We start from the raw sequence: 144,179 nt of genomic DNA, 5'->3' as shown, positions 1-144,179 counted from the left end.
AATCTCTATAGATTTCGGACCCACGACTGTCTAGCAGGGCGTGGGCGATGGCGACTTGCTCGGCGACTCCGGGGTCTGAAGTGCGAATCGAGGCGCTATTGGAAATGTTTCCGCTCGAGTCGACCACAACGACGGCAAAGGACTTCCCATCACTGTACTCCGCAGCATCGACGAAGCTTGCGCTAATGTCGTGTCGCTTGATCTGTTTGAGGATGGCTGCTGCTCTGGCTGGCCTTGCGTCTGCCCTCGTTGTGGACGGGATGGACGTTTCGGGGCACAGGGGCCACTACGAACTTGTCTCGAATGCACCTAGGGATCGGGGTACTGACCATCGAGAATTCCGCAGGGTAATAACCCAGCTCTTCGAGCTGGGTTACCACCCTGCGGTTACCACATGGAAGAGCTGGTAACCCAGCTCTTCCATGTGGCAACAGCAGTTTCGCCGTAAACGAAACTCAGCCAGACGCAAACAGGAATCATTGGCTTCTGGCACAGGCTTTTCTTTGTCGCATTTGTGCACATTATTAAAGGCACTCTAACCATGACATCGAAGAGTTGCCAGTCATTGATGCACACAAGCCAAATTACTAGGGCATTTAAATCCCACTTTGCAACGCCAGGAAGCCGCAGTTGCTTCTCCTGCAAAATTTTTCTACGCCACATTGAAGATGAAGAGAATATAGATGGCCTGGCCACTTCTGAAACTGTTGCGGCACTGTTGAACAGCCGTTGGCTCTCACCGCTGCTGTTCAGTTCTAGCATACACCTACATCCTATGTAAGATCTATATCCTTAGTGACTGACTACGAAATATCGCGTGAGTTTTCTTATTTCACCGGCAGGCTTCAATCCTCAAGTAAACCCCCAAGTTTAGGTCTCGGGTAAGGCCAGCGTGAACGGCACCAATATAAGAATTGTCACTCGTGAGGGCATACTGAAAGCCACTGAATGAATGGGTTCTTCTCACAACAATACTCCAGCGAAGATTGACCTGGCTGTGTCAGCTCTAATATTTTCCTCGCAGTTGCCACATTTTTTATTTTGAAAGTGGATGTTGGAAAGACAAAATCTCAAAATGTACCTCTACGTTAGGCTAACGAGTACAGCTAACAAATTCTGGTTAGAGATAGACAGACAGTAGACTTTACAGAAAAGAGCACACGAGCGTGGGTGGCTCTTCCGCTGTGCACTGGGTGGGCCCCTCAGTCCAGGAGTCCAGCGGCCTTAGCTACCCTTCTCACTCGGTTGACCAGGTTGAGCTGGTCCGTCGAGTCTGAGCTGGACAGCGCTGCCACCCATTGCCGTGCGGTGGGGTGTGTTATGGGTGTGAGCTGTCGTGTACTTGCGCAAGCCCATACCACGTGGTAAAGGGTTGCGCATTGATCGCAGTGTGGCCACTTATAGGAATACAGCGCAAGGTGTATGGCGTGCTGGAGACTAAAGTGAAGATATGTACTAGTTTGGATTTTTGGCCATATTACGGCTTCCTGTCGCGTCAGAGCATTATGAGGCGGCGGTGTGTTCTTTGTCAAAAACGATAGTGTTGTAGGATGTGCGTGCATGTTAATGGTATGGGCTCGGGGTGGAACTGCTCGGCGTGACCCTCTCGCGGCATCTGGTGTGCATGCGCTCGGGTGTAGGCGTGTGCCTGCTGATTACCGCGTAAGGACTCTTGCCCCGGAGTCCACACGACTTGTATGTATAGCGGGAGCTGGTGCGCCCCAATCAGGATGCGATGTGCGGCCCCGGACATTGTTCTCTGAAAAAGAGATCGCCGCCTTTTCTGCAGTCTCAGGGTTTTGTGCGCGTACTGTGGCAGACGCTAGCTCTCTGCTCTGGGAATCAACGACGCTCAGGGCGTAAGCGTTTTTTTTTTTTGTCCACACGACTTGTATATATGGCGGGAGCTGGTGCGCCCCAGTTTCCTTGTGGTACGTGTGTGTCCATGTTGCGTGGAATTGGGTGCTATGCACAGAGCATAGAGATTCGCAGATCTTTGGAGGAATTCTTTCTTTTTGCTCCCTGGTGGCTTTAAAGGTTTCGCCGGTAACTCAGCCGTTGTAGTACTGATCTTCTGGTGGGCGTGAGTTCCAGTCGTTCTAATTGACTGGCTTTGTGAGCTTCAACTAGTTCTTGGTAGGTGTTGTGTAAGCCTATATTGAGAAGTCTTGTAGTCGAAGCCGTGGATGGTAGCCCCAGGGCGATTTTGATGGCTTTGCGTATTTGAATGTCAAGTTTTCTACCTCCGCATTCCTCAGCGCGAGCTAGAGCGGGCCGTATGTTATAAGACCGGTGAGGGGTGCTTGCACCACGCGCAGTGTGTCTTGTTCTTTAAGTCCGCTTCCATGGCTTGCAACTCTGCTAACGAGATGCGTGAGCTGTGATAGCGTTCACTGTAGTCGCGGGAGGGTGGCTGCCCTGGATCCGTCTTTGTGGATGTGTAGCCCTAGAACTCGTAGGGTTTCCATTTGTGGGATGGGCGTTCCATTGAGGGTGACGTCTGGATCGCGTTCATCGTAGCCGGATGATCTGCCTCTCATTCTTGACTTGAGGATGAGGTGTACCGACTTCTCGGGAGCGCAGTGGAGGCCTAATTTTCGCAAGTAGCTCTCGATGTTATCTATTGCGTCATGTAGGCGTGTTTCTTGCGTTCCGGTGTTTGAGGTCCTTGTCCCCCATAACGTGTTATCATCTGCATAAAAACCGTGTCGAAAGTCTGGTATGGCGTTGAGGAGGCTGGGTAGTTTGACCACGGCGACGTTGAATAGCAACGGCGATATTTCCGAAACATGCGGGGTGCCTTTGCTCAATAGTCGGAAGCTGTCGCTGCGCAGGTTGTATATTCCAACTGCGGCCGTGCGGTCCGTGAACAAATTCCTGACATAGTCTTATGCCCGAGACCCGAAGCCAAGGTTTACGAGGTTGCAGAGGATAGTTCTCGTGATTGCGTTGTCAAAAGTAAAAAAAAAAGTAAGAAGCAAAAAAAACAATAACACATAAAAAGAATAAGAAAAAAATAAAAATAAATAACTAAGACGAAAGAAATAACTAAGTTATGTGTTTGCGCCTTTATTCAATCAATATACCATAACCATCATTAGAACCTAATATAGCTATTGAGCAATACAGCCTCGCTGGTCTTCCATCTTCTCATAGTGGAAGGGCTCTGAATTTTTTGAAAATGATATTTCAAGATATCCGGCTTAGTATCAACAAGTTTCAGCAGACTGCACCGAGAGGGTAGCCCCTTCTTACAACATGTGCACATTGGCACTTAGTCAGAACATTGCTGGGGCGACAAAGCCGTGTATTGTTCATGGATGGGCGGTGAAGTCGCACGACCGGTGCGAATCGTTTTGCAACCTCCCTGCAAATGGCACATTTAATTCAGGAAGAGTCGCCAAATTTTGACCGTACAGAGATATTATAGCTTGCGTTGGACGGGTAACGGCAGAGCGAATGTCATTCACTCAGTTTGAACTCGAAAGTTTTTGAGAGTCAGCAAGGAGCGAGAGAGAGTGTATATACTTGTCCACGTCTTGCGCCAGCGTCCGTCGGCGAGCACACGCCCGTTTGTGTATGCGTGCATTGGCATGTGTGTGCGTACGTACGTTCTTGTGCATTTATACATGTGTGGTCGCGCGCAGATGTGTGTGCGTGTGTGCGTGTGTGCGCGCGCGCGCGCGAAAGAGACAATGAGCGAGCGAGTGAGCAATTCCCTGCATACATCCACACTAGGAGACAAATCAGATATAGAGTTCATGGAAACTCAAAATAAATCCACCAGACAAGAATGAATGACTGCATTCAGAACATTAGAGCATTGTGTCTTTCTAAAAGAGAAACCGACGCAGAAAAGAGTGGACCACCTTACGAGGTCGCGGGATTTCGACAAGGGCGAAATAAAAAACGCCTGTGCCCCGTACATTCGGGGCGCGTTAAACATCATTTGTGGTTAAAATTAATCTGGAGTCCCCCACTACGACGTCACTCATAATCGAATCATGGTTTTCGCACGTAAAACTACAGAATTAACTGCATTCACTTCGACAATCTTGCTCAAGGTCACGATTATAACGCTGTGACCGATGCGACACTGACAGCGTTTTAAATGAGAGGGGAAAAACCAATGGCGTCATCCGCAGCACCGCTCGATTTCATCCATCATCCGCCGTGACAGCTGTGCCGCAGACCTTATTTGTTGGCGCTGTGCCCACATTTACCGCCGAGCTTCATACAACCGCATCGCGAATCTTCAAGTTGTGGCATATACGTAAAAATAAAAGCGCCTCTGACGGTAATATCGCCTCCCTGTATTTCATCACGATGGCAACATCATCATCGGTACGGCCCCGTGAGGAGCTGCTAAGGAGGGCCGGAATCTTCTAACAGTTCGGAAAACAAACGGTTCACTTCGCTTCATGTGATTGGTCAGAATTATGTTTGTGGCACCGGGTGTCCCAGACCGTGGGGCGGCACTGCAAATTATGAACACGTCACGCATACGTCAATTATTTTCAAAGCAAACCCGTCGTCGGCTAAGAGTGTAACCGGCGAAGAGGCAGCTTACTTTTGGTTCGGTTGCTGTGGCTTGACTGGTGGCTTGCGAAACTGGCTGCGCGACGCCGGAGACACGCTGGCGTCACGCTGGCGTGCGTTGGTTGCTACGGGGGCTATCGCTTGCGCTTGTCTGCTTGGCGTTGCTCTTTCGATATCTATGACGGCTGCAAATGCGATGCGCTTTCGAAGCATAGATTTTCTCACTACATTACCTAGAGGGAAATCTGGCGCTGCTGCGCTGTGGTATGCAAGGGAATGCCGGTATATTGTGGATTCGGATTGGCATCGTTCTCGTAGAGACAGGACACCTTGAAGACGCGCTTGGCAAATACCGTTCCGTCTGTCATAATGATTCATTTTCTACTGGAACAGCACGTGAAAAGCTGTTTTAGCTTTATTATTACGCGAAAACGCGTTTTGTTTAACTATGAGAACTTGTTAATGCGTGTACGACTACATGTTACGTAAAAAGTATCAGCGGGCCGCTAAAGTTGGAGGACAGACGACAAGGTTCGCGCTCGCTTTGAAACAGTTGGTCGTCTGTTCTTGCTTTTCTTCGCTTGGTCATGCATCGTGGGTGAGTAAAGATTAATATGCGTGAATGGAAACATTTTATGAAGATTTTACTTTGAGAACGCGTTATTTGCGTAGCCATATCCACGTTTTAGACGAAGCCTCTTACAACACCAGCCAACACGAGCCTCGCAGACACATATACCGTCATTCCCATGACGGCACGGTGCCCCCTTAAGAAATTCCCATAGACGGTGGCGCCAGATTACCCTCTAGGTGTTATAGTGAGAAACTCTATGGTTCGAAGAGATGACGGATAATTATTTGCACCGCCCCTGTAGGCTTTCTAAGCAGACCTTTTGCAGGCTATATGTATACGCTATCAACTGGAGTAGACTCGAGTGAGAGCGTACCAGCTAGCGGTCGTTCCACGCAGAGAAAGGAATTGCACGCTGCGGTTTATCGCCACCGGCCTGTCGGAACCGAAGTATTAATCGGAATGGCCTAGATCTCTGTTGCCAACTCTGTCCACGAAGTTGCTCTCGCAATTGCTGTGTTGGCTGCAGTAGAAGCGCTGGGTGAGCTTTCCTAGGAACCTCGCTGTCAAAGCCAATGTCAAGGAGATATTTGCATGGCGAGATCGAATTCCCTGTGCTGTAGCCAGCGTCCATAGCTCGGAGATCACGATGCGGCAAACAGAAAGGTTAAACAAAGGCAGCTCCAGCGTTTCCTTTCTCGGCTGACAAAACCGCAGAGCCAGGAGGGGAAGATTGTGGAGATCTCTTAATTTGGTGCTCTTTTTGCTCTAGTTCGGGAGTGCCGCACTTTGGTTCTCAATTTCACGCACAGCGCGCACCGTCACCACCACACTCTTCTATTTTACTTCGCGCATGCAATGCAGGGCCCGTATATCGTTATGTTCGAGTACATGTTCCATTGCTTCTATCACACGACGCGCCGTGGGGCAGATCGCAGAGATAGCGGCAGCGCGGCGGCGAGCGAGTCATGTCCGAGCCGATAACGAAGGGCAATAAAAAGAAAAAGTTGATATAATAAAATTGTTTTTTGGCACGTAAAACTCCAGAATTCAATCTTTATTTTATTTTAATTCTGCCGTTGTTTATCGGCAGAATTAGTCCAACGAAATAAATTTATACTGTCAAGTGTCCTTTGTTCTTAGATAAATGCGTTAAGGCTATACGGATGCTGCTAAATTTTGAACATTAGTGAAGGGGATATGAAAAAGAAAGCAGTATGCAGACAATTGTATTCTCGCTGAATTTTTCTTTTGAACACTATTTTCACATGCTAAGTGGCTCAATGCTCGTGTTCGCAGCCCTGTATAGGTTTTTCTAGCACTAGGAGTGCTCCCTGCGAATTTACCTAAGCGAACAAGCATATAAAATATCCCAATCCGTCGAAAAAAAGAACCACTGTGTTGCCTACGCTGTTCCTGCACTGTGCACGAACCATGTGTGCACCCCGCCCCCTTCTTCCTTTCCCCGAGATAAAATGAACCGCTGTTTGGCTTTCCTGGAAAGTGGCTTTCTACCGAAACATCCTAGTTTCCAGAGTATTAAAGCATTCGAGGTAGGGTGTGCTCGCTGGCAAGCATGAAGGGTGAGCAAAGTGAATGTATGCGTTCGCTTTCTTTAAGTAGATTGGTCGTAGCTCTGTGTGGGCGATGCTTTCGTGAGAACAAGGGGAATGGTTTCCCAACCCTTTCCTATGTGGTAATAACCGGCTTTTACTCTTTTTCTCTTCCCTAACTCCTCCAAGACGCGAAGACTGGCTCTATCTAAGGGTGGTCGAAAGTAACTTTTCTGCTCACCCTGAATCACTACCACTATGACTATACTTCGTTTTATTTGTTTTATTTACAGCCGGTGCCGTGTCCTTTGTTTTATTTCTTCAGTGCTTCATCCCGACCAGACGGGCTTCCGTCGAACCCTCGATTTCATATGACTATACTATTGCTGCACAAGCGAGTCCGAATAAGTCGACGTTTTGTTTTTGAAATAAGGGTGGAAGTAAGTGTGTGGACGAGATTCTTCAAACGAAATCAGCCTTACAGAACACTATTTTGGGGACCACAGTAACAATTATGCTAAAAGCATTGGACACATTTGTATAAGTAGAGCTATATCTCCACGGTTAAAATATATTTGACGCCTCACGGTCATGACGCGGATGCGCAGACTTCCTGTCACTCTATTTCTTGTCGTTTTGACTCACGGATGCAATTCGGGACAGACATTTCTCAACATGTTTTTTTAAATTTCATGCAAGAGTGACCCTGTAAAATAGTTTTGCAACTGCTTTACTGCAAAATATATCAGTGCTTGACAGGGGAACGCAACAAAAGCGCTGGTGCTGTGAGCGCCCTTGTCTTAATTTTGCGCTAGAACACTAGTCCGAAATATCGTACGAACAGAAAGTTAAGCCGCACCTCAACCCATGCAACGTTAGGCATATATGTACAAGGTTTTTGCTATTTCTTCCGTATAATAGTCCGCGTAGCACTGAAGACTTACGTTAACAATGCCGGTACTGTTTCTGAATCATAACTTCGTGTTAGCATAAATAATGCACGCACATTAAAAACTTCAAGTAGGTTAGGATTTTGGCTGCAGAGCCTACAACGTGCAAAATTTTGAGGTGTCTCGTATTACATTTCCTTATTGCCGCCCTATGCACAGATAGGAAGGCTACGTGAACTATGTCAACGGTAATGCAAGGAGAAAGTAGCTGCACTTGGAATTTATTTCCGAAGGAAATCTACTCCATGATAGGCGAACGGGTGGCGGCGGCGGTGTACTGCGGAGAAAGTATGTTTTTTTTTTCAGTAGCGGTTCCTCGGCCTTGCCACACCGATGAACGATGTGGCGCAGCAGTAGCGGCCCACGCATGGACTGTCGTCACAGAGCTGGCCTTGCCAACGAAGCCTCTTGCCGTTGGGCAGAGTGTTCACGACTGCGTGGTGCTGCCTGATCCAGGACATAGTTTTCAGCGTGGAGGTGGTAGCCAGGTAGTGCACGTGAACCAATCGCAGTAGTGGCAATGCTTCCACCATGCGGGCGATAAAGTTTGCCACCGCGCTGTCCGTTGCCTGAGCTCCGGTCAGCAGGCACAATCTGCGCAGAGACTTTGCCGCAGTGAGTCTAGCAGCGAAGCAAGGCTTCTGCCCAAGCATCACGTGGCGTGCTGCTATGGTGAGTGTAGAGAGCCGTTCATTTGCGCAAAGGAGATGGCAAGGCCCGAAGTAGAAGACAGAGCCGGCGTCACTCACCATACTATCTAGGCTGAAGCGAAGGTCGGTGACTCGGCACCCAAGTAGGAACTTGAAACATAAGATCCTCGCGGTCTCAGCGATGTGCAGCCGCCACAGCCTAGTCTGCCTGTGCAGGCACTCGAAGTCACGCTCTGTGAACATCAAAGGCACCTTGCAGGCGGCGCATGGAGGAGTCTCGTCGTTGCTGACGTCCAGCTCCTCGAGGAAAAGGCAGCTTCGCGCCAGGCACTGAATTGAGTTATGAGAATTCACGGCGCACGGCGGAAGGGCCAGCGAGCGCAGCTGAGACAAGGCCGGGCCCACGACTGAGCAGAAGTTGCAGACGAGCGAGAAGTGGCTCTTTGTCAGGCTGAGCTCGGAGATGTTGGCAAGGCACGTTCGGAGGAACTTCCGCATTGGTTTCAGAATGTCGGGAGCAGCTCTCGGGAGGCGTTCGAGCTGGACCTGTTCGAGCAGCAGGGCTAGCGAGAGGGACCTGACATCGTTCCAGTGCTCCGGGTGCTTCACTGCTCCGAGGAAGCGGCTGGCAGCTTCCTAGTCGGCTTCAACAGCCGCGACCGCGCGGCGCACTCCCTGAAGCGATGTCCTCATCTCCCAAACGTCCTCGAGTCGGATGAAGCTGCACAAGGTCTCGGGTGAGAGCCGGCCTTTGGGTGGAGGTACCCGCTCGCAAGTGCAAAGGAAGGTGCGCAGACCGGGCCTGGGCGTCTGCAGCCTGATATTGGCGTCGCCCATTGGTATTCCTACAGCATCCTTACGTATGACGTGAATGTGCAGGCTCTGCAGGCCGTGGCAACCATTCAAGACGCCCTCCAAGAAGTCTGCTGTCAGCGGAGTCGCTACAACTTCGACGTACATGGACTGTAGCTTTAGTGTCTGAGGCTCGCATTGCGTGCTTGTGCCCGCGACAGCGTCTTTGTCCAGCCACGAACTGTAGCGGCGGTCCTCGTAAAGCGACCACTCTAGCTTCTTCATCTTCGCGAGCCTCTGTGAGAGCATTCGAAAAAGCGCCGGAGGCTCGACGACGCAGTTCACAACGCATAGCTCCTGTATGTTATCGCAGATGGCGACAAATCCAAGGAGGACGTCGGAGGGTAAAGCTAGGCAGTTGGTGAACCTCAATTGGCGCAAATTCTTCGTGTTCACCTTCTCGCAGTATTCACCAAGCGTACGTTCATCTGTGTCAGAAGTGAACGTTATTGCCTCGACGACCCGCATGCAGTTGGCGACTCCGGTGAGCTCAGCTGCTGCCTCGGTGAGAGCGAGGCGGGAGGCTCCGTCCAAGAGCTGGAATATCGATTCCCATGCTGCACGCGGGAGTCCGCGAATTAGCTCAGCACCGGGCGATGGTTGCGTCATAGTGAATCGGTTTGGTCACTACCTTGACCTTTGCTCAGCTGTGTGCTTTTTCGGTATTCTTGACGGGCCTGGCAAAAGGGATTTTCAAAACGCCGCAACTTTGCGCGAAGGGGCTTACTTCAGATGAAGTCTTGTTGCTGGTTGCCGGCCTTTCTTTGCAACAAGGCACCACTTGCCAATGCGACCAATTCTGGAACGTGAAATAATTTCTGTTACAGTTAGTGCAGACATTCTGTAGACGAAAGAAAGCGTCAGATTACAGGGCGCTTATGGTGCCTCTTCTCAACCCTGTCATAGCTAAGATAATTCATTAGGAGCCCTGCTGGAATATCCCAACCATTTCGCAAACTGGGCGAGATATACGCGCTCACAAATAGTTTCAGGTGGCTTTACAGGAAGACAAAGCTCATTTCACTATTTATTGGCGTCCAACAATAGTGCGATTGCTGCAATAGGGACAATTCGGACTGAAGCGGAAGGCATGAGCGCTGCCATTTAACAAGCCGCTGAAACCCAATGTCATTAAGAGCAACGCCAACAATTCTTGCATACGTAAGATGTTTCCCCTTGCTTGCAAACGCGATTGTAAAGCTCTCTAGCATTATTGACAAAGTACCGCTTTCCTGTAGTGAAAAGGTGCTCATGGGGAAAAGGTGTAAGCATCCGCGCCTCCACATATTGTGTTGCTTAGTGGGTTAACCGGGTTAGTGAGCCCACCCACATCTCTGAGAGTATTCTTCCATCCAATCCAGTTAATTAACCCTCGCTTTCCCGATAAGAACAACAAATATACGCAAGGACAAAATTAGCAGTACCACTTTTCAAATTCCTCCCCTTTTAAACATTCACTTCTGAACCGCTGGTCGGTATACGTGCTGATTCCATCCTATTTTTCTTTCAAATGTTTTTTATTCTTCAGTGGTCCGAGCTGTTCTCCACCGACACTATTCCTGTGACCAGCCGGCGATGAGACGTGGATATTAAAGGGACAAAATTGAACGATAAAAAATTCTGGCAGCACCCATTTTACGATGGCTGTCGAGCTGAATGCGATTAGCATGGAAGCAATGTAGCGAGACACCGCTTTGCCACCGCCGAAACGCGTCATGTACGAGCCGTGTACTGCACTCGGGCTCCTCTCTCACGCATTCCACTGGACACGCTGCGCCATTTAGCGGCACTGCCGCGCAGTCCGCGCGTGTCTGTGTATATATATATATATATATATATATATATATATATATTATTCAGACAAGATTATCCGAATATCTATTACGCGGATCATATTCCACCCAGCACCGGATCAATTTTGAAGTTGTTTTTCTGATCGAAGAGTGGTACATAACGAGTGACTCAAGGTGTCATCGAAGAGGTTCATTGTAAGGCGGCGGATGTTGAGTGGCACACACCCAGCGAGCTCAGCTGCGGTCAAAGAGGTTCCTTGAAGAGCGGCGCACACCAAGCAGCATATACCCAGTGACCCAAGTTGCCGCCAAAGTCAATTGAAGAGCTGCACATACCCAGCGTTACATACTGTTACAACTCAAATTTTGGAACCATGGGTTTAGTGTGGTGTGTGACTCATGCCTTAAATGAGTGGGAGTGACAGGCGCCTGCTGGTCTGCCAGCTACAACTTCAGTAGGAAATTCTACAAGTTGAGATCACTGTATATAACAGGGGGGGTGCGTGGTTAAACACTGGTCGCGGCCGCGATCTTCTGCGAAAGATCTATTGAAGTCGCGTCGTCGAGAAGAAAGGACACCGTCGTGAGGAGCTTATCTTAGGGGTTGACAATTGGCGCATAGAAGACTGAAGAATGCGCCCTCTCTCAAGCACCGCGGAAAGCAGCGGCCACATGGAGCGCTGATGACGTCGTTCGCCCAGAGAGTGAACGACGTCATGTATCACTATGGTGTAAAGGTTTCTACGCAACTGTGGGAAAAGGAGTGACCTCCTCGCCGAAAATGGCGTTAACTTGGCCCAATGACTTGACCGCCAATCCAAAACGTTTCCTGATGCCACGTGACCGGCTGCCAATCAGAGGGAGGACAACACCTCTTTGCGTCTAGACCCTCATTGGCCTCAAGTCACCTGACTGCATCCAATGTTACGTCGGGCTACTTAAGGAGCCTGCCATGCACTTTTTGCTCTGATCATTTCTCAAAACTTCACCATCGTTTAATACATCGTTAAGTTTTTACAACGATTCGTCGTCATCCCTGCCCAGTGGCCTAGTGTCCTGATGCTCACGGCACGTCAAGCTCCGATCACAACCAAGTAGTACCGCCGGAAGGAAAAAAAAACCGCGAGCATTGTGAATCCGGCGTCGGAACAAAACCGAGTGACTCAGGTTGGTCGAACGGTAGGTTCCCTTAGCATAGCAGCAAAGCAGATGTTTGACACACACACACACACACACACACACACGCGCGCGCGCGCACACACACACCTCTATGTCACCCGCGACGCATCCTCAATGGTGCCGAAAGTGATAATGTTCTAAAGTTAAACCACTAATTGGTACATGAAACGGGAAATACTAGACAAAGATAGTAGGCTAGAGCCACAGAAGAGAATCCTGCCTCTCCTAGGAAGCACTTACATTGCTGTGGTGATGCCGGTGTTAATGGAGCAGGAAATGCACAGGCCATCGAATGGCCGTCGTCGTCTTTGTTTTCCATACGCCAAGTGGCGCAGGCACACTAAGGGGTATAGAGCGAGAATCGGTTCGTGAAAAGGCGATATCGTGCACAATGAACGCTAAAAACGTATCCAGGGACAATAAATATTGAACGGAAAAAGAGTGAGCACAACCTGCTTCAAAGCAAAGAAAGAAATGTTATGAGGAATAAACTCGAGGAAAAGAAAGTCTTTAGAGAGGGAACCACTTCGAATTTGAAAGAATAATGCAATGTGCTGAAAAATTACTAAAACATTTCTGTTTTTCAATGCATGATAAATTTTTTTTTAAGCCCGAAAGAAAGCCCGCGAAACACGAAAAAGTGCCACGCGACTAGTCGCGCATGATTGGGAATATTTGAGGATGTTCTAAAATTTTCTAGTTTACACTTTTGCTCTGAATTTATAATTAAGAAGTGCATTGATTAATATTGACTAATTATGTAAGGCGAAATACAAAAAAATTGTCTGACTTGCCCGAAGCGAAAGCTAACATTACCTTGGTTCTGTCCAGCTACGTATGGAACTTGCATATTTCTAAATTTTTGGCATATGTTACGCGAGGCACTTGGTATACGCGTGGGGGGGGGGGGGAGTGTGCCGAGCCCGCTTTCCTGGTGATGCCGTTGAGGGAAAAGATGTATTCAGTTTGTTCTGTCCCATTGATGGACAGGTCTATATTAATTAGACAATTTATTTATTTTAAATACTCTCAAGTCGCGAAGGTGGTTTAGAGAAGTGCGATTAAAAAAGAAACGCATATGCATTCCGTTTAACAAAAAGTGTCCGACGTTTACAAAGCCCTAACACGAAATTTGAGCGCAGCTGCATACGCGTTCTCATTTCGCGATATATTGAGGCACAGAAATCGAAACCAAAATAACTGCACCGACTTGCAGTGGTGGGCCAGTGCCGTCAGCGCCATCGCGGAGTCAGTGGAAGTATGAGAACGCTGGCATGATGAGCGGCATCGGTAGCATCGGAGCCAGCAGTCGAAGACGACGAGGACGAACGCCGAGTAGTGGCACGAACGTGAGGGGCAGTAAGGGAACGCTGGCATGATGAGCGGCATCGGAGCCAGCAGAAGAAGAAGAAGAAAAAGAAGACGACGACGACGACGACGAAAGCGCGAGCGCGCGGGTATGCAAAATTACTTCCACACCGTATTCTAGATCGTTTATTACAAGGTCATCTGAAGAACCTTCGAACATTGTAATTGCGACAGATGCTTCACAATGTGAAGAAAAGTCAGGTGTTGGAATATTTTACCCGATTCTTGATTGGACATTTTCTCTTCGGCTGCCAGATTTCATACCGATCTTTTTAGCCGAATTCATGGCCGTGGTGCTGACATTACGCAAATTAGGACCATCAATTACGTCAGCCGTGATAGTCACTGATTCGTCATCATTGGGCTCATCCCTTACTGCTTCTCATGATTCTCGCGTGATGAGGACGTTTCAATCATTGGCACCTGGGTACTTGAGAAGCGTGAGTTTGATTTGGGCGCCTGGTCAGAGAGGACTAAATATAAATTAAATTGCAGACTCTAGCCAAGGCATCGATAAGTGGCCCGATTCTCCCTTACTGGCCTTTGACTTATCATGTTACTGCTGCTAGATTTCGCAGGAGTGTCATGCAGGCAGTATCAGGCTCCATAATTACCAACTCTGTGGATTACCGACATCTCCTATAGCCTTGGCACAGAGATTTTTGCCGAACACGGAAAATTGAAATGTCCATGACAAGGCTGCGCTGCCGTATACCTGCGTTGAACTTCTATCTTCACAGGTCTGGTCTCGTCCTCTCACCATTATGGTAATTCTGTGGCAAAGCGGAGACAATAGACAATTTCTTGTTGTCTTGCTGGTGTTTTTATATTATAAGAAAACGACTACTCGAAATCCCGCTTCGCACCGTTTGCCTAATTTATCACTGCCTGTGATCCTATCTTTTGGAGCCTCCATCTTTGGAGTCACAGAAAGGTTTGCTTGGCAATCCAAAATTACCGCGCTGAAACCAATCGATTTTCAGGTTAGACTGATCGTTCTCCCTCCTCACCCCAAGCTCACTAGGTCTCAGGCACTGACATTCAGACTGTTGCAGACAGAAACCTATCCCAACCTGTTCACGTTACATGCGATATATCCGGAGATTTACACTGACGACGCGTGCCCCGCTTGCGGGGATAGATCAACACTTTCGCACATGCTCTGGGGATGTATCTCTATAGCAAGCCCTGACCTCAGCTCAGCTAGGTGGGAGGCGGCCCTCCGCAACCCACTCCTGGCTGAGCAACGTTGGGCTGTCCAGCAGGCCCACGATGCGGCTGGCAGGCTAGGCCTGTCGGTCCCGACGTGGGAGCGGCCCACGACGTGCTAATGCGCGTTCTGCAGGACTGTAAAATAAAAGTTACTCAATCAATCAATCAATCTATTATAAATTTTCTTTCCTATTTTTTTTTCTCTTGTTATACCCGGTTTTCTTCCGATTATGTTTTTCTCTCCAAACACAAAACGTTTACTTTTAAACTCCAATGTTCAAATTGTTAACTCCCTTGTTCTTATTACTTTTTATGCACCTAATTGAACCACCCGATTCATGGCCAGTCCCCCACTGTGGGTATGTGCCACGGCCACTCAGGACAACAACAACAACAACGACGTCGACGACGACGCTCAACCCAGGAAGGGGCGCCTCAGGGGTGCGCACAAGAAGCATGGCTAACAGCAGACTTGAAGTTGTTATAATTCAGGATGAGAGCGATGGAAGCAGGAAGGTGATTCCGGTCTATGCTTGCTCTAGCGCTGAACGATTCGCTAAACAAGTTCGCATGACAAGCTGACAACGCTACATTAAACCTGTGGTGTGACCTAGGTGAAATGTAGGCAAGGGACGAAAAAAATAAAGATGGTTTCATTGAAAACATGGTTATAATGATGCATTTTACGAAAAAAGGCAGAGGCGGGAACCCTAATGAGGCATTGAAAGATCGGGTAACGTTAAACTGCTCTTCAACAACGTTACTCAGACATGACGCGAGTAATTGGAAATAATGAAACTTGTGGCTTGATTCTCAATGCCTTCCAGCGTGTGAAAAGGGCGAGTTGGCCGGGGTCATAAAATAGCAGAGGCGTGCCCTGAAAGTTAAGTAATTTGACGACCAAGGTACTTGTAGACCTTTATAGGCGACAGAAGAAAATTATCAAGATTATAGTTGAGCGCAGTTTTGATGCGAGGACGAGATATATGCATGACTTTACATTTCCCCAAATTAAGCTTCATATGGAATTTCGAGCACCATTCCGATACATGGTGAAAATTGTGTTGGAGCTGATTCCAGTAAGATATGTCAGTTATTTTTTTGTTTAATTAAGAAGGCAATCATCTGCAAATAATTACATTAACATTAAGAGGAAGCTTTAGCTCGGGTGCTCCTATCTAAATACCTGTAAAAGGAGAATTCGTTTTTCTCGGCAACCACTGCACTAAATTTGACAAAGTTTGTTGCATTGAAAAGAAAATCTTAGAATCTAGTGACTGTTAGTTTCAAATTATTTTATTTAGGTCATCAATATTTTATTAAAAATTGGCGACAACCGACAATTTTCTAGAAACGAAACTATGAAGCTTACACTAACCCAGCAACAAAAAATGATAATACAATTCCGTGAATTGCATCTAATAGTACATCTAAAGCGAACAAAATTGATATCTTACACATGAATCTCAAAAAAATTTAGTAATATGGAAATACAGGTTTTGCAGAACCCTTGTAAACAACGTAACCAATTCCCGTAAGATATAAAATGACATATCGAATGTCTCCAATTTCAATGATCTAATGGATGCCGTTTACAGAACCGCGATATCTGTTATTGATGGAGAACTATAAATTTGTAAACTTCGTGCATCTATTTTATCAAACTTCCGAATTTTGAAAATTTTTGTAACAAAATTCAGGACCTAAATTGAAATTCCGCTTCCAAAAGTCACTGGAATTTAACTTTCTCTCTCAAATACAACAAGTTGCATTAAAGTCAGTCCAGGGGTTACCTCAGAAAACGTTTTTGCGTTTGAAATGTATTTTAATAGGCCGCGTCGGAGTTGGGCCAGAGCTAAAGCTTCCTCGTAATGTGAGCCAATAGGCAAGGTCATTACACAGATTAAAAAAAATACAGAAGCGGTCCAAGAACCAGCCCTTGTGGTGCGCAAGATATTACAAAGAAGCACTTGAACAAAAGCTATTAGCTGTTACGTATTGCGTTTTGTCAGAAAGATAACATTTAATCCAATTAGGTTCCTGTTATCAAAATTAAGTTCACCACTCAGTAGCAAAGGCTCTGGCAAAGTAAAAATATAAAGTTTGTGCGAGTTACAAAATCAGCATTTGCAAACAGGTCGTTCAGGGAAGGTTAAGAGTTGTGTTTTGCAGGAAGTGGTTTTCGAAATCCATGCTGAACGGTGTTAAAATACAAATCGGATTCTAAAAACTCCGCGAAGGGAGAATATATTGTCACGTAGTAGTCGCATTGAAACAAGCAGAAAAACAGGGAATGACAAGCGCGTCGGCTTTTTACACGTGTCTTCCAGAAAGTCCTACACATTTCGCGTCGCACATGCAATCGGATTACACGAGCTTTGGTGACAACAGGACCATGGATAACATTCGAGAAACTTCTGGTACACGCGGGCGCGTCTCGTGCTGAGCGATAACATTCCTTAGACGGTGAAAAGCGCTCACCCGTAAAGGATAAACAAGCCCCCCCCCCCCCCCCCCATGTCAATGCCCCCCTCTCAAAAAACATCGTCGCGATGCTACAAACAGGAGAGCGAAACAGAAAAGGACACTTATTAAACAAAAGTAACAAGACAACGAAAAGAAGCAAAGTCCAAAAAAAAAAAGAAAGTCCAAAGGTTCAGCGACGCAAAGTCGCAAAGTTCATTAGCGCTGGTAGAACGGCTTAAGTCGCACAACGTGGACTATTCCAGGTCGTGAGCGGCGCCGCTGTGATAGCGAAATGCCGTCTGGTACGACCTCATAGTCGAGTGCACCAATGCGTCGGATGATCTTGTAGGGTCCGAAATAGCGGCGTAAAACCTTCTCGCTAAGTCCTCGTCGGTGCACTGGGGTCCAAACCCAAACACGGTCGCCGGGCTCGACGGAGCGTCGTCGAATGTTGTAGCGTCGGCTGTCGGTACTCTGCTGGTTCTTGATCCGCAGGTGAGGGAGCTGTCGAGCTTCTTCGGCGCATTAGAGATAGGTGGCGACGTCAAGATTCTTTTCGTTGGTGACGTGTGGCAGCATGGCGTCGAGAGTCGACGTCGGCTTCCTGCCGTAAACCAGATTGAACGGCGTGATCTGTGTCGTTTCTTGCACCGTCTTGTTTTAAGCGAAGGTTACGTACGGCAGGACGGTATCCCAGGTCTTGTGTTCGACGTCGACGTACATTGCTAACATGTCGGTGAGGGTCTTATTCAGGTGCTCCGTAAGACCATTCATGTGCGGGTGGTAGGCATTTGTCCTGTGGCTTGTCTGGCTGTATTGCAGAATGGCTTGGGTGAGTTCCGCTGTAAAGGCCGTTCCTCTATCGGTGATGGGGACTTCTGGGCCGTCATACCGTAGCAGGATGTTCTCGACGAAGAATTTCGCCACTTCGGCTGCACTAGCTTTCGGCAGAGCTTTCGTTTCAACGAAGCGGGTGAGGTAGTCTGTCACAAAAACGATCCACTTATACCCGGATGTTGACATCGAAAAGAGTCCCAAAATATACATCCAGAGCTGCTGAAATGGTCGGCAAGGAGGCTCGATCGGCTGTAGTAATCCGGCTGGCCTTGCCGGTGGTGTGTTGCGTCGCTGACAGACCCGGCATGTCGCGACGTAACAGGAGACGTCGGCGGTCAGGCGCGGCCTGTAATACCTTTCCTGTATCCGCGATAGCGTCCGGGAGAATCAGAGGTTCCCAGCGGTCGGATCATCATGTAGGTGCAGTATTTCTGGACGCAGCGGTGATGGAACAAGAACGTACTTGGCGCGGACTGGTTAGAAATTATTTACGAGTAGGTTGTTCTGAAGCGAGAACGAAGACACTCCTCGTTTAAACGCCCTAGGGACAACGTCAGTGTTCCCTCCCAAATTCTCGACGAGGCTTTTTAGGTCTGGGTCTACTCGTTGCTGTTCAGCGAAGTGTTCCGCGCTTATTATTTCAAGGAAGGCGTGGTCACCCTCGTCATATTGCGGCGGCGGATCAATGAGGGCGAGTGATAAGCAAACGGCATCAGAGTGTTTTCTTCCGGACTTGTAGATTACAGCGATCTCGTATTCTTGCAGTTAGAGGCTCCTCCGCGCCAGGCGTCTTAAAGGGTCTTTAATTTCGGTAACCAACACAACGTGTGATGATCGCTCACGACTTTGAACGGCCTGGCATATAGATAAAGGTGGAGTTTTACTGTAGCCCAAATTATGGCGAGGCATTCCTTTTCGGTCATAGAATAATTGATTTCCACTTTTGAGAGCGTCCGCCTAGCGTAAGCTATCCCCCGTTCAAGTCAGTCTTTCCTCTGGACTAGAACGGCACTGAAGACTAGGCTTCTGACGTCAGTGTACATTTTTGTATCGGCGTCCTCGTTGAAGTGAGCAAGTACCGGCGGCGACTGCATGCGCCGTTTGAGTTCTTGAAATGCGTCGGCCTGTGGAGTTTCCTACTTGAACTCGGCATCACAATTAGATGTGTCAGCGGCTCACATCGATGCGTAAAAGGTACTTGACAAAGCGCCTGTAGTAGGCACCGCGGTCTAAGAATATTCTTACACCATGATAGGCACACATGATAAGGAATCTACGCACTGCTTTCTTGTCGATGGGCTGCTGGAACTCTGCGATGGCAGTTGTCTTTTACATGTCGGGCGGACTCCAGATTTGCCGATGACGTGGGCCAGGAGCAGAAGCTCATCGTAAGCAAAACGGCGCTTTTCCGGCTTCAGAGTGAGTCCTGATGACTTGATGGCCTCTAGTACCGTCGCAAGCCGCCTAAGGTGATCGTCGAAATTTTCAGCGAAGACGACGACGTCATCCAAGTAAACAAGACACGTGTGCCACTTGAATCCTGCTAACACCGTGTTCATGACGCGCTGGAACGTTGCAGACGCCGAACAGTCCGAACGGAATGTACTTGCACTCATTGAGGTTGTCTTGCGTGATAAAGGCAGTTTTTTCGCGATCTCTCTCGTCGACTTCTATTTGCCAGTAGCCCGTCTTGAGATCTATCAACGAGAAGTATTTAGTTTTGCAGAGCCGATCCAATGCGTCGTATATTCGTGGGAGGCAGTGGCGTAGCCAGAAAGTTCGACCGGGGGGGGGGGGGGGGCTCATGTTGAAAGTCGGCCTCCTGCTTAAGAGGAGGCTTTCGCTCGGGTGCTCCAATCTAAATACATGTAGAAGGATAACCCGTTTTTCTAGGCAACCACTGCACCAAATTTGACTAGGTTTGTTGCATTTAAAAGAAAAACTCAAATTCTAGCGACTGTTGGTTTCGAATTTTTCATTTAGGCTGTCAATTCTTCATTAAAATTAACCAAAATCGCAAATTTTCAGAAAATGATACTATCAAGCTTAAAACTCTGTAACTCAGCAATGAAAAACTGATATCAATTCTGTAAATTGTAGCTAATAGTACATCTACAGCGGACAAAATTGCTATGTTACACATGAATCTCAAAAAATTTAGTATTATGGAAATACGGCTTTGGAGAACCTTTGTACACAACGTAATCAATTCACGCAAGATACAAATTGACAAACCAAATTTCTCCGCTTTGACTGTTATGATAGATGCCGTTTGCAGAACCACGATATATGTTCTTGATGCAGAGCTATTAGTTTGTAAATGTCGTGCTTCTATTTTATTTCGAACTTTCGAATTTTCCAAAATATTCCAAACAACGTTCAGGCCCTAAATCAATATTCCGCTTCCAACAGACACTACAAGTCAACTTTATCTCTCAAATGCAACAAATTTAATTAAAACTGATCAAGGGGTTATCCCAAAAACGCGTTTCTGAGTTTTGCTTGTATTTGAATAGGCCACGTCGGAGTGGGGCCCAAGCTAAAGATTCCTCTTAAACAATTCGTCTAGAGATCAAATACATGAATAATAACTGCATTGCCACTACCAAAGATGCTGCAAACGAATTCTTGAACGCTGCGCACTGTCATAAAAGGATATACTTGCATGTGCCAAAAATTGTGCCCAAAATTATTGATATCAATGCTTCTATGTATTTTGTCAATTTATAAGTAAATAAAATATAACACGAACTCTATAACTATATGAGTTCGAAACCAGCAAAGAAGTGCATGACGCTGATATGAAAAATATCAAGGCCATGAAAGGAACAAGTTGAGGACAAATATGTTAATGAAGCTTTGTCTTTCAAGAACCTTGTTGACATTCTTTTACATATGCGACGGCCAATGAAAACTCTCAATGACGCTGTCATTTGTTCCAATGTATTACGCAGAAGCAGCTGTCAGCGGTCGTGTATCGTGAGTAATTGCACCGAAATTATAGTCGCAACAGAGAGCACGTATAAAAAGCACGAGTTCTAGAAAAATTTACGAGGGCGAATCAAATGAAAGTGAGCCAATGCGAATATATGACAAACGGGGTACTTTATTTAAAAGTAGTCTCCATGAGCATTTGGACCTTTGTCCCATTGACTAACGAGTCGAGTGATTCCCGTCTCCTTAAACTCCTTGGGTTCCTGCTTCAAAAAGTCTGCAACTGACTCTTTCACGTCATCGTCCGACACTAATCTGCTTCCCTTGAGCTGTCTTTTTTCCGTCGCCCCAAAATGTGGATGTCGCAAGGCGACAGGTCTGAACTGTGTGGCGGATGTTGCAGCGTTTCCCACTTGAACATTGCCAATTTTGTGTTAACGACATCAACGACGTGGCAACATTGTTGGCGACGTGGCATTGTTGTAGAACAAGATGACCCCATTCGTCAATTTTCCACGTCGTTTGTTCTTGATTGCGACTCGCAGCCGATCCGGCATGTCAGAATATCGGAAACAATTGATAGTCTCTCAAGATTTAGCAAATTCTATCAGTAGTGGCCCCTGATGATTGAAAAAAAAAGTCAACATCTTTCCGGCGGAAATGACGGCCTTTCCTTTCTTTCGGGGTGGTGAATTGGAATGTTTCCACTGTAAGCTTTGTCGTCGTGTTTCAGGCTCGTAGTAGTGGCACCTTGGTTCGTCCCCGATAACAATTGCAGACGAGAAGTCGTCACCCTCATTGTGATACCGGATCAGATGAGTCAAGGCAGCACAGAACTTTTCAGTCTTCTGGCGGTGGTTCAAAATCTTTGGCATCCATTGCGCACACAAGAGCCGATAACCGAGATGCTTATAAATTATGGCGAGGACCGAAACATGACTGATGTTCACGCGCTCTTCCTGTTCGTCGATGCTTATCCTCCGTTCTTGTCTCATCAGCTCATCAACCTTTTCAATTTTGTTAGAGGTGATTGCACGATGACTTTGGCCCGGGCTTGGATCATCTTTGCAACTTTCACATCCTTCTTTGAACCGTTTGCTCATTGGCCAATGAAATGCAACGTTCAACGTACAAGGTAGCCATATGGCGTCAAATTTCTTTTTGGGAACAACCTTCAGCTGTTAAAAACCTCACGGCACCATGCTGCTGAACGACTGGAACGTCCATAACGTCACGCAACCCCGTTCAACCCAGTGTGTCACTTTCGTAAATGAGAGATGCCTCGGGGCTACGCGCATGCCTCGCTGATAATGAACCGAACCATTATTGCGCGGGGTGGGTTGGCTCACATTCAATTCAAACGCCCTCGTACATTAGAAATGCGAAAATACAATGAAATGCACAAACGCGAAGATACAGCTTCAAAAAGGGCAAAAAAGTGTCACGGGAAACAAAGTTCACGGTACGTATACACAAGATCTCGCAACAAGATGTTTAAATATACGTATAATTCTCCTATAAATCTACGTATCTAACAACGTCCCTGTATATAATGCATCAAACAAGGCAAACAAACATGCTGCGCAATCACAGATTCACAGAATCTAGATCCCATCCCATCCACTGCCCCCGATGTATAGCGCGCGACAGAAGGCGGCGCGCTTGCTCCCTGCTTTCCTCCTTTGTGCACAAAAGACTGAGCCACCATCGTCGGCTCACCCATTCCAGCGTCCCCCCTCCCCTCCCTACGCTTTCATTCGCACATACAGCATGCGGCGCGTGGTCACGATGTTATCGCCCGTGGACTTTATGCGAAACATAAGGGCGACAGCGACGGTAGGAGTGCGCCTGGAGTGTCCATATAATTGCTATCGCAATAATATAATAAGGATATCCGGCAACTGAAGCGTCCCGTGGCCCATTGCTTTCCGCAAAAGAAGTAACAAAATCGAACTTTCACCGTACGACAATTCGCTGCGCCGCAACAATGTCTGTTTGTCTTTTGTGTGGCCGGGGCACCGAAATAAAAAAACGTAAAGGAAAGTATGTTGGCCACAATCGAATGCCTACTTTGGGAATCTGATGGGGCTACCGACGGAATATCAGAGAAAAGGCGTGACACTTGGTCCACCGAGAACCATACGCATACTACTCGGTATGCTATACTGGCGAGACAAGGGTTTCCGGAGAGGTTGCGCTCAAGCGAACGCGGTGCAATCCGTCGAGTCCCCGCAGTGACGGCGGCGAGTGGCCATTGTTTCTTTTTCTCGTCTCCTAGCCAGAAAGCGTCCAAAACTCTTCCTGGCGAAAATCCACTCGGCTAGAGAAAACCGAACGCGCACCGAAGTTCGCCGCGCGGTGGTCTGGGCAACACGAGAAAAACGCATGCGCTCTGGCTGGCTCTGGCAGCCCGCGGGCAGGGTCGTGCGAACAAAAAGAAATTGAAGAGGCTCAATTTGTCCTCGCAAATAATAGTCAAAGCCGAAAAGATAAATAAGAACGTAGTCACCTTGGCTGGCTTTAGTGTCTTGACATGGATGCTTTGGTGTAGGTAAAAAAAAAATGTTGATATTTTTTCATGTGACATGACGGCACAACTGAACCACCACAACGCTTCGTCTCATCGGACCTCGCTGCGTGCTTTGTCAACTTGTCTGATAGTGTGTTAATTTGGCTTGTCTCGTATGTTCCGGTGTAAAAGTTTAGAGAAGTCAGTGCACCTTTGGCGTCAAACATTTATAGCAACATAAACCCACAAAGTTCCGCAGTTGAAAATCTAAAGCACAACTTCAATTTCAATGCACCTTTCACATGAAAAGTTTATGAGAACTTTACACCCATGAAGTTTTGGAATGAAAATTCATGCGCTCCGTAGATACCGCGGCCTCCGCGAGACGCCGCGGCGAGCCTGTTCGCCATCAAAACACCCTTGAAACTTATTGCTCGGATGGGGCTGCTTGGCGTTATGTGACTCCCGGTGCACGCGCGTTGCCGCGAAATCCAGCCCGAGTTTGCAATGTTCGCGGTGAAATGTGTTTTCGAGCGTGAGAAAGAGATTATATAGACAAAATTCAGAATGATTTCCGGCGCCGGGGGTTGCTTTGGTCGGCGGTGCATGGACAGCACGAAAAAATTTCGGGGGGGGGGCTGAAGCCCCATAAGCCCCCCCCCCCCCCGGCTACGCCCCTGGTGGGAGGGGGTATACGTCCTTCTTCGTGATCTTGTTCAGTTGACGATAATCGACGCAGAAACGTAGGGTTCCGTCCTGTTTCTTCACCAAGACTACAGGAGTTGCCCACGTGCTTTTCGACGGCTGGATGATGTCACGCAGCATTTCATCGACTTGTTGCCCATAGCTTAACGTTCTCGCGTCGAAACTCGTTAAGGGCTCTGGCAGAGTGGTCGAGCAGGTGGAGCAGGAGCAGGAGTGGAGAGTGGTCGAGCAGGCAGGTGGTCGAACACTAGTTGCAAAGCATTGCAACTAGTGTTCGTCGAATCCTCGATGATGTCGAAAAGCAGTCTTTGTATTGTCGGAGAAGATTTCGGAGCTGCATGTTGCTTGCTTACTCACGGGGAGACTGACTTATGTCAGTCTGGTTCGGAAACTATGGTCGTTGGGGTAAATACGACAGAATCCAAGGGGACAAGCGCATTGCTGCTTTCGAATTTCCTCGATGTATGCGATCGTCGTGCCCTTGTTGATGTGCTTTAACTTCTCGTTAGCATCACTGTCGCTTACCCTCCGTGGAGTCGAGCAATCCCTCTTCCAACGCAACATTCACGATCCAGCAGTAGACGTTGATAACTCTCGATGACGCCTGCTACGTCTGTGGGTGTTTCGGTGCCGACAGAAATAACGATGCTGGAATGAGGCGGGATGCTCACTTGATCTTCAAGCACACTCAAGGCGTGGTGACTACGGCAGCTCTCCGGCGGTATCATTTGATCTTCTGAAAGCGTTATCGACATCCGGTTGATGATTCCGCTGTGTTGGATCAGGAAGTCCATGCCGAGAATGACGTCTTGTGAACACTGTTGGAGGATAACTAAGCTGGCAGGGTATACAGGTCCAGTCATGAACCATAATTCTTGCTTTGCAGATTCTCGTCGGCGCTATTAGGTGTCCTCGAGCTGTCCGGATTTGAGGGCCTTTTCATGCAGTCTTAACTTTCTTCAACTGGGTGGTGTTACGTATTCGGCAGCTAGACGCCGAATACGTAGGCACCGACGGAAGGGCACCGACTGGGATGCGGCTGGTCCTGCAATTCTCTTTGCTCTGCGCTCCGTCACTCACGCACCGACAGGATTCACCCCGGCGGATCTTGTTTACGGTCGAGCGCTTCTCTCCCCGCTCACCATACTAAAAGAAAAGTAGAGAAGACAAATCTGTAGACAAATCCGCTGTCGAGTACGTACCGTTGCGGTTGGCGTGCAACACCCCGGGCAAAAAGGATGCTCAAAGACCATGCCCAATCGAAACGGAGGATGGATCCCTAATTTGCTATGGTTGTCTCGAGTGGTTGCCCGTGTGGCAGGCGTCCCGCCGTGATTACAGGTCCCTTTTTATGTGTGCGACTCTAGGGGAGACCCTTTCCGTGAACCAAACGGGAACCACGGGCTGCCGCTAGAGGAGGCAAGCACGTGCAACGTCGCCTAAGAGAAAGGATAAGCCGCCCATCCCCGACCAGACTCAGTGCATGTCACGTGACATTGACGTGAGGAAGATCGCGCCTACGATTTTAGCGGGCCTATTTAAGCGGCCCCACATAGTATTTTGAATGCATTCGCTTCTATATGCTTCACCAACCATTGAATAAACAGTGCAAGTTTCGCACTGGAAATCGTCTCGTCCCTGCCTGGTCGCCATGGTCTACCGACGCCTGCAGCCTGACGACAGCGCCACGCTACCCAATAGTAATGCCGGTCGAGGTTCGAGTACATCGCAAGAATTGGCGCAGATCAGCATGGCGGAAGCGCAGCAACGCGCAAAAGTGTATTACGACAGATCTGCGCGCACTCGAACTTTCAAGGAAGGCGACGAAGTGCTGATCTTGAAGTCGTCGAAGGCATATGAACTAAGTAGCATGGGATGGGCCGGTAATGGTTAAGCAAAAGCTTTCCGAGACCAATTGGTAATGACGCCCGGTAAATACAGCGACGTCACAATCTATCACTGCAATCCAATGAAGCCCTTTATCGAACGCACAGAGATGTTGAGTATCGACCTGAACGTACCAAAGGAAATAAACGTTCCAGTCCCTCAAGTACTGACCTCTTGCTCTTTTCCGTCAACAGAAGAAGTACACTAATCTGACGCTAAACAAGCTTCTTTAACAATCAAGCAAAGAAAGGAGTTAAAAGAGCTTGTACGCAAATTCAGCGATTTGTTTGCCATTGCGTATTTGGCGACGCCGAAGGCGGCGGGACGACCGGCCCAAAGAACAGACGACCTACGCAGCGCCAGGCAGACAATCGCCTTTATTCCTTCAGCGACGCGGTTTTTTGCGCTGAATAGCCAATCAGGGAGTGGAAAAATAAAAAGAAAAGATATCGCGGCAAGCGGGGCAATCTTATCGGCAGGCACTAACGTAGAATGTGACCAGCACCGCGAATGCCACTACAGCTTAGCCATAGCTACCCATTTCGGAAGGCGTTCAAGAGGATGACGCTTCTTGAACAACTGGAGGGGGAACAGGTAGCCAACGATGGAAACAAGGGCGCTATTCTGGACACGCATGGCGGCTGCACGGCCGCAATTATCCTCCATGTTTACTCTCTGATTGGCTGTCAAGAGGTCGCGTGTTTTGAAAAGTGTGCCGGGAAGCGGAAGTATTGCAAAATGCAATTTTGCGTTTCATCAAGATGACGAAACGTGACGTGGAGCTGCAACTTTTATGGACTAATACACTTTTTTTTGTCCTTGGCAGCTATATTGCGATGTTAGCGCTTCAAAAAGAATGTGAGCGGTAGCATGCACAACCAGTGCAATGCACGTGCGATTGTGCGAATATGTGGTGGCGATCCAAGATATGCGCCAGGCCAGCTTGCTGATTGGCTGAAGGAATATCTCGTGAGGAGCGTCACAGGAAGGGCTGTTTTGTAAACGTCATTTTGACGATGCGTGACGTTGCGCTGGGCCGCCATTGCCGAGATTTTCAGCCATAATTTTTGCTGCGACGAGCCGCGCGAATTATGCTAACGAGCAGCCATATGCAAGGGCAGCCGAGAGGAACGCGTATCGCCACATTTTCCCTGTCTTTTGGCGCCACGAAAATCTTTTGTTCATAACGCGTGCTCATAGTATTTGCATCGCTCTCGGGTGGTGTTGGCATTTGTGTTTGGGGCCATCATTTTTTAAAAGAACGCGTTTATACGAAATAATATTGAACATCGCAAGCTTTCGGCAATGTTGTCCACTTTTCACTGTTGCATTTGTATTGTAATCAAGATTAATGCCTTTTCGCACAATCAAAAGTTATGACAACGGCCTCTTTCTAATTTATCAAAAGAAATGTACGCAAGGCGGCGCCTTGAAGTTTCCTCCCGCGGTGCGAGTAACCAGCGAAATGAAGAAGAGATGGCAGCGCCGACGCTTGCGTCGCGCTGGTGGATATCTCTGGCGCGCGCAACGCTATCGGTGATATTCGGCCGTTTCTCAGCCAGCCGAGTCAGGCTGAGTCACTTGCGTTTCACGAGATAGCGATAACGTGGCCTATAGAACGTGCGCGCATCACCACTGGTATGTCGCGTATGTTGTCTCAAGCAAAAAAAACAAGCGCGTTGGCACCAACATGCGATGACTCATTCCATTTTCCTGGGACACGCGTCCTAGCTGTTGAAGCAGACGACGGCTTGTACGCAGCAGACGACGGAAGCGAGAAGCGTTTTCGACGGAATAATCATACGCTTTGAGATAGCTGCTGCATTTTTACTGCGGAGGAAAACTGTTTTGCTTTACCGATAACGCTACATTCAGTGCCTTCATTTCAGTTTCTAAAGCGAAACGTCAAGTTGGCGTCACGTTACGTAAGCAAAACGGGGCCACCAGCGCCATTTTGTTTGCGTCGCGCCTACGTCACGCATCGAAGAAAATGGCGGAATGTCCTGAATAGCGCCCCAAGAGTGTCCAAGCACAGCACTGACGCATTTTGCACGATCACATTGTCCTTGCGCTTGGGATGGATGAAGACGCCGAGGTGCATGGTGCCACAGGCGGGAAAGTTGAGCTAGACATCGCAGAAAGGGTGAAGGCACTGTGCGGCTTCATGCTCGAACAACAAGCCCGTGGAAGGGGCTGGGACGCCCAGGAGGAGGCGACGCCCATAATTAGCACTGCTCGCCGGGGGCCGAAATGCTGCCGAGCACGTATCGACAGGGAGACGGCCGCAGACCTCTGGCGCAGAGTTCATCATGTCAGCCGGCACTACAGGATATGAGGTGGCTTAGTGAAGGAGCAGAAGAAATGCACTAACTACGTCAGAAGCAACCTCGCGCCCAAGCTTAAGAAAGCCCGGTAGTTGAATTCACTGGGAGCAGAAGACATGAAAACCGAAGATGAGAATGAAAAAGGTTTGCGTCGACTGCATGCACACGAGCAAAAAACTAGGGAATGCGGCTAAGGCAGTCAGCAGTTGCATATAGTTTGCGTTTCTTGTGCCGCACTAGGAAATCAAACTTGAAGTGCTAGACTCCACCTCATCAAGTGACCATTTCTGTTTGACCTTTAAAAAAAATTATGGGGTTTTACGTGCCAAAACCACTTTCTGATTATGAGGCACGCCGTAGTGGAGGACTCCGGAAATTTACGACCACCTGGGGTTCTTTAACGTGCACCTAAACCTAACCACACGGGTGTTTTCGCATTTCGCCCCCCATCGAAATGCGGCTGTCGTGGCCGGGATTCGATCCCGCGACCTCGTTCTCAGCAGCCCAACACCATAGCCACTGAGCAACCACGGCGCGTTGCTTGACCTTTGGTTCAACCACACTAAGGGGGAGTGATCGGTTTCGAAAACTAAGGAAGGGCCTTTAAGATAACACGGGAGCTTTTCGAGAACCCACACCAAGCAAGCGCATTCTTTTTCTGTTGTGCTGTAGGCTTTCTCGCGTGACATTAGCTTTCCACTCGTCTAGACAGCAGGGTGCTCCTCGCCTTTTTTCGTTCGCCTGACTTAAAACACCCATTTCGCGGTCACTGGCGTAACACTGAACCAGGAAAGGGAGAGAAAGGGAGGAAAGAGGAGGTTCTGCTGCCGCGAGAACCGGTTCGCTAACAAGAATCTCTAATCGCAGCAAATGCGTCCTTACGCGCCGTATTCCAACGCACAATAGTAGGCTCAGTCTTGCGGAGAGCGTCTGTAAGGAGGACTAGTGATATGTGCGAAATTTGGAATGTAGGTTCTTTAGAAGTCCGCTCTCCCCCCCCCCCCCCCTACTCAAAAAAAAAGAAGAACGCAAGTTAGTCTCTTTTTGGCAAAGGAAAGCCTAGTGATTGCCTAAACTTGAAGTTCCGAAGGACGTCGCTTCCTTTGGCCAACAAGGTTTTCCCAAGTAGCCGACTTCACTGCTTGCAGGACATTTGCTTAGGTTGACAGTCAAGCCTACTTCACGGATTCGAAGCAATACCTGTTGCAGATGTGCCAAATGCTGTCGCCAAGTGCTCGAGAAAACAGCTACGTCATGGAGGTAGGGCACAGTGAAAGGCTCGGTGCCTGTGAGCACGTGATTCATTAGTTTTGAATACACCAACGGTGCATTTTTGAGGTCAAAAGTGAGCACCAGAGGGTGATATGCGTCTGTCGCAGTCATGAAAGTGGCGAGCTTACTGGCGTTCTCAGTGAGTGGCACTTGCTAGAAGCCGCGTACCATATCTAACGTAGAAATGCACTGTGCCGCAGGAACTGCCTTGATCAAGGCCGCAACGTTGGGAAGAGGAAACGTCTTCGCTTTTATTATCGCATTCAGCTTACAACAGTCAATGCAGGGTCGGGGTTCCTTGCCAGGATTTTCTAGGATAAACGTCGGGGACACGTACGTATTCGCTTTCCCCTGGAACAATTAGACCCAGTGTCTAACATGTTCTGAACGGAATCGTGCAACAACTTCTCATGATAGGGCGAAAATCTGTGCTTCCTTGTACGAAAGGGCTGGTGAGATATCAAATCAATGTCGTGTTCCACAAGGTTTGACCTACCGGAATAGGGACTGAAAAAATAGCTGAAGTTGCGTACAAGCACTTTTATCTCCTTTCTTTACTTGATTGTTAAAGGGACCCTCGCCAGGCCTGGCCATTTTGAGCAGACAAGCGCAGAGCATACATGGCGCGATAACGATCGTGTCTGCAAAGTATTACATCGCTACGCGCTGCGGAAAGATCTGAAATTTAACACCGAACGCCATTTTTCGTTCTCCTCGCGGCCGCGTGCTCCAAGCTGGACGGTGACGTAGTCACGACCCTGCGCCTACGTAGTCGTGTCCGCAGTGTGACGTCGCTCGAGGTGACACGTGACTTCAAGAATTATTCAAAACAACATCTGTTATCTGTGCGATCTGTTGCTTGAATTGACGAATTTAAGTTTAGAGAAATAATGAAACACACAAATGGAAAGTATGTTTGTCCTTTGTTTTACTTCGCACCGAAGCAAGAGAGATGTACTTCCGTTTCGTCTGCTTGTTCCCACGGTCGTGCGGTCACGTGCGCAGGTACCGAAACTATGCCATTTTTTTACCGTGGTCCAGCGCGTGATCATACTCTGCGACCCGCTTGTTCTGCCTCAGTATTCGTGTAGCACTGAATTATAACGCTAGTCATGTTTCCTTGTGCGCAGCGCGCAAAATCGTGGGCTGCGCGAACGAGACAACAGCTCGCGCGCGACGCCGTCGGCGGAAGTGCGTAGCGCCGAAAAAAAAAGCGAGGAGCAAAAAAAAAATGAAGGTGGGGCCTGTGACGTATGCCTCACATAATGCTGGAGGTCCGGTATGGGAGAACACAAGAAATTAATTTCGCGTGCGTAGGCTAGACGGGACAAGTGGAGAGAGCGTCTTGCTTGGCAGTAGAGCCCGCCTGCTGGAATGATGGGTTCGCGGCACTGAAATATTTCTATCTCGGTTATTAATGAGCCGATTTTAAAAGTTCTTGAGGCGGAACGCTCCCTATATGACACCTAACAACGTCTAGCGTATAACCGAAATTTGCTGCGGGGCCTGGTGAGGGGCCCTTTAAAGAGGCTTGTCTAGCGACAGATTCGAGTATTTATTCTGTCCACGGGGAAGAGCAAGGGGTCGGTACTTCAGGGACTGCAACATTTATTTCCTCTGGTTCGTTTAGGTCGATGCTCAACGTCTCCGTGCGTTCGATAAACGGCTTCATTAGGTTGCAATTGTAGATTGTCACGCCGTTGCGTTTACCGGGCGTCGTTACCAAGTAATTGGCGTCGGAAAGCTCTTTCTTAACCGTGACCGGTCCATCCCATGCTACTCCCAGTTTATTTCCCTTCGACGGCTTCAAAGTCAGCACGTTCTCGCCTTCCTTGAAGCTTCTAGTGCGGGCATATCTGCCACAGTACACCTCAGCGCGTTGCTGAGCCTCCGGCATGCTGATCTGCGCCAATCCTTGTGATTCACGTATATGCGTTTCAACAAGGTCAACCCGTACACGACAACGGAGTCGTCAACAGATTTGTCTTCGCACTTTTCTTTTAGTAAGGTGAGCGGGGAGCGAAGCGCTCGACCGTGAACAAGTTCCGCCGGGGTGAATCCAGTTACTTCGCGAATGACGGAGCGCAGAGCATTACGGGAACAGCCGCATCCCAGTCGGTGCCCTTCTTGAAGCAGAGCGCGCGCAGAATCTGCTTCATTGCCGAGTGAAGTTTTTCCGACTGAATTGCTTTGCAGGTAGTGAACAGCTGTGGTGAATGGATATACCACATTTCTGCAAGCATGTCGTGGTAAGCGTGCTTGTAAACACAGAACCTTGGTCGCATTGGAGTTCACTGGGAAATCCGATTCTGGCAAAGACGCCGAGTAGCGCGTTTGCAACTGCCGTGGAGTTTAATTCTGGTAACACCACTGCTTCCGGGAACTTCGTGGCAGGGCAAATAAGTGTTAGTATTTGTGGACCACCGCTGTTACTGGTAATGGACCAACAACGTCGACTACCGATATGCGAAAAGGTTCGCCAATCAAAGGCACTTAGACCAAAGGTGCCTGGAGTTTTTCGTTTGGCCGTCCGGTCCTTTGGCAAACGTTGCAGTAATGTACCTATTGCTCAGATTCCTTGAAGAACATCGGCCAGTAGTAGTCATTCAATAGTCTGCTCGTATTTGTTTTTGTGCCTAAATGGCTAGCGCAGCTATTAATTTTTGTGAACCAAATCGAGAAGTACAGCACGATACTTTTGGGGAACTGGAAGGTTTTCGAAAGAGCGGCTTTTGTTGTTTTTGAATGTTCGATACAAGAGGCAGTCTTTGACAGTGAACGATACTGGTCCCCTTTGGTTCTGTCCTGATCTTTCCCGGCACGTTTGCAGTAGCGACTCGTCGTTCGATTCATCCGTTTTGAGAACGCCTTTTTGTCTACCTTTGTAAGAAATTGAACATTTTCACCGATTGGACTTATCGTTTTGTCTCCGGGCGCGGAAGCGATCGGGTAGTTATCAATGGCTGGTGTGGCTGGAACGGTTTCGCTCGTTGCGGCAGCTTGTGACGGATCACTTTGCTCTGGAATTTCGGTGGCACGAGTAGAGTTAGTGGCTTGTGCGGGACCTCGTGACGACCATTACAAGGATCGCATGAAGTTCCATTCCTCAGTTTTGCAAGTCCCCCCATTGATCTGTTAGCAAAAGATATAGGATTTTTTTAGGGAGCTTGTGTGAAACAGCAGCTTCAGTTTGAAAATTGCCGAAGGCGCCCGCGATTGCAACTTCGGCAACCGGCAAGCACTTCATGACGGGCTCAAGTGCGTGAAGCACCCATACGCACGATCGGGTAAATTCCTCGGGTTTAACAAACGACGGGTGCAGGATGTCGGATGTTGCTCCTGTGTCACGTAGAACCTTGCAACTGATGCCGTTCACCATTATGTCACAAGTGAAAGGAGAGAGTAAATCGCTCTCTTGAGTTAGCAAATTAACGGACACATTTGCATGTCGGCACCCTACTGCGATATGGCCTGGTTGTTATAATAATAATAATATTTGGGGTTTTTACGTGCCAAAACCACTTTCTGATTATGAGGCACGCCGTAGTGGAGGACTCCGGAAATTTTGACCAACTGGGGTTCTTTAACGTGCACCTAAATCTAAGCACGCGGGTGTTTTCGCATTTCACCCCCATCGAAATGCGGCCGCCGTGGCCGGGATTCGATCCCGCGACCTCGTGCTCAGCAGCCCAACACCATAGCCACTGAGCAACCACGGCGGGTGCCTGGTTGTTGGCATCTGTAACAGACTAACGGTCTTTCTTCGAACTTTTTTGGCTCACCCGAGTTGACCGCATGCACTTGGGCGGGAACATCGTCGGGTTTCACTTGGTTCGTTTTTTCTCGCTCTTTTTTTCTTTTTTGAAACTTACCGAGTGCTACCGACGGTTTCTGTCGCAGTTCTTCCGAACTTTCCATTCTGTCGGAACAGTACTTGTCAAACAAATTAGCTGCCATTTGCAACATCTCCTCGTTTGACTTGTCCTGAATCCACAGGCGCATTTGCTCCGGAATAGACGCATAGAATTGCTCTAGCGCAAACACTTCAATCAGACGTTGCTTGTTCTCGTATGCGCTGGCACCTTTAAGCCATTCTTCCATCAAGCTCATGGATTTCTAGGCGAATTGCGAGAGTGACTCCCCTTGACTACGTACCGTGTTACGAAACTTCATTCTGTAGACAAGCTGTACCTTCGCCTCAGCTGAATCTTTACTTTATTGTAGTCACGCGCATCTTCATCTGGCATTCTCGCGTTTGCATCCGCTGCTTCGTTTGTAAACAATGTCAATAGGAGTTGCGACCAGGTCTCTTCTGCAAGTGCTCCTCTAGTTCGCGTCCACTCAAAGTTGACGAGGTACAAAGTGATGTCACTACCAGCCTTGAAAGGTTGCATATATCCGCGCAATTCGAAACTGTCAGTTCGTTCAAGGCTATGCAGCTGCATCTTTTAACTTCAGTTCTACCACTCGTTCTTTTAGCTGTTGGGAAATTGCCTTCCAACATTCCTCGACTTCTTCGTCGTTCGCTCAGCATTTGGATATTGCTTCAATAATTGCAGGCTTGGGTATCGACTTCTGTACTGGTATACCTAACTCTTCAGCTAGCAACAATAGGTTGGGTTTCGTTAACGATACGAGGTTCATGACTGCTGATAACAAGTGCCAATCTTACACGCACTACTTATATTTAGCATAGTCAAAATGCCTTCACTACCAATTAAATATCGCTAATGCTCCCAATGAAGTCAAGTAAGCCGTGCTCTCACCAAACTGGACGCCAAGGCCACCGCCAGCGAGCGCTCCATCCGCTGCCACCAGCTGTTACGTATTCGGCGGCGAGACGCCGAGAGCGGCAGGACGACCGGCCGAAGGAACCCACGACCCATGCAGCACCAGGAAGACAATCACCTTTATTCCTTCAGCGACGCGCTTTTTGTGCGCTAAGTAGCCAATCAGGGGTGGCAAAATAAAAATAAAAGATATCGGGGCAAGCGGGGCAATCTTATCTGCAGGCCCCGACGTAGAATGTGACCAGCACCGCGAATGTTACAGTGGCAAGGGGTCCACTCATCACGGAGTAGTCGGCTCCTGTGTCCACTAAGGCGGTGACTGCGTGGCCATCGAGAAGGACGCGGAGGTCGATGCTTCTTTGTCTTACGTAGCAGTTAGATTTTGACGTCGGATCACGACTGCGTCGTGTCGATTTGTGACTGGAACATCGCGTCGTCAGGTCTTCTTTCGGCGTATTCCTTGCTTCTAGGCTTCGTCGGGATGGCGGCGTCTCGTTGATATATCGTCGAGATCGTCTTTTCGGCGTCCTCGTCACCGGTCTTCGAGAGCTCCACTGAGTAGCGGCGAGATAGTCGGCGATATCACGAGGGCGCTTCCCAAGCTGTGGACGCGGTGCGTTGACGACGAACCCTCGCAATCCCAAGTCGCGGCATGGGCATCGGCGGTAGACATGGCCGGCTTCCCCGCAATGGTAGCAGAGCAAGCGGTGGACGGGGCCGCGCCAAATCTCTGTCTTTCACGGGGCATTTTGCTGGCCGACAGGTGGGCAAGGTGGTGGTGGCGGCGTTTGGCGACGGAATCGCGACGTCATGGAGACCTGGCGCGGAGGGGGAATCTGGCGGCGGGCGACGGCGTATGTCATTGCTTCCGGCTGAGGTTGTGGTGATGGCGGTTGCACTTCAGTAACCCCAAGTTATCGCTGAACCTGTTCTTTGACGATGTCGGCGATTGAAGCCACATGAGGCTGAGACCTAAGGTCTGCAGTTCCTCGCGAACGAGCGCTCTGATGGTCTCTCGTATGTCGTCACTGCCGATTGCTTGACTATCGGTGTAGTTTCGGCGGTTATATTGCCTTGTCCTCATATCGACGTCTTCTCAATGGTTGTGGCTTCGGAGACAAATTCAGCAACAGTCCTGTGCAGGTTGCGTATCAATCGGGTGAAGAGCTCTTGCTTTACTACACGCATAAGGAACCGAATTTTCTTCTTCTCAGGCATATCCGGGTCGGCGTGGCGGAACAGGCACGTCATCTGCTCGGTGAAGATCGCTGTGGTCTCGTTGGGTAGTTGTACTCAGCCTCCTAGCATAGCTTCGGCCCTTTCCTTGCGCACGACGCTCGTAAGTGTCCGCAGGAAGCAGCTAGGGAAGAGGTCCCATGTTGCCAGGGTCGACTCCGGTTTTCAAACCACGTTCTGGCGGCGTCTTCTAAGGCGAAGTATACATGCCGCAGCTTGTCGTCGGAGTCCCAGTTGTGGAAAGTCGCGATTCGTTCATAGGTCTCCAGCCAGGTTTCTGGGTCTTCAGACGATGATCCCTGGAAGGTCGGTGGCTCCCGAGCTTGCTGCAGCAGAATGACGGACGCTGGGGCCGCCATTGAGGTTGCTGACGGGCTTGATCACTATTGTCTTCTTGGGGAAGATGTCCGTATTCCGATAGCAGTCCCTGCTGCCTAGGGCTAGCTCGTTGTCCTTGGCGACGTTGGTGTTGTCCTCGAGTTTCGGGCTTGGATCGCGACAATTTGCGGGAGCGTTCGGTACATGAACGCGCTATCACCTTCATCAGACATCATGTAGTAGTGACGGTGACGAAAGCAGCAAGACTTGGGCGAACCTGTGCCCTAAGAAACAGGCTACACTGAAGACAGTCGGCGGTCGTCGAAAATCTGATCTGCTGGTCCAGCGCGTCGGCTTTTATCCACGAGTCATCGAAGGTTCCAGAGTAATCGGTGGTGTCCGCGTGTCTTCCAGAAAGTTTCTCACCATTCGCGTCGCACATTCGATCAGATTACGCGAGCCTCAGTGACAACAGGATTATCGATAACATTCGAGAAACGACCCACGCGGGCGCGTCCCGCGCTGAGCAATAACATTCGTTAGACGGTGAAAAGCGCCACCTGTAAAAAATAAACAAGTCCACGTGTCAACATTATAATTTCTAATATTTTACAATGAATGTTTGTTAATGAGGTCGACCGGTAAGCGGTATTTATTAGGCGAGGGTCTATGGCTTGGCTTGTGGACTGCAGTCGTTGGGCAGGGTGGAGCACTGTAATTACTTAGTGAAAATGCTGGAGAAAGCAACAGAGGAGAAAAATTCAGTAGATTTGATTGCTTTGTTATTTAGTGAATCAGGCCGAGATGAAGACGGAATTTTTAAGTTCTGAATTAAGAAACAAACACCGACAGAATTTACTACAACTGGATGCATTTGTAAAAGTAAAGGTTAAACAAAGGCGAACAAGTGATTGACGTTGATCTGTGAAAATATGACAAAAATACATCACTTGAAGACAACCAACATCGTTTTGAAGTAACAAGTTTACATCGCCAGTAAGGGTGAGATCACGTTTTTTTTTTTTTTTGGTTGCCACTAGCTAACTATAGATTCCAGAAATTACGTGTGTTCGCGCTAGGAATTTAGGGTAGACTGACGCCAAAGAAATGTTTATCACTAGACACAACGACAGTACTCGGTTTCAACAGTCGCACATTCTGACCAAGCAGCGGAAGTGTTCGCACGACGAGAGATCAGGTTTTTATTACGAAGCCTTTTTTGTTGAAACCATTAACCAAGGCGAGCGTAGCTTCGACCCCACTTTCCTTTGAGGCACGAAGCGGTCAATTAGCGACAATAACTTATTTTACCTGTGACTGTGAGCAGGTGTGAGTATGAACGCGATTGTGCGCGTGAGTGGGAATGCGAGTGAGGGGACGCGTGGTAGTCGACCATCCCCCCAGCCTTAAATCACTACATACTCCACCGAAACACGTCACATAGTCTAACATCAACGCGTGCTTCGCGAACAAGAAGTAATAATAATATTTGGGGTTTTACGTGCCAAAACCACTTTCTGATTATGAGGCACGCCGTAGTGGAGGACTCCGGAAATTTACGACCACCTGGGGTTCTTTAACGTGCACCTAAATCTAAGCACACGGGTGTTTTCGCATTTCGCCCCCATCGAAATGCGGCCGCCGTGGCCGGGATTCGATCCCGCGACCTCGTGCTCAGCAGCCCAACACCATAGCCACTGAGCAACCACGGCGGGTGAACAAGAAGTAGTATGTGCGGCAGTAGCAGCGTCGAGAAAGTGTGAACCCCTTGTCCGTAACATGCGCGCAGAGAATGTCTCTGCGGCATACCGTTCGCGTCCGTTGGTCACAGCAGCAGCTATTGCGGACCCCAGGCCAGTATTCCGGAAACGGCGGTGTAGTAGTCGGCACGAGCAAGCGTCGCTTGCGCCGACGCGCCCTGCTTGCGAGAGCCGCAGTAGCCGTTGGTGACTGCTGGCTCTTTTCCCAGCCACCGAGCGTTGCGAGCCTGGCACAGGTGGTTGCTGAAGTCGCTGTGCCGAACTGGCCACAGCCATCTCCATTGCCTGGGGTGGCTCGATGGTAGTCCGAGACAGCAGCGCAGACAAGGTGCAGGTGACAGCAAACCAGGGACGACTACGCTCACGCTGCGTACTCAACGCCTTCGGCAAACAGTGAAGTAGTGCTAGGGAGAGTCATTCTGCATGCGCATCGCCCACGTCGTACGGTGTTCGATTGGGCTAGCAAACGACCAGGCGGCTTCTCAGATGCCAAGTTCACGTGAACAAAGCTCGCTTTTTTTTAGTCGAACGAGTAATTTCAATTCGTGCGAGGCTAACTATAGAATGAGGGAAGCAAAGTGCGGCACCTCAACGCCATGGTCCGCTGGTTGTGCCCCTCCACGTACGACAGGCAGCTTCGTAAAGCCTTGGGCCTAATAAGTCGCTATCCTTACAACAAGGTAACGTGTAAATAAAAGTTAAGCGCGATGTGATCGCTCAATCCTTTAGGTAAGTAAGCTGGAAAACGTTATCAGGGACAGCCATGAAAATTAAACCCATGATGTTAGGCGATTAGGCAGACACACGCGTGGGTTGAAGCAAAATTGGAAAAAGGACACAGCGCAACAAAGACAAGGACACGAGAGAGCGACACGCACACAGCGCTGACTTACCGTACTTGTTAAGTCAGCGATGTGTGCTTATCGCTCTCTCGTGTCCGTGTCTTTCTTGCGCTGTGTCCTTTTCCAGTGAATCACTAACAAGCCCAAGCTTCCACGCTAAGTCGCTTCAAGCACAAGTTGCGGCAGATTAAAATCGGAGCACACTAACAAACTTGGAGCATTCAGCAAAACATCGCCTATAGGAAACTGAATCGCTGTAGCCTATATAATATCAAGAAAATTGAAGACCCCAAATATATAAAGTGGGTAATTGGTAAACCAAACTACTATTCATTTTGATACACCATGCAAATCATTGCAAATGAAGAAGGAGCAGTCGGTGGCCTGTAGCACGCACAAGAAATAAATCGCGACAGAACCCATCTCACTATGACTGTCGACGGTAATTTGATTAGCATTAAAGGAATGTAGAGACTCACCGTATTGCTGAAGACACGTTCATTTAAAGTCTGCAGTGGTCATTCGAGACTTCCATTGCTTCGGCTATATGCGCACACACTGTTCTCCAGCATCGACCCACGTTGCTATGACATTCGCATGCCGAGATCGGTCATTTTTGTGGAAATGAAAGTGGAGCAAAAAACAAGTGGCCACAGGTGGGATACGAACCCACGTCGAAACCACGATACGAAGCAACGTTATGCGTAGACACGGATTCGTATCCCACCTGTGGCCACTTGATTTTTTACCCACTTGAATTTTCATTTATTTATAATTCCTTTATTTAATTTAGCACTACAAATAATTTCCCCTACAAGCGGTCCTACGCGTCATTGTTTCCTGGTATCTTACTAAAGTACTAATAAAAATCGGGCCCCTCGGTTTCCTTTCTTCTTGTTCACATACACACACACACACGCACACACACACACACACGACGTGATAACGTCGTCATATTTTCACCCAAGTCATTCATTCACCGCCATGCGCGGGATCCGCATATTCGAGAGCGACAAGCATATGTTGAGCGAGGGTTTGGAAACCCTCTGCCAGCAGCATGCATTTGCACCGTCATGCGATAAAAGCCCTATGCCCAGATACATACACCAGGCGTAACGCCCTGTCGCCGGCCAGGCTCGCTGCAGCTGACCTTGTACATCCATCGCACTCTTGAGAGCAGCACAATAACAGTGCGCAAGCGACCCGTCAAGTGGTATTTTTTCACACTTCGCGGGCTTTCTTTGGAACGCGGAAATGAGGGCCACGTGAGATATATCGTGTCGGAAACTATTTAGAGGCTTCTCAAGGTGCTCTACAACTTTGCGTATCACACTTGGGGTCTGCAGCCAATACTTAAAAGTCGATTAGTTAAACATAAATAATCCTTAGTTAAGGGGAAAATAAAAGATAGCCTGAGTAACTCTAGGCGAGTCCCAACATTATGCATTCGGTTCAACTCGCGTGCGGAGTGCCTTTCATTTTTAAAACTTTGATTCAAGTTATGTGGGACAACCTGTATATGAATACATCTACCGGGTTTCCACGGAACTTGGACCAAGATTAAAAAAAAAAAAAGAGGAGCTCTAGAGAAAGCGTACCGATTGCATAGTTGTCGTAGTCGTGTGTACTTACAGCCCGTATTTTTTCATCACGAAGTGTTAATTATTTCCTTTTGTTAGTGAACTTTTTAATTGTTGCTTGAATCGCAAACATATCAATCACAGAGTTGTAGGGCACCTCGGATAACCTCCGAATCAAGTATTTGTTTCGTACTCAGCGTTGCCTCGTTGGTTTTTCCGAGAAAAGAAAGCCCACAAAACATACAAAATACGAAATAGAAAAAGCGCTCTCAAGCGGATAGCCACGGATACGCGGCTTTACTAGCGGCGGCAGCTCGATACAGGGCTTCACGCTATGTGATGGTTGCGGCATCATGAGAACACGCCGCTGACGCATTGATACGCGCAGTGGAGCCGTAAGGGGGAGGCGGGGGATTTCGAAGCCGGGAAACATTGGCGGCGCACTTGGGACTGTAATTTTGCGCACTCATCTTGTTCTGCCGATAGGCGCGCCTGGAACGTATGTTCCTGTTGTTCCCTTTAGCAATAGAAACCAACCTCGCGCAGGCTACGTCCATCTAATGCGTTTTGGCGGATCTGTGTGGCCAGCATATGCTGCTGTCGATTACTTAAATGATTTTTATTTGACGTCTCAGTGCGTAGATAGAAACGGAAGACCTCAACGGTACCGCGCCATTGACCTGCTCTTCAAGAAGACAGTCCCGCCCTTCACGAATGATCAGAAGGCTAAAATTGTCTTGACTCTGGGGACGGCGCACGGCGACAAGAGGAAGGCAGCCAAGCCATTCTTGATATGGCATTGCGGAGGACGCCCTACTCCATCAACAATACCTAGAACGTACGAAGTCCTTTACGAGATGGGTATAGCTTCACGAGAAAACGACGCAGGACTGCGACGGTAGTTCAAGAAGCGGAAACGGATGTTTTGGCATTCTATGCTGCTAACCCTCACGGAAGTGTGCGCGACGCCAGTGCAGAGGCCGGAACCACAAAGTCATCAGTGTGGAGGATTTAAAAGAAATATCATATGGACCTGTACCATGTACATCTTCATCAAAAAGTTGAAGACTGAGATTGTGAAAACAGATTTGACTTTGCCAGTTGGGTTTTCACGTAATGTGAAGAAGAACCGGACTTTCTCACTAGTGCGCTTTCGACGGATGACGCTAATTTCTCCAGAAACGCACAGGTTAACTTTCACGACGCGCACTACTCGTGTGGTGATAGGAATCCCTACTATGCTGGCACAAACACGACACCAATACTAGTGGTCATTTAATGTGTGGTGCGGTATTTTTGATGGCAACATCGTCGGACCGATCTTTTTTGGCAACACACTAACGACATCCTCGAGGGCCCCGTGAACGACGTCTGTTGCAACGTTCCACTTGCGCACTTTCAGAACATCTGGTCTCAACACGATGGTGCTCCTGCGCATAGTAGCAATTAGTCTCGAGAGTGGATCGACAAGCTTTTACCTAGACAGTGGATTGGCCGGCACGGACTTGTACCGTGGCCTGCAATGTCGCCGGACATGACACCACTGGACTTCTTGTGGGGCTATGTGAAAGATCGCGTGTATAGCAGCAAAACTACCATACCTGACGCCCTAAAGGCAAACATACGCAGTCTACCGCGAGACTCCAACTTCGTTGGTCAAGGCTGCAATAGCACAAGTGTTGGAAGAAACAAGTACTGTATTGCTTCAGACGGTGAGATAGACGCCGTGGTTGTTCGGTGGCTATGGTGTTGGGCTGCTGAGCACGAGGTCGGGGGATCGAATGCCGGCCACGGCGGCCGCATTTGGATGAGGGTGAAAGCACCCGTGTACTTAGATTTAGGTGCACGTTAAAGAACCCCAGGTGGTCAAAATTTCCGGAGTCCTCCACTACGGCGTGCCTCATAATCAGAAAGTGGGTTTGGCACGTAAAACCCATGAATTTAATTTTTTTCAGACGATGACCTGTTTGAGCACGTGCTCTAAGTGGCAGTGGAAAATAACCGCTCAAGACTAGTGTAAAGCGTGACTGTTTAACGCACCTTCATGATGTCACAATATCCTTACATAAAAAAAGCTTGCTACAAAGATAGAAATAGGTAAAAAGTGCTTTGTTTTGCCTCTTTTCCAGAGTTCAAGAGACAGAAAGGGTAAATGGTTCTAAACCAGTTGCACCTTTGGATGTTTCTTTGTGGGTGGTCGAGACGCCTCACGTGCTTTTGGTTTATTTTTTATTGAAATAAACTCCTAAGTAGCTTTTTACTGTTCTTCCAAGAGCTGCCTTTTTCTTTTTTCGTGCTCTGTGGCGCACTTTTTTAAATGTTGCTTGAATTTCTTTCGTGGATTATATATATATATATATATATATATATATATATATATATATATATATATATATATATATAGAGAGAGAGAGAGAGAGAGAGAGAGAGGGGGGGGGCGAGAGAGGGGAGAGGAGTGGTAGTTGCCGGTGGAACCCCCCCCCCTCAAGTAAACTCGTTACGCCACTGGCGAGTGCGGATATATTCCTGTGCGCTGTGCTCTCACCGCCTAGTTCGCGTTGAAGCGAGAGGCAGCACGACTGCCAATTCGCTCGCTGGTGCTGCCGCGCTTCCCCACTCCAGCGTGTTCATGTTTGCTCGTGCGCGCGTCACACAATGCTCGTAATTTAGTTAGTAAGCGCATGTTCATAAGTTTACAGGGCCGATAAAACTGATATCCTTACTTCGTGTAGCTGTCTAACTTGCTATCGCAATCGCTGCTTCGCCTTTCGAGCGAAGCTCAGACTTCTTACAAAATAATGCATGTGTGGAGAAGTTAGAATGTATGTGCCACATGCGCCATTACTTTTCCTTGATATCAGGCTTTGGTGGTTGAGCTTAAAGTAATTTGACTGATAATTCAGAATATTTCAGATAATTCACAATGATAGTTTTAAAGAGGGGCTTGGGGACCTTGATATTCACCGCCCTGCTCTCGTTCTAGTCATGGATACATGTTTGCTTGACCTTTGTGTAACGTATCGGCGGAGCACTTGCTTGGATTTGACTCATTTCCAGGCGCTTTGCTGGGTCACACACACTGTTCCCGCTATCCCACTTTCCTCTTTCTGTTCCCCTTTCCCTTGCCTCAGTGTAGGGTAGCAAACCGGACGCTCGTCTGGTTGACATCCCTCCCTTTCTTATATCTCTCTCTCTCTGTATAACGAAAAAATTCCGCCAATGGTCACCTGAATCTGATCGGCACTTGGTATACGGCACTGTTTTGAAATTGGGGTTTAAACAGTGCTTTAATTGCAACTGAAGTGTTGGTTAAAATGCTCTCGAGCGCATATCTGCTATTTATGAATAAAAAGATGAAATAGGACTGACGAATCATTCATTCATGTTTTCTTGTAGGTCGGCTCTATGTACAATAGCGGTTTGGCCGAAAACGAGACTCTGCCAGACGCAAACAGGAATCATTAGCTTCTGGCACAGGCTTTCCTTCGTCGTACTTATGCACATTATGAAAGGTGCTCTAATCAAGGCCTCACAGAGCTGTAAGTCATTGATGCACACAAGCCAAATTACTAGGACATTGAAATCCCGCTTTGCAACGCCAAAATGCCGCAGTTGCTTCTACTGCAACATTTTTCTATGATATCCCAAGTAAATAGAACATAGATGGCCCGGCCATTTCTGGATCTTCATTGAGGCACTGTTGAATAGCTGTTGGCTCTCACCGCTACTGTTCAGTTCCAGCATACAGATACATACTATGTAAGATCTATCCTTGGTGACTGACTGCGAAATATCGCGTGAGTTTTCTTATTTCACCTGCAGGTTTCAATCCTCAAGTAAAGCCCCAAGTTTAGGTCTCGGGTAAGGCCAGCATGAACGGCACCAATTCAAGAATTGTCACTCGTGAGAGCATACTGAAAGCCACTGAATAAATGGGTTCTTCTCACAAGAATACTCCAGCCGAGATCGACCTCGCTCAGTCAGCTCCAATGTTTTCCTTGCAGGTGCCACATTTTGTATTTTAAAAGCGCATTTTCGGAAGAAAGAAAATTATATATATGTCTCTACACTAGGCTTACTAGTGCAGCTAACAAAAACTGTGTTTAGACATTTTCCTCCGAAAATACATTTATTTATAAAGTTTGCGTAATTAAAAAGAAACATCTGGAAATCTCTAGCGAGAGCATGGCTCAGGATGGAACGATGGAGCACTTGGTGCACGTGCCGAGTGTCACCGGTCGTAAAGGCCCGGTCGGAGGGACGAGGTCCAATGGCTGCGGCACTGGTGGACGATGTGTCAAATCCAACATCACGTGAAACATACGGGCCGGTCGTCAGGCCTGGGTGATTCTACTCGATTTCGAGAGCATGACGTGCAGGTCGATTTCTGTGTAGAACGAGCGATGACTGCGGAGACCGAGTTGGGAGCAACATCACTGTTAGGAAAGGCGAGTGAAATGCTGGCCTGAATCGGTGGAACAGTAGCACGGTTGTTTCCTTGCATACTGTCCTGAGGAGTAACGGGCGCCATGTCGTCGAGTTTTTGACGTTTCCTGGGACGGTTGACATAGCGTGGGTATATGTTACGTCATCGTGGGTATATCGGGGACGTACGTAGCGCGAGCATATGCTTTCGCATGAGGACGTGGCAGCTGCAGCACTTTTTCGGTCGAAGCGCTGAGTGAATATGGCACTGACTTCGCCGTTCGAAACGACGTCATTCCGCGATGACCGACTCCACTGTAGAACAATTCTTGCACAGTAGAAAATTGAAGATGTCATTATCTATGCCTTTAAGTACATGTCCGCCTTTGCCCGCTTCTGGCATGTATTTCACGACCTTGCGGCACAGAGCCAACACGTCCGATATATGAGAAGTACGGTTCTGTGTACCTCTGGGCACCAATCCGTCCTTAGTTTCTTCGCCGCTAGTTGTAGTCCGGTAGGTTTCCAAAATAGATCGCATAAATTCCGTTCACAGGCTTCCCAACTTTTCGAACACTTCTCACGCCATCGACGTCATCGACGTTCCCGCTATTTGTGCCGTTGAATGACCCGGGATCACGAAGGTTCAAGACGATGACCGACGATGGGCTTAATGCATATTGCATGGGTCGCTTGGCCGGACAAAATTGTGGCAGCAACGGGCCGCCCTTAGTGAAAATCCAGTTCGCGGTGTTTTAGCGAGCTTTCCTCGCACTTCCACCGAAAGTGTTACGGGTAGAAACTGTATACAACTTATATATTTATCTCTAATAATTTTTATACCACCAACAGGGGCTAAAACATCTAAAATTCCCACTGGCTTTCTGCAACATTCAAAACAGCTTTAAAGTGGGTGAACCGGGCTGACAGGAAGGCACAACGTACAAACTAAGAACGCTGGCCGACATATTTTAAAGACTACCGGGAACCTTCTAATGGCCTTTACAAGCCTGATCGCGACAGCCATCTAGCACGCGTTGAACCTAGCACTACTAGAGATTCCAAATCTTTCTGGAGATGGGTCCGTGAAATATCGTCCAAGAGCACGAAAGAAGCTGTCTGTCTTAGCGATGATGTCGAACCTGTCTGATATCTCGTGGGCGACTTCGGCCTGCACTTCGCCTCTGTATGCGGGTACAGTGACGGATTTTGTGAGCTCTCCACTCGCCCTTTTCTGAACTCACAGTTCAGGAGAAACATGTTTTCAAGAGCCGTCAAGAGCTTCGAACCATGTTTGTCGTGTTGCTCAGACGACACTCCACCTGATGTGCTTAAGACGTACGGGGGCTTTCCTTGCTCCGGCGCTTACTTGTATTTTTATTTCTTCTTTATATATCCCCCGCAGGGGCGTCTGCGTCAGCAGGCGTTTGGTGTGTTGAGACACCACGTACCCGAGCACACGAGGGTTGGACCCTCCCGCGTGTAGCCGTGCGCGGCTTAGCCGTGTCCGGGGAAAGGGGGATCCCGGGGGTTGAGCCGAAGCCGGGTGTTCGGACCTTTAAGGCCCCCCGGCGGAGGCTACACACCTCTTTGGCCTCTGCTTCACGTAGACGGCACCCCCAAACTGACCCACCCGGGGGAAATCGGCAGTCGCCTTTTCCTGTCCTCCTCTCCAATCTTCGTCTTTCTCTCTCGCCTTTTTCATCTTTCCTGTTTTCTCATCACTTCTCACTTCCTAGTTTCCCGGCGGCAAGGGTTAACCTTGTGTGGCTCGCCAGCCTTGGTTATGCTGTATTTGGTTATAGCAGCGATGTACGGCTGGCGTTGGCAGGGTTTCTCTGGCAGGAACTTTTGTCACGTCCCCCTGTTGGGCTCCTTGGTGGGTGGTTGGCATTGCGGCCGAAAACCCAACTGTACTTATGGAAAATGCTTTTCCTAAACTCTCTGATTTCCCTCAGAAACGAGGGCGCACCGAAGAGGTCTTTCAGTTTTTCGGACGCCAAGTCCACAATTTTCCTCGTTTCCACGTGATCCATTCAGAAAGACCAGCTAAACCAGTGCGAACAATCTCGCCGTTCCTTGTATTGAAGTCTCTTACCGAAGTTTTTGGTCCAGGATATAAGGCGTCGAGGATGGCTAGCGGTGACCTCCTCTTGGAGCTCCGCGATGAGAAGCAATTTGAGAAACTGCCTAAACTAGTATCATTTGGGGAGACCCAAGTAGTAGTAACCCCGCACCGCACGATGAATACCACCCGTGGCGTTGTCTCGGACGATGATTTGCTGGAGCTCACTGAGGCTGAACTCTTGGAGGGCTTCAGTGAACAGAATGTTATAAATGTCAAAAGAATTAAGATGAGGCGAGATGGCAAAAAAATCCAAACCAAACACTTGATAATCACCTTTGGTTCGAGTGTCCTGCCCGAGTCAGTCGAGGCCGGGTGCATCAAGCTCCGTGTCAGGCTTACGTGCCCAATCCTCTTAGATGCTTTAAGTGCCAATGGTTTGGCCACAGTTCACAGAACTGTCGAGGCTGGCTGACATGTGCCAAGTGCAGTGACAATGAACATTCCTCCGAAACATGCCAGAACAGAATTGTGTCAACTGTGATGGCGAGCATGCCGCATACTCGCGGTCCTGCCCGTCTTGGAAAAGAGAAAAAGAAATTGTGACAATCAATTGTGACAATCAAATATGACAATCAACTGTCGAGGCTGGCTGACATGTGCCAAGTGCAGCGACAATGAACATTCCTCCGAAACATGCCAGAACAGAATTGTGTCAACTGTGATGGTGAGCATGCCGCATACTCGCGGTCCTGCCCGTCTTGGAAAAGAGAAAAAGAAATTGTGACAATCAAAGTCAAAGAAAACATATCTTTCAAGGAGGCACGTAGGCGGGTGTCATACCTGCCTAAGAGCAGCTTTGCCGATGTGACGCGTCAGGGGGCAGCGACACAACGGCTTCCGGCGGCTGTCCAACTCACAAGCAGTGAGTCGGCAGTTACGCCATCTGCCCCCGCGGCGGTTGCAGCTAGCGCTGCTCCGTCACCCCGGCAGAAGGGGCCATCCACCTCCGGGCAGGTGACCTCGAAGGTCTCGTCCAACGTGCCGAGGCCTTCACGTCAAACAAAGCGCTCGGAAGAGCGCGTGTCCAGCGCCTCGCAAGAGGCGGTGGACACAACCACCAGCAAGACGACGCCACAAGCGCCTAAGGAGCGGCGAGGATCTCTCGATCGCTGCAAAAGAGATAAAACTCCCGTCACGGCGCCTGCAAAGCGCCGGTGAACTAACCTTTCCTTTCCAGAGCACACAGCATCCAACTATCAAAATGGATACACAAATTATGCAATGGAATGTGAGAAGTCTCATCCACAATCTTGACGACGTAACCGAACTTCTACACAAATTTAATCCAAAGGTACTGTGTGTTCAGGAAACGCACTTAAAAGCTACACAGGCAAATTTTCTCCGGTCGCACACTATCTTTCGTAAAGATCGTGACGAGGTGAACACGTCATCCGGCGGTGTAGCCATAATTGTCAATAAAACTATTGCTTGCCAACACTTGCCGCTTCCGACGTCCCTCGAGGCAGTTGCAGTTCGAGCAATTCTTTTTAATAAATTAATAGCCGTCTGCTCTATCTGCATACCTCCAAGCTATCACATAAGCAAAATAGAATTCTACGAACTTATTAATCAACTTCCTGAACCGTTTCTTATTGTCGTGGACTTTAATGCTCATAACAGTCTCTGGGGAGATTCCAGAACTGATTCGAGGGGTCGACTGATCGAATCCTTTCTTGTTACGTCCGGTGTGTGCCTATTTAATAGGAAGAAACCTACCTACTATAATATTGCGCATAATTCATACTCCCCGATAGATTTAGCGCTTGGATCTTCGATACTTTTTTTCTTACTTAGATTGGGATGTTATAGAAAATCCATTCGGGAGCGACCACTTTCCAATAACTTTAAACTTACTAACACGACACAACATTCGCCCACAGGTACCTCGCTGGAAACTTGACTCCGCTGATTGGAAGGGTTTTAAGGAATCTACTTACTTATCACACGATTTTATACGCGATTTTAGCATAGATAATGCTGTAGCATATTTTACCGCCTTTATTATTGATGCAACTGAAAAGTTCATTCCACAAACAAATGGTCAGTCATCTAAGAAACGTGTTCCTTGGTGGACTGAAGACTGCAGGGATGTACAAAAAAGACAAAATAAGGCATGGGGCAGATTGCGCCAATATCCTACAGCGGAAAATCACATCGCATTTAAACACATCAAGTCACAAGGACGGCGCACGAGACAGCAGGCTAGAAGAGCAAGCTGGGAGACGTTTCTCTCATGCATCAATTCCTGTACCCAGGAGGCTAAAGTATGGGATGGGCTGGGAAGGCTAAAAGGGCAGCTGATCAACCCATTACCTTTGATTGATGAGCGAGGAAATACCCTGGAAAACCAGGCCGATGCCCTTGGATTACATTTTGTGCGTGTATCAAGTTCCGTAAACTATTCACAAACATTCCTTAAATATAAGCAAATAGCAGAACTTAAGTCAATATACCGTAAATGCAGACCAAATCTACCATACAACTGTCCTTTTAATATTGCCGAGCTTAGAGCTGCGTTGAGCTCGTGTATGAGCTCTGCACCTGGAGTTGACAAAATCATGTATGACATGATTAAACACCTACACACTGATACACAGATGACACTTCTGGCACTTTTTAACTCTGTTTGGGCTGCTGGATACCTCCCATCCTCATGGAAAGAAGCTATCGTAGTACCGGTCTTGAAACAAGGCAAGGACCCATCCGACGTTTCAAGTTACCGTCCAATAGCACTGACAAGTTGCTTTTGCAAACTCTTCGAGAAAATGATAAATCGTCGTCTTTTACATTTCCTTGAATCGAATAAAATGCTCGACCCTTATCAGTGCGGCTTCAAAGAGGGTAGGTCGACTACTGACCAGCTCGTGCGCATTGAGGCAGGCATTAGAGACGCCTTTATCCATAAGTAGTTCTTTCTTTCTGTTTTCCTAGACATGGAAAAGGCATATGACAAGACTTGGAGATATGAAATTTTGCGAGACCTCTCAGAAATGGGCATTCGAGGGAATATGTTTAATGTAATTGAAACTTACCTATCAAACCGTACATTTCGCGTTAGGGTGGGCAATGCTCTATCCAGGCCATTTACACAAGAAACTGGGGTGCCGCAAGGAGGCGTATTAAGCTGTACCCTTTTTATAATCAAAATGAATTCCTTGCGCTTACTATACCGCAGCGCATGTTTTATTCGGTATACGTAGATGACGTACAATTAGGTTTCAAGTCATGCAACCTTTCTATTTGTGAGCGACATGTCCAGCTTGGCTTGAACGAAGTGTGTAAATGGGCAGAGGAAAACGGCTTTAAACTGAATCCTGTTAAAAGCTCATGTGTCCTTTTCACACGAAAGAGAGGCCCATTTGCAGAGCCCAGTGTAGAACTACATGGGCAGCACATACCAGTTGTCACACAACACAAATTTTTAGGAGTCAGATTCAAAACTGACCTTCATTCCACACTTAAAGCACCTAAAAAAGAAATGTCTAAAATCAATGAACATTCTTAAACTTTTATCACATACAACATGGGGCAGCGACAGGAAGTGTCTGATGAACGTGTACAAAAGTCTTATACGCACACGCTTAGACTATGGGGCCACAGTATATCAATCTGCCAGTCCAAGCGCCTTGAAGATGCTTGACCCTGTTCACCACTTAGGTATTCGCTTGGCTACCGGTGCCTTCAGGACAAGTCCTGTAGAGAGTCTCTACGTTGAAACTAATGAGTGGTCGCTTCATCTTCAGAGGTCATACTCCAGTTTCATGTACTTTCTAAAAGTGAACGCAAACTGCGACCATCCCTTTTATGCAAGCATTACCGACGTGGCATCTGCAATGCTCTTTAATACTCGACCTGCAGTAAGAGAACCATTCTCTCTGCGCATTAGAAAGCTTGCTGAGGAAATGCAAGTTCCAGTTCTTCAGCAAAACCTAATGGTCCCAGCTAAGCCATTGCCGCCATGGCAGTGGAAGCCCATAGAATGCGATACATCATTCGTAGAGGTGATGAAATACGGCCCAGAGGCACATATTCGAATGCACTTCTTAGAACTTCAATCGAAGTACTCGTGCATAGAGTTTTACACTGACGCTTCTAAATCACATGCCGGCGTGTTTTATGCTGCAATCGGACCATCCTTCTCCGAGTCCGATGGACTGCATCCGGAAACAAGCATATTCACCGCGGAAGCTTATGCAATTCTATCTGCTGTTAAACAAATCAAGAAAGCTAAGTTGCACAAAGCCATTACATACACCGACTCTTTAAGCGTCGTAAAAGCCCTAATGTTTCTCCGCAATCATCGAAACCCTGTACTTACCGAGCTTTATTCCGTTATTTGCACATCGTACATGTCTCAGCAGCAAGTCATAATATGCTGGGTACCTGGACATAGGGGCATTGAGGGTAATATGCTGGCTGACCAAATTGCCACATCAATTGCTTCACAAGATATCCATTCTACCACTGCACTACCTGCCTTAGACCTAAAGCCTTTCATCCGAAAGAAACTCGGAAGCCACTGGCAGCGCGTATGGGATGCTGAAACAAATTGATTTCTTGATTCAACAATTCACTTGATTAAACCAAAACTAGGTAATTGGCCCTCCGCAACAAAAACACGACGAACAGATATCCTATTCTGTCGTCTCAGAATAGGACACACATATGCCACACACAGTTTCCTGCTAACTGGAGATGAACCACCATCCTGCGGTAGATGCGGTGAAAGGCTCACCATCCTCCACGCCCTCCTGGAGTGTCGGCAATCCGAAACAGCGAGAAAGAAACAATTTCCGCTAGCATACCGGCAGCACATCCTCCTTCATCCTGTAATGCTTCTTGGTACAGAACCGTTGTTTGACACCAGAGCAGTCCTAAGTTTCTTAAACGATGTTGTCTTACATGTTGTTAGCCCTACGAATTTGTAGCACATCCTCTCTCAAGAGGATGCCGCTGCGATATTTTTGTACAGCACATGCCTTCAGGCCCCTCTGTTTTAAGGAATCTCTTAGGCAGTAGTGCGTCTTGCAAACGTTTGCTTTCAAGTATTTTAAAATATCATTCTATCACAATGCCTCTTTTGTGTTCTTATTGATACTCATTAGTCACTACCATAACTTTATTACATATAGCTTTTATGCACTTTACAGATATCGCTTTTAGGCCCCTTTACAGCTATGTCACAATAACTTACGGAATTCATCTACCCACCGCAAACCCATCATCACTGATCTGGCGCTCTTTGGTCATAATTGGCCCTTGCGCCATAAAACAGCAAATTCATTCATTCATTCTTCTTTATAGCTGAACGCATTCCCAATGACTTGGAAAACAGCGCGAGTCGTTCCCGTCTTCTAGATTGGTAAAAACTGCTGCGAATGACTTCAGACCAATTTCGTTCTTACGCGCAGCATCTAAATTATTTGAGTCGACATTGCACTAACTAATTTCGTTTTCTATTAGGAATGCCATTATTTCCCTGCAGCATGGTTTCATACTGGGACGTCCCACAACTACTAACCTAGTTCTTATCATGATTCATGCCTCCCATGCAGTGTATAGGAAAGGACAGTTGGATGTTATTTATTTCGCTCTCGATCAGCAAGGCATTTGATGTTGTCTGCCACAAAATACTAGTTCAACAGTTGGCGCAAATTAATTTGCATATGTCTCTCAAAGCGATGTTAACAAACTACCTGCGCGACCGGTACTGATGCGTTTCTGTTGTAATAGTGCTGCACTGCATGCTGACTCTAGCAATAGGTTTTGGAAACGCTTCTCGTTCCAGGTTTCACGACCTATAGGGTGATAATTTTTAAGTTTTTTGGATTTCTTAAAAATCACCCTATTGCAAAAACCCTCGTCTTCCAGTGTAAAACCAACGCGTTTTTGACACTGGATCGCACTGGGGACGCTGGAACTAGCTGGGAGTCACTGGGACACCGGTAAGAACGATGGATAAGAGCTGGGTCATACAGGACGTGGCGCTGGTTTCACTGCTATGACGCTGGGGCACTTTGGTTTGTGCTGTACTCGCGCTGGTTCTCGCTGCAGTTCGCTGGCTCGTACTGGAAACTGCGCTGGTTGCCTTTGTACCGCACTGGTTCCTGTGCTGAAGGAGTAACATTAAATGGTTTATAAAATTTTATCGATACATAGTAGTCTCTTGTCCTAACTAACGCTGTATCTTGGGATCCTAAATGTCTATTTCGTGTCGAAACATGAAATAAAGGTGCGTGAGCAGGTCCGTTTATGCATGCATATATGTGACACTGAAGATTACTTTCGTTTTTAGATTTCCCCTTTGGCTAGGCGGGTAGCTATATCCTCGAACGAACTTACGCAAACACAGATAACGCCTCCTTTTTAGGGTAATCTTTACGCAACCGATGACTGCGAGTTCTCGCCATTTTCGAAGTGTTCTGGAGTCGACACAAAACCCAGAAGTCATTCGGACACGTTCTAACGGACCCCGTGGGAAGCCTGCCGCTGATATTAGCGCACCTACAACAAAGCTGACGCAATTCGTGCGCTTCCGCTTTCCGTAGTGTACTAAAAAACAATCGATAAAACGTTCCGAGGCTCAAATACACACATTCTAGCATTCGCCAGGTACCCACGCCGAGATCATTCGCTTCCACCGAAGCTTAGGCCTAGCGTACCCGCCGAGTCCGTCTGCACGGACCCGGCGTGGCCGCACCCGGCGCTGTGACGCAGTTAACGAAAAGCAGCTCGGCCGTGAAGGCGCAGTTAGTTTCGCGTATACTGAATCTTACGGGGCCAGGTTTATGACGGTTTTTCTGCCCCCCCCCCCCAACCAAAAGAAAAACGAATACGTTCTTTCGGTACTCACGCTTGTCGAAACACGACGAGCGATTGCAAAGATTGATAACGGGAGTGTGTTGCTTGCGCCGGCAGAAAGCGCAAAAGATACTGCCGAAGAGCTCAGAAACCAGGAGCTTGTAACTCAAAAATTGCGTCTTCTGAACCACTGAAAACGGGCTTTGCACCCACGCATTTGCCTTTGAGTGCGAGTATATAAGGCATTTGCGAGCGTCTATAGCATGGTCTATGTTGTGGCCGCCTCTATGTAGTACGTGACGTACATACCATCGCGTCGGCTGTGGCCAAGTTGTGTCTAAAACGTGCAGACGCCCGTGTATTTGTGTTCTTAAAGTGTAGGTTCCGATTCTGGCAGCGGTGCCAACGGCAGAAGGACGTTGCCTGATTCTTCATGTATTTCTCCTTTCTTCAGAGACCCCAATTGCTGGCTTTCTTTGGTTCTGCGTAAACGTCAGCATGGATTTACCAACGCCGTCATAAGCCTGCTGCACCGACGGACGGATCAAGATTACTCGTACGGCTGCACCGTAATTCACCACCCCTTAGCGTTATGGACGGAATCCTCTGAAAGCGAACTTTCGAGTGGTGTTGTGTCGCGGAAACTTTCATTCTGGTAACGGTGCAACAGAACTGCTTGTTGGCCTAGTTGGTGCTTGCTAAAAGACTGGTGAGACAGTACTCACCTACGGGGCAGAAACCTGGAGGCTTACGAAGAGGGTTCTACTCAAATTGAGGACGACGCAACGAACTATGGAAAGAAGAATGATAGGTGTAACGTTAAGGGATAAGAAAATAGCAGATTGGGTGAGGGAACAAACGCAAGTTAATGACATCTTAGTTGAAATCAAGAAAAAGGAATGGGGGCATGAGCAGGACATGTAATGAGGAGGGAAGATAACCGATGGTCATTAAGGGTTACGGACTGGATCCCAAGGGAAGGGAAGCGTAGCAGGGGGCGGCAGAAAGTTAGGTGGGCGGATGAGATTAAGAAGTTTGAAGGGACGGCATGGCCACAATTAGTACATGACCGGGGCTGTTGGAGAAGTATGGGAGAGGCCTTTGCCCTGCAGTGGGCGTAACCAGGCTGATGATGATGATGACGAAAAGACATGTTTTTTGCCACAAGTTAAAACACACACAAGGAAGACACATAGAAGACAACACGGGCGGCACTCCTAACTGATTCAATTTAAGTAAACTAATTTAGTAAAGTGAACTGATTACTAAACTGATTTAGTAAACTAAATCAGTTGGAAGTGCCACCCGTGTTGTCTTATACGTGTCTTCCTTTGGTGTGTGTTTTAACTTGCGGCAAAACGCATCTCTTTTGGTAACGGTGACGGCGGCAGAAGGACGTTGCCTGATTCTTCGTGTATTTGAACTTTTTTTCAGGTTCGCGAAGATTGTTTGGGCGTTTGCCGTGCAGCGCTCGCTTGCCTTCTTTTTTTTTTTTCTCAATGCTGCCAATCCGCTGCCAGTGTATGTTTCTTTGTGGTGTGACTTATCGAACTCAGCTTTCAAAGTTACTGTTAACTATGCCTTCTGAAAAGGATGAGGGGCTCCCAGTGACCGGGTTCGTGAAATGTACGGATGTGATCATGGTTACCACACAGGCAAATGCTCTGGCGTGACTGATGCATGTTAAAACCAACTTAATACTGTTAAAGAACACGCTTATATAGTACAAGGCGATGTGGGGGTGGGGGGTGTGATGTAAACAGATGTGAAAAGGTGACGACATGCGATGATGCGGTGGGCCAGAAAAACCGGCCCACCGCCTCATGTATGATCGCTGGTGGGCCGGGGCCCAAGCTACACGTACGTAGCTCTTTCCCCACCTTCCCAACCACATCTCATGTGCAATTTTTTTTGTACTTTGTGGTAAATAAAATTAACTTTAAAGAAAGTAAGTTCCGGGAATGTGGGGATGCTTGGAAATCAAATGTGTTCCGATTTCATGGTATTCTTTGCGACGAGTCGTGTATTTTCCATGCATTTAAAAGCTAATTGCTTTCCTATAGTTTTCCTATAAAATCTGAATACCACAATTACACATGCTTGTAACCTACATATTTTGGGGGGCTCCACCATCCGGTGGAGCTTCCTATGGGAACTACTGCTGCTTGACTGATGCCACAACTTTGGATGAACGCACCAAAAACCCTGGACGAGCATTTATGGCCTCATTTGACAAGGCGCGTCTTGCGTCTATACTTTATGAAACTGCACGTTGCACACAGGACAGATTAGATGGAGGCTGGTAAAGAAAGCTCTCAGGTATTTAAATGAATACGAAAAAAAAAGATTCCTCACCAAGACAGCGCGCGGTTAAGCAGTAGAAGCAAAAATAAATGTCGCGCCGATACCAGCTAGCGTTCAAAACGCGCGCGCCCAAAACCGAAAGTGTGGTTCCGGTTTTATTGCCTGCTTCGATATTGCCTGCATTTACCGTTGAACTTGGAGTCTCTCATTAAATATATATATGCATATTATATATACTGACGAACGCTGGCCAACCAGCAGAAACGTTTGGCAGCAAAAAGAACGTGTCTCTACGTTTGTCGTGTTTATTCTTTAATGCTATATATATATATATATATATATATATATATATATATATATATATATATATATATATATATATATATATATATATATATATATATATATGACAATGCGCAATAAAAATTTTTGGCAGTCTTCCGAAGATCACGTTATTAGCGGCAAAGTAGCCTAGGAACTTGTCTGGAAAAACGTCACGCTTGCTGCGCTTATAGCCTTCTTACAGAACAAATCTGCATGGTCTAAAAAAAAAACACCCCGTTTATTTAGCCAGTAACTATACGCCGGATACTGAAACTCTGAAAAATGTTCTGGTGCGTGTATCAACGGATAGTGGTGTGTAGAAGGCGCGGCCCCGAACTCGTCCCATGAGCACAAGCCGCGGCTAGACACTCTTCTAGTCGCGCGATGCCCGTGTCTAGCTTGGTTCGCTAACTGCATAGCTACTCTGCATGCTAACGCGGCATCCGACGACGCAGTTACCTGTGAACTGTCATCACGACACAAGGCGACAGTGCTAAGCGAAGCGATGACAAAGGCGAAATGCACAGGACTGCTTGACATAATCTGGATTTAGTGTACAAATGATTACATGCATGAAAGGTCGCACTCGCGTATTCAGTAATACACGACACACCAATCAAATCGTCCATCACGCATCCTTTTGTTCACGCACGCAATCTTACAGCGAAGCTACGTATATATATATATATATATATATATATATATGGCTAGCCGATTCGTCCGTCCGTCTGTCGCTTGTACCCGGAAAACTCCTCCGATGCACGCGATTGGCTGCGCCAGTAGTGACCTGGCTGGTCGCCGTCGCAGCCGAGCGCGCGCGCAGCAGTTTCTCTCCGGCTCCGGAATGGGTAGGCCACGTGTCATACGTACTCTTGAGGAGCAGGCAGCTTTCGATCAGCAACGCCGCGAGTAAAACCAGGAACGAGCTCGTCTACGCCGTGCCGATGCTGCGCCCCGGGCACAAGAACAGGCTCGTGCAGCCGAGTGCAAGCAGCAACTGCGTACCGAGGATCCGGCAGCACACCATGCCGTTGTTTAATGAACAGTCAGGATTAACCCAGCGATAAAGACCGGAGTCGCACGTTTCAGCTTCGCTGAAACGTGCGACTGAACTATCTGAACGGAGTGCTTGGAAGGCGTTTTTTTATTTACTCGAGATCCCGGTACAGGTGTGCGAATACAGTTATCGACTTCACATGCAAAAAGGCTTCGCATAACCATCTGCATTTTACAGCCTTATAGGTATACACAGAACATATGTGCCATAAACTGCACCTGGCATTGGCAAACTTCACCGTGCAATTACAGGCTCATGGAGCATCGTATAAGGAAGTTCAGTCGGTATAACCCGATTATAGCGTGCAGGGTTTCTACATCTTCCAGATCATTGTGACAGTTGACAATGTGCAATTTTTTTTTTGTTCAAGTCAGACAATCTTATTGTCACGTCCACTTTACTAATGCAATGAAGCCTAACACGTTAGGCTCACCTTTAATACACCAAACCTTTTCGGAAGAAAGTTGCTGCCGGAGCCCCGTACGGAAAAGTGCACCTATAGCTATCCGGCGATTTTGTGAGTTCGCGGCTTTCCTCAAATTGTGGTGTTCACTGTATTTCCCAAGATCCCTCTGTACATACATTCAACAGTATCCCGTCGAGCACAAATCGATCCAATATATATATATATATATATATATATATATATATATATATATATATATATATATATATATATATATATATTGGGGACAAGAGTTAAAGGAGAATACCTTAGTAACTTGCGATTCGCTTATGATATTGCCTTGCTTAGTAACTCAGGGGACCAACTGCAATGCATGCTCACTGACCTGAAAAGGCAAAGTAGAAAGGTGGGTCTAAAAATTAATCTGCACGAGACTAAAGTAACATTCAACAGTCTCGGAAGAGTACAGCAGTTTACGACAGGTAGCAAGGCACTGGAAGTGGCAAGGGAATACATCTACTTAGGGCAGGTAGTGACCGTGGATCCGGATCATGAGACTGAAATAATCAGAAGAATAAAAATGGGCTGGGGTGCGTTTGGCAGGCATTCTCAGGTCATGAACAGCAGGTCACGATTATCCCTCAATAGAAAAGTGTATAACAGCTGTGTCTTTCCAGTACTCACCTACGGGGCAGAAACCTGGAGGCTTACGAAAATGGTTTTACTTAAATTGAGGACGACGCAATTAGCTATGGAAAGAAGAATGATGGGTGTAAAGTTAAGGGGATAAGAAGAGAGCAGATTGGGTGAGGGAACAAACGCGAGTTAATGACATTTTAGTTGAAATCAAGAAAAAGAAATGGGGGGGGATCATGGGCAGGGCATCTAATGAGGAGGGAAGATAACCGATGGTCATCAAGGGTTAGGGACTAGATTCCAAGAGAAGGGAAGCGTATCAGGAGGTGGCAGAAAGTTAGGTGGGCGGGTTAGATTAAGAAGTGTGCAGAGACATGGCCACAATTAGCCCGGGGTAATTGGACAATTATGGGAGATGCATTTGCCCTGCAATGGGCGTAGCCAGACTGATGATATATATATATATATATATATATATATATATAGGTAAAGATATATGCGCCAGAGAATCTCGCGCCAGACAAGAGCACATGATTGAAGCAAACTGACGCAAAACTATACACGCGGCTTTAAACCGCAGATAACACTAGTATAAAGACCAGAACATGCGGGATTAGTTTGTTCCAGCGACTAACACTTTTTTTTTCATGTTACTTGCTCTATGAGTTGGCATAGTGTACTATGAACGCTTTCTACGCGAAGTTCCGGCCCACGCTCAATGCTCCAGCTGTGCACCTGCGTTATATGTCCCATAGGCTGAAACGAAATCAACGGCAGTGGAAGAGAAGAAACAGACAGGACAGAATGCGAACTTCCACAGGACTAAGCGAGTGTTGCGAGTGAATGATGGTCCTTGCATGTGTCCATTGCTCTGCCACTGTTATCATTCTATGGTACTTCCTAATGTATGTCTAATGGGGTCCGACCTGTTTGTTTACCTCCCGCTACCACTCTTGAGAATATTATTGCGAGTTCGATGTGCCGTACGAACACGCTTTCAACAGCCGCTTAATTCCTGTTGAAGTTATCCCCCTTACTTGTCGGTTTCTTCTAGTTCTTTGCCTTTTATTGCACTTTACTTTGCTTCAGCCTCGGTAAATGCGCCAACGAGCCCATTCGTCTTTAATAACTATGTGACGCTATGTCAATTTCATTCGTACAACGCCTGAAGCTCGATGGCGAAGCCGCGGATGTGACTTTGATTGCATCGCTCGTCTGAGGCTTCTTGATGCGTGGGCTGCGGCAAAATGGCGCGACCGCGCACGCCGCAGTCTTCAGAGTACGTCATGAGGCGGTGCTGCGGCTGCCACGCCGTCGCTCCGGGGCTCGCAGCCGAACCACAGGACTGGCGCCACTTGCTCGACCGCACACTGCAACGACGCGGTCACGAAATGACTGGCACGACGATCAGAATTCCGCTCAGGTCACGCCAGGCGACGCGACCTTGAGATCGTTCTAGAGAAATGTGCACGTCCTCATATGCCTGCCAACAACACTGAACTCCGCCGCACGAAGCTCTTTATTGTTGTTCTTAGATAATTCGAGGAGAGCTACTTTAGTGCATAGTACAAGGTAACATACGAAGGGTTGCAACCACGGATCACGTAGGAAATTCATTATATAGGTTCAGTATAGGCATAGATAATTAATGAGTCGACATGCTGAAATCAGTAGGATGATATAATTGCGGAGGTCGCACGAAGTTGCCGAGGCTTTCACTGTGAGAATGCTAGAAGTTGAAGCGTAAATTAAGACAAGAGCGCGCCTGCCCGGCGGCTCTGCTGGTGCCTTAGACATTGAGTCAGGGGAAGAACATTTCACTGGAAGAGGAACACCAGATTTTCGTTTAAGTCCTCTAATTTTCCTTGTTTCTGCGTTGATACCACAGGAACAAGTTTTGTGAGGGAGTTTTTTTTCCCACCATTATAACCGTTTAACGAATAACGATGAATGCGGTTCTCATATTTTCATAGGAATCCAAGTTCGAAACAGAATAAGCGTTCCTTTTCACATTGGCGCATTGTGTATAGTGCGTCACGTACTATAGCGCTGATAGAGCGCTTACCTCGCGAGTCCGGTCCCACCAGCTGCCTCGTGCGACGATGTGGGCCATGCTTCTGGTGCTTCGAGCAGACGGAGGCACAAAGCGTGGTGCAATGCGGTGACCCCTGCGCCGGAGGTCGGCGACCACGTCCTCCGGAAACCCTTCCTCCAGGAAGAGCGGATCACTTGAAAGGAAGGGGGGCGCACAATGGCGGCAATGTGATCACTTCACCGAGTACAGTCCAGCGCCTATACAACGATATGACCTGCATAACGAAGAATTCATTATGTCTCTACAGCGACGACCCGCGGAGCAAATTTTCCTGTAAAACGAAGGAACTAGGGGCGAGTCTCCGACGGCCGATTTGTGGCTTTACAGCGAACGCCACGCAGCGCTGCTGCCACTGCCCTCCGCGGACGTCGTCGAGCAGCGCTCTGCGCTATAGCGCTTGCGGCAGCGCCAGCGACGCACTCGACGAGCGCGCCATTGTGAGCAAGCGTTGTATACAGTCTTGCTGCACTGCTCCAGGAACTCCTCGATTCGTACGCTGGTTGTAACATAGCCGCGAGTGCGACGGCTGACGAATACCTGAAAGTTCATGGCCGCGTGATGTAATTATACATGGCGATCAATCAACTCTTCAAGGCCATGTATAAGGGAAAGAACGCGAATGTCAACGATGATGAAGAGTCTAAAGGAACCAAGAATTTTGACGAAAAGGGAGGCGATAGCGGCATTCGACCAATCTACAGTTTTACTTCGCCTATAGCTCCCGCGTTGCGCCGCGGAGCAGGCTGGGTATCTCGATGCAATAGCGTCGGATGCAGCCGCACATTCCGTCAGACAAAGTGTGAACAAAAAATTTAACGACTTATTTCCGTAAGCCTCTCTTGAATTCGTATTAACTTAAGGCTCTCTTTTGTTCAACGTTTTTAGCCTGCTCAATCTTGAGCGGCACGATGGGCGGTCCTTATATAACAAAGTGGCCGGTATGAGGAAAGATTTTGGAGGTCTAAGGCACTTCAATGTACAAGCGTTTGACTGTGCACAGCTAGGTCATCCTCACGAAGTCAATAAATGTATTTCTTTTTGGTAAACCGTTAGCAAAATGTGGCAAACTTGCTGCGAATGTGATTGCAGAACCCGGAGCGAACGCTGAGCACTGTGGGGAACGAAAGGAGGCGATAGTGAAGAGAGCACGAGGCGGAAAGCGGCAGAGGAGGAGAAATCATAAGGCGCAAAGCGGGAGGAGGAGAGTATCGCGAAAGGGCGAGGACAAAAGCAAAAGACTGCGATAGCGAAGAGAGCGTGAGGAGGCAAGCGGACGAGGCCACCTTGAAGCACCACCAGATGGCGCTCACGTCCACGCATCCGTGGCAGCAGCGGCGGTCCAGAGGAAAGAAAAAAAGAACCAGAAAGCTTACTTTCGCACACAACGTTCGCCGCAAGCGTTTCTCCGTAAAGGTTGCGGTTGCACAAGCTACAGTTGCCGGGAAGCGGCAACTGTGTGGTTGGTTTATACAGCGTGTTTCACGTAACGTTAACCGAGGATTTTAAAAAAAAAGTGGTTAACCGCAACTGAATGAAGCCACCGACATATGGTTTGCCATCATGTGGCGCTCCTTAGAATGTTTCTTTATATTGCGTCTAATTAAATATTTACTAAGATCAATTATGCAAAATTTTTAATATTCACTTTAGGGCCAAGTCCTTTTCGTTACGATATAGAAGGCATTTCAAAACGACCTATCCTATTCTTGTGGCAACGGACATGCTGCGTGGCGAGTTTTCCCGGCCTTTAAAGAATGACCGCGAAATATGAAATAAAACCACGCCACTGGGCTCGTACGCCATCGTATTGCAGCACGGTCAACCGCGCGTCGAGTCTTTTAAGGACGACGGCGCTTCCTTTCCATGTGCGAACGTCAAACATGCAGACGCACTGTGAAGCCGATGCCTATAGCCGCGGCCTCTCACTTCGCCACGGTCCGCTCGCACGGTTCTTTTGCACGAAGCGCGGATGAGAGCGCCGCAATACGGTAGCGCATGAGCGCAGTCACGTGGTTTTATTTTGCATTTTGCGGACGTTCCTTAAACGCCGGAAAAAATTGCTACGCAGCGTGTACGTTTCCACAAGAAAATTGGATCGGTCGTTTTCGAATGCCCTCTACAACGTAACGAAATGCACTTGGCCCTAAGTATTAAAAAAATCGCATAACTCACCTTCATTAATTAACTGACTAGGTGGAATATGAAGAAACGCTAAGGAGCGCCACATGACGCAAACCATATGTTGTTAGTTTGATTCAGTTGCCGTTAACCACTTTTTTTTTAATCTTTGCTTCAATCTACGTGAAATACAGTGTATATAGCGCTGCGCGTAACGGCTCTGCCAGTGGGCGCGGTGATAAGTACCATGCCTGAATACATCGCGAAATGAAAACACGTATAGGGCTGCGCTCAAATTTCGCATTAGCGAGCATCGTAATCATCGGTGAATGGTGGTATACTCTCCGGAGATTCCGTGTACATGTTATTACACCCTGCATTCAATCCTTTTCAGAATTAACTCTGAAGTGACTGCGCAAAACGTTCATTCCAAATATTAAGCCAGATACATGCGGAGAGATATGGCAGTGATGTAATTATACTCTTGCTGTCACATTTTGTCAAAATTGACATTAATTTGACCGAAACAGTTCCGTTGTCACAGGTGACTAAAAGTACCCGACAAGTGCATTTCGAATGTCACGAGATTATTTATGAATACTGCGATTTCAGGTAGACCACAATAGAGTGGGACATATAGCAGTTTGCTGCACAAATTAAGGCACAAGGTACACGAAATAAGCCCTACGCAAAAACGAATAAATATAGGAGAACTTGCGAGAAGCACTAATACTTATAACAAAACCACAAATAGCACTGAAAATTTTCTAAGAGGGAGTGAAATTTGGGTCAGTGTTTCTCAAACGACGGCAATAAATATTTGTTAACAACATCATCAAAAAGGTTATTCCACTCAAGAATGGTCCTTAGAAAGGAGAAGAGCACTAAAAAATAGTTGAGTGGAACTGAACAGTTATTGTGAATAATTCGTTGACTGGTAGCATATCCTTCAGAGTAAATGTTAATATGTATGAGTAAACATGAGTAAATGAGTTAATATGTGATTTGTCAATGTCATAAAAATAGCTATTTGCTAACTGATATAAGAAATTTAGGCGACAAATTTGATTTCTATTGGTATCTGAAGGCAGTATACTTCGTTTTCTAAGTTCACTAACTGACGTACGCCCGTTCAGATTATAAATATACCGCGCTGTTTTATGCTTGCTGGGAGTCTTGTTTAGGGGTGTGCCAATAGTAGCTACGAGACCGAATCGAATACAAATCGAATAGTTCCAAGACCAAATCGAATATCGAATAAGTTTTTCATAGTTTGATGATGGCACGATTTTATAAATTTAAATTCAAATCGCGCCATCATTTGATGCAAGGCAGTTATCAAAATCAGGAGGTACGCCTCCAGGTAGCAGGCTACCCAATCTATCTTCTCATTGCTGTATCAGAGAACCTGTTAATATACATCATAAATTCAGGCCGCAGTGAAGCCACTAAAAGGCACAAGGAAGAAAAAAGAAAGGCTGCAGTTATCCCTTATCAGTAGCACATTTCACATAACCTCATAAGCGTGGGTTCTCGTTCCAATGTGAATATTGTTTTTTTCCGCACCCGATTAACTATCAAGACTCTGCCACATTGTAAACGCAAGGAAGGAGGCTGTGCCAAGAAGCACCAAAAACATTTTGTACCGTGTAGCAGCAATGTTGTGTACAGGTTTCCGCTACCTTGTGGCAAGCACTACACGGGGCACACTGGTCGATGCCTTAACGACCGGCTACGGGAACGTAACAAACAAGGGTGTGCAACACCGCATCCGGCCATCTGGGCATTCATTGCAGAGACTGTACGGAAGAAAGAAAAAAAAGATAAGGGAGCGCCTTGTTATCCCATTTTCAGTCAGTGCAACACGTTGTCAGATAATCGCGCGAAAATCACTAGAGAGATTATTGAAGCCCATGAAATCTACAAATTCAAAGGCAAATGCGTAAGCGACGCCTCAATAGCTCTGTCATAAAAAGAACTGCGCGTTCTTGAAGCTGTATAGGAGACATGTGCACAGTTGGTCATGTGTAACTGCAGCCCTGTGCTCAGGTACCACCTATTTTGTGTGTTTTTTTGTGTATTTTCATTTGAGATTGGTTGCCACCGTATTTAAGCAGTGGAAATCGCCTCAACAAAACCAGCTGTATACGTTCAGCGCTGTGTATGTGCACTCGTCTCGTCCTAGTCCTTCGCGCTGTTGTAAAAGACAGTACTAATTCGTCGATCAGTTGGTTGAACGACTGGTTGACTGACGAAATTTTCAACGTTGTTGTGGGCTCCGGATCAGGTTTGTCCACCTGGAATTACCTAGCATGCGTCGAAGCCCCGTATAAAACACGAGCGCTTTAACATTCCACCATCACGGTAATGCAGCTGGTGCGCAAATTGATGTCTTTTGTGACGATTGTTCTCCTTCGATTCTGTTCTTTACTGATCCGCCGTGCCGAGTGGCCGATCCAAGTACAACGTCGACGCAAGGAGCCGGTGCGAAATGAATGCTTTAGGATGCGAGATAAAAAAGAAAGAATTAGGGCTTGCATGGTTTTAATCAGTAAGCCAAGACATACGGTGTGCACAGTGAAAGCTTTATTTAAAGCGCGTACGACAGCAAATGGCATTGCAGCGTATAAAACGAGCGCACAGGTATATAGAAAAACCAAATGAGAACCCTCACACACTAAATAAAATTAGAGTTGTTGCAGTAGCTGAACAGCGAATGTGAACTCCTTTAGACTGTTCAAGCATCCGCACCGTGAGCTTCAACAGTGGTGTCTCAAAACAAAAAAATTATATATTGAGAGTTTGTGTCATGAGACAATAAAGCGACATTGGCGGATAAAAATCTAAATCGAAATGTTGCTATAGAGCTGCTTTCACACATTTCGAGGCTAAGCGTTCGTCATTACGATGAGTGTGGAACAAGCCCAGCAGCCCCTTGGCTACGATGATGGGGGCAAAAAACCTGATCAGAAGCGCGCACTTGTCTGAGCTCTCCATATACGCAAGTGCACAGTATATGTACATCTTAACCCTGTCCAGTGCTGGCTAACGCCCCTCGCCGCTTCCCAAATTCCTTCTTCACGGAATAAAAACAAAAGTGTCCGATCAACTCACTCCAGCCGCAGGGTTCTGCCGTCGCCGATGTACAGCCTGGGAGCGTCCAGCGCCGACTGCGGGTCCAGGCCCCCTTCCATCATGGCGAGGAGGAGCTGCAGATCGACCTGCGGCTGCGTGTATCCGCCCATGGTGCCCAGCGCGGCCAACCAGTCACCGCTCGCGGTGTCCGTCACCAGCACTGGCATCAACGTGTGGTACGGCTTCTTGCAGGGGCCCGCGCAGTTCGGGTGGCCAGCCACGGCGCTGAACCCGCGGCCGCGGCACTGCGGTACGACGGTGTCAATCAGACAGACGCCTGCCGTATACCGTGGCGAGGACTCGTGCGCGAATATTTCGGTGCACCATTGCAGAACGCCTGCCGGAGTTCTCCGGTGTGCATGCAGTGCACGCAGGCCGGATGTTCTGTAATAAACAGGGCCCGACATTCGTCTCGGCTGCCCGTGTAAGGGTGCGTAAACTCGAGCGTGTTCTGAACCGCGCCAAGGCGTTCGTGGGGCCACTTTCTCGCGTAAAACTGAAAGCCGCACAGCACGTACGTGTATACCGCTTTGCACTAGATCCGACGCAAGAAAAGTGGGTGTGTACTCATACTTATCGCATGTGACGTGTTTAAAAAAAATAGATACTGAGGTTTTACGTGCCAGAACCACAATATGAGAGGTATGAGTATGTCCCCCACGCCATTATGATGGACATCAACGTGCACCCAATGCTTACACAACGCTTACGCGTTGTGTAAGCATGCCATCGTTAAATTTGTATGACAGTGAACTTGAATTTTTAAGCCGTCTCATAGCGTAGCAGTAGATTACAGGATTTTGCGTTTTTGCCGGCGCACTGATAATGATGCCACCGATGGGAGTGCACGTGGCTATGGGTTGTAGTACATAGGTTTGTGTATGCCTCCAAATAAAGTTACTTGTTAGTTCAGCGCTGTCCTGTGTGTTCCTGCTTTCTGTCTTCGTCACATTGCGCTGCCCCTAGAAGATGTTCACCCTATGCACAGCGCACGGGTGTTTTAGCATTTCTGCCCCCACTGAAATGCGGCCGCTGAAGGCGGGATCACTACGATACGATCACTACGAAGTCACTACAATGTCACTATGCCACCACGGCGGGTAAGATATGGTTTTGAGACACTGTACCAAAACGCTAGCTGCGCATCGTTTCGTTCGCAGGTTCTGTCCAGATCAGTTGTGACTGCATGCAGGCTTTGAGGGGACAACGCTACACCACTGATTTGGATATGGTTCGCTGAATTAACTCGTGACATTTCCCTGCCTGAGCGCCTGTTTCAGCTGAGTGAATGAAAGTGCTGTTCAGGTAAAAAGAAATCGAGAAACCTTTATTTGGTATGCAACATCTCTATCTATAACGTTCGATCCATCAATTTATCATTCCGTATACTATAGAGTAGCAGAATGAAGTCCTCAACGTACCCACTGAACACAAGGCAGCTTTTTAGATACATTTTTTTTAATTACGAAACCGATTCACCCAAAACTGAGACATAAAAAATGGTTCAAAATGATCAACGTAGACTTGTGTCTGTGTAGAAATCCCGAATCTTTGACTTCATATGTGTCCCTTTCCCTTATAGTCGCCCGGAAAGGTATGCCAGCGTTATGTGTCTTCCATGCCAAAGAAAAAAAAATACACCCTAGGTGTCTTTTATCTTGACCAAGGCTTTTTCTTCTGTTTTATTTTTTTTTCTACACCGTGCCTCCAGCTTTTCAAGGTTGTGGCGGTGCCCCAATTCCAATGACTTTCCTTTCGAAGTCTGTACTTTACTACTCTGTCAACAGCTGCGCATGCCTACTCTGAAGACGTTTTCTGCGACAAGAACACAAAATAGCCCTCCTTCTCGGCGACCATGATTTTTAGTGTCAATGTAGCCGAAACATTTCCCCCCAAGGGCCTTGCATTTATATGCTTTTGCCTCTGTTCCTGGGTCCTCTTCATCACATCAAAGCCTTCCTTGACGCACTTGGGGTGGTATTCTTCAAAAACGTAACTACAGGTAGATCTAGCTATTCCCAACCCAACAAGCTTGCTAGATTTTGTCGAGTTGCGCAAGAAGCTAAATCCGACGGAACTAACAAAGAAAGGAAAAAGTTCGGCACCATGTTACACTCCTGTAAGACGTGAAGACGAAAGGCTGCTGGGGCACACTTGGTGATGCGCCGTCTCGCATCGTCGGGTTGCTGCTGCCGCAGTTCGGCTCCATCGACTCGTTTTCAGAGCTTAGCTGCGGCTTTGCGCGCTTGTATAGGTAGTGGTGTCCGACTCGCGCCAACGACGTTTCTCTTCGACTTTACGTTGCATCCTCTCGGCAAGGTACTGAAACATATGCAGTTCTGGGAGCTGTATAAGGGTGATTTCAATTAATATATGCACTGTTCACTTTGAGCGCTTGTTTGCCTCAGCCTTACGGGGGTATGAGCCATAGCATTTTTTGCTTGCCTATGGGGCTATCAACCATTGAGAAGGTCACGTCATTTTTTTTTGTACCGCTCGACTAGACACCGCGTTTCTGTACGTTGTATGCCTGATTCCAATGAATCTATGCACTTCACCTTGCTGAGTTTCTGTAGCCTCTGCATTACGAGAGGGATAAGCCATTGCATTTTACAGCGAAGCTGTAGTCGTGGTCCGACCACAGAAACCCTACTGCGGGGGTATGAGCCAGTATTTAGGAGAGTGTGAGCCATGGCATTCGCCTTACGTGACGGACGGACAAATTGCTCGTTGGGTAGGCATATGAATACTTTAGTGGCTATAAGATGCCTATTTCAATGTGCGTCTTTGTTTAGTAATACTTTGCTTAAGTTCATGCGGTCTTTCCCAGACTTCGCAATAGGTTCAAAAATGTGTCCCTCTCTGTAATTAAATGAAATGTGCGGCCCCGGTGTGTCACTTGGTAACTGCAGTGCATAATCGAGTCGTAAATACTATGACGAATGCATCACAAAACACAAATGCGTAACATAATTCAGAAAGGCTGACGAACTCGCTGGATTACCACAATGAACCCCTCACTGCACCCCTCCATGATGGTGATTATGCGAAGCGCACTGTGTGGCATTTCAAATAAACAATGTGATAAACCCAAGCCAAATGTGTGCGTAATCTCATTAAGAAGCGCAAAGACGTAACCAATAATTAAGAAAGAGTTTAATGAGTCGGAATTAATCCAGCGATAAACAACGGGGCCGCACATTTCAGCTTCGCTGGTTTAACATCTGTATACGGGGTGCATGGGCGGTATTTTTTTTTTTTGCTTGCCTATGGGGGTATATGGGCCAGTGCTGATGATGACAGTTTTTTCGCCATTGGACCGGACGACGCGTTTTTTTCAAGGTCATCGGGAGTATGAACCACTTAAGGCTTGCGCCTAAGTACGTGTGGTGTCGAGCATTGTAAGGGGGGGTTTGTCTGTTTAGTGATAATGTAGTCTCTGTCAGACTTCCCAATAAGTGTGTGTTTAATGGGACAGACTTGGCGATGTTTAAATGGAAGATTTAAATATATATATATCAGCAAGCACTGTGGACCGCAGGCTATGCGCATTTATTAGGGACATGCCAGCAGCTGAGGCATTGGTCTTACAGAAACACAAGTATCAGATTACTAGGAGATTTCACAGGCATATTTATGCATAAAAAGTGATGTACATAAGCATGCCGTCGATCACGCTCTTTGACTGTGAGTTGGGTGTCTTGAACCCGAGGCTTTGATTTCTTTTTGTCATGTTTTTTCGGCACACCTTCATGTGATATCTACGTTTCTGTCATACACTGTATAAATATGAACAAATTTAGAGATATCTTCGTTTTACGCTCTTTTGTAGCTACAAAATCCATTCACATACATACACCCCCCAACACACACACAGACATATTATATATATATATATATATATATATATATATATATATATATATATATATATATATATATATATATATATATGCAAGAACTTTTCCGTCAGTGCCAGGCCTGCTTTTCTCCAAGCCCCGCCTCCTCCAGATGCCGTGAGAGAGAACAGACTTGGCGATATTGCGAGGAACAAAAGGAACGCTCTAGCCACGGCTGAGACTGGCTGAATTGTACGTCACGGGCGCGACTGACCCGTAACACACAGCAACCACCCGCAACTCAACATCCTGCCCAGAATGACAATGCATTCTTAAAACGCTTCGATACGACAGAACCCGTAGCGAAGAGTACACTAATTCCGTTAACAACAGATACTCTCGTAGTCTAATTAGTGTTGGCACCGCCACCCGCTTGCGTGTTTTTATATGTCACAGTTCAAAATCACAGGCAACCAACATCGACGTACGCAGCTCGAGTGTACCGTAAACCAGCAACCTAGGCACCGCATGTAATTTCTCAACTTCGCCTGGAGCGTCATATGCACTGTTAACGTACGTCAAACATCCTGCCCGAGGAAAAAAAAAAAACTGCCAGCACAGGCCACAGTGACGTGCGCGAGTTCTCGTGTCATGGAGGTTGTTTTTCGCTGGTACTTACAAAATCATCGCAAGAAGCTCACGGTCGGGCAAATTCTTCATGCGGTGGTGCGACTATCTCCGACAATACGTAGACTATATATACACGAAAGATGAAATGGCTTAACTAATAAGAGCTTACGTGGACTGCGAATCCATAACGCTCGACAATGGCACATCCAAAGCCCAAAAAGTTGCTGTTGATGAACGCGCAGGCATTGCCTCTTTCGTCCGCGGTCACCAGGAACACGGTGTGCGACTGCTCCGGAGCGTTCGGCAGGTCCGCTTCGCTCCACTGCCGGGCCCTGCAGACAGAGAGAGAGCAAATGATAAATGAAAGGTAGGGAGGTTAACCAGGACTGAGTCCGGTTGGCTACCCTACACTGGGGAAAGGGAAAAGGGGACGGAAAGATTGAAGGAAGAAGAGAACGTCTACTGGAGATATCATTAGGTTGGCGGATACGTCGACGACGTGGTCGAAGCCGTGAGTATGGCGCCAAAATTACAGATTGGCGCACAATTATATGGTCCAGTTAGCGCTTCAGTCCCTGAGAGCTGCGTATCTTGGTGGGTACTTGAATATAATTGACACAGCAGGCTCAATGGTATTTTAACAGCGCGAATTCGTATTCAGGTTAACTAGTTCAGAAACACTAGCCAGTTTGTAAGCCTTTCGTATAGTGCACAAGATAAGAAACATAGGGCAAAGTCACTTGGCACAAAAGTCGAAGCAAAGGGACGATGTACGGTGGTTAACCGCATCTGCAGGGAGTTTTCATTTTACGGCAAAGGTGTCATTTCGACTAAATACGGCGGGGAACCTCACCTACTTATATTGACGGAAGTTTATCGAGGGAAGCATCGGAGCTAGAGCTACGAAATTTATAGAGAGCTATAAGCTAGTTGAGTGTTTAAAACGCATACATTTCTATACGTTTAAAACGTATAGAAATTAGCGAGACCCGATGGCAGTGTGGCCAAAGCTTTATTCCTACGGCGGGCGGACGGGCATGACCGAGCGTTAGCAGACGATAGTAGGCCATAGTACGATAGTCGTACTTTCGGAAGTACGAAATTGTTATTGAATTTCGAAATGAAAGTTTTCCCTTAGTTCAGCCTGTTGATTAAACTGTGTCAATAAATATGCATAGTAACAGTAACAGTAACACCCTTTTTGATTGAAGGTGAGTTATTGGCCAATAGCAGCCACGTATGGAATCTGCTATATAACGAAATATAGGAGCCCGATAAGAGTGAGCAGAAGGCTTCTATTGAAAAGAGAGGGGTTGAGAAAAAATCAAGGAGTCATTGTACTCTGTGAAGTTGGATGACCAACGAAGCTGTAGCACATCACACAGGATTAGACAAGGCTGCATGTATTTATTTTCATCACTTGGTAATGGTAGTGACGATAGCTTTTTGATACTGTGACACACTTATTGGCTTGGTTACAACCTTAGACAGAATCTTGGTCAAAGTTAAATCTATACAAGACCGTTGTTGAGTACTTGAGTGACCTGAATTGGTGTGGCACTTCAAACCAAACTCTTCTAGGAGAAACTGAGTGAACAATTTCTTGACTTATTTTTAAATGCAAACATTGAAGTCTCCAACAATGATCCCAGGGGTAGTGACATCACGGCTAACTCATGCAATGTTCGTGGTCATGAGCTCCTCGATATCACATTTGCTTGTGCCTGAGCCATATACATAGTGGATATCAATTAAGGGAAAATGAGACATCCACCCAATATTAGCAATTGCTACAAAGGAAACCCAAACGGGTTCTTCGAAAGAAAACCCTCACAGTTGAAGAAAAATTTGTCCTGGTCCGGGACTTGAACCCGGGACCACCGCCTTACCGGGGCAGCAGCTCTACCATCTGAGCTAACCAGGCGGCTAGGAGATGGCAGGGCGAAGTCGAATTTGTCAACAACTCGAAGCAAAGGCAAGACTTTGACGTAATAGTTCTGCGGAAACCCGCAAGGTGGAGAGATGTAATTAATTAAGGGAAAATGAGACATCCACCCAATCGTGGCAATTGCCACAAAGGAAACCCATACGGGTTCCTCGAAAGAAAAACCTCACAATTTAGTCTTTCATTTGTACGGCACAGACATCCCCACAGTCGATGGCATTGTCGTCTTGCGAGGGAAGGGTGTACGGTTGTACGTACATGTTGTCCTTTGCGTATATGGCAATGCCTCCGGCTCGTTAGTCCATGTGCTGTTCACAAACGGTTCCAGTATACCGACCGGCTTGAACCAATGCACATTCACTGGTTTATTTCATTTATTATTATTTATTTTTATTATTATTAAGAGCGCAGTGCTTGAAACCTGCTTCACCTGCGCCGCGCGTCGGCCCGGTATTGCACTGCCTCCCGTATCGGCCCACACTTTTGCACACGGACACTACAGGTGCATTCGGGGGGGGGGGGGGGGCAGTTAAACAGGTTCGCTGTAAAACGTGGCTTCGCGCTACACTTGCGAGCTCCTCGCGCCACCCACGACTGCAAAATTTGGCTGAGATGTTCACAGGGGCGTATGCTAGCCGTGGACTGTTTTTGTTTGTTTGTTTCGCCAAGCACGAGGGATGGCTCACAACCCTTTTAGCATTTGTACCCGTGGAAAATTATTTACACCCGCAGAATTAGCCGATGGATGCGCGTAATCTGAGCGTTATAATTTGTGAGCGTCATTTGTAAGCGGTCCCCTCGTCTGACGCCACCGGCCACCGAGGTAAATGCTGTTGCTCCAAGCGGCGGGCTGAGGTGTTGGGGGCCTGCAGAAAAGCTACGCAGCAACCATAGACGCCTGTGTTCTCCTAAAACGCTCAGATTTTTTTTTTTGACAAAAATCTTCTGCATTCTTCTTCTTTTTCTTATCCATAAGCTTCCGAGTGCAACACTGTGTTCGTTACAAGCGCACTGAATGATTCTTGTAGCTCATCTAGAGTGTTCTCCGCTGTTTACAAAATAATGAGAGCAATAGAGTAGTATTCCACATCCTGAAGTTTATGAGCCAATGCACTTTACATGTTTGTCCATACACACACAATAAAAATAAATTTAAATGTCTTTCTGTGCAGACGAAGACGGCAGTGCAGTATGCATTGCCGCCGATCAGATCTCATGCACACACGTGCCAGAAAATAAAAACAAAACACGGTGCTCCGCAAGAGCTCTATGTACGGTTCGAGGAATGGCGACTCAATGTTTTCCGACGATACGCTATAGTTCTCCGCAAATGGTGGCAACGGTCGAGAAGACAATCCGCGCGACGACACAGTCCACGGTTAGCGCGTTTCTTACCATTGCACTTGAACGCGCCCAGTATAGGCAGTCAAGCCCGAGCGCTGCGGCGTACCACCCTGCGCTGACACAACAGAGCCACAGCCCTCGAGATCGCGGCTGGTGTGCGGGATTGGGGGCAGCTGTGATGGCCGCGACGCGCTGAAATGGCCGCCTCCTCCCGGGAAACTGTTTTCCTCCTTGAGTGCATGCCCGTCACGTTCGTCTCCCCTTCATGCCACTGCTAACGGGTTCGTGGTCATCAGGATGGTAAGAAATAAGGAGGCCTCGGCACGAGATTGCATTATATGCAGCGAATAAAAAAAATCCGGCAGAACCCATCTTACGATGACTGTCGACGGTAACGCGATTAGCCTTCAAGCAATGCAGCTACGCATCGTCTTCTGGAAGGGACGTTTGTTTAAGTACTAATGGTCATTCTGAGAATTTCCTCGCTTCAGCTACATGCGACATACAGTCTCCGGCATCGGCCCACTTTGCTGTGGCACTGGCTTGCCAAGATTGTCCATCAGCGTGACGGCGACTGTATGACGACGACGCAGTGACTATAGAATGGCGATGGTGGACTCGCGTCGATGGAACGACAAAGGCGGTACGACGAGAATGGCACGACGACAATGGGATGATTCCGAAATTATGACGATGGTAGAACGCCGACACCGTGCTGACGACGTCACGAAGACAATGGTCCCCCGATGAGCATGCAACGACGATGGCGTGAAGACGACTTTATCAAGAAGACTGTATGAAGACAATGGAACGACCACGACGGCATAATCACGATGAAAGGAGACAGCGCGATTATGATAGAGTGGCGAAGAGGAAATGACGTCGATGGAACGACGACGACATGACAGTGGGATTGCGTTTCTGAAATGCTGACGATGGCGTGACGACAACGGCATGAGGAGAGTCGAACGAAGACAGAATGAAGACGTCGATGGAACGACCTCGACGGCATAACGAAGTTTTGTGAACTGGAATTGATGAAGTCGCTTCAACTATCTGAAGGTAGAATTTTCTCGCAAAAAAACCATGTCCCCAATGTGAATTTTTTTCAGTTTCCAGTAGTAAGAAATGATTGAAAACCTATGAATGCAGCAACAATTTATCGCAAGCAATTACTTTCTCTGAAAAATCCTTTACTCTCACCCACAGTATACATAATTCAACGACATCGCACCAAAAAGCGTTACTGAACCAAAAATATGACAATTCCTGCGCCTTCCAAGCCGCTGGAAATAACCAACAAACAAACTATGAGCGTATGACAGTAATCGTCATTATTTTTCTTTTTACAGTAATCGAGCACCAGACAGCAGAACTCGAACCATTTCGACCAATGCGTAATGAGCTCTGAACAATGAATATGTGACATTTACATGTCCTTTGATGCGTTTTTTTTTTTTTGCCATACATACGCAAGGTCCACGCCGTCATTTTCGGCGACAAGCGCCGAAAAAAGCGGCTTGCTGCAGCGCACCAGCGTTGTGCGCCGTCATTGCAAACAGAGGCAGCAGAGGCTGCCTGCGGCCTGAGCTGAGGCAAGCAATGGACGCGCCAGCACACGATCAAACGTGGCGGCGCCCGCAGGAGCGCGGCGAAAAGCGTCCATAGAAGCGAGGATAGAGGAAGTCGGAGCTGCAACTCTCCCCTTCTGGGGCTAAAGAAAAAGTACCGATTTCCTGAGAGAAAAATGAAAACACACTGGGTTTTTCTTCCTTTTCCTTTTCTGTGCGCGCGCAAGAGCGCGGCCGGCATCAAGCGAATTTCGGTTTCCGACCAAATCGGACGTTGCAAACGTTCGGGCCTTGTTTGTGGCGGTTACCACTGACCTTCAATATCGAACCACTACAAAGTATTCCACCCTTCAGCTGTCCACAGACCATTAAAACCATCAAGGCAGCCTTTTATTCATTTAACTGGAATACATTTTGCACTCTCGGAACCTTAATAAAAAACTTCACTCCTCTTAATTGCGTGCCTTTCATTAACGCTGCGCGCCCGGAACTTTCAGGTGCCGAAAGGCACGCGCGTTACCAGCGTGACATTGCATTCTTGACAGGAATGTAGAGAGTGCCGAGTTTTCAAAAAAAGAAAGACAAGCAAGACAGGTCGGGGACAAGCAAACTCTCCGCTTTGCGCTCGTCGGCACAACGCCATAGCCACGCGGAGCAACAGCGGCGGGTCATTAAAGAAACAACCGATCGATGCTCGTTCTGGTCACTGACACACGTAGCTTAAACTTAGCCAGAACCATGGGATCAGGATTATGAGACATGACGTAGTTGGGGACTCTCAGGATTGATTTTGTCCACCTGTGGTTCTTTAACGTCCACTTAAATCTATAAGTACACGAGCGCCTTCGGCCCCCATCAAAATACGGCCGCCGCGGCCGGGATTTGATCCCGCGACCACAGCACTGCAACGCCACAACCGCGGCGATACCGCAACGGGTTGCCACACGCAGTGGCCATATGTGAACTGATCGCAGGGTTTACATTTAACTAACGTAGCGGATGTAATGCAGCGCCAACGTTTCCGTTAATGGCGCATTGCGTGCGTCCCTGCGCTGCCACTTAGGAAACGAAGCAGTCAGTTATTGAGCGTATATATACATGTGCCGCCCAATTCCTGCCCACCGGCCAGAGAAGCAGGCTGCTCGGCCAGTTCGTGCTCACCGCTCGACGTCCACGCTGCGGCCCTCGGCGTGCTCCTTGGAAGCCATCCGGCCGTCCAGCGCCGGTCCCCCGTCGGCCACCCAGCCGAGGCCGTCCGCGAGCGCCAGCCGCAGGGCCTCGACCAGCAGGTGCGCGCATCGCTCCCGGTCGCGCAGATCGAACCGCTCGAGGATGTTGAGCGCCTCGAGAAGCACGCTTCCGTGGCTGGGAAACGGCACCGTGTGCACCCGGGCGCCGCGGTAGGTGGTGCTCACGGGAACCGCCAGGCCGTCGCCGCTGTCGGCCAGATGTCGATGGAGGTCGGCCGCTTCCAGAACGCCTCCCGCGCGCTTGACGGCCGCCGCCACGGCGTCGGCTACGGGCCCCTCGTAGAAGGCATCGGCGCCGTCTCGGCCCAGTCGCTGCGCATGCGCGCGGCGTCAGGTATGTACCACGCACGCTTCGACGCGCGTCGTGTTGTTCCGGTGCGTGCGTGATGGATGAAAAACGCGAGAACTTCACCCCCGACTGCGAAAGTTTTCGGAGCGCGGAATTCTAGAAGGAAACTAAATTTTGTTGCAGTCAATGCATCTGCTCTCCAGGATGTCCGAGCTTAACTTTAGCGAGAGCTTAAATATACGGAAATGCCATATAGCTGGACAGAACAAAGGTAATGTTGTTTGCCGCCGCTTTAAGGTGCTCAAACTGTTTTATTCCACCTAATTAATTAATTAATTAATTTTTCGAATATTATAGCTAGATGAAAAATTAGCAGTGGCTTAGCTCGGCTATGCCAGGATATACGTAGCGAAAGCTAAGGCATAGCATGGTTAGCCTTATATTGGTTAATCTTGATTGCAAGTCCAGGTTAGTCTGGTTGTCTAGCTATGTTGCGGCGTTTAGCCAGTCGTTCGGCGCGCTGTTCATCTGTTTCCTGGGCGATTCGCTTTCTCTTCATCTCGTTCCGATGTCGATTCCAGGCCTCCTCCTGCTTATCAGAATTGTCGCCATCCATACTTCCGCCTCAACTGTGGTTGCGGCGCACGCGAGCTCTCCTTTTGAATCCTCCGACATGTTATCAGGCATGCGACGCAGCTGGCGAAGCGAGCGGAGGCGAGCGCAACGACGAGGAACTCGGTGTGACGTCATACTAAACGGCGGCGGGGGAAACGCGCGGCGCTGCGCAGCGGCAGAACATAAAGCCCCTTAAACTTCGTAAAGCAGTTACACTCTCCTCCTCCTTGTTTCTCCTCTCTTTTACGCTCCCTCCTCGACCATGGCGCCGCCTACACTGCGCGAGCGTAGCAACGACGGCAACATGCGCTCCTCGCCACTCCGTAGTCTCCGTAGACGCGTCTCGAGCAAAAATGGCGCTGATGCACGGCGCGAGGGCCCACGTGATGCTATTAGGCCAATAGCGACGCGGCGTCGGCCTCGGCCAGAGCACTCGAGGAGGAGGCGGCATTCTTCAAAGCGTGGCAGTACTTTACGAAGTTTAAGCGGCTTTAGGACTGACCACCCAACGACATCTACATCTGCGGAACTACCTGCTCTTCGCGCTGCACTTTGTTTCGTCAATCGGGAACCACCTCGACAATGGTCAATTTTCAGTGACTCAAAGGCAGCCCTACAATCTGTGCTATCAGCTCTGCGTCGCGGGCCATTCGAACAGCTCGTGCTTGATATTAGATGCCTACTCCATACATCACACGAGAAAGGACATCACGTGACGTTTCAGTGGCTGCCAAGTCACTGCGGCGTCATAGGAAATGAAGACGCCGATAAAGCCGCTCGGACAGCTCTTGAAGACACACAGGAAGAGGCCATACCACTTTCACGGTCCGACGCAGCCTGCAGACTTCAAGTGCTTGCACGGGAGATTACGCTCTCTCTATGGTGCACACCAAGCAGCCAGACCAACCGCAGCAATCAACACGAGCTGCCCTCATTGATGCATCTCTGTATGCCAACTGGACTCCGCCGAAGTGAGGCCACCCTGCTTTATCGCTTATGGCTAGGGGTGGCCTTCACGAAATCCTACTCGTTTCGCACTGGAAAGACCGACAACGCTCTCTGCAATGCCTGTCTTTGCGAGGAGACGCTGGAACACATTCTGTGCGACTGTCCTGAATATAATGTTCAGAGACAGTCCATGGCGTCCGTTCTAGCGCACCTGGACAATAGACCATTGTCAGTTGCAACCATTTTCACATATCGCCGACAGAAGACGTCGCAGCTGAAGGCGACGAAGGGACTACTTCGGTTTATGAAGGATACGGGCTTGGACAAGCGGCTGTGACAGTGATGTCGCGTACCGCGCAAGAGTGACGGACCCTAACTGACGATGTGTTTGCTGTGTTATGTGCTCTCTCTCTCTCTCTCCTCCCATCTTTCATCCCCCCCATCCCACTCCCATGTGTAGGGTAGCAAACCGGTTAGGCTAAACTGGTTAACCTCCCTGCCTTCCTTCTCCACTTTTTCCTTCCTTCCTTCCTTAAGCGGCTTTAGCGGAACACCTGTGGCTCGGTGCTACTAGTGGCGCATGCGCAGTAGTGACTAGCGAGCGAGAGAGAGAAATATCCCCGACGAAGCGCGCGTTGTGACGGAGCACCGGAGCTCCGAGCCTCCTCGGAGCACCGCCTCGGCGAAATCGCAAGTTCGCGGTCAGTAAAGCTTTCGCTTTAATCAATGAGAAAATTGTACAGCGACACGAAAAACTCGCGATACAGCTTTCGGTTGCTCAGTACGTGCTACATAAAAGTGTTTTTCCGAGCCTGAGAGAAGCCCGCGAATACACGCAAAATTGCCAAGCTACTGGCCACTCGAGGTACTTTGCGTGTATTCGCGGGCTTCTTTCACGCTCGGAAAAACACTTTTATGTAGCACGTACTGAGCAACAGAAAGCTGTAGCGGGACCTTTTCGTGTCGCTCTACAATTTTCTCATTGACACATGTCGTCTACTATACTATTTGAAAAGTTAATTAATTAATGAAGATAATTCTCTAATGAAGCAGAATGAAAAAAAAAACGGTTTGAGTATCTCCAAGCGACGGCAAACAACAGTACCTTTGTGCTGTCCAGCTACGGTGGCATTTGCGTACTATTAAACTTTGGCTAATGTTAGCTGGGACACCCTGTGTAATGGAAGCGTTCAGCGTACACGCACTCCTAAGACGACCATTTCGCTCAATTAAATACCAGGTCCTCATAGCCAAAGTCGCAATTTCACCCACAAGTAACATGATCCGTGCAAACGGCCCATGGTTCTCATTCCGACGTCGCTTGAGGGCAAAAGGTTGATCTACCCGTCGGTGAGCGGATCATCTGTGTTGGTATCCCGATCACTCTATTCGGATTCATACGGCATTTCAGTTACAATCCAAACGACTTTCATTAGTTGCAGATTCTCTCTACGCAACCATTCCTGATGACGCCAGAGCAATGTACTAAGAAAAAATCTACCCTAAAGCTATCGCCGTTGACACACATTTTCTCGCAGCACGAGAACTGTGGTCGAAGCGGAGAACACGAATGCCAGCATTGGCGATTTCGGTCTTTTTTTGCAGGCGTATTCACCGAGGCGCTCACCTCGAGCAGGTCGCCGAGTGGCTCGTTTCGCAGCACCTGTCCCGCTCGCGGCGTGGGCAGGAAGTAGGCTCCCCCCACCAGGTCGCCTAGCCTGGATTCGTAGGTGGCCCAGTGGGCCGCGTTCACCACGCCCACAGGGAAGCCACCACGGGCAAGACGCACGGCCGGTGCCAGGACTTCACGCATGGACACCTGCGCGCACAGACAAACCCCTTCAGATGAAGAAAGATGAACCAACCACAGCGGAGTGCCGGGAACTGCTTTACACACGCTGATTGTGTCCAATATATATATATATATATATATATATATATATATATATATATATATATATATATATATATATAGAGAGAGAGAGAGAGAGAGAGAGAGAGAGAGAGAGAGAGAGAGAGAAGCTAGAACACCGACAGAAACATTCATACCGTGTACGATGAAAGCACGTACAATAAAGAACCAGAAAGCTCGCCTTCATGCATCCGCGACTGCATTGTAATGAGCAATTAAACACTTCAATTGGGGAAAGAATGGATTCAAATTGCGCTACGTAAGCATGCTGCCTGCGCAACCATGATGCGTTCAAGGCGTCAGACGCTACCAGTCAGCAACTTGGCTTTGCAAAATGCTTGGTACAATTTGTGTGCGCCCGAGCTTGTACGCGTGCGTGCGTACTCGTGTTTCTACTCTGTACGCACTGACACAAAGCTCCGCCCTATAGAGATTCCAACTCGTTGGGTCTGCGGCACTTTTTTCATGCTTTCTTGTTGCTTAGTGTTGGCGGTGAAGGGCCCTTCCAGTTTTTGCTGTTTCGCGCTGCCAATCGCTTACACATTCGTTCTCTTCCAACAAAAGCTTCAGTCGTCACTCAGCGGTCGTCCTGTGTGTCTTGTGTACGTGTTCTCGTGCTGCAACAAGCAGGTTACCTTACCAGCTGACCCAGCTATTTATCCTGCTGGTAAACTTATTGCCCCCTTTGGGGGTTCGGGCTCAAAAATGAAGTTGTATACCGGCTGTTTCAGCGAACACTTTCCATTTTTTTTTATTGCTTGTGGCAGACACCACAATTCTAGTCCATGAGCTGGTCTACTCGAAGAGGCAGACGTTCACAAAAAAAAATTGAAATGCATAATCGACTAATTGACAAAGATCACTAATTAAGCTTTTAGGTGATTACATCAAGGAGCACATTGCAATTCACAAATTCTACCCGGGGAGCTCGCAAGGCCGGTACACTTGGAATGAATTCTCAAGATCACATCAGTTTCGACATATTAATTCCCCAGCCTTGCGGAGAAATGCATTGGCGTTCCAGTTAGTTTTGAGCTTCAAGGCATGAAACGAAGTTTTATGCACTGAAGCACAAAAACGCATTACAGTTTAAAGGGACACTAAAGGCAAATACTAAGTCGACGTGGACTCTTTAAATATAATTCCTGAAACCTCGCACTGCTTGTCTCTCGCCAAGAAAATACTTAGTTTGCGAGATAATTGCATCTGAAGGGTCCGTATACCTTTATCGCAATTCGAATCTCCCGCCACCCAACCAGGTGAGTGGTGACGTTGCATACGTCATCACCACCCTAGCCACCATGATCACCCTTTGCTGCCGTCGGCGAGTAAAGCGGCGCCCGACAGACGGCGGCATCGAGCCAAGACAGAGTGGTGGATTCGGCGCTGCAGCTGCTCTTTGGTCAAGTGGCGTATACCGTTCGGTCATCCCGCGACATCACATGGAAGTTGAATTATCTGCTGCTTGCAGTTTGTGCGAGTTTCGCGAGCCAGCAAAACCAGAGCAGCACTACGCGATAACTATTGAAGCGCGAAAGTGTGGGCGGCGCGGAGTCGAGCGAAAACGAAACCTTTCGACCGCCCGCGTCGTTGTCAGGGTTATTTCAAAGAGTTCTTTTTTCTAAAAGTGAAGTAGAACTGCACAAGTAGCATTTCGTCTTACAATACAATACAAGAATGTTTTGTACAACGAGTGGTAGAGTACTAGGGACAGAATTTAACTGAGGAGTGCTTTCGTCATCGGGCAAGTACTTGAATGCCCCGGGGGAGTCTCTAATCATGTCCCGCATTTACCTCCATTTCTCTATAATTAAGGCTCTGTTCGCGGTAATTTTGGCGCCTTAGAGATTCTCGAGGCCTAATCTATCACTTTAGCTTGACTTAATATTTGCCTTTAGTGTCCCTTTAAGCATTATGCGTTTGACGACGCATACCTCGCAAATGGTGTCATCCACGCAATTATTTTCAAGTGGATATACCTTGCAATCTCAGCCGATAGAATTTGAAAATTGCAATATATGCCATAATTAGTTAAAAACTTCATGTGGAATTTTTGTTAATTAGTCTATTATGCGTTTCAATTTTTCGTGCAAGTAATGTCCGCCTCTTCGAGTAGACCTGGAATAGAATTGGGCTGTCCGCCACAGGCATTCTTTCAAAAATTCAGAAAGCTCACTGAAACGCCCTGTATACTACACATGCAGTTATTGACACAGGCGTTTCCAGCACTCATTTGTTCCTTGTGCAGACAGGTGAAAAGGAACAAATGAATTTAGCATGTCTGCATAAGTGAAGGTTAATGCAGAAAATTCGTGACATTGTCTACCACGGCAGTGGTCGTACACGTATGCCAGGATTGACCTATAAGGTGGCAGCGTTCGTCGAACGATGCCGTAAAGTACGTGTCACTATGAGCATGAGCAACGCGCATTACCTGTCCGCTGCCGCAGTGGCGCAGGGTGTCAAACCAGCCTTTGACGGCACCAGGAACGGTGGCCTCCATGCCAGAGTTCACACCGGCTACGAACAGCTCCCGGGTCAAGGCTGCAGGGCTGCGACCGCTGCGCGAACACATAGAACACTTTACACACACACAAAAAAAAATTAACTTTGGGGGTTTCGCATGTCGAGACCGCGATATGATGATTACCAGGCACGCCGTAGTGGGGTGGCTCCGAATTCAGTTTGCCCTCCTGGGATTAGTTAACGTGCACCCGATGCACGTCAGACGAGTGTTTTTCGCATTCCACCCCCATCGAAATGCACCCAGCTGCTGTGGCCGGGATTGAACCCGGGACGTGGTCCATACGTGGGGAATCGGCCTATGTACGGGGAGTGCTTAACCCCTGCTCCACCTGCGCCGCGGATCGGGATGGTATTGCACTATCTTCGCGATCGGCCCACGTACGGGGAGTGCTTAACGCCCATTTCACCCCCGCAGGGGCCGGGCCGGTATTGCACTATCTTCGGGATCGGCCCACGTACAGGGAGTGCTTTACATCTGCTTCACCTCCGCCACGGCTCGGGCCGGCATTGCACTATCTTCGGGATCGGCCCACGTATGGGGAGCGCTTTGCTTACAACGACACGAAAAATTTCCTTGGACGGTAGAGGTATATAGTTTGGCTGTAAAATTTCGCCAAACCAATCTCACGATGACTGTCGAAGGTAATACGTCAGCATTGAATCAATATGGCCACACAACGTATCGCCACCGTCGAAACGAGTTACGTTTGAGGCGTACACTGCAGCGGGACTCCTCTTCCGCGCTTCCGTTCGCGCCGCCGCGAAGACTGGGGCGGCATTTAAGATGCGTGGGGCACCGGTGCATGCGAACGCTGAGAAACGCGTCATGCGACAACAGGGTTTCTCTCTCGCGCTTCTTTCTGGACACGTTGCGCCATCCGGTGGCGCTGTCGTGAACTCAGCGCGTGGCCTCGTAGACGAGAAGCGTGGCGCGCTGGTGCCTGCGAACGCCGAGAATTGTTCCCTCGCTTGTCGCACTCTCAGTGGCACATAATCATTAACCCAAGCTGGCGAGATGTTCATTGAAGAGCGTCACATACCCAGTGAAATAATGGCACTGTGATAAGGCGTTCATTGAAAAGCAGCGCCTGCCCAATGCATTTGTTCTAGCCTTCTAATCATTCGAGTTGCCGTCCTTGAGTAAACTTTGTTACCTTGACTCGATTCCGCTCTGCATCGGAGAAATTTAAAAGATTTTTTTAGAGCGCAGCTCTTTGGCGTCCGTTCCTGGGTTTCGCGTCGTCGTCGGCGTTGTCGTCGGCCTCGCAACCAGCTCCGCCCCCCTTTCATCCCCCCAGCGCTAGCAGCGACCGACTGATACCGCTGGATGCCGCTGACGCCGCTAGAGAGTCAAGATAACGTGACTGCATAGAACACCGTCGCCGCCATGCAGAAAGAGGAGGAAAGGGTCCCCCCCCCCTGTTCTTGTGTGGCGGATAGGGTGCTCTTCAGTTGCCGACGCGCCGGTTATTTCACGTAGGCCCCGGCACGTCGACGAATACGTGACCACCTTCCCACGGCTAGACCTGGTTCTTAGCGCTGCGGAAGCGAGGGTATCATATTGTTTGTGTCGGCATCGGCGGCGTTGTCCCTGAAACCAACTCCGCAGCTGGGGTTGACTCACTATCGGCGTCAGCGGCATCAGTCAGTCGCTGCTATCTCTTCCCTCCTCCCTTTATCGTGTTGTCCGCTTGCTGCGCGCGCTTCTGCCCCCATCGTTTGCCGCTGGGTGTACACGCCGCCCCCCTCCCCCCTCTTCCTGCGAGTCTCCGGTTGTCAAAGCGCCGGCTCGAACTTAATTCCTTTCTTCGCTCCTCCTCCTATGCAACCCCTGTGCGGTGGCAATCAGAGAGCCAGATCGGTGGCGGCGGATCTGTATATGTGCACCGCCCGAGCCGAAATTGCCGCTGCCGTTCGCCCTGTGCGGTGGCAATCAGAGAGCCAGATCGGTGGCGGCTTGACATAAAGACAAACAGCAATTTACTAACACTTATGCGGGAGAACATCCCGTTCCTCTCGCTCGTAACGCGTCCCACGGCTGTGACAACCTCGCGAGGCACTTGTATAGATCTCGTCTTTGAGAATCAAGCATTGGTGTACCAAGTCGAACATATATCAGTCTATTTCTCCGACCACAAAGCTTCCTTCATGACTGTCAAGAACTGTTAGTGGAGTCTTTGTTAAAGGAATACGTGTGAAAAATAAAAAAAAAATCTGTGATAGCGCATACATGTGTTGCTCGATTTCTTTGCCTCAATCTATCGAAAAGGTGAAACAGCTTATTTGTTGCGCTCAAATTTCGCATTAGGAAGTAACGTAATCGTCGGTAATTTTTTTTCGTCATTGCAGAGCGGCGCATTCCCAATGGCACTGTGATAGAGGATCGTGGGGCCGGGGGCTCAGCACACAGTGAGAAAGACGTGTTGACCCGACATTGCCTTTACTGTTTATCGGGGCGCGTATGGCACAAGTACACAATACACTGGCGTACGTACAACACTTATACAAATCTAGAGCAGGCTTTGCGGTGCGCCTCTAATCGTCCGTGGCTACGCGGTGACGCTCGCCGACTTGAAGCGTCCGTTCTCACCCGCCAGGCGACTCATCCACGCGCACCACGGCGGTGTTCCCACAGTATTCCGAATGACCGCGGCCGCGTCGTCAGCAGAAGTTGCCGAGCCCCGGCACCGGGGATGGGGAAGACGGTAGCCGCCCTGGACTCGTGAAGCGTGACTGGCACGTTGGCGGCGAGTTCCGCTGGCTCCGGTCCATGCACAAGGTCGCCAGCACTGCTGGCGGCCACGCGAGCTGCAGCGCTGTCCGGTTGGGGCGGCGGGCTTTAGGCGGGACCGCAGGCACGGCGAACAGGGCGGACCGTAAGCCACCGAAGTCGTTGCCTGGTCCCAATGAGCTTCGGACGGTAGCCCGAACGGACCGGTAGCCACTCGTGCGTTGACCCGGTTGCCCTCCAAGAACGGGCGCCAAGGCGGACCGGTAGCCGTCTCGACTGCCACTGAAACCCGTCCTCCCAAGTCGTCGCCGGCCCGTACACGTTCCGCCGACCCGTTCGAATCCGAACGCCAGCGCGCGCTCTTATCTATGCCGCCGCGCACCATCATCCGCAGTTCATCTTTGTTTGCTTCGTCCGTAGAGCACACTCGTCTCCACTCGTCACGCGCATACAGTTAGCCAAGATAGTATCAAAGAGGTTCATTGAAGGCCAGCATAGATGAGTGGGACAAGTCGGCGTTATAGAGTTTCTTCGAAGAGTGGTGCCCAGTCCAGCATCTACAGTCCAGCATTCCAGTCCAGTATCTACAGTGACCCATGTCGACGTGATAGAACTTCGTTGAAGAGAGGCACGTGTGCGCATTGGCAAATACTCAGGGCACCCAAGTTGATCCGATAGCTGGATTCGAGCCTTGTTACCTCAGAAAGCAGCCCGATGTGCTAACCATTCGACCACGAACTACCAACTGAGCTATGGGTAGACGGGAAATTGCACACGAATAAATAGATAAATAGATCATAAATAAATGGATCACACACACACACACACACACGCACACGCACGCACACACGCACACACGCACACACGCACACACACACAGACAGACAGACAGACAGACAGACAGAGACAGACACAGACGGACAGACACAGACGGACAGACACAGACGGACAGACACAGACGGACAGACACAGACGGACAGACACAGACGGACAGACACAGACAGACAGACACAGACAGACAGACACAGACAGACAGATAGACACAGACAGATAGATAGATAGATAGATAGATAGATAGATAGATAGATAGATAGATAGATAGATAGATAGATAGATAGATAGATAGATAGATAGATAGATAGATAGATAGATAGATAGATAACGGGAAGGGCCTGACGTACCATAAAAACGCTAATGCATTAAAAGCACTTTCTCGCACAGCATAAATCGGCGTCACTGAGGGGCGGATTTTTGTAATGCTTCGAAAAGCGAACGGTTCATTGGCATCACGTGATTGGTCAGAATTGCGCTTGCGCCACCGGCTGTCAGAGACAGCGGGGCGGCACGCATCTGTCAATCACATTCAAAGCAAACCATTGTCAGCTAAGAGCGGAACCGTCGAAGGGGTGGTTCGCTTTGGTTTCGCTTGCTGTGGCTTGGCAGTTGATTTGCGGCCACGGTCGCGCCCACCGACCGCGCTATCCCAAAGGCCTGCGCACGTCGAGCACGCGTGCGTTGGTTGCTTCAGAAGCTATGACTTCCCTTTGTCGTCTCCTTGGCTTTACTCTCTCGGTCTCCACGACGGCCGGAGGTGCGAAATGCGCTCTAAAACATGACAGAAAATTATTTGCGCCGTCTCTGTCGGCTTTACAAGACCTTTTGCTAGCTGCGGTACGAGCAGGAGGAGATCGACTCGGGTGCCAGTGGCCATTCCACGGAGAGGGAGAAGCTGCAGTTAATTCCTCGCCACCGGCCTGCAGCTTCCAGAGTTCTGCCAGAAGGGAAGGATTCATCGGAATGGCCCAGATCTCTGTCGCGGACACTGTTCACGAAGTTCCTCTCGTAATTATTGTTGTTGGCCGGTAGAAGTGCTTGGTCAGCTTTCCTGCAACCCTGGCTGCCGAAACCAGACACATTTGCATGGCAAGAGCGAATTCCAAGTGATATCGCCAGCGTCCATTCAGCAACCAGAAGGGTTCAACCCAGGTCGCTCCAGCGCTTCCTTTGCTCGACTGATAAGACTGCGGAGTCATGACGGGAAGTGTGTAGAAATATCTTATTTGGCGGCCATTTTTTTTGCTCTAGTTCTTGAGTACAGCACATTCATTCTCAGTTTCAGTGCTGCGCACGCACGCCGTTAGCACGGCGCTCTTCAATTTTACTTCGCGCATGCAATGCAGGGCCAATATTTTGTAGTATTCGTTTACATTTTCCATTGTTTTTACCACGCTACGCGCTGAGGGGGACTGATCGCAGGTATAATGGTAGTGCGGCGGCGGCGTCCGAACCATATCCGAGCCGATAACCAAGGGCGAAAAAAGAAAGCAAAACGTATATGTACCGTCAGAAAGCGTGGCCCTATAGGACCCATTCCACGGTTCTAGTGCACTCGCTACTTTAGAAGTACTGGCACTGCATGTCTGGTGCGTGCATCGTGCAAGCTCGTGGTAGCAGACGAGGAAGCGCTGCGCTCGGCCAACTCTTGCGACTTAACGCTTTCGACGCTACATACCAGCAAGAATGAAAAAAATATACAATAAATTGCTTCAAGCATTGCGTAAACACGTGGCGTTGCACGTTTATACTTTAAAGCTTGTAATGTATTATTGACTTTATATTTTATATTTCTTGAGCAAGCAGGAGCATTGTGCTGTTCTACAAGGAAGGAAGGAAGGAAGGAAGGAAGGAAGGAAGGAAGGAAATCAACTTTATTCAAAGTCCTGCAGCCCACGAGAGCTTTGGGATCTCATGGAGTGGGCGTCTCCCACGACGGAACCGGGAGGTTGAGTTTCCTGGCGGCGTCGTGGACCTGCTGGACGGCCCAGAGTTTGGGAGCGAGTTCTTCGCTCCGGATTGCTTTTTCAAACTTGCGCTTGTCCGGTTCGGAGTTTACGTGAGCTTGCGAGCACGGCCAGAGTAAATGATATACGTTGAGGGATGTAATGCAAGTGGTGCAATAAGACTTGTCATAGAGCTCAGGCATGTAATGGTGTAGTCTGTTTTGCGTGGGGTATGTATCTGTTTGTAGCATTCTGAGTGTAACCGCTTGAGCTCGAGTGAGCGTGCGGTGTGGTGTGCTATAATCTATATTTATTTATTTATTTATTTATTTATTTATTTATTTATTTATTTATTGTACCTTCAAGTCCCGAAGGCGTTACAGAAGGGAGTGGAACAAAATACACAGAGCATGTGCAGATAGCAGGGTATAATAATAACAAAAAAAATTAGAAAGAAAAATATTAGAAAGTGCGGATTAACAAACGTATTCTTCAATAGTAGTTCTAAAAGCAGATGTATCGGTTATGTTAACAATTGAGGCCGGCAGATGATTCCATTCATTGGTAGTTTTAGGAATAAATGAATAAAAAAAATAGGTTCGTGCGACAGTGCGGAAAGCTCAATTTATGTCGATGGTCAGTACGAGATGATATATATGCAGGTTCGGACAAAAGTTCACTTTTTAATTCCGGATTGTAATAATAAATTTTGTGCAGCAGTGATAAGCGTGCTAACTTCCTGCGGGATGAGAGGAGAGGGAGGTTTAAAGTAGCCTTCATAGATGTTACGCTTGACGTCCGAGAATAGTAAGATTGAAACGCGCGCTACGATTTTGTATAGATTCTATTGTATTTGTTAAGTAATCCAAGCCAGGGTCCCATACAGAAGAGGCATATTCAAGCTTAGGACGTATTAGTGTTTTGTATAGAAGTAGCTTTAAGCTAGCGGGTGCCACAGAGAAATTGCGACGGAGGTAACCAAGCGTACGGTTAGCATTGTTAGTGATGTGGTTTATGTGTGTTTGCCAGGAAAAATCAGATGTTATGTGGACGCCTAAGTATTTATAGGAACGTTGTAGGTAGTAGTGTTTAGTGATTTCATTGTATGTAGTGGGGGCGTCTTTGTTTTCCGAGTGGTCGGGTGAAGCCTCACGGTCTGTAAGCGCGCGCGCAACCTCGTGTGCTGCCTCGTTAAAGTTGGGGACGTCGCCGATCTTTGGCCCTAAGTGTGCCGGGCACCAGTATGTGACGTGGTTCTTAATCTCTTTCTTTGTAACAATTCTGAGAGCCTGTGTGCAGATCGTGCCCTTTCGGAAAGCTCTGACAGCGGCTATGGAGTCGCTGTAGATATGGGAAAGATTGTCGTCGGTGAGCGCAACAGCGATCGCAACCTGTTCGGCCTGTTCAGGCTTCCTTGCAGTTATCGTGGCTGTATGTCTTGTGGATCCGCGGCCGTCCACAACCGCCACTGCGAAAGCTTTGTTTCCCGCGTATGCCGCCGCGTCCACAAAAGCTCAGCGTTCGCGGTTCGCCAAGGCTTGGTTAAGGAGGAATTGTCCTCTCGCTTGTCGTCTGCCCCTGTTTTCGGGGCGTACGTTTCTGGGTATAGGTCGGACCGTGATCTCGGCGCGGATGTCCCGTGGGAGGTCCGAAAAGTCTTTTTCTATGTCTCCTTGAGCAAAGCCTAGCTTCCCTAGGATCGAGCGCCCCGGAGGCGTCGTCGAAAGCCTAGCAAGCTGGGAGCGCTGCTTGGCTTCGGCAATTTCTTCCAGGGTGCTGTGCATGCCCAGGTGCCCAGCTTCTCCTTGCTGGTGCTGGTTGGAATGCCGAGGGCTTGCTTGGTGACCTTTCTGATTTGGGCATTAGGTCTGTCTTTTTCGGATCGTGACCAATTGAGCATTGCCGCAACGTATGCGAAATGACAGGTAACGAACGCATGTGTGAGTTTGATGAGATAACGTTCCTTGAGGCCCCTGTGCATATTGGCAATTCTTCTGATGAGCCCGATAGCGTTGTTGGTTTTGGTGATGAGCTTCTGAACCGTAGAGACATTGACGTCTTTAGCCTCTACGATCATACCCAGGACTCTTATTTTGTTGACGCACGGTATGGCGTGTCCCGAATCGGTTTGTACGGTAATTTCCTGATTGTAATCGAAGTCTCACGAGTATGGCCTGCGGCCCTTCTGCATGGGTCTGCGTACAAGCAGCTCCGACTTGGTAGGCGAGCATCTGAGTCCTGTGGGAATTAGAAATTCTTCTACGGTGTTCACTGCTTCTTGCAAGATGTCCTGCACCATGCCCGGGGTTCCTTTGGAGACCCACATGGTGATGTCATCTGCGTATATGGTGTGCTCGAGCCCGTGGATCTGTCCGAGTTTCTCAGCAAGTACCGCCATGGCAAGGTTGAAAAGCATAGGGGTGATGACCGAGCCTTGGGTGGTGCCCCTGCTCCCCAGTGAGAGTGCCTCCGTGGAGAGGTCGGCAAAACGGAGCGTAGCCGTCCTGTTATCCAAGAATGACTTCACGTACGCGTGAGATCTAGCTCCGAGGTTGAGTTCGGAAATGGTGTCCACAATGTACTGGTGAGAGAGGTTATCGAACGCTTTCTCGATATCCAACCCGAGAATGGCCTTGGCGTTTCTAATGGGGTCATCAATGATTTGGTGCTTTATTAAAATCTAGGTGTCTTGAGTTGATAGACCGGGTCTAAATCTGATGAGGGTGTGTGGTAACAGTCCCTTGTTTTCGAGGAATCTGGAGATTCTGTTCTGAACGGCGTGTTCAGCCGCCTTACCCAAGCACGACGTGAGTAATATGGGTCTGAGGTTCTCGACGCCCGAGGGCTTGTTGGGCTTTGGGATGAGAACCGTGGTGGCGTTCTTCCATTCCGGTGGGACCCTGCCGGAAGCCGAGACCTGATTGATTCGATCCGCTAGGAACCATACGGAGCCTTTGTCCAAGTTACGAAGGGCCTTGTTACTAATACCGTCCGAACCTGGGGCAGATTTGCCATTCAGGTTTTGAAGAACGGTCCTGATTTCTTCCAGGGGGAAGGGTTCATCGAGGTCGGGGTTGTCCGCTCCCGTGTACTGGGAACCGGGTGCCTCGGCCTCGTTTTCGTGGCTGCTCGAGAGTGGCATGTATCTTTCGGCAAGTCTTGCCATAAATTCCTGCTCGTTGGAGTTTTTGAGTTCGCGTTTCGCTATCTTGTCAGCCGCCTTGGTCTGGGAGCTTCTGGTTTGACCTTTGTTAAGAAGGTGTTTGAGCAGGTTCCAGGTTTTTCCCGATGTCATACTGCCATCGGCCCTTGCACATACTTCGTCCCATTGTAGGTTGGAGAGTACCACACAGTGGTGCTCAATGTCCTTGTTCAGTAGTGCGATCTTTTTCCTAAGTCTTCTATTGAGTCTCTGGGTACGCCATCTCTGATGTATGGATCTTCTCGCTTCCAGCATGTGAGTGAGCTTAGCGTCTATCCCGACTGTCTGGACATCTGTTTCGATTTCTTTTGTCGCGTTGCGGGCGTCCTCCTTGAGTTCTTGCGTCCACTGTTCTAGTGCAGCGGGCTTGTCGGTACGTTCCTTTCTTACCTGTCTAAACGCATCCCAATCCGTGTATCTCCACTTTCTTAGTGGTTTCAAGGCGATTGCCATTGACGTTTCCACAATGTAATGGTCGCTGCCGAGGTCGTCGCCGGTATTATGCCAGGTGGCCCCCTCGGTGTTGAGGACGAACGTGAGGTCTGGGGTGGTGTCCCTCGAGACTGAGTTGCCCATCCTGGTGGGGTAGAGCGCGGACGTTATCAGGTTGAAGCCCATCTCTTCCGCGTCGGTGGCAAGATTTCTGCCTTTGGCGCTGGTGACGCCGTAGCCCCATTCTGCGTTTGGGGGGTTGAAATCTCCGGCAATAATCAGCGGGTTGTCCCTGGCTTTGTCCCTGGCCTTCTTCGACAGTCTTCTGAAACTTTGCATTCTGTGGTTCGGGTTGCTGTACGTATTGAGTGCTAGTATGCTCTTGGCCTTTTTGACTTTGGGAAAGACTTCGATGAACAAGTGCTCGCATTTGCTGTCCGGATTACTCCTGTCAATTTCGGCCCACGAGAGCCTGTTACTGACAAACGTCGCTACGCCGCTGCAGGCTTTTGTGGGTGGAACGGCAATTGTTTCATATCCCGGAAGTGTGGGTGTGTCGGTGTTGGTCTATTGAATGAGTATGATGTCCGGCTTGCCTGTAGTGTGTCTGATGTGTTGTTGCAGGACCGATTTCTTTTTGCGGAACCCGCGACAATTCTGTTGCCAGATTATAAGCTTGATTGTTCGTTTGCGCTTGGTGTCTTTCGGCTGGTTCTCGCTTATTTGCCTTTTCCGTTTTTGCTTTCTACCATGGTTGCGGACTTTACCGCCATTTTGGGTGTGACGATGTCGCTTGTTGCAGTGTTTCTTCTGACCATGGGGGAGGCGGGGGAATTGGCCGGTGCCGTGGAGTGAGTAAAGACGGTTCTCTCGAGACCCTCGATCCTGGCGCCGAAGCCCTTCTCCATCACTTCTACCCTGTTCGTCAGGCCGTCGACCACCTCTACTAGTCTATCGTGCCCCTTCTTTAGTGACTCGACATCGAATTGGAGTTGACCTAGGTGTGCTAAGGATCTTGTCCAATTTACCGTCTATTGTCGCATTTCCGTGGTCTTGGTATTACGTTTCTTGGTGGCTGGTGTGCCCGCGGGTAGGGTTTGACTAGTCGTTTCTGATTCCGCTACGTTGGAGGGATTCGGACTGGGTGAAGTGTCCATGTGCATGTCCTGTGTCTGTGCATTTGATGTGCTGATTTGCATTTTCAGCAATCTATTCTCGTTATCCAGTTCTGTCATGGTGCGTCTGAGTTGAGCGTTTTCGTGCTCGAGTGCTTTGATTCTCTCTAAGATGTCTTTTTGTACATTATTATCTGGATGCGCTTGCAAGCTCACCTGAGATTGGTCCCTCAGTGGCCCGCAGTTAGTGGGCAGCGTCCCTGCTGTTGCGGAGGCCTGGCATCCCATTGTAGCCTTGACTCGCTGGGCCCAGCTGTTGTATCCAGCCGCGGGTGCAAAACGAACCCCGGAAGTGGAGCGGCCCTGGCTCCCGGGTGGGCGGGAGCCGCTCCTGCGATCTCTGCTGGCCGATCGGGATCTCGAGCTCCCTCTGGATCTGGAGCGTCCTCTGGGCTCGCGCTGTTCGTCAGGCTGCTGCACCGCGCCTGCGCCATTCTGCCTTAAGAGACTTGTCGCTTTTTCTCGAAGTTTCTTGGTCGCAATGGCTGCCTGCTTGTTCTCGATTCTTCACTTGCGTACCACGTACGGGACCTGGTATCTGTTCTTGCATTGCTTGCCGGCCGTGGGGTGTTTCTCACCGCACAGCGCACAGGAGACCTCTTCACAAGCGTGATCTGCTACGGGGTTTGGAATGCTGCAGTCCCTGCAAGTCTGCTTCTCCGGTGTGGGGAATACGTCTGCTCAGTGCCCTAGTTTATCGCAAGCCTGACATATGGCGATCTACTTCCTGTAGAGCGAGCACTCTACCCATGCACATCTGTACATCACGTGGTTGGGAACTGTGTCCTTCGAAGACCACGATCACCGTCCCGGTTTCCTTAATGCGCTTCGCCGCCAGTGCGAGTGGGTTTCTCGGTTTGACGACGGACCTGATTATCGTTTCTTGCGTGTTGGAGCGGAATGTTGCGAATGACTCCCTTGCACGTGTCGTCCGGTGCAGCCTGGTAGGAGAAGGCCTTGTACGTCTGCCCGGCAATGGTGACGCCCTGAATTTTCAAATATCCGTTGACGTTCACGGGTAGCGGGGAACTCACGACCATAATGTTCTGTTTGAGGTTGGGGCAAATCGTGTCCCCGTCGCACTGCGTCGGTTCGAGTCCGGCTGCTTCTTGAATGGCCTGCACAATTCCCACGTGTCCGGTTTTGGCGATGTTCAGTCCGCGGCGGATGCGAATTACTACTTTGGTGTCGTTTTGCGGGAGTAAGGGCATTCTGCTTGCCTTGATAATTTCTTTACGGACCGACACGGGCTTGGGTGCTTTCGCTCTGCCACGTTGGCAGCCACGTTGAGGTTAGACTTAGGCTTGGTCGTTCTTCGTGGGGCGGTGTCGCACCACCCGTTCCTGACGGAAACCTCCGAGGGGCCGATTTCTCGGCCGATCACTTCGTAATTTGTTGTAGTGCCGTTGGCAAGACTTGGGCAGATGTCTCTGTGCCGGCGAAAGCCCCAGCGTCCGTCCGAGCGGCGATCTCGTCAGCGAGTACGGCGTTAGGCTTGGCCGACATAGCGCCCGCCTGGGGCAGTCCTCGCGGTAGTGCACAAAATAAACTCACAGGGTCGAAAATGGTCTTGAAGCACATATCTTCATAAACGTGATGCCGCGGTGGGATGACACTGGTTTCGCAAAAATCACACTTAATTTGAGCAAATTGCGGGAGCTGTTGTTGTTGTCCTGAGTGACCGTGGCACATACCCACAGTGGGGGATTGGCCAAGAATCGGGTGGTTCAATTAGGTGCATAAAATATTAATGATAACAAGGGAGTTAACAATTTGAGCGTTGGAGTTTAAAAGTAAACGTTTTGTGTTTGGAGAAAAAAGGAAATAATCAGATGAAAACCGGATTTTAAATAATAATAATAATACATAAGAAATAAAAGAAAGCTATGGTTGGGAGGGAGAACGATCAATCTAACACGGAAATCGATTGGTTTCAATGAGGTAATTTTGGATTGTCAAGCAAACATTTCTGTGGCTGAACCCTATAATGGAGGCTCCAAAAGATAGGGTCACAGGCACTGATAAAGTTAGACCAATAGATCGAAGCGCGATTTCGAGTAGTAGTTTTCTTATAATAGAAAAACGTCGGCAAGACAACAAGAAAGGGTCTATTGTCTCCGCTTCGCCACAGAATGAGCATAATGGTGAGGGGACCAGACCAGACCTGTGGAGGGTTCGATGCAGGTACACGGCAGCGCAGCTTCGTGATGGACACTTCAATTTTCTGTGTTCGGCAAAAATCTCTGTGCCAAGGGTATAGGTGGTGTTGGTAATCCACAGAGTTGGTAATTGTGGAGCCTGGAACTGCCTGCATGACACTCCTGCGAAATCTAGCAGCAGTAACAAGAGCAGTCAAAGGGCAGTAAGGGAGAATCGGGCCACTTATCGATGCCTTGGCTAGAGTCTGCAATTTCACTTATATTTAGTCCTCTCTGACCAGGCACCCAAATCAAACGCACGCTTCTCAAGTAACCAGGTACCAATGAATGAAATGTCCTCATTACGCGAGAATCACTAGAAGCAGTAAGGGATGAGCACAATGATAACGAATCAGTGACTATCACGGCTGACGTAATTGATGGTCCTAATTTGCCTAATGTCAGAGCTCGACGCGACGTGTCCTGGCTCGCAGTCACTTCGTCTTCTTCCCCCTGTTCTACAAGCACGCAATACGATGACGTGCACTTCAGAGGTGGCACCTTCTCGTTTATTGGCCGTGCCCTCCCCTTCTCCCACCTCCGCCTTGGGGGCGGCGCATCTACTGATGATGATGATGTGTGTGGTTTAGTGGCGCAAGGGCCAGATATGGCCAAAGAGCGCCATGTCCGTGTTAATTTGTTTGCAGTGAAATCATGAGTACTATGAAGTTGGTGTGCCGTGGCTGTAGAGGGGCCTTAAAAATGGTAGCGCTAAAGTGCGTAAAATCTGTATAATAAGATTATGGCGATGGCTTATGAAGTGTACTATGAACAATAAGACAATTAAAAAGAATGATATGTCTAAAGATATATCAGGTTATATAAGATATGCTAGAGCACTAATGCCTCCTTAGAGCCCTTGAAACACAAGGGCCTGGAGGCATGTGCTATTTAAAACAATTATCGCAGCGGCATCCTCTGGAGCGAGGATGCTCTACGAATTTAATGGGCTTATGACGTGTAGAACTACATCTTTTAAGAAGTCGAGGACTGCCTTGGTGTTAAAAAGCGGTTCATGACCAAGAAACATAGCCGGGTGCAGAGGGATGTAATAACGGTATGCGAGCGGAAAATGTTTCTTTCTTTCAGGTTCGGCTTTCCGACACTCCAAGAGGACATGGAGGACGGTCAGCCTCTCACCGCATCTACCACAGGTTGGAGGATCGTTTCCCGTGAGTAAAAAGTTGTGGGTCCCAAATGTGTGTCCTATTCTGAGGCGACAGAATAGGACTTCTGTTCGCCGAGATTTTGTTGGGGAGGGCCAAAAACCTAACCGGGGCTTTATAACGTGCAGTTTGTTATTTGTTTGCGCGTCCCACGTGCACTGCCAGTGACTTCGCAGTTTATTTCGTACGAAAGGCCTCAGGTCTGTGACAGGCACATCAGCGGTAGGGTTAACAGCTTGCGATGTGATTGACGTGGCCATCTCGTCCGCGAGAACGTTACCTTCGATTCCCCTATGGCCAGGGACCCAGCATATTATGATATTCTGGTTAGATGAGTACGCTTGACATAATGCCGAATACAGTTCATTGAATACGGGATTTTTATGTTTGTAGAGTGACTTTAAGGCCTTCACGACGCTTAGAGAGTCTGTATAGATCGCTGCTTTTGAAAGTTTTGATCTTCTTATATGCTTCACGGCAGAGAGTAATGCGTAGGCCTCGGCCGTAAAGATGCTTGTTTCGGGATGCAGTACATCGGATTCCGAGAAGGATGGGCCGACTGCTGCATAGGATACCCCGGCATTTGACTTCGAAGCGTCTGTGTAGAAATCAGCGCAGGAGTGTTTGTACTGAAGTTCCCGGAAATGCATTCTGATTTCGGCCTCAGGAGCGTGCTTTGTAACTTTTATAAAGGATATGTCACATTGTATCACCTGCCACTCCCAGGGAGGTAAGAGCTTGATTGTGCGCATTAAGCGATGCTCGAGGAGTGGGACATGCATTTCATTGCTAAGCTGCTTCACACGCAGCGAAAAAGGCTGTCTTATGGAGGGACGGTTGCTGAAAAGTGTAGCGCACGTCATATCGGTAACGGTATCAAAACATGGATGTTCAGGATTGGAGCGTACTTTAAGGAAATATGTAACGCTGATGTATGATCTCTGTAGGTGGAGAGACCATTCATTGGATTCGGCATATAAGCTTTCAATTGGGCTTGTTCTGAAAGCGCCCGTGGCTAAGCGGATACCTAGATGGTGAACAGCGTCTAGCATCTTTAGCGCACTCGGGGCGGCAGAGTTATATGCCACGGCACCATAATCTAATCGTGACCGGATGAGGCTCTTATACAGATTCATTAGGCACTTCCTGTCACTACCCCACGTAGTCTGGGATAGAAGTTTCATTAAGTTCATTGTTTTCAGACACTTTTCTTTGAGTTGTTTAATGTGTGGGACGAAAGTGAGTCTATTGTCAAGTATAACACCTAGAAATTTGTGCTCTTTGTTTACAGGTATCTGTTGTCCACACATTTGTAAGCAAGGATCCGGAACAAGGCCTCTCTTCCTTGTAAACAGCACACAAGAACTCTTTTGAGGATTGATTTTAAAACCATTTTCCTCTGCCCACCGTGACGCCTTGTTCAAACCATGCTGTACCTGTCTCTCGCATACTGTGAGGTTACAGGATTTGAAGCCTATTTGAATGTCGTCCACATAGACGGAATACAAAATGGCTGGTGGTAAGGAAGCACGAAGCGTTGTCATTTTAACAATAAAAAGTGTGCAACTGAGCACACCTCCCTGGGGTACACCAGTTTCTTGTGTAAAAGGACGTGACAGCACATTGCCGACTTTTACACGGAATGTGCGATTGGACAAATAGCTTTCTATGAGGTTTAGGATATTACCATGAATGCCCATTTCCGATAAGTCTCGCAAGATCCCGTATCGCCACGTGGTGTCATACGCCTTTTCCATATCGAGAAATATCGAGAGGAAGAACTGTTTATGTATAAATGCGTCCCGGATATTTCCTTCAATACGTACAAGATGGTCGGTTGTGGAGCGCCCTTCTCGGAAGCCACACTGATAGGGATCAAGCATTTTGTTCTGTTCAAGGAAATGGATCAGTCGCTGATTTATCATTTTTTCAAATACCTTACACATGCAGCTTGTGAGGGCTATCGGGCGGTAGCTTGCAACTGAGGAAGGATCTTTCCCTTGTTTTAAAACAGGGACCACAATGGCTTCTTTCCATGCGGTCGGAAGGTACCCTGCGTGCCAGATAGTGTTGAAAAGTGTAAGTAGTGTCAGTTGCGTGTCATTGTGTAAGTTTTTCAGCATTTCATACATGATTCTGTCAGATCCCGGTGCAGAGCTCTTGCATGCGCTCAAGGCAGCTCTCAACTCTGCAATACTAAAGGGGCGGTTGTACGGTTCATTCTGCCGACACTTTCTTATGAGTGGCTTGCGTTCTTCTATTTGTTTATATTTGAGAAAGGGTTTTGAGTAATTGTTGGAACTTGACACGCTCTGAAAGTGCTCCCCAAGTGAGTCTGCTTGTTCAAGCAGGGTATCGCCTTGAGTGTTTACCAGGGGGAGTGAATAAGTTTGTCGTCCTTTTATCCTGTTAACCCTGTTCCAGACTTTCCCCTCCTCTGTATAAGAGTTGATACCCGATAAAAACTTCTGCCAGCTCTCTCTTCTGGCCTGTCGGCGCGTTCTCCTTCCTTCAGATTTTGCTTTTTTAAAGTTAATAAGATTCTCCGCAGTGGGAGAGGCGCGTAGCAACCCCCACGCTTTGTTTTGTTTCTTACGGGCGGTCCTAAACTCGTCGTTCCACCACGGGACGCGCCGTTTGCATGCGAAACCACTTACTTCAGATATGCATTTTGATGCGGCATCTATAATGAAGGCTGTAAAATATTGAACGGCAGCATCAATTTCTAAAGAGGCCATGTCATTCCATGAGATCCTGGTGAGAGTTCTGAATTTCTCCCAGTCGGCTGTATCTATTTTCCACCTGGGAGCCTGTGGTAGACATTCCTTTTCTTTATATGTTCTTAGTAGTATAGGGAAGTGGTCGCTTCCGTAAGGATTGTCGTTTACTTCCCATTCAAGTTCAGACAGTAGTGACGGAGAGACTAGGCTAAGATCTATTGAAGAAAATGTTCTGTTTGCAAGAGAATAGTATGTCGCTTCCTTCTTATTCAGTAGACAAGCACCAGAAGAGAAAAGGAACTGTTCAACAAGACGTCCTCGCGCATCTATACGAGGGTCGCCCCACAGGTAGTTGTGTGCATTGAAGTCGCCAAGAACCAGATAAGGTTCTGGCAATTCATCTATAAAGGATTGAAATTCATGTTTAGTTAATTTGTGATGTGGGGGTATATAAAGCGAGCATATAGTGAGTTTGTTTAGCAGAACAGCTCGCACCGCCACTGCTTCAAGAGGCGTTCGTAGCTGTAAAGGTTGACATGCTATACTTTTATGAGTGAGAATCGCCACACCACCCGATGATGCGACGGAATCATCGCGATCTTTGCGAAAAGTAAGATACGTACGGAGAAAGTTTGTGTGTTTGGATTTTAAGTGTGTTTCCTGTAAACACAGCACTTTTGGATTATGTTTGTGGATGAGTTCTTGCAAATCATCAAGGTTTCTAAGAAGACCTCGGACATTCCACTGAATTATTTGTGTATCCATTTTTAAAGTAAATTGGTGCTGTGCTTACGGAAACGGAAGTGATGCCTTAGATTACAGAGCCCTTTCGAGGCCCTGTAACCGGGGTTTTGCTCTTTTTGAAGCGTTCGAGGGAACCTCGCCGCTCCTTAGGCGCCTGGTGCGCCTTGAGGATAGGTGTAGTGTCCATTGCCTCTTGTGAGGCGCCGGACACCTGCTCTTGCGAGCGAGAAGTTTCCCGAGAGGGTCCCGCCTTGGAGGGCAAGACCCCTGCGCCCACCAGCCCGGAGGTCGATGGGGCACCCTGCGGGATTTGGCTGCGCCGGCTGTTGCCAGCGCTGGGAGGGGCCGGGGAGATTGGGGCACCCTCAGCTGCGCCCACCTTCGGGGTCGATGGTCCCCCCTGCTGTGTTGACGGAGCAGCGCTAGCTGCGACCGCCGCGGGGGCAGATGGCGTAACTGCCGACTCACTGCTTGTGGGTCGGACAGCCGCCGGAGGCCGTTGTGACGCTGCCCCCTTACGCGCCACATCGGCAAAGCTGCTCTTAGACAGGTATGACACCCGCCTCCGTGCCTCTTTGAAAGTGATATTTTCTTTTACTTTTATGGTCATAATTTCTTTTTCTTTTTTCCAGGACGGGCAGGCGCGCGAGTATGCGGCATGCTCGCCATCACAGTTGACACAATGTGGGGTGTTCTGGCACGTTTCGGAGGAATGTTCATTGTCACTGCACTTGGCACAAGTCAGCCGGCCTCGACAGTTCTGTGAACTGTGGCCGAAACGTTGGCACTTAAAGCATCTGAGAGGATTGGGAACGTATGGTCGAAAACGAAGTTTGATATAACCAGCCTCGATGGACTCGGGAAGGACACTTGAGCCGAAAGTGAGTATCAGGTGTTTCGTCTTGATCTCTTTTCCATCTCGCCTCATCTTAATTCGTTTAACATTTATAACATTCTGGTCACTGAAGCCCTCCAAGAGTTCAGCCTCAGTGAGCTCCATCAAGTCATCGTCAGAGACAACACCACGGGTGGTGTTCATCGTGCGGTGCGGGGTTATAATTATCTGGGTTTCCCCAAATGACACTAGTGTTGACAATTTTTCATATTGTTTTTGATCGCGGAGCTCCAAGAGGAGATCCCCGCTTGCCATCCTCGACGCCTTATATCCAGGACCAAAGGCTTCAGTCAATGACTTCGAAACAAGGAAGGGTGAGATGGTTCTTACTGGTTTATCTGGTTTTGCAGAATGGATAACATGGAAACGCGGGAACGATTCTTTTTGGCGGCCAAAAAATTGAAAGACTTCATCGGTGCGCCCTCTTTTCTGAGGGCGATCAGGTAGTGAAGGGAAGGAAGTAGCCATGTGTGGACGTGTAGTTTTCGGCAGCAACGCCAGCCACCCACCATGGAGTCCAACAAGGGGACGCTGCAGGGCCTGAAAAACAGGGCCTGCAAACGCCAGCTGTACGTTGCCACTATAACCCAATATGACATAACCAAGGTTGGCTACTCACACAAGGTTAACCCTTGCTGCCAGGAAGGTCGGAAGTAATAAAGAAATGAGAAGGAGACAGGAAAGGCGGAAAGTAAGGGAAAGACGAAGGTAATAGGGAGAGAGAGACAGGAAAAGGCAACTACCGATTTCCCCCGGGTGGGTCAGTCCGGGGGTGCCGTCTACGTGAAGCAGAGGCCAAAGAGGCGTGTTGCCTCCGCCGGGGGGCCTTAAAGGTCCGAACACCCGGCATCGGCTCAACCTCCAGGATCCCCCTTTCCCCGGACACGGCTAAGCCGCGCACGGCTACACGCGGGAGGGTCCAACCCTCGTGTGCTCGGGTACGTGGTGTCGCAACACACCAAACACCTGCTTACGCAGACGCCCCTGCGGGGGGCGCATCTACTGAGGCAAGCGACGAAGGGAACCGTTCGCTTTCCGAACAGTTGTAAGATTCCTCGCCATAGCACCGTTATCTGTCTAGAACAGACGTCCGCTCTCGTGCCACGCTTCGACGCGCAAGAACTGTCCCGCACCGTGTGCGCATGCGCAGGCGCGTAGACGCGAGCTGGCGCGCGTCGGCAAGCGTACGTGTGGTCTGACCTTAAAACTTCAGACGCCTCAAAGCTCAGCAGTGACATCACGTGACGGCAGGACCGGCTGTTCGCTTAGACGCACAGTACAGACCATGTTACAAATGCATGTCTACAATGGAGTCGAGTGCTACCTTCGCATTGTCACCCTCTGCATATTCTCACAACCTCCGCAATAGCCTTGGACGTTTACCGAAATTTGGCGAAAAATTTTACCGTTGCATATTCCCCATGTAGAACGCACAAGTTTCTGAGAACTATACGTTCGCATCGAAGGTCTGACATTTACTGTTGACATTCGGCGAAGAATTCGCACAACTAGGTTGCGCACGAACACGAGCTCTCTGCGCCTTTGTATGGGTGGTGAAAGTCCGAGCACCAACCATTTTGCGCATTTGTGTTATTCGGTAAACGGTGTCTGCTAAGAAATAAGTGTGGAACAGTTACTGCTAGGGAACTAGATGTGGGTAGGTTGTCGATAAACTAGGCAGACAATACACAGGAGCCTAACAAATGCGCTCTACTTTCAAATACTTAGATGCGCGCTTTATAACACACCAAACTGCGCACTGCAGACCCCCCCCCCCTTTTCCCTTCTCCGATTAGTCTTTCTGCACTTTGAGAAACGGACACTACAGGAGGTTAGTAGTGTGGTTTTGCTGGGCCATTTGGTGCGTGGAACTACAGGATGTGTCGAGAGCCAGCCATTTAAAGTCACAAAAAATATGTGTTGACCAAAAAGTTATATCAAGGCATCTAGAATTACGCAAACTCCATGAAAAATATGCTGGTGCACCTGAGTTTAGAAGACAAATGTGATTAGGAAAAAAAAAGAAAATCTAAAAAAAAATTTGTGGGGTTTTACGTGCCAAAACCACTTTCTGATTATGAGACACGCCGTAGTGGAGGACTCCAGAAATTTCGACCACCTGGGGTTCTTTAACGTGCACCTAAATCTAAGCACACGGGTGTTTTCGCATTTCGCCCCCATCGAAACGCGGCCGCCGTGGCCGGGATTAGATCCCGCGACCTCGTGCTCAGCAGCCCAACACCATAGCCACTGAGCAACCACGGCGGGTAAAAAAAAGAAAATCTCGAATAAGTTGTCCTCTTTGGCCTCTTGTATGGCTACCTCGGAGATTACAATGAGCACTAAAAACTCCCACTAAAAGAAAAGGGTCCGGTAGCTCTTGTATTTAATTTTCAAGTTCTATAGCAGTGACCTGTGCACGAGGTGGAATTCAAAGTGAAAAATAGAATTTTAAACAATAAAACAGATAAGGCTAAGCATTGAAAGGAGTATTTAGTCTAATTTCTCGGGTAGAAATGTCGCCTTATACAACTTAACTCCTGACTCAGCTAGAGTGTTCGCGGCATATTCAAACAAAGGTGCAACCTCTAAGAAATTGACTATTTTGGGGGCCTAGACTCGCATCCTATAAGCAAAAGTCTACAGGCGAGAACTGGATGTCTTTTATGTCAACTAAATTGCGTATGAGACCTCTGTAATTCTAATGTGTGACGAAAATAATGATGTCATAATAAAACAGCCTACTTACTTGTGAACAGAAGCTAAAAAAATTATAAGTGGCTTATCTTGTGTGTATCTTCGAATTAACATACTGTATTAACAGGAGCCGTAACCACTCAGATAACCTGACCTTTGTTTGGTGCAGCTACTGGGCGTTTATACCGAGCTGCTTTTTCACCGTCGACGGCGATCTTGGAACGACCTCCGTCAATCGCAGAGGCGCTGGAGGACGAAGAGTTAAGGGCTGAGACGTCGTGGTGTTCAGTTTAGTTTAGGGTCCTGCGTAACCATCTTTGATGACAATGTAGCCGCACTGGACCAAAGGCAGTGGGAGGAGCCATTATGGGACCACTCTCCGCGAGCCCAATAAACTGCCGAGACCTGTCACGCCACATCGGCATAGCTTGTTTTGTATAGCTCAGTAGGACAACAGTTTCCTTGCTACAGAAAAAGATATATGTTCTTTTTCACTGTGAGTGCTGTTGTTTCTCTTTCGTCAAGCAAGGGCTGGCGAATAAATACCCTGGATAATATCCATTATAATCTATGTATTGTGGGAAAGAGTTGACCTCCTCTGGTACACAAGCAAATCAGCCGCGAAATTATCAATGCATAGTGCTTTCTTTATTTGGGGCTTCCAAAGAATAATACAACGGTTTTCAGAAATACATTTTTATAGCTTATGTGTTCCTCACTAGGACATATGTGTCCCTATATGTACCTTAAGGGAACCGGATATTTACGCGTGTTTCTTAGCTGCTCCTACCATGAAGCAATTTCTTGCTAGCACAAGTGAACATTGCAAACATTGCAGCAGGCAAATGTGCGGTTTTCAAGCTTCGAGTTGACACAATTCGTGCACCTCTCCCGACCGGGAGGTTTTGTAATTTCGTGTTCGGGATCTTCTGGCCTTGTCGACTTTCTTGTGCACCTGTACATCTGCGCAAGACTTGTGCTCCGCTCACGACTGAACATTTTCGAATAAGATACCGTGCGACTGCTTGGAAGAGCTGCAGTGAGGTCAGAGCGGACACAGTGACATCGGCATTTTGCACTTTAACGTAGCTAATGTAGGTATTGTTTATTCTAATGTCCCGGAATTCAAAGAACACTGGATGGTAGCATTTTATTTTTGATCTTCCGTTCACTTCGTTGGTTACCTTCTTTGAGTTGGTAGGGTGTGATTATTCATCACGAGGTTGATACCAAGAAATGCCTACATTTTTTTCTGCCGACCTTATGAAGACCTTTCCGTTTTGCCAAGCATACCATTTATTTTTTTACAAGCATTTTTACCAAGCTGTGGAACTTCATAACAAATTATTTTTAGTGGTATTAGATCCTTCGGTTGTTTGCACTGAGGAATGCAATTTATTTCCCCGTGTTGCACGCCGGAATCATCTGTGAATCGCTGAGTTTTGTATGTCTTCTTCCATTCGATGACTGACTGCACTCGTAGTTTTTGGGAGCAGATACCTGCGATACTTGACTGGCACACCTTCTCTCTCGTTCTTTAGGTGGTTTAGAGTGTTCCGGCTTCTGTGAGTGTTCTGCGTCGAATTCTGCACCGACGTTGTTCACATTTACTAAGCATTAAAAATATTCTACATCAAGCTCTAAAGCATATTCGTCGTCACTGATGTCATGAAATAAAATGTTATTTAACGTAGTCGGGTGGGTGGTCACCGGCACTACAATTGGCACAAGTTGCTTTACCACTACATGTCTGTGATAATTCACAAACCTTTGGCACTTGAAGCACTGTCTCGGATTTGGAGTATGTAGTGTTACGCTTATTTGAATATAACCTGCATTAAGAGAGCTAGGCAGTACGCTGGTGTCAAATGTATTGCATGTTTTGATGGGCGTTCTTCGAGATTTCGTCGCAGTCTCATTCTTTGGAATTTGATAACCTTTTCCTGCTTGAACCCATCAAGTAGTTCATCTTCTATTAGGTGTAGGAAGTCTCCTTCACATAGTCGTTCCTACTTGTGTGCGGTGTGCTCAAATTGGGATCATCGGTACTGGACAGATAGCCTTTGGACATGCTCATGTTCCAGGAGGAGGTGGCCACTCAACATTTTTGGGGCTTTGTAAGCTTCTCCTAGTGTGTTTGTGAAGCATTTCGTCACCAAGAATGGAGAGAGCTTACGCATTGGAAAATTTTCTTCACTATGTATTACTTGATACTTGGCGAATGTTTCAATGCTGTTTGTAAAGGACAATTGAAAGGCTGCACCGGTGCGACCTCTTTTCAGACGCCGATCAATAAATCGGGGCTCGTGAGAACCCATAGCGGCATGAAGTTCTCTTCCGTGGGGGGGGGGGGGGGGTGGAGGGAGGGAAGGAGGGAGGGAGGGAGTAGCATTGCGAACCATCCACCACCAACCTCAGCCCGTTTACGCTACAGGTCTTCAGATCAACAACACCCGCCCACGTCAGCTGTGCGCTGCCACTATAACCGATACCCAGGCTGGCTAACCATATATGGTTAACCCTAGCATACAGGAAATTTGAAGACATTTCTCAGACGAAGATTTTTCTTCAAAGAACAAGACCTTTCTCACGTGCAAGCTTTCTGGGTCCTTGGCCATCGAAAAGAACATAGCAAAAAGCATCCAACGCATTCGAATATTTAAAAAAACAGGCATACTTAAGGTGCACCAGGTGCTGCAGTTAACTGACTAACGCAACCACAGCCCACTTCTCTATTTGTATTTATGTGTGCTTGTATCTAATGTGTGCCGTTCTCTTTTGGTTGTTTTTTCTTGCGTCTTGTGTGATTACGTTTGCTTTTGACTGCCGTATCTTTGTATATGCATTAGTCACTATGCATCTTCCTCATCTGGGCACCTGCTCATCCCAAGCCGCATCGCAGGCTTCTTTTTTTATTACTGAAATGAAAATAAAAGAAAGATGTAGTCACCCTATAATGCTGACGGCTACTCTTTTTCAGATAGCAGAAATCGCGGCCTCGTGTACGTGTTTCAAGCTCTGTATGGGCGCACATGCCGGAACACAGTGCATTGTGTGGTGCAACTTATCCTCGCCTTTTGTCCGCGCCTTTTGTTTTGTATGTCTTTGACTGTGTATGAACTTCATTTACTTTCTTTTTAGAAGTCTTTGTTACAGGTTTTTCGAACGTTGTTTTTTTTTTGGTATGGTTTTTCGAACGTAGTAAACGTTTCTTCTCATCTTATACTCTTCGTTGTTGTTACTATTACGCGAAATATAGTATATGCCACTATTACAGGGTTACTAGACGTTTCATTTATTCTCATTTGAGTAAAAAAATGGAGAACACGACAAGTCGTAAAGGAGACGCAAAAGTGAGCGTCACAAATATGAGTACTATAATAAATTATGTAGTGCTATGACGTTTGCCAGTTTTTCATTTCGGTGGTGCCAAGGTTTTGGACAACTTAATGCGAGAAATCACAAATCGAGAATGTCGTGTCAAAGCATTCCTTCAACAGGCGCACTGAGTATTGACAAACAAAGGCGACGAGCCACGGTGGCCATTCTCGTTCGTCTTTAAGCGCCAACCTAAGGAATGTAACCTTCTCAACGAGAGTGGCAGTCCATACAATTTGGCCTTCGCGAGCAGCGCCCAGATTACGCGGCTATTATCTACACAGAGTAAGGATGCTTTCTGTCCCTATTCCAAGGCAATAACGTCAGTATAATGGTTTAGTTCCATGACGTGCCGTTTGCGGTTATCTTACGTCCTGTTATCAGCGTCAAGCTTCCCTACCAAGGCCTCCAGCAGACAAAGAAAGAAAAGAATCGTGCATTCCGTGCAGGAAAATAGGCAAGCGGTTCACGAACTACCTGGTGAGAAGAAATTGGTGAATTTTCACACATTACTGAATAAATAACTAAACGAATCAGTGTACGTCTGCCGCTAAATATGAAAAACAGTGCGCTACGATCACCAGGCATAATTTATTTTGCTGTGGATCATGGGAAACTCCAGAAACAGTCAGACGGTTAAAAGTAGCGGACCACTTCCGGTAATAGTTTTGTAAAAACTAGCCTTAGCTCGGGGCCAACTTCGATTTCCCTACTCAAATAAATGTAAAACGAAAAAAATCTGTTCATGAAAACTACTGGGCCGATTCGAATGAAATTTGTTGTACTTGAGGAAGTTAAATACTAGTGACTCTTAAAAGCAATATCTTGCTTTATGACTCGCAAATATTGTAGGAAAATTTCCAGAAAGTGGTAAGCTGAAAAAAAAATTTAATGAGGGAATTTAGAAATCCGTAACTATGTCCCAATAATTGATATCGCAGTTGTGTAAACCGACTCTGTTAGAACTACTAATGCGGGCAAACTTGATACAAAAGAATTACAGCCTATATGTGAAATTGTGAGTACATCTACGATGGTTTCGCAAAAGTACTGCTCACAAACTAAAGGTATAATTTACAGTGGTGCATAATACATCAATTTTGTCCTTCTATATTCGCGGACAACTTTCTGTGGCAGTGAAGGGAAAGCTACGGAGGCAAAGCACGCACAAGAGATAGCGCTTCTCAAAAGAGTCACGTGTTTTCGTCCACGTTAGTTTAAACTCGGGAAGACAAGCACCTTGTTAGCAGCAGTTAAACAGGCCAAAACACACCGCTGAATGCACAAGTTTACTTATTTTGCGGCTTTTTTCTTCCGCGTCTGGGCAAACGCGAAACTGTCGCACGTGGAAGCTGCCTCGATCCAGCGTCTGTTCCGAGCAACCAAAAGCACCGTCAGACGCTGCCGGAATACTTGGCGCGTTAACACACGTGCAGCAGCCGCGCGCCCGTAGCTTTCCATTTATTGCCACCGAAAGTCGTCCGCGAGTGTAGATGTGTTATGAGGCTCAATTTACAGAATTGTGATTTCTTCTCTTACATTACATTACAGAGTTGCTACATTACAGAGTTGCAAAAGAGGATACTTTAGTTTCTATCTTCGGATATCACATTTTCAAGAATTTCTATAAAAACATTGACAGTCTAAATCAAAACTCCTTTCTTGCTGTCACTAGATTTTCGATTTTCCGTCTAAATGCAACAAACCTAACCGAAGTCGGTGCAGCGGTTTCGGAGAAAAACGATTCCCCTGTTGCCATGTATTTACACAGGACCCTGGAGTTAAAGCTTTCTCTTAAGCGCGTGCATTAAATCAAGCTAGTGCGATAGCTGACGGTCCTGAGTACGTGAGTATCCGTTCTGTGCCGCGAGATGACAAATACGCAAAGATAATCAGATAGCCCGTCGTTTCCAGTATTCCAGTTATTGCGACTATCAGCGCTGCAAAACGTTTAGGAAAACGCGTAAGCGAAAACCACTCTGAAAAACAATGTCGTAGTTTGGTGAAAATTGGAAGCCGTATGTGCGTGCGTATTGGCGCGGGGAAGAGGTGGTATAGGTGACACGCGGGCAAAGTTACAAGCATGAGAGTGAATCAGGTGCGTTGTGGTGGAACTGTGTCAAGTTCAGTTGCTTGTACGGGTCCAGTTTGAGTTCTCTCTCTCTCTTTTTTAAGGTGCCACGCGAGATCTATTATATATGTAGCCTGCAGAAACGTTGTACCATAATTACATACATTCAGTAACGTGCTTGCGAAAGCAGGCCTTTAAGGCGAATGAAGGAGTCAATAATATTAGCAGTATACTAATTTTCCTGCAACTCGAGATCTGCCAGTTGTCCCAAACGCTTAAATTAAATTATGGGGTTTTACGTGCCAAAACCACTTTCTGATTATGAGGCACGCCGTAGTGGAGGACTCCGGAAATTTTGACCACCTGGGGTTCTTTAACGTGCACCTAAATCTAAGTACACGGATGTTTTAGCATTTCGCCCCCATCGAAATGCGGCCGCCGTGGCCGGGATTCGATCCCGCGACCTCGGGCTCAGCAGCCCAACACCATAGCCACTGAGCAACCACGGCGGGTTTCCAAAACGCTTGCCACAAAGGAAAGTGTATGGAGTTGACAACCTGTGCGAATGTGTATGTGCTTAGGTGAATAATGCGGTGAGATCCCTAAGTGTGCATCTGCAAAAGTTTACTACTGATAACGCAAGAAACAGCCGAAGACATGCGGCGCATAATATTGTGCGACCTATTACGTCACTGCTTCGCATTTACGAGTGAAATTGCAAAAAAAAGGACCCTTACTGACATCTTTTTCACTGAGATCTCTAACAGAGACGACTGCATGGTTGCACAGTTCTAAAGTGGTGGCGCCACTGTCTTTTATCATGCTTACGTCATATTCCTAGTTGCGGTAGCTGTGCTCGGTTGTTCCTCCAACTTGACTTCATCGCGGAGATTATACACTAACGACCGAAGCAAAGTATATCACAACAAATACAATAATACGTTACCAGTCATTCAGAACTTTTATTCGAATTCTGTTTGAATGGCTGCCATATTTGTGGCTCTTGTAATCTCAATGCGTTGTTGTGAACCGCTACTGTCCTCACCTTCCGTCGATGCAGCGCACAGCTCGCGTCTGGGCGTCGTAGAAGAGGGCGAAGCAGTCGCCTCCTACGCCCGTCGCGTACGGCTTGAGCACCTGGAGCGCGGCCGCTGCTGCCACCGCCGCGTCCGCCGCGTTCCCACCACGATTCAGCACCTCTGCGGCGAAAAGCAACAGAATACATCGCAGTAGTCTGACTTCACACTTCCGCGGCGGCGCTTCTTGGCCGTCGACACTCGTTGAAATGATAACCCGCTTCATTCCTTACCGCCGTAATCCATTTTATTTCATGGCGCCACGGCGCTTGCACCCTGCCCTAGCGGATTAGTCGCGAAACGTTTTGGAAGGTGTTGCGTACTCCAGGGTAGCGTACCGTACTGCTGCCGAGAAGTAGCGGCGCCTGCCTATCGAAGCTCGACCGACATTACTTATTGGGTAGCGTGGCGTTATCGGCGGGCTGCAGGCATCCGGTAGGTCATGGCGACCAAGCAGGGGCGAGACGATTTGCTAGTGCGAAACTTGCACTGTTTATTCAAAGGTAGTTGAAATAAAATAAGACGAGCATGAAGTATCAAGTATGACGTATCACAAAAGTACATTTCGGAGCCCCTTAAATAGGCTCTCTACAAGTGTGGGCGGGATCTTGCTTCCGTCGATGACACGTGACAGGCACGGAGAGAGGGCCCCTCCTCCTGCAATACCGAGCACGGGTAGGAGAAGTCGATCCTCTTTTCAACGAATCCGGGGAGAAGGTCGGGTGAATGACCTCTCCGGCGCCGTGGGGTCCGGCCAAGAGAGGTGAAGGGGATGAGGTAGCACCCACGGTGCCACGACCATGAGAGGTGAAGGGGATGAGGTAGCACCCACGGTGCCACGACCATGTAGAGGGGAAGGGGGGACGATCTGACGCCCGTGGGCTCCGGCCCAGAGGGTAGGGTGAATGACCTGTCGCCACGTGGTGTCAGACGAAAATCCTTACAAACGGTAGCACGCGTCGCCACACGCCGGAAAGTCCCCCGAGGGAAAAAAAAGCGCTCGGACGCGCGCTGCCAAGTTTATAGATGTGTTCTGTAGCGCTGCTGCAAACACTCGTGTCGTGTACCGCGTTGAAGCTCCACTCGTAGCTCGACGTCGTTGCGGTGCCGAAAACGTGCGTAGCGTAAGACTGCAACTGCCTTTTAAAACAGAAAGCGGCCAGGGCTTCGTCGGAGTACTTCGGACCGCACCGTGAGTCAAGTAGTTGTCACCTTTCATTGATGGCTAGCAAATTTAACGAAAAACCCTTGCGTTACACTTGAGCGACACTTGAAAACATCACGTTGCTGATAACGTCACCTCGCAGCGTAGCCCCTCTCTTGCTGGTGGTGGCAGCGCGTGCCCGACTTCACGTACTCGTCTCGTTTAAGGCGCGGTAAAACTGAGTCGATACGATACCGACAAGATGATCACGTCCATGATTGACCGACTATTGAGTACTGTGCGTCCCTGAAAGCATGTTATCATACCAGGCCGACAACGACGCAACCGAAGACCGCGAGTTGTCGCACTGAGACGGGCTTTCTTGTCCACGGTACTGACAAAATCAGCGTGCCGACCAACGCTCGACAAACCCTGCGCTACCGGCCATCGAACTCACAACGCGACAGCGCCTTCGCTTGTATATATAATTGATCGCACTAACAGTGAGTTAAAACGTGCCTACGAAGTTGAAATGCACAAGCTTCGGCCCTATCAAGACCACCAGTGTAGATATTTGGGCATGCTTGTGTAACATTTTGCAGTTTTTCTTGTTGCGCAAAAACACGAGGACGCAGAAGAGAAAACAAACACACGCAGGCCACTTCCAACAACAATTTTATTCCGGGATGGGCGCCACTTTTATATCCTCACATTTTCTCACTTTTAAGAACGTGTCTACTGACAAGATAACAGAGCAAATGATAGTACAGCTCACTTGCAGACTAGACAAAAACTATTATGTTTAACGCATGCATGCGCAGGAACTCCAACTCTGATAGTGACAAGGACGAATTGCTAACACAAGCATTGCCAAACTCTTCAATATGAGCCCTTTCAATGATGAGACGAGTGAATTCGCCTTTGCTTCTCCCGATAATAACTATCATTGAATCGCGGAACGCATCCGCACTTATGACAGCGAATTGCGAGGAAGCCATCCGGCGAAGCCTTGTTAACTTTATAGGGAGTGCTCTCTAAGCCTATCATTAATGCATCTGCCGGTTTGCCCTATATAACTCTTTCCAGAGGGCAATGGAATTCGGTAAATAACACAGGTCCTACAGTTAGCGTACGCTTTTCTGAGCTGCTTTTTGCACGCGTCCTTTATTTTGCTATATGGTCTTGTTTATGCACACAAGCTGACAAGCTTGTTTGGGGCAGTGAATATTACGTCAACTTTTCCACGTTGTCCTATCTTCTTCAGGTTATGTGATAATCGGTGGATGTAAGGAATTACGGCGAAGTTTTTCTTTCTTCCAGACCCTGCGCTGGCTGACGTCGAGGAACGAGACTCGACCGACTGCATTGCTCTGAGCATCGCTTCAGCAACTGACAATTAAATTGTTTGGAAAACCAGCCTCACTCAACCGCACTACCTGTTGTTGAAAACTGGAAGAAATTCAATGAGGGTACGACTTCTTCAGTGCAATGTTCAGACACATTTTCGCTATGCCGCTTTTAATAAGCTTGGAATGACCAGAACTGTACGATAAAAGAGGCTTATTAGCTCTAGGTTGGTAACACCAGCAGATGTGATCGTCAGACAATACAAGTTGTAGATCGAGTAATCGGATGCTCGTATCTATTAGCATTTCGAAGGACACATCAAGGGGACTAAGATATTCAAAAATTATGCTTGTAACACCTTCATATTCTTTTTGAAAACATTGAGAAGTGCAGTCAAGAAATAAAAGGAAATCATCAAGGTATCGGAATGCTCTGTAAACTGAGGCTCCTTTGAACCTCTCTGCCAAGACTCTAGTTTTGCAAGATACGGGTTCGGGTGCCAAACAAGACCCGATACATACGCCTTGCTTCTGTAGAAACGGAACATTATTCCACTGGATAAACATTGAGGTCCCATATTGCTTGAGTAATGCTAAAAAAAACTCTGAACTGAAGTTGCGGCTTCATTGCAAAACTGCACAGAACCAAATTCGTCAGTGCTTTCTTCAACGCAGGTTAACAGGTCAGATTGAGGAATAGAGTAATAAAGGTATTTTATGTCAGTGGAGAAAACGTTCAACCCTTCGTTAGAGTGCACTTTAACAAATTCTAGAACTTTGTCTAAACGCTTCACAAAGAAGGGGTCATTAATGTCGAGAAGATATGATGTTTTGAGCAGGTAGGTGGCTATTTCCTTCTGCCAGGTCTCTTCTTAGACACACTAATCCTGAAGGGGAAGTTACTTTCGTGTGTCTTAGCGCTAAAAAATATATCTAAACACTTCCCGCTACTCTTCTCAATGCCTTTTACAACCTTATTCTGATTTTTTTTTGCACATTTCAATAGCTTTTGCTTGGAATTTAGCTAACGAGACGCTTTCATGTTGCCTAAACATGCCTGAAATGGCTTCGTTAGCCTTAGAGAAAAAATACGCATGAGTCATGACATCTCTGAAGAGGTCGACGCTCTAAAACGCTGTAAGCCTCAACCTTAAAGGTATTTGTACGTCGCGTAGCTTCGTATTTAGTAGATAATTCATTGTGTGTAGCAACCGCCAACAAGGAGGGTGGTTTTGCAGTCATGACTCATGGGTGTTTTTCTCTAAGGCTAACGAAGCCATCTCAGGCGTGTTTAGGCAACATAAAAGCGTCTCGTTAGCTAAAGTCCAAGCAAAAGCTATTGAAATGTGCAAAAAAAATGAGTCTGTACTGTATCGTAAATCCACTGGGTGACCGCCAATGACGAACACGAAGAAAAGAGGCAAACAAAGCTATTCGCTCTAAACAAGGCTGGTTAGCAACCGCAGAATGCAGAGAGTTGATGTCCTAAGATGAGTTTTCACGCTCGAGCCTCACATTTTCTCTGAATCCTAAAGGTTTCGTAATCACGTTTTCGCACGCAGCCTCACGTGCCCGCGAATTCAAGCCTGTTGGCGTACAATACGATTATGCGCACCGAATACGACCACATACTGCTTATATAAGCAAAGTGCACTTCGTGTTGGACTATACTATGATATACTCGCAACTCCCTCATACAGTCGTGTGCAGAGTGTAGGTCTGAAGTTAACCCTCCCAGTTCGATGAATCCACGTCTTTCTTAACCCGTAGCGCTTACCGGACAATATCGGGAAGAGCTTCTCGCCTTTGCTAAAGCTACTCTGGCATCCGAAGGCACAGCAGGTCATGGTCACAGAAAATGCCGCGAAGCGACGTCGCACATTCCACACAAAACTTACTTCAAGGCGTTCGCAAATCAAAACGATACAGATAAGCAACGGCGCCAACGTGCGCTCCTCGCCACTCCGCAAACGCTTCTCAAGCAAAAATGGTGCTGAAGCGCTAAACAAACGAAGCGGGCGCGAGGGCCCACGTGATGCTATTAGGCCAATAACGACGCGGCGTCGGCCTCGGCCAGAGCGCGCGAAGAGGAGGCGGCATTCTTCAAAGCGTGGCGCTACATTACAAATTTAATGGGCCTTACGCTCCGGAGACGCCTCTCGGGGGAACTAACTTTGTCGTCTGCTACGCTCCAGCTATAGAATAGCTTCATTTCCATGCGTTTTCTCTCGCTATGACTGCGTCTCGTGTAGCACAGTGTTCTACGATTACAGTATGTATTTCTTCCTAGTTTTAGTTCTATAAATGACAGCATAAGGAAGACAACAAACGTATATTTAAGGTACCTGCTGCATCACCACCCGATGTGGTAACCCAGTGGCTATAGCATTGCGCTGTTAAGCTTGAGGTCGCCGATTCGACCCTGGCCGCGGCGACCAGGGTCGAATCTCTAATGCAACACGCGAGAGGGCGCCACTCAAAGATCTCGGGGCTAATAGCGTAGCGCAACCGAGAAAGTCATTCAACAAGAGCGGACACACTGAGAACCCAGCGGCCGAATTACTGTAGCGCACTAGGCGGCTGATGTGGAAACCTGAACCACACTTCCAATTTCAGTTTCGGGCGCGCGCGTTTCGAACGCTGGTTCATACGCGTTAAGGTACTGTTGTGTCATCACCTCTTAGAACCTGTAGTGGCACACTGACGGCACTGAAGTCTTGAATTGTCTATCTTAGATACAGCGCACGTGCTTGTGTGTGTGTCTGTGATGTCACTGATTAGTGGCTCTGTATAGCTATATAAGACGGCCACGTAAGTGCCTTGTGGTTCTTTTCCCTTGTATTGCAAGTGGCAATAAACATATGTTCTTGAAAGTAGGCTGCTGCGTACTTGAAGACACAACAGGTACGTCCACACTAACGACAAAAACGCGCGCGACACGCCGCACGCGGCAAGCGCCCGCGCGGCATACGCGCACAGGCAAGTCCACAGTCGCGTTTTGCGGCGCGTGGTGTCCCGCGTTGTCTCGTTCCATTCGATACTTCTCGTGACAACGCGCTCTCCGTTCTGCCGATTTCGTGTTCCATCGGAAATGTGTTTCTTTGCGCCACTGCCGGCCACCCTCAGGCATGTCGGATACGGACGAGGAGCTACTGGCAACTGTGAACACTATAATACTTATTTGTTCTTTACTTGTGCGACGCCGACGTGCCAGAAAGCGAACGAGAAAGTTTTGGGTGCGCCCTATCTGGCGGTACGGGGGCACTGAGGGCCAGGCGCACACTCTGCATCCCCGCCTGCACCAATTACTCACCTGTCATGCTAAACTGCTGCCCAATAATCAGTGGCGTAGCACCAGGTGGGGCCGGGGGGCCGTAGGCCCCGGGTGCAAGGAGCCAGTGGGCGGGGGGGGGGGGGGGGGGCGTGTCATATACGTCTGAAGACACCCCTTTTTCCGCCGGCTACACCCGGGGCGGGGGGGGGAGTGACAGAAGACCTATGGGCCCCGGGTGCCAGACGACCTAGCTACGCCATTGCCAATAATGTGCCAGCGGTTGGCGCGCAGCTCCTTAAAATCGACGTTCGATTTGTCATGGAGGCACGCATATCCGCGAACGGTTTCCAAAAACGCCTCCACTGCGAGGCGACTTCTTCGTCGATGTCTCGGTGGCGGTGTGGAAGCCTCAACAAAAACAGCCCCCTTGAATGGAAACGGCCTCTGAGATTTTTACGACGTGCGTGTCACTGTTCAAACTCGGAGCCTTTAGATTATGGTTCTTTGCTTAGGCGACAGGTCGCGCCACAACAGCGCGGCTCGCTTCTTATTGGTGCTCGTTCTGCGGCTGCCGCGAAAAAATGGGTCTCGCACGCATTCGCGCGTTTGCCGCGCGTTGCTGCCGCTTTTCGTAAATCTTGCCGCGCGCGACAGCACCGCGCGCGTTCTTGCTGCTAGTGTAGGCGTACCTTTAGGCCGGCTGCACTGATCGGCGCGGCATGCGTTAACTTGCTTTTATCGCTGAACCGCGCACTGTTTCGGTGCGGAAATTTTATTTGGTAAAATAAATATGACTCAGAACGAGCTATTTCAGAATGTAAACGCAAGACGCCTTGTGAAATGAGGAAATGTTTATTTTGATTGATATATGTAAAAGCTTATTCTGTACTTTTGGTGCGTTCAACCAATGTTGCGGCACCAAGTAAGCAGCAGTAGTTCCCGCCCGAAGCTCCACCGGACGGCATCAGCTGAAAAAAAGTAATTACGAGCACGTGTCATTGTGGTATTTACATTTTCTAAGAAAACTGCTTTTAGAGGCGAAACATGCGGAAGTGGTGAAAGGCAACATTACGAAAAAAGGTAATTAGCTTTCACAAGCATGGCGCAGAAAATCCCTGACTTACCAAACACTACCATACATAAAAGATGACGAAAACATCTGATTTCCAAGAATTCCCCCGGTACTTTAGTTCCTGCTCTTTAAAGGGAAGCTGAAACACTTTTCGAAAAAAAATGAGTTCTCTGCGGCATTCTACAGTTTTGAGTCCCCTGAACACGAATATCTGGTTCAAAAAGGGCGGAAACAAACGCAAGCGGCTGTTTTTTCATGAAAACGCGCACCAGCGCCTCAGGGCATCGCGCGAACGCCGCTGTTGCCCGTGATTGGTCGGGGCCGCTGTGACGTCATTCGCGGCAGTCGCCGGTCGGCGCCGCCATTTCAGAGCGTAGCACGCTGTTCTGTTCTGGCTTCATAGCTGAGTTGTAAGCATTATGGAACGTTCTCGCTGTCTCGGACAGCTTGTATTTTCGCCGTACATGTTCGAACCGACAGCCGATACGGAAAACGATGGCGGCAACGGCGGCAACGACGATGTTGAGTGTGCCAACAGCGACAGCGATGTCTGCACCTTCTCGCGCGTTGGAAATTTTAGCTCGTACGTATGTTTTTTTTTTCATATAGCTGCACGTTCCAATGACGGGAGAAAAAATGCGCTAAAGTCTCACTGGGAACATGCTCCTGGAAGAATGCCGAAGCACTAACTTCTCATTAGATTGCAAACACGGTTGCAATTTCGCGATGTCAAGCACCTTGCTGCTGCTTGTCTAAAGTCCCGTGGTTTTTTGAGTGTTGATACACGATCGGGAACATAAGGGCCGCGTTTCTAAGCGCGCACATGCAGTGCTGCGAGGTACAGTCATGGAAGTTGCTTATCATACACATCTAGAGATGGCCAGAGGTATTATATGTGCAATATTCATACTATGGTTCGACGACTTTGCGATTGTGGCTCGATCAAGAATCGCTATGCGTGCTCCATGCTAGTGTTGACATAAAGATATTAGGCAGTTTTAGCACCGCCGTGTGGTAAACACGATAACTGCAACCGTACGTCGAATGTCACTAGGATAGCCTATACTCCATTTCATACCTCAGGTGCAACGCTGTGGAAGCTATGCACGAAGTCCGGTCACCAAAATTTATTACTGCGCGCGTTTCCGTCTATGCTTCGCAGCGTGCCAGCGGCGTTTGCTCGCGCGAGCATGCACGTGAAGCTGCCGCGACGGGCTGCAATTAAAAATGCCGAAAAGAAAATAGATTTAAAAGAACGTGTTAGCAGCCGTATAAGTACAAGGATTGTTTCTATGGGTAAATTCTTTTTTTTCATTCATATTCATATATTTCATATTCATTTCATTAATAATTTCTAATTTCATTCATTTTTCATTCATTTCATTTTTTTTTCATTTCACATAAGAAAATTTTCTGAAAAATCGGGTCAAGAAACACCGAACTTTTTCTAAGTGCGAACGCAGCCACTGCAAGAAGTATCTCAAGCCTCCACAGCGGTGCACCTGATGTATGAAACGGAGTGTAGCAACGCTAGCAACAACACGTTTCCGCATTTGTCGTAAGGCTATCCGGCTATCGCGGAAATGGTCCGAGCACAGCCCAGTTGATTTCGTCGGCACGAACTTATCTCTCCTCACCGCACGGACCCACTGCGCTGCAAGCTTCTTGTCCTTCGGGAACCTGTGAAACACCACATCGTCTCGCCCGCCTGTGTTCGCGCAGCCGAATGCTGCACAGAACGAGGGCATGTTGGGCGCCTTTGGCTGTAGGCACTCACGCAGCACAGAAGGAAAGAACAGTTTACGAAAATCGCAAAAGAAAACAAACGTGAGCGGCGGCGGCGGCAGATCTCTCGTAGCGTCGTTCAGTAAAGCGCAGGACGGAAAGAGGCATGCCAGCACGCCGGTCCGGCAGCTCGGTCCCCGCGAATGACGTCACTCTCGCCGGTTCTCTCCTCTGGCAACCACCTCACCCGGCGCTCCGGGAAGCGATGGGGGCGTGTCCGCGGGGGTGATTTAGAAAGCGATTTCCGCCCCTTATAATAACAAAACGAAGAAAAAAATTCGGAACCGTAAATTATTAGGTCTGTTCTTCCCAATCCCAGCAATTCATGGAAATTGAAAACCGTTTCAGCTTCCCTTTAAGGGCACAAATCCAAGGGCGAGTGCACGATTTCAACACAAATTGGCCTCAGCCGACGCGATAGAACGCCACATACACAATAGTAGCCACTGCACAGGCTCCCAGCCAGACCATGCTAGACGCTCGCAGAATGCCTTCTATTCGAACTCAAGACATGCGTGGGTGCAACGCCTGTTTTCAGTCGTCTAAAAGACGTAATTTCGGAGTTACAAGCTCATTATTCTTGAACTCCGCGGCATTCCTTTGCGCGTTCCGCCTGTGCCAGCGAAGTTATCGGTCGGAGCAATCGCTCATCGCGTTTTCGACAACCGTGAGTACCGAAAGAAGGTATATGTTGTTGGTGGGGGAAGAAGGGCATAAAAAGCGGTCCAAACTTGCACCGTAAACTCGTAAAACACGAAACTAACAAAGGTTAAACATGGTGCGCCGCATCAACTCCGACTTTCGCTAACTGTATCACAAAAGCGCTTTGTGCAGCCAGCCTGCCCAAAATGTATCCCAAAAATCACAGAAATAAGTTACAATAATGTTGGAGCCCATATAAAGCGTCACGAACATATCCTAGCATGGTTCAGTACATGCCAAACTAATTGCGCCACAATGGCCGAGTAGTTTTTCTCTAACTGCGTCACAACGCCCTGTGCGGTCAGCTTGCCCTAAAAGTACCGAAATAAGGTACAGTCGACAGCAAAAGACTGCGGGATGCGCGAGCGCGTGGCAAAGCGATCCTCCTCCCTTTCTAGCTGTGAACCCCTGGTGTCGAGACCGACGCCTGCACGAATGCGCCTTCCTCCGAGACTGCAAGCGTGCATGTTTCCGCGCTTCCTCCTTGCGCGCCGGCGATATCCGAATGTAGCCGCGAGGTAGGCCTCTTGCGATATGCGCTGTGGCGTCTTCGACGGGCGACTGTGTGAAACGTGTTAAAAATTAAATTATGAGGTTTTACGTGCCAAAACCACTTTCTGATTATGAGGCACGCCGTAGTGGAGGACTCCGGAAATTTCGACCACCTGGGGTTCTTTAACGTGCACCTAAATCTAAGTACACGGGCGTTTGGAAACGTGTTTAGAAGCGTGAACTTGAGGGCGCTACTGCGACCGCTTTTTGTCGAGTCACGAGCGCTGACGCATAGTGGCGCACGAGCGCTGAACGCTGACAGCCAGGTGGCGAACGCAACAAGTCTTTTTTTCTGGGCTGCACCTTTTCGTGGCCAATCTTCGTTGTTTCTTTTTCCAAACGGTGCGTTCTACCGCAGATGAGCGCGGCACAAAACGCGCTCTTTAGAATGAGACCGGCAAGACGAAAATGGACAACTGATTTCCATTGTAGAAATGAAGTTCTGCCCGTTGAAACCGCCACGGCGCATATCGCAAGGGGGCTACCTCGCGGCTACATTCGGATTTCATCATCATCATCATCATCATCATCATCATCATCATCATCAGCCTGGTTACGCCCACTGCAGGGCAAAGGTCTCTCCCATACTTCTTCAACTGCCCCTGTCATGTACTAATTGTGGCCATGCCGTCCCTGCAAACTTCTTAATCTTATCCGCCCACCTAACTTTCTGCCGCCCCCATGCTACGCTTCCCTTCCCTTGGAATCCAGTCCGTAACCCTTAATGACCATCGGTTATCTTCCCTCCTCATTACATGTCCTGCCCATGCCCCCCCCCCCCCCATTTCTTTTTCTTGATTTCAACTAAGATGTCATTAACCCGCGTTTGTTCCCTCACACAATCTGCTCTTTTCTTATCCCTTAACGTTACACCCATCATTCTTCTTTCCATAGCTCGTTCCTCAATTTAAGCAGAACCCTTTTCGTAAGCCTCCAGGTTTCTGCCCCATACGTGAGTACTGGTAAGACACAGCTGTTATACACTTTTCTCTTGAGGGATAGTGGCGACCTGGTGTTCATGATTTGAGAATGCCTGCCAAACGCACCCCAGCCCATTCTTATTCTTCTGGTTATTTCAGTCTCATGATCCGGATCTGTGCTCACTACCTGCCCTAAGTAGATGTATTCTCTTACCCCTTCCAGTGCCTCGCTACCTATCGTAAACTGCTGTTCTCTACCGAGACTGTTAAACATTACTTTAGTTTTCTGCAGATTAATTTTTAGACCCACCATTCTGCTTTGCCTCTCCAGGTCAGTGAGCATGCGTTGCAATTGGTCTCCTGAGTTACTAAGCAAGGCAACATCATCAGCGAATCGCAAGTTCCTAAGGTATTCTCCATCAACTTTTATCCCCAATTCTTCCCACTCCAGGTCTCTGAATACCTCCTGTAAACACGCTGTGAATAGCATTGGAGAGTTCGTATCCCCCTGCCTGGCGCCTTTCTTTATTGGGATTTTGTTGCTTTCTTTATGGAGGACTACGGTGGCTGTTGAGCCGCTACAGATATCTATCAGTATTTTTACATATGGCTCGTCTACACCCTGATTCCGTAGTGCCTCCATGACTGCTGAGGTTTCGACTGAATCAAACGCTTTTTCGTAATCAATGAAAGCTATATATAAGGGTTGGTTATATTCAGCACATTTCTCTATCACCTGATTGATAGTGTGAATATGGTCTATTGTTGAGTAGCCTATTGTTGAGGTCCTTTGGTTGACAGGAGTCTAAGGTGTCCCTGAATCTATTTGCGATTACCTTAGTTTGTAGGCAACGGACAGTAAGCTGATCAGTCTATAATTTTTCAAGTCTTTGGCGTCCCCTTTCTTATGGATTAGGCTTATGTTAGCGTTCTTCCAAGATTCTTCCCTCGAGCGTTCTCGAGCGTTCTTCTCGAGCGTTCTTCCAAGTACGCTCGAGGTCATGAGGCACTGTGCATACAGGGTGGCCAGTTTTTCTAGAACAATGTGCCCACCATCCTTCAACAAATCTTCTGTTACCTGATCCTTCCCCGCTGCCTTCCCCCTTTGCATAGCTCCCAAGGCGTATCTTTACTTCTTCCACCATTACTTGTGGGATTTCAAGTTCCTCTAGACTATTCTCACTCAGATTATCGTCGCGGGCGCTACTGGTACTGTATAAATCTCTATAGAACTCCTCAGCCACTTGAACTATCTCATCCATATTAGTAATATTGCCGGCTTTGTCTCTTAAAGCACACATCTGATTCTTGCCTATTCCTAGTTTCTTCTTCACTGCTTTTAGGCTTCCTCCGTTCCTGAGAGCATGTTCAATTCTATCCATATTATAGTTCCTTATGTCAGCTGTCTTACGCTTGTTGATTAACTTAGAAAGTTCTGCCAGTTCTATTCCAGCTGTAGGGATAGATGCTTTCATACATTGGCGTTTCTTGATCAGATCTTTCGTCTCCTGCGATAGCCTACTGGTATCCTGTCTAACGGAGTTACCACCGACTTCTATTGCATGCTCCTTAATGATGCCCATAAGATTGTCGTTCATTGCTTCAACACTAAGGTCCTCTTCCTGAGTTAAAGACGAATACCTGTTCTGTAGCTTGATCCGGAATTCCTCTAGTTTCCCTCTTACCGCTAACTCATTGATTGGCTTCTTATGTACCAGTTTCTTCCATTCCCTCCTCAAGTTTAGGGTAATTCGAGTTCTTACCATCATATGGTCACTACAGCGTACCTTGCCGAGCCCGTCCACATCTTGTATGATGCCAGGGTTAGCGCAGAGTGTGAAGTCTAATTTCTAGTCTCGCCCTTTGGGCTCCTCCACGTCCACTTTCGGTTATCCCGCTTGCGGAAGAAGGTATTCATTATCCGCATATTATTCTGTTCTGCAAACTCTACTAATAGCTCTCCCCTGCTATTCCTAGAGCCTATGCCATATTCCCCCCCTGACTTGTCTCCAGCCTGCTTCTTGCCTACCTCGGCATTGAAGTCGCCCATCAGTATAGTGTATTTTGTTTTGACTTTACCCATCGCCGATTCCACGTCTTCATAGAAGCTTTCCACTTCCTGGTCATCATGAGTGGATGTAGGGGCGTAGACCTGTACGACCTTCAATGTGCACCTCTTATTAAGTTTAACAAGACATGCCACCCTCTCGTTAATGCTATAGAATTCCTTTATATTACCAGCTATATCCTTATTAATCAGGAATCCGACTCCTAGTTCTCGTCTCTCCGCTAAGCCCCGGTAGCACAGGACGTGCTCATTTTTTAGCACTGTATATGCTTCTTTTGTCCTCCTAACCTCACTGAGCCCTATTATATCCCATTTACTTCCCTCTAATTACTCCAATAACACTGCTAGACTCGCCTCACTAGATAACGTGCTAACGTTAAACGTTGCCAGGTTCCGATTCCAATGGCAGCCTGTTCGGAGCCAGGGATTCTTAGCACCCTCTGCATGCGTCACAGGTCTGACCGCCGCCGTGGTCAGTTGCTTCGCGGCTGCTGGGGACTGAGGGCCGGGGTTCGATTGTTGTATTCATATAGAAGGTTGTGTTCATATAGGAGGTTGTTCGGATATCACCGGCGCGCAAAGAGGAAGCGCGGAAACATGCACGCTTGCAGACTCGGAGGGACGCGCATGCGTGCAGGCGTCGGTCTCGACACCAGGGGTTCACCGCTAGAAGGGGAGGAGGGTCGCTTTGCCACACGCTCGCGCATCCCGCAATCTTTTGCTGTTGACTGTACAATAATGTTGGGGCCCATAGAAAACGTCACAAACATGTCCCAGTAGAATTCAGTACACGCATAACTCGCCACAACGGCGAGTTGTGTTTGGCTAGCTGCGTCGCAACGCTCGGTGACATGCCAAAAGCCTAAATTGCTTCAAATGCAGCGCAGACTGTCAAACAAAACTTCTCACCTTGCCGGAGTCCAATAGCGCAGATTGCCGTGTCACAGTGCAGCAGGAACGCAAAAGTACGCCGAGAGCCCAAGAGACCAGAGCTACATCAACCTTTATACCACACAAAGAGAAACAGGACGCCGAGCGGCCGAACGCTCACATGCGCAGCTAGCCTCGCTCGCATCGGTGGCGTGTCTGACGCATGGCGTATGCATATGGCGTGTCACTGGCTTGTCACCAGGTAACTCAGGAAAAAAAGTTGAGTCACTTTAGCATACGCTACATAGGATGAAGGCGAAAGCCTGCGCGCTCACGAGACCTTAATTGGATTACTTGCCCTTCTCATCGGAATGGGTTGTTAATTCCTATTTGGTTTCGCCCACCAAAGGTCGTACGTTCGAGTGTCCTAATTGCGTGACTTCAACTTTATTAACTGTGCCTTAATAAACACAATGGTCGCGGGTTCGACCATCAATGGTGGCGCCAATAATTTTGGTGCCATTGAATTTCGGTCCATCAAAGGTGGAGGGTGCGATTCCAACCAAATGTCGTAGGTTCGACTCCCTACAATTGTCGTAGGTTCGACATCAATGGTGGCACCATCAATTTTGATATCATTGAATATTCGTTACCCCAAAGAGCGAGAGTACGCCTCCCACCAAAGGACGCGGGTTCGAGTGCCTTAATACCGTTGACGAATACTAACCACTGACCAGATGCCCCATATATGCCACGAAAGGAATCGAGCCATAGAGTGCGGCGTCACTACGCCGCAGCGCGTCGAGTGGTGCGAGACTGTAACGCGGTGACTAACGCCGCATATACTCCAACGCACGCTCAGCGAGATTCACAATGACGCCCGTTCAGTCAGACTCACTCGTGCAAACACTCGCAAGGACTTAAAACTGTCCCGGATGTCTCGGATTCGAGTAAGGATATCACGCAAGTCCCTCGCGATACAGTCCGGCGAAATATGGTACAGAGCCCGTATATTCGGCAACTTCCTTCGGCGTATGCGCCGTCGATACACTACGCGTAGCGTGGAATATGCAGGCTCAGCGCACGCCTGTCACAGCAAGACGGGCTCGAGGAACGCTCGGAACGTGCTTACCGATGGCCGCGGCAGTGGCGAGCGGGTCGTCGGTGCTGGCTCCGCCGCCCAGCGACAGCACGGGCGACCGACGCGACGTGTACGGCCCCGCCATACTGCGTCGAGCGAGACCCTGTTTGCGCGTCGTCGACGGCTTCTGCCCCGTTGCGAGCAGCAGTTGGAATGAACTCGGACCCCGGCTCTTGTTTTTCTGCTCGCGCCGATAAAGGATGCGATAAGCTCCGAGAAAAAAAAACATAAAAGAGGCAGAATAAAAGAAAGCACAGGCTTGATAACGGACAGCTTCCTTTGATTTCATTTTCTTTGGGGATCATGTTTATCGCGCAAGGGCAGCAACAGGCGTATGCTCGTGGAGAATAAAGAAGGGGAAAAAAAACCAAAACAGACGTATGCGCGTCGTGTTACTTCTAAATCGGGAGTGCTGTGAAATAAAAGAACGAGACTGGTGTCAAGGGTTGCGAAACGTCAGGACTGCGGTATGTGCTTAGCTTTCGTGGAAAGTTTGGGCTTATTGATGCCGCCTACCTTCCTCGCGAAGTGTGCAGCTAGGTATATTCAGTTACACGAAAAGCCTGTTGACAAATGTATACGAGCGCGCTATGTCGCCAAAGCTTTGCCGTAATGAACCCTGCTGCTGGAACCTCCCCGTATTGAACGGCATCACCCGAGCGTAGTGGCGTCCCCCAGCAAGGCGGAAGGCGAGCTACTTCTAGACAAATGATTAAACTGAAATCATTCATATTTACGTGGAATAGCTATACACACGAATCGACGACGGCAGGTGTCACAGTTATTTAAGATAATTACATATTAGTCGTAAGGCCAGGATAGTGGACAAGTGAAAAGCCAACGGGCTCCTCCTGATATTACACCATAGATCTTTCACTTTGACAAAAATACTTGGCCCATTGCCAACAATAGAGCTGCACAAAAGGGAAATTGCGGCTTTTCAAATCTCTTTAGCGAAAACAAATATACAAGGTTCCTAACATATTCCGGTTGACCCCGTTATTACATTTCCTTTGAATACAGCCGGTCGTGAAGTATATCGTATGTGTGTATATCTCATGTCTGGCGTTATTATATGTTATGTTCCTAGTTATGTACATATGAGCTTAACTTATGCGCGTGTTTTCAGTCTCTTTTGTACACTTTCAATTGTTCACAGAACCGTGTCTCCTAGTTTGCTTTTTACTTTCTTGTGTATATAGAACTTTGCAAATGTTCGTGTTATTTGACTGTCATCAGTGCATATCCCTTTCTGTGCTTTTAGTTTTGCTTGCACTGCGAAAAGAACCAGCCGGCGCGAATAATGGTGCGGAAGTCTCCTCATTTTCTCAATAATAAACAAAGTTATGAACTGTATGAATTATTTCATGCGTATTTCCTGAAAGTATGGCATGGAATATTGCGTCTTTATCTACAAGGCTCTGTCGGCATGCAACTAAATATTATAGTTCTCCATGTTCTTCTGTAACTAAACAATTGTGGTGACAGAACATGTACGCATGTCAGTTGATTATTATGCGGATTTGTGCATAAGGTATTGACACGATCTAGCCGTAAGATCAGTTGGAAAACATATACCGGGTGTTTATTTTTTTTTAGCTGCACCAATTTTTTTAAAGATTGCCTGATAGAACAATTCTAACTTACAAGGACGTCTTGTTGGGCGAGTTCACAATTCATCCTGGGTAGTAGGCGCGAACACACACAGAAACAAGGAAGGAGACGGGACAGAACGCCGCCTCCTTTCTTGTTTCTGTGTGTTCGCGCCTAGTACTCAACAATTCTAACCATTGATCTAAATCACTCGATGAGGCGGCCATTGCTTCTACGAGAAATCAAAATGTTCAATTGAATAATTAACGCAATTACGCTAATTAACTTTTTAATTAATTACTTTCGCCATATATTTCGATCCACGAATTCTAGCCGCTGAGTACGCACGGGGTATCCACTTGGAACGAATTCTCTGGACAGCGCCAGTTCCGATACATTCATTTTAAAAGTGTCCGTCGAAATGCATTGGTGTTCCACTTACTTTTGTGCTTAAGTACATAAAACAGTGTTTTATTAATCAAGTAACTGGAATGCCCATGCATTTCGTCTGACACTTTGAAAGTAATATCTCAGAACTGGTGCTGTTCAGAGAATTCGTTCCAAGTGGATACGCCGTGCGAACTCAGCGGCTATAATCCGCTTATTGAAATATATGGCAGGAAATAATTAATTAAATGGTTAATTATCGTAATTACGTTAATCATTCAATTCAACATTTTGATTTCTCGCAGAAGTAATGGCCGCCTCATCAAGTCATCATCATCATCATCATCATGATCAGCCTAGTTACGCCCACTGCAGGGCAGAGGCCTCTCCCATACTTCTCCAACTACCCCGGTCATGTACTAATTGTGGCCATGTTGTCCCTGCAAACGTCTTAATGTCATCCGCCCACCTAACTTTCTGCCGCCCCCTGCTACGCTTCCCTTCCCTTGGAATCCAGTCTGTAACCCTTAATGACCATCGGTTATCTTCCCTCCTCATTACATGTCCGGCCCATGCCCATTTCTTTTTCTTGATTTCAACTAAGATGTCATTTACCCGCGTTTGTTCCCTCACCCAAAGTAATTTAGATCAAAGGTTAGAATTGTGCTATCTGCCATGGGCAATCCTTAAAAATTTTGGTGCACCTAAAAGAAACACACCCTGTATTCTTAAAAGTGCTACTAGAGCATTTGCAACAGCTGGAAAAAACTGATTATAACAAAAAGCAACAGCGGCACTTAAAAGGCGAGACGAACAGCAACGAAACAAAAGGACACCACGATGACTGCATATAAACCGTAATTGTCTTGTCCTTTCTCAACGTTCCTTCCTTAAGGAGGTTGGTTTTCGTCGCCATGCATCAAGCGGTTTCAATATACCCCCCATAGAGTGAGAATTTGAGTAGTCACGTGAGCTTAGACAAATGACGAGCCTATAGCGATTGCAGCAGAATGCAAAAACGCGCCTGCAGCGGGAATTGGATGGACGTTAAAAAAAGCTACGTGATCAAAATTAATCCGGAGTCCCCCACTACATCCTAATCAGAGCATGGTTTCGGCACGTGAGAACCAAATTTCTTAAAGCCAATAATTTACGATCTTCCTTGTAGTTAATTTTACAGATATGAAGTGTGGCTTCAGCGTCTACAAATATCACCCTATGCAATATAGATAAAGTTAATTAAATATTGACTGTGAGGAACCACCGGGCATGTGCGGTGTTTTACAAAGTTTACAGATTAACCTGAAGACATGCAGGAGTTATGTAAACATGATGTATAGTATACACAAAAGGTTCCTCCGATTTTGAAGATATAGAAAAATTATATTTTATTGATTCATGTATACAAAGTAGGCCTAAAGGGGTGGGGGGGGGGGGGGTACGGGCAATTGATAAAAATAGAATACACCAAAAATTCAATGAGAAAAAAGAACTCGACATAAAAATTTTAGCAGTGCAATTTATTGAAATTAAAGAAAATACAAAACAAATTTTTAAGTGACCGCCGCAGTGGAGACAAGCTTCTCTCGGCTTGTCAATTTCCGATCCGACGTACATGCTCTTTTAATGACGCGTTAAATCCCGGTAGATGCTCATGAATCCGTATTATTTTGACAATTGGGTTCGCCTAATATCAAGTACAACTTCATTTTGCTCACCATGGGTTGCTGTTATCCGTCCGGGCGCTTTGACAGCGTACGTACAAATGAACACGAGCAATCCTTCCGGTCCCGTGTGGGGTTTTCACTCAAACAAAAGCAAGCAGTCGACTCCAGACCGACCTTTAATCGAAGCTTGACTAGCAGTCTAATCTCTCGCATTTTGATCTCCTTCTGTGCAAGTACCCCCATTCATTATTGCACAATATTGTGCAATATTGTTACTGCAAAAAAAAAAAAAACGTACAGGGAATGAGCAATGCATGTTGGGGCTCCAGCACCAATTGAACGCGTACAGAAAAAGTCGATCGAACGCAATGATCAAGTGTGAGGAGGCATTGTCATGCTCGCTGACCTGACAACCTTTGCTTCGCGAGCCTAAAGAATGCAGTAAAAAAAGAACAAGCCGCGTGCCTGCTGCAACGAGTTAAAAACAAATGTTCCCTGTACAACATCAACTGACCCGTTTTCACATTTGCGAAGCTACTCGTTTCCATCATAGCATGGGCACCACTATAGGCTAGTATTACCGCAAACAAATTTTTATAGCATCTTTCTGCCTGATCTGCCCCGCAAAAGTAAGTAACTCGGAACCAGATGCATACTGTGTAAATTTCCTATTTATTTTTACTCTCAGTATTATACTAAAGATAGCAAACAATACTACTGTAACGAAGAAGAGTATAGCCTGCGCCTCAGCAGCATCACCACTGGTCTGAGCCCGTGGTTGCTGTCCTTGGCAGAACGCTTGTGACTGCTACCCATTCGCATGCGCCCGTTGATAATAAATCTCTTGGCACTACTTTCATTCGTGTTCACTGAGGTGCTTATTTGAAGTTTCACCGAAGAAGTCTCAAAAATTGGCCGAGAAATTATTATTGCTATACATTCATTCAAAACTTAAATGTTCAAGCTATAATTCAGTGTATCGCAGTGTACGCTGCGACTACTACGCCTTTAAATAAACGTATAAAACATAAAAGCACCGAAAACGAGCACCTTTCTAGCGGCAACGAGAGAGTTAGCACATATATTAAGTTCGTGTCGTGCAGAAAAAAGATGCGCTTTCAAGTCGTATCGGCTAGCATCAGTCTTGTGGCCCTTAACTACAGAAGTGTGCAATGCTGGGCTAGTTGATTTAGCACAGTCCTTATGAAAAAAAATAACAACAGTGCAAAAAAAAGACGACGACAGAGAAGGAGCAGCACACACCACAGCTGTGCCTGTGGTGTGTGTTTCTCCTTCTATGTGTCGTCGTTCTCGTGCTGTGTTCACCTTGTTACCAGCTAACTTCTGCACATAACGGTATTACAACGAACTTATTCTCTTTTCTGTCACTGCGATAGAAATTATAAGGAGACTCGAGGCGCACTTGTGGCGTCGCCGTTGGCGTCGGCGTTGCCATGCTGTCCCGCTACACTCTAAAAAAGATTTACACCCTTTCGGTTGTATTTCGTCCCCAAGCAATGTCATCTGTCTTGCCCGCATTTCCTTTCTTTAACGCTGCGAGCCCGGTACTTCCAAGTCAGGAACGGCATGCGCGTTATCAGCATGACAGAGCATTCTCGACAGGAAAGTAGCGAGCGCAGCGTTTTCAAGAAAGGAAACGCAAGCAAGACAGAGTGTACACTCTTCGACAAATGTACACCGTTTGAGGTGCCATAGAGTTTCATATTAGTATAACTCGAGAGAAATGTGGCGCTGCGATCGTTCAACCATCATGGGAATGATGGGAAGTACAGTCTACGGATTGGCATTCTGTGACTGGCAAACTAGTCTACAAGTATATTTTGGCAGTTTTGGTTTCGCTCCAAACGCACTTGCTATAACCTGCAGTGGGACAGTGCAACGCAAAGCTCCCTGCCTTTGTTCTGTTGCTCGAAGTGGCGATAGCGCGCTGGGACGGCGGCTTGGACAATATTTGTGTAGCGGTGTGGTGTCGAAGCCCTGACAAGAAAGCGACAGCGTCGTAAACGCTGAAAGACCATGTTTTGACCGTTTGGACCTCGGTTTTTTAAGTGTGTTAGGTTGGCGCTGTAGCGTTACGTGCTTTATGAAACTTCAGAATAGGAAAAGGAAGGCACTACTGATACAAGACGTAGACACTTGTACTTCTAGTGGCTTGACAATCAAATTTTATTGAGGGCTTCATTATGCATAGCTCGTTTATGTGCTCATTGAAATGCGTGTTTTAGGACTTTGAGAACACAAACATGGTAAGAAAGGTTGCTGCTTCCTGGCTGTAGTCTAGTGTCGCAAAATGGGTATATAGTGAATGACATTCACAGCTAATGGCATTCGCCCGTAGAATGACTTTCCCGAACTCATGCAAGCGTGACTTGTGTAACCTCGACGACAGGGTCTTGTCAAAAAAATACAAAATCGAGAAGTTAGAACGAAATGTAATTAGAGTAAAGGTTCTCATTATTTGCTGTTGTGAACTTTCTAATAATTTTATGACGTGCAGCACGATAGTTTAACTAGTTTGTGCAACTATATTCTTGTTCCCATGGAGCCTCGACTGGACGCTAGCTCCTCTTGTCGGCCATGTTTACAAACAAACGCTCGTCAGTTTTTTTTTTCATTTCTGCATATTTCTTTTTTTTTTCAAATTGGTGCCGCGCTAAAGCCTATCCACCAACCATGGAAGCCAATTCTGCGGCTTCGTCAGCGGAGAATAAGAAGCGCAAAGCGCACTGGAGCGACGACAAGACGCGCGCGCTGCTGAAAGTGTGGGAAGACCACCTCACCGATTTGCGCAGGGTGAAGCGCAACCTTGAAAGTATAGTATATGTCGATCGCCGAGTGCCTGCGTACGCAAGACATCGCCATCAATTGCGAATGCCATTTTGTATACCCGTGTTGACAGGGAACGCAAGACCGTAATGACGTTCGGCATGAATGTCATTTGCTGTGAGTAACATCACACGTGCCGTGTGACAGAGGTATTAGGACTCTGAGAACACAAACATGGTAAGAACATGGTCCCACCACAAACGTGGTCCCACCACCTGACGGGGGCTGCGGAGGGTTGTCCTCTTCCATCACCTGTGCGGAGGGCACCTGCGGTGTTCCAAGGTTCCCTGGATCGTTCCCTGCGGTCTTCCCTGTAAGTTTTTGTACTTCTAGCCGGATACTTTCGTTCTCAGCCCAAAATTTCTCATCAGCCAACGTGAGGGAAGGGGAGGCCACCACATTTACCCAGCGCACCTTGGTGCTACTCGTTTTGTTTCCGAGTCTGCGTTCTGGCTCTGGACCATCGTGCTTGTCTGCTGAACGATCACCCCCCCGAGGGCCCCCGCTAAAGGCGCTCGCACGCGTTACATATCCAGCTTTTCTGGACACGTACCAACTCGCGCTCCAAGCGGCCCCGGCACGAAGCTAACGCGTCTTCAATGGAACGAGCGGGTTTTTCGCGAATAACAAAAACTGCAGGTCGATTCTTGAAAAAGGCAGGAGACAGACATCTTCTGGAAAACAATCCACACAAGCCAAATGCAGTGATCACGCTGTGGCAAGCAGGAGTTTTGTTCCAAGAGCGGTTACAGATTCAGCAATAGAAGCCTGTGGAAACGACAAAAATTTGTACTCGATTTCCGAGACAGAAACGGTAGGCTGTGATAAAACTACGGCGTCTATCGTAAAAGTCGCTGCAGCGTATGTAGTCCGGAGACTCGGCTTTCGATTGATGCCTATCTCGACTCTCTACACATGGCGTAACACTGTTCCCAAAAGCGATTTTTGACACACAGTTGTGCAAGTTCACGTGGTATCTACAAAAAGCTGAGCTCATCACTTGCGGAAACGTTGGAATCCGTGGCCGAGTCAGTTAACCCTTTAACCGCCAATGTAATTTCCAAAAAACGTACCACAATCGCCAATATTTTTTTAAGTAGTCATTTTTTAAGTAGTGGCGATAACGTCAGACCGGTCCTGTGTAAATATAGCTTTAATGGTGGGACACGGCTGCGTAATCTGGTGATCACTACTTCCGATTGTCTTGATGGACACCATTGGATCGTTCACGAAAATTTTAGGTGCTGAAATTCTGTCCATTTTGTTATTGATTCAATGACATCTCTATGAATTGAATATTTCAAATATCTAATTGCTGCTATGGGCGCCACTGCTGCAAGAACCGGCATTATAGGTCCACTCAGTGATGCTCGCGCTAATGAGTCTGTCAATTCATTTGCACGTAATCCAGTGGCCTGGTACCCGTAACAGTTTTAGTAAATTCAACTGTGGACGAACTAATGATAGAAACGTCTTTAGATTCGGAGAATTGGATGAAACTGTACGCGAAATACAGACAAAAAGGGAATATATTATAATTACCGCGCTTATTGCGTTCCAAGGCAGTTTCCGAAGGGCTAAAATCATTTCTAAAAGCTCGGCTTCAAAAAGGGGAGTGAAATCTGACAGTCTCAAAGAGAATGACCAGCCAAGCGAAAGCGAGAAAGTGCCTACGACCGCCTTATTGTTGTTCCCTGAAGCGTCTGTGGTTATCATGTTATTTATGTTATTAATATTATGTTATTTGGTTTTACATGTACTATGTAATGTTGGAGCAGGTTTTTTAAAAACGTGGCTGATTGAAAATTAGGGTTTCGGGGGAAAACATCAAATTGTATCTTAATATTCTGATTTGATTCAGTTGATGGAATTACATCTCGAATATTCGAATTTCTGCCGACTTTTCGTTCTTCTTTCGGAAAACATCGGTTTTTACCAAATACGAGGAATTAGCTGAGACGCAGCAAAAGTGGGAAATGCTAAGAATCTGATTGCATAAGTGTGTGTATGTGTGTCTTTAGGTAAATATTATTTTATTCATCCTTATTCCGGACTGTTTGTTCCCTAAATTTAAGGCTTTGTTTTCCTCGTTTTAGAGCGCAGCTCATAGGCGCTCGTTCATGAATTGAGCCTCGGCGTCCCTGGGCATCACCGTGCGATCCCGTTCGTGCAAGTGCTCGCGCATTCGCCTTCGTCATCTTCCACAGCTGGCTCCGATGTCGCTCATCACGTCAGCCCAGGGGTGAATCTCCGCATGGCTGCCAGTGGCTGTTTGAAGCAGGCACCCTTTCGACGCTAGCGCCAGCGTCTCCTTCAGTTACGGCCCTAACAGGAGGGCGATGCTTTAGCAAAATGGCGGCACACACGATTGCTTACGTTGTCATGGCAACAGGAACAGCAGCCGCGCAGCGCCTCCTTTTTCTAGCGTTTTTTTTCTTGTTGTTTTTATTACGCCGATACGCTCCACACCCTCTCTCCTACCTTCCCCATGCCCCGCGCGCCTTTACTTTTGCTTTCTCTCTGCCTGTCTGCGGCGCGTATTTTTTTAATTTCTTTTATCGCGCGTGTGCATGCGCTACTCCAGGCATGGTTTGTGAACTGGCGAGTGGTGCGCCGCGGGTTCTTTATGCGTTAGCACGCACGCAGTCTTGTCCATACTTTGAGTATGTCAGCATATGCTAGAGCGTATAGAAATTCCACTTCCAACACAACAGATCTATGGCCTCGTTTTATTGAGTTCCGTTTCCGAAAACAAATATTTGCGCATAACTTGGTATGATACACGCTCAGAAAATAAACAAAAGTGAAAAAGGCATGACATGTACATGACTACTAAACAACACAAAAATTCACAGAGTGAAATAAAAAAAATAAAACTCGAGAGAACGCGAAGGCCTTTTCATGTACACACATATAACAGATTTATTCTCTAAAGACCAAAGTGTAGAAGAGAGTCTGATATGCACACTGAGAGCTTCTGATGTACTCACGGAAATATTGCACAAAGCTGGACGACGTGTATGACATAGACATGACAACTGAAGAAAGGGAAAAATCACTGCTAATGGCAAGAACAATCACTTGCAAAATACCTAAAAAATGGAATAAAATGCTAAGATTGTTTTATTGACAGCCATGCCAAAAAAAAGAAGAGCTTACTTATAAACCTGCACAAAAGTATATGAAATGCGTGATATGTTCATTACTACTGAACAAATGAAAAATGCATGGCAGAACAAAATAACATTGTACTAAAAACAGAAATATACATCATCATCATCAGCAGCAGCAGCAGCAGCCTGGTTACGCCCACTGCAGGGCAAAGGCCTCTCCCATACTTCTCCAACTACCCCGGTCATGTACTAATTGTGGCCATGTTGTCCCTGCAAAGTTCTTAATCTCATCCGCCCACCTAACTTTCTGCCGCCCCCTGCTACGCATCCCTTCCCTTGGAATCCAGTCCGTAACCCTTAGTGACCATCGGTTATCTTCCCTCCTCATTACATGTCCGGCCCATGCCCATTTCTTTTTCTTGATTTCAACAAAGATATCATTAACTCATATCATTTCATGTAAATTATCGCATTAAATTTGCACTTGGCCACAGATTTAGAGCAGAAGGTAGTCAGCTTTCGTAGTAGCACATAAAAACATTCGCAAAAAGGTCTATTCTTCATTCAAAGACCAGGTGAAATAAGCCGAAAACAAGACTTTTCTTTCACCAAGAATGCAATGCTTAGCTGCAAAATTACGTCACTTAAGGCACTAAGTCATACCTACTGGGCACTCTTTTGTGTAATAAACACGAACTGCAAATATCTGCACATAGGGCACTTGCAATGCTGAAGCTTTCCTGAAAAAAAAAAAAGAAAGCGTTTCATGCCTACACATGAAGAATGTTCGCGCGGTTTTCCCATCGGCAATTACTGAGATAATACATAAACACGAACGGTAATTTTTCAGCTCTTAATATGTTTGTAGAACGGTGACACACAGAAAAAGCACTGAGGGCGGAATGGAAGGCTGGGCGAGTTATTCAAGTTGCAGAATGAGACTTGGCACAGAAATACAAGTAATAAACCAGGTGACAATGAGGAGGAGCATCTATTTGTCAGCTTTCTCTACCGGTAAGAGGGACGTGTAGCACAGTGAAGGCGCAACGACGTCCGGAGACTCATGGAGCACACACATGCAGAGAGCCGTGTTCCTGTACGTGCGCTTTCTGTTGTCCTTGGGTCTGTGCGCTCACTTGTCTTTAAGCACCTGGAAGAACCTTGCAGGGCTTGTTTTTGAGGTATTCGTGCACCACTGCACGATGCACGAGCCGTGAGAGTGGTGAAACGGGTGAAACATGCGGAGCACAAGCACACAGCTATCGAGGACCATGACAGTGACGAAACTGCCCACTGTTACGACTTTGAGGTGGTCCCGTAGCGCTCGTCACCCGTTTCGTGACAGAGCGTTGGTAGCGAAGACTCCGAGTCAGGCGTCGGTGAGAATAACAAAAGGGACTTTATACACTATATACAGGTCATTATACAGGACATGAAGGGATCGGCACTGGGGCCGAGAGCTCACAGCAAACGCGACTGTTCTCGCACGGCGACGTCCGGCGAAAGCGCGTGACACATCTCACTCCAGTCGAGAGCGGCACTCTGCTCCCGGTGGGTCGGCGGATCCGGTTTTCCAGGCGGCGCGCTGCGGCTTATAAGCCCCCAGAAACCATTGTCACTCAAACGGCCCAATACAAAGTGAGCACTCGACGGTCGTCGGAGGGGGTCCAACCAGCGATCACGCTCGCCACCCCGTTCAAAACTGGCGGGCGCGGTGACCTCCAGGGAAGGGGATGTACGGCGCCGGGCTGTCTGGCACTTGGCGACACGTTTGAACATGTTGCCCGCCGATGCTTCTCCGGAGGACACCACTGCCTGACGGCTCAGCATCTTGGCTTGTCAAGGGAGAATTAGGGCGCTGTGCCTTTCGGCGCAGCCCCGGGTTTGTCCAAAGGGCGCTCGCAGGAAAATTCTCCATCTTGCAGATTCGGAATCCGGGCTTGTGGTAATGGCACAACAGCATCCCCGCCCTCAGATAAGGCGCCGGGAAGACGAGCTGCCTCCACGTGGCTCGGATGCCAGGCGCGCACGTTCGTCAGGCTCGTCCAAGTTTACGTCCAGTGTCGGGACGCCAGGTCACTTCACGTGCCCAGGTCCCACTCGCCAGGACAGGAGCTCGGCTCACCGCGTTGTCGCCAAGGCACCTCAACCAGCTCCGCTCGGGTCGTTCCTAAGCCCTTGCTTCTCGCCACTGGTCCCGGTTGGTCGTTCTGCAGCTTGCAAAACCGACCGGCAAAAGGCAACACCCAACACGAACAAGTGCCCTCTGTCTCCCGTCAAACACCAGACAAGGCTATAATCCAAATCAACCTAACTGAATTGCTATCCCCCTTTTTGCTCCCGCTGCAACAAGAGGCAGGTGTACGATCTAGTATACAAGGCTCAAACAACCCTTTTTCAAATGAACAACACACCCAAAAGATCAGGAACAATTAATAATCAGCAATAACAATGAAAATTAGAATGGTCCCCTTGAAATCACTTGGACCGAAAACATACTACTGAGGAAGCCAATGAGGTCATTCATTTTTCCCCCGATCTCCCTGTGAACAGGACAGGTCGTCGCGAAGCAAGAGAAGGCAAGTAACGAGTAGGAACGAGTAGGCCACTGAAAGAAGCGAGGCCTAGAATGCACGACTTAGAGCGTCAGCGTTCGCGTTCAACCTTCCCTTCTTATAACGGACAACGAGGCTGTGCTGCTGGAGGGTCATGCTCCATCTCAGCAAACGGCCGCTTTTAGAGGACATGCTACTTAACCAAGTTAGAGGGCAATGGTCTGTTTCCACAACAAACTTAGAACCGGAGACATAACAAGCCAGCTTCTGAACGGCCCACACAACGCAGGCGCACTCTTTCTCAGAGGTACTGTATGCCTCTTCTCTACAACTTAGTTTGCGACTTAAATACAAAATTGGTCGTTCATGACCACTAGCATCTTCTTGGCATAGTACCGCTCCCATGCCGCGATCACTCGCGTCGCATTGAATGATGAAACCTTTCGAAAAGTCTGGTGCCGTCAGAACCGGCTTATGGCTTAATGCTCGCTTCAGCATTTGGAACGCATTTTCTTTCTTTGAGTCCCACGTCACCTTAACGGGCTCCGACTTCCGAAGTGCGTCGGTTAGCGGGCTGGCAAGGTCAGAGTAGTCTCTCACATAGTGTTGGTAATATCCAGCTAAACCTAAAAAGGCCCGTATATCCGTCTTCGTGGTTGGCCGGGGATAGTTCAAAATAGCAGCTACCTTGATGTCGGACGGTCTACGCCGGCCGCGCCCCACCACATGGCCCAAATAAGTCACTTCACCGCAACCTAGGTGACATTTAGCTGGTTTCACAGTAAGACCTGTCTCTTTCAACCGGCTCAACACGACTCGCAAGTGCTCCAGATGTGATTCCCAAGTGTCCGAAAATATGGCAACATCATCGAGGTACGGCAATGCGAACTCGCCTAAACCATGAAGCACTCTGTCCATCAGGCTAGAGAAACAATACGGCGCGTTTTTGAGGCCGAAGCTCAACATGAGTGGCCGGAACGTTCCAAGCGGGGAAACGAAGGCGGCATAGCGGCTAGCTCGTTCCGTAAGGGGTACTTGCCAATAGCCTCGCACGAGATCCAGGGTAGATATATAATTTGCCTTCGACACTGTCTCTACCCTTTCTTCCAGGTTCGGTATCGGATATGTCTGATCTCGGGTTATCGCGTTCAGACGCCGATAATCGACACATGGCCTAGGATCTTTTCCTGGAGCCTGGACTAGTATCAAGGGCGACGTGTAGTCGCTCTCACTTGGTACTATAACCCCCAAGTCACGCATGCGCTGAATCTCCTCAGCCATGATTTTTTTCTGCACGGGCGAACAACGGTACGGTTTACTGCGGATCGGTTGATCAGAGGTTAACTCGATGTCATGCTCTAGGACTGTTGTTCTTCCGGGACGGTTCGAAAAAACCTCCCTAAACTCTGAAATGATTCCCTTTAAGTCCTCCTTTTGGGCGGCACTTAGACGCGCTTCCAACGTCAGCTGTTCCACCATTAGCTCTAAACCACATACCTTCATATCAGCCGTCGTCAGGATTTCGGCCCCTTCCTCATCGTCAGCATTTATCGTCATGCTTATAATCGCGCGACGCTGAATGTAGGGTTTCATCAAGTTACTGTGGTAAATTTTGTTGTGCCGTTTCCCTAATTTAACTTCGTAGTTGGTATCGGAAAGCTTAGTTACAACCTTTGCGGGCCCCTCCCAATGAACCTCGAGCTTGTTTTTTTTCGACGGTCGCAGCAACATCACTTGGCTACCTTCTTCGAAGGTGCGTTTTTTTGCTGACTTGTCGTAGTATTCCTTTGACAAGGTTTTCGCCGCCTTCATGTGGCTCTCTACAATATCTTTGGTTTTCCCGAGCCTCTGGAGGAGGTCAAGGACGTACGAGACTACATTTGGGTCGTCGTCACTGCCTTCCCAAGACTCTCGCAGCATGCGCAACGGAGTTCTTAGGCTCCGGCCATATACAAGCTCCGCGGGACTAAAGCCGGTGCTCTCATGGGGAGCCGATCTCAAGGCGAACATAGCGGCGGGAATGCAGGCCTCCCAGTCACAGTGACGCTCAAAGCACAGGGCTCTCAATATTCGCTTCAGCACCGAGTGCATACGCTCTACTGGGTTAGATTGCGGGTGATGGATGGAACTGTGCACTACCTTAATGCCGCATCTTTCCAAAAAAGTAGAAGTTAGGCAGCTGGTGAAGACGCTGCCATTGTCGCACTGAATCTCGGAAGGGAACCCGACGCGTGCAAATATTGAGAGCAGAGCGTCCACGACCTGGGAGGAATTTAGCTCCTTAAGAGGTACTGCCTCGGGGAACTTGGTCGCGACACACAGAGTGGTCAGAACATACCTACAACCGTTCGTTGATTCTGGCAGAGGGCCTACAATATCGATTACTAGTCGCCGAAAAGGTTCGGATATGACTGGCACCAACTTCATCGGTGCCTTCCACTTGTCAGTGGATTTGCCGATTCTCTGGCAGGTGTCGCAAGAGCGCACGAATTGTTCGACATCCTTCCAACAATACGGCCAATAAAACTCCTGAGCCATTCTAGCCTTGGTCTTTTTCAAGCCAAGATGCCCTGCCCACGCGTTTTCGTGCGCGAGTTCCAGTAACTGTCGGCGATATTTCCGAGGAATCAGAAGCTGTTCATATTTGCGACCCTGCTTATCCGTGTAGCGGCGGTACAATAAGCCAGATTCCTCGTAAAATGAAACCCTCTTTTTTTCCACTCCCAGTTTGACGCTCTTCATCAGATCGGCTATTGAACAGTCTTCCTTTTGCTCACGAATCAGAGTTTCTCTTTCAACTGCAGCTAGCTCCTGCCAGCTGGCGGAAACCGGAGCGAGTATGGAGCCTGCGTCGCCTAACTGCGGCGTCGTGTCCATATCGCGGCTAGCACTGCACGCGTCACTCCCACTCACTTCCAGGACCCGCTCGCCTAGGCCAGCCTCCGAGCTCTGCCTCTCCCGTGACTGCTCGCCACTCAAGTTACCTTGATCAGTCCGTGTGCCGCACCGCCTTTCGCTCACCGACTCAAAGTCAAGTTCCCTCGACAGCTGGCGCGCTTTGGATCGCGTGAGGGCCATGTACGCCACGTCGGCAAAGAATGATTTCCCCTGATCCTTCAGCAGCTGTTCCGAGCTATTTGAGAAGAGGTAGGGAAAGTGCTCCGGGAGGGCGGCAGACACAGCGGCTTCTGTGTTCAGTTTCCCAAACTCTCCTTCAATGATAACCGTTGCGATCGGTAAACAGACACTCTCCTCCTCGGCCACTTGCCGTATCCAAGCGCACTCTCCCGTAAAATCATTCGAGGAGACGAAAGACGGGTGGACAACGTCCATAGTTGCTGCAGAGTCCCGAAGTGCTCGGCACTTCTTGCCGTTTACCTTAATTTCCCGCATATATGGCTCCAAGAGTCGTATGTTTTTGTTAGTTTCCCGTATTGTTGCAAAAGCAATTTTCTCTGGGCAGCTCGCAGCGATGTGCCCTTGCTTTTTGCAATTGTAGCAAGTTAACGGCTTCCGTTTTTCAAAAGAACGCGTCGTATCGTTTCGCTGCTTGGGACCATCGTTAGCATACTGAGATGTATTCTGTCCTTCCCTTACAGTTTCTTTGGTTAGGGACTCGTCTTTCCGAAACTCGCGACGCGTGATTTGCTTCCGTTCGTCGGGCTTCCCGGAAAACCCATCTCTCCTATCTGCTTTTTCTACGCGCACTGCCTTGCTGTGCAAGCTGCGGCGGGTGTAATACTCTTCCGCTAATTCTGCTGCCTTGTTTAGCTTAACCTCCTTTAGCCTATCTTGCAGCCAGAGCCGGACATCCTCATCAATGCAACGGTAGAACTGCTCCAACGCGATGCATTCGACAATTTTGTCGCGGTCGTCGTAAACCTCTTCGCCCTTCAGCCATTCCACCAAGTCGGCTTTTAGACGAAACGCGAAGTCAACATTCGACTCCTTGCCCTTTTTTGCATACCGGAACCTCTGCCGGAAAGCTTCGGGCGACAATTTGTACTTCCGCAGTAGCGCTTCCTTCACATCACTGTAGCTCTCAAACGCCTCTTTCGATAAGCAAGTTATTACGTCTGATGCCTCCCCAGGAAGCAAGGCTAACAGATTCTGTGCCCAGAGGGATCGCTCAATGCTATTTCGTTCGCACACGTGCTCAAATTTCACGAGGTATTTGGCCATATCCTCTCCGACGACAAAGGGTGGAAGTTGATCGCGTATTCTTGGAACGTTAGAAGTGAGACTAGGCGCGGGCGAGTTATTTCGGATCTCCAACTCTTTCATTTTAAGCTCGTGCTCGCGACGTTCTCTCTCTCTCCTTTCCTCCTTTTCCTCCTCGCGACGTTCCTTTTCTCTCCTCTCCTCCCTTTCCTCCTCGCGACGTTCCTTTTCTTTCCTTTCCTGCTCGCAACGTTCCTTCTCCTCCCTTTCCCGACGTTCCTTTTCTTTCCTTTCCTGCTCGCAACGACGTTCATTGATACCCGCCAAGGCCTCTGCGGCTTCCTCAGCCGTTACGTCCCCAGTTTTCATGACCTCAAGGATCGCATTCTTTCTTTTGGTTGAGCCCAACTCAATGCCCAACTCCTCACAAATTTCGAGAAGTTCCTTCACCTTGTACTTCTCCATCGTTCACACTGTCCTCCTGCTGTTTACCCTTTTTGAATATACCTGCTGTACGCTACTATAATGCTACTAGTAAGACATATGCAAGTATTTCACACACTGCCCTGTTTACCCCCTCAGCATCCCCTGGTTTTCAAAACACTCTTACTAGGCTTGAAACACACAAGGTTATCACAATGCAACACCAAATCCTTCCCTAAGCTACTATAACCTGTGTCAGAGAAAGTCTGGTGTTTGAGGTAAACTTCAGGCACTCACCGCGCCGAGGTAGCTGATGCCGGTCAATCCCGTAGCTGCCATCCACTGTTACGACTTTGAGGTGGTCCCGTAGCGCTCGTCACCCGTTTCGTGACAGAGCGTTGGTAGCGAAGACTCCGAGTCAGGCGTCGGTGAGAATAACAAAAGGGACTTTATACACTATATACAGGTCATTATACAGGACATGAAGGGATCGGCACTGGGGCCGAGAGCTCACAGCAAACGCGACTGTTCTCGCACGGCGACGTCCGGCGAAAGCGCGTGACACATCTCACTCCAGTCGAGAGCGGCACTCTGCTCCCGGTGGGTCGGCGGATCCGGTTTTCCAGGCGGCGCGCTGCGGCTTATAAGCCCCCAGAAACCATTGTCACTCAAACGGCCCAATACAAAGTGAGCACTCGACGGTCGTCGGAGGGGGTCCAACCAGCGATCACGCTCGCCACCCCGTTCAAAACTGGCGGGCGCGGTGACCTCCAGGGAAGGGGATGTACGGCGCCGGGCTGTCTGGCACTTGGCGACACGTTTGAACATGTTGCCCGCCGATGCTTCTCCGGAGGACACCACTGCCTGACGGCTCAGCATCTTGGCTTGTCAAGGGAGAATTAGGGCGCTGTGCCTTTCGGCGCAGCCCCGGGTTTGTCCAAAGGGCGCTCGCAGGAAAATTCTCCATCTTGCAGATTCGGAATCCGGGCTTGTGGTAATGGCACAACACCACGCCGGTTAACGCACAGAAGCGCACGTTTCCCGATAACAGCAGATAGCCAAACGTGAAACTTCATGCAGCCGGCTAAGCTGGCGCCGTGCCGGCGGGCGCGCGCGAAGGCAGTCGAAAGTGAGGGAGTTACGTGGGAGGGCAAGGAGAGGAGTTGAGAGGAGGGGCGAAAGGGCACACCCTCCTGGATCGCCGCGCGCTGCGCGCGCCCATCTAAGAGGCCGTGCAAGGGAAACGGAGTTGCTTTCCCGCCCTCCCGATGGATGGCGCCAATTACCTCTGCCACGGAAGCGGCGGACTTTCCGAGGCCGGACGTCAGCGTTTTAACAGGACAGCGTTAAGGGCCCCGTGACTGGGAAAATCCGGTGTCGGCGTCCGGCGTCGGAAATCATTTCAGCGAAAAAAATTTTCGAACCCCCCATACCAAGGCCCTCCATGTCGCGCAAGGGAAGCTACTGAACTAATTCAATTTCTCGAGCTAAAATACTTAGAAAAACCATAAAGTACGACTTACACACAACCTACAGACATGACAGCGTCGGATTGTAATTTGACTATACGAGAAAACATAATTCCGTTACACGAAAAATGAAAGAAACCCCTTTTCCAGCGTTCCTACTAATCATAGACCGGCGGCGGCGTCCGCCATTTCTGCGCGCCAGCGCGTGCGCATCTCGGGGGCCACGAAGCGACGCAACCGGTTCCTTGCAATACCTCCAGATGGCGCTCGTCTCCGCCACATCGCGGCATACGCAAGAGGGCGCGTTTCTACCAGAGAGCCCGCCTTCGTGCATAGCGTACGCGGCCAGCGTTTCCCGGTAAAGATTACTGGTACATACGCTCCACTTGCCGGGAAGCGCGAGAAGCAGCCAGGCATCTTTGAATGCTATCGCTTTCCACTCTTAAAGGCGAAGCTTCAGCATCCTCCATCTTTTTTTTTATTCCCATTTATATTTGCTCACCCTTTGCTTTCAAGCTGGCGGCGCTTAATCATTTCCCGTGAAAATCTTGGTATTCCTGCGTTTCTAAATTTTATTTCGCACTAGATTCCATTAACGCAAACTGAATCTGGGCCAAACCACCTATTGGGGCGGCGCCACTTCGCACAGGAAAAAAACAGACGACGATAACGACGGGCATTCAATGGACCGTGCAGCAAGAAGAACAACAATTCATGTAAAAAAATTTTAGATTTTTACCTCCATTTTCTGAACACATAAGCAAAGTCTTCCCGACTCTTGGCCAATCCCCGCGAGTGGGTAAGCGCCAAACTCATCAAGGACATCATCGTCATCATCAACAACAACCGTGGAGTTCCTCCTGCTTTAAGCCTGGATTGTTCTACCCATCAAAGTAAGCGCTTCATTGGAAAGGCAGGGAAAGGCAGAGTTCATTTCGGTGGCTCAAGTCTGCTATCTTCATCGACTATTTCACGTTTCGTGTGCCAGTTAGTGGTTTGAACTTAAAACGTTATCACTTTTGGTGTGAATGAGAAGGCGTCGCGGTACCAAAGCTATCCCTATCTTTACCGTAAGAAGTAAGAAAAAGAAAGAAAACGCCGTGAAAACGCACAAACTGAAATTGAATCGAACAGCGACCTTTGAATTAGCCCGAGTCGACTTAATCTAGTGATCTTATTTTTCGTACAATTTTTGTCCCTTCCATATTACCGTCTCATGACCAGCCAATAACAGGGATAACTTACCCTAACGGAGAGCAGTACGCACTACAGAATAATAGTGAAAAGCAAAATAAGAATATCCTATCAGGGCAAACTTTTCTAAAGATGTACGCATTCCCACAGAGGACATCTCAGTACGCTTTCAGTAAGAGTAGGACTCATTTTTTAAATATCAGTGG

The 144,179-nt window shown here is 48.1% G+C and overlaps 2 protein-coding genes and 1 non-coding gene across 4 annotated transcripts in view; all 3 read right to left on the bottom strand.

Moving 5' to 3' along the window:
- LOC142568381 (uncharacterized) overlaps positions 1 to 34,471 on the bottom strand; it is a 55,040-nt gene extending 20,569 nt beyond the window's left edge. Inside the window, exon 1 of the mRNA XM_075678380.1 lies at positions 34,368 to 34,471. The gene's annotated coding sequence lies outside the window, so the exon portion shown is untranslated. The remainder of the gene's footprint in view (positions 1 to 34,367) is intronic.
- Positions 34,472 to 58,977: 24,506 nt separating this feature from the next.
- On the bottom strand, positions 58,978 to 124,728 carry LOC142568317 (glutathione hydrolase-like YwrD proenzyme). 2 transcript variants are annotated; one of them, XM_075678317.1, is made up of 9 exons: positions 124,556 to 124,728; positions 109,660 to 109,813; positions 82,334 to 82,460; positions 79,615 to 79,806; positions 76,047 to 76,447; positions 70,195 to 70,357; positions 65,536 to 65,801; positions 60,274 to 60,436; positions 58,978 to 59,578 (listed from the first exon to the last, which is right to left on the bottom strand). In XM_075678317.1, exons 1-9 carry the CDS (start codon positions 124,647 to 124,649, stop codon positions 59,483 to 59,485), a joined length of 1,656 nt encoding a protein of 551 aa, XP_075534432.1. In that variant the 5' UTR covers positions 124,650 to 124,728; the 3' UTR covers positions 58,978 to 59,482. The 2 variants fall into 2 exon arrangements, with proteins under 2 accessions (XP_075534432.1, XP_075534433.1); XM_075678318.1 differs by lacking the exon at positions 109,660 to 109,813.
- Positions 71,875 to 71,949, bottom strand: TRNAT-GGU (transfer RNA threonine (anticodon GGU)). Its single transcript has one exon. It is a non-coding gene; the product is annotated as a tRNA-Thr (tRNA).
- Positions 124,729 to 144,179: the final 19,451 nt, after the last annotated feature.

This window comes from Dermacentor variabilis, unplaced genomic scaffold, assembly GCF_050947875.1.
Source record: "Dermacentor variabilis isolate Ectoservices unplaced genomic scaffold, ASM5094787v1 scaffold_18, whole genome shotgun sequence".
NCBI lineage: Eukaryota > Metazoa > Arthropoda > Arachnida > Ixodida > Ixodidae > Dermacentor > Dermacentor variabilis.
This window is presented reverse-complemented; position numbering and strand designations above follow the sequence as displayed.

Coding starts and splice junctions, on each gene's coding strand:
- LOC142568317 (XM_075678317.1), bottom strand. CDS start 124,649: ATGGCGGGGCCGTACACGTCGCGTCGGTCGCCCGTGCTGTCGCTGGGC. Junction 82,461..109,659: donor GTGCGCTGCATCGACGGAAG/GTGAGGACAGTA, acceptor GTGTTCGCGCAG/CGGTCGCAGCCCTGCAGCCT. Junction 59,579..60,273: donor GGTGGGACCGGACTCGCGAG/GTAAGCGCTCTA, acceptor GCGTCGTTGCAG/TGTGCGGTCGAGCAAGTGGC.